At 32.4% G+C, this 144,179-nt stretch overlaps 2 protein-coding genes across 2 annotated transcripts in view; one reads left to right on the top strand and one right to left on the bottom strand.

The window, feature by feature from the left end:
• The first annotated feature begins 20,203 nt into the window (after window positions 1–20,203).
• Window positions 20,204–93,737, top strand: LOC129226758 (protein capicua homolog). Its single transcript, XM_054861388.1, has 16 exons — window positions 20,204–22,819; window positions 37,413–37,457; window positions 48,064–48,089; window positions 48,131–48,186; window positions 49,274–49,416; window positions 51,798–51,989; window positions 57,179–57,301; window positions 59,896–60,103; window positions 61,196–62,452; window positions 71,420–71,563; window positions 76,961–77,064; window positions 77,730–78,145; window positions 81,793–81,938; window positions 82,108–82,257; window positions 84,690–84,845; window positions 92,923–93,737. The coding sequence occupies exons 1-16, from the start codon at window positions 20,204–20,206 to the stop codon at window positions 93,324–93,326; spliced, it is 6,186 nt and encodes a 2,061-aa protein (XP_054717363.1). The 3' UTR covers window positions 93,327–93,737.
• Window positions 93,738–114,330: 20,593 nt separating this feature from the next.
• Window positions 114,331–144,179, bottom strand: part of LOC129226759 (ubiquitin carboxyl-terminal hydrolase 25-like) — a 106,312-nt gene continuing 76,463 nt past the window's right edge. The window contains exons 16-22 of the mRNA XM_054861389.1: window positions 142,618–142,809; window positions 141,275–141,411; window positions 132,922–133,100; window positions 130,300–130,467; window positions 127,768–127,894; window positions 123,382–123,586; window positions 114,331–115,130 (exon numbers count right to left, since the gene is read on the bottom strand). Of these exons, the coding sequence (XP_054717364.1) occupies window positions 114,952–115,130; window positions 123,382–123,586; window positions 127,768–127,894; window positions 130,300–130,467; window positions 132,922–133,100; window positions 141,275–141,411; window positions 142,618–142,809 (1,187 nt within the window). The 3' untranslated portion in view covers window positions 114,331–114,951. The remainder of the gene's footprint in view (window positions 115,131–123,381; window positions 123,587–127,767; window positions 127,895–130,299; window positions 130,468–132,921; window positions 133,101–141,274; window positions 141,412–142,617; window positions 142,810–144,179) is intronic.

Here is a 144,179-nt window from a genome sequence, read left to right on the forward strand (position 1 = left end):
CTTAAAGTGATTATAACTTTATTTTTTTAGAAACAAAACGATGGGGAAATATAAAAGGATTACGGAAAGACAATCTTGGTCCAAAGAAGGTATGGATAAAGCTGTTGAAGAGGTACTAAGAGGAGCGTTCATTTTAACAACAGCAAAAAAATATTCTCTGCCTCAAACTTCTCTTCGGCGTTATGTGGATAAAAGGAAGAACAAAGAGCCATTTCCTGAGAACGCTGGAAGATTTAAGAATACTTTTACTGAGGAACAATTACTCTTGCTAAAAACCTATGTTACAGATATAGACAGACGTGCATTTGGTTTGACAAAGAAAGATTTTGCAAGAATCACATTTGATTATGCTGAACATCTAAAAATAGAACATCGATTTAATAAAGAAGAAAGGATGGCTGGAAAAGATTTTGTGAGCAACTTTTTAAGTAAATTTAATTTATTTTTACGTAAGCCAGAGGCAACCTCAGTGGCAAGATTAGCAGCATTTAATGAAGTAAGTGTGCAAAACTTCTTTAATTTATTGACTGAAATTATGAAGAAACACAGATATGAGCCACACCAGATTTACAATGTTGACGAAACAGGTTGCTCAACTGTACCAACAAAATCCCCTCTCATTATAACACCAACAGGCAAACGACGGGTGGTTAAAGTATCTTCGGCTGAGAGAGGCTCAAATGTGAGTGTGGTCTGCTGTGTCAGCGCAACTGGACATTATGTGCCTCCACTTTTTATTTTTAAAAGAGTGCGCATGCAAGATTATTTGCTGCATGATGCACCACCTGGATCCCAAGCTGCCTGCAATCCAGACTCCAGCTTTATAAATGCCAAAATATTTTTGGAATGGCTGAGCCATTTTAAAAAAAATGTAGGACCTTCAGCTGACAATCAGATTCTGCTGTTGATGGACAATCACGCATCACACATAACCCTAGAAGCAGTAAATTTTTGCAGGGACAACTTTATCACTCTCCTTGGTTTTCCCCCGCACACAACCCACCGGATGCAGCCTTTGGACGTCAGTTTCTTCGGTCCTTTGAAAACTGCCTACAGTAATGTGTGCAATGATTTTTTAACTATGAATCCTGGCCAAACTGTTGCTGTGAAGAATGTACCTAGCCTCTTTCACAAAGCGTATGCCAAAGCGGCTACGCTAAATAACGCAGTGAAAGGATTTGAAGCAGCGGGGATTGTTCCCCTCAATTCACAAATTTTCTCAGCTGAAGAATTTGAACCTGCTGTGACAACAGCGGCTTATGCCACATCTAGTTCCGAAATTCATGATGCCGACACCCAACCTATTGCTGGTCCTTCTAATGCCTCCGATATCCAACCTGTTGCTGGTCCATCTAATGCCCCCGATATCCTGGTACTCCCTTTAGCTCCCCCAAAGGTAAAGAAACAAAGGACTAAAGCTCCATCGCTACATGCCACAAGTTCGCCTGTAAAAGAATATTTATTAGAAAGGAAGAAGCAAAAGGAAAGAAGAGAAGCAAAAAAAGGAAAGAAAAAAACTAAGGTCGTAGAGAATAAAACTAAGGTCGTAGAGAAGAAAAAATGCTCAAAAACTTATTTTGACTATTCATCAGATTCCTCCGTATCCATACATTACATGGACGAAGATGATAACTCAGATGAAGAAGTCGATGAAGTATGCATCATATGTGATGACTTCGGAAAAAATGAACTGTGGTTCAATTGTGCAAAATGCCACAAGTGGGCTCATGCGGCTTGTACTGGACTGTCAAATTCCGAAGCAAAAAAGAAGTCTTGGATATGTGATTTTTGTTCATAATTTTTTGGAAATTCATAATTTTGGGCATAAAATAAAATAGTTCTTATACTTGACATAACGAGTTTATTTTATTTTGTCAAATGGAATCAACTACGTAATCGCCATCTTACCCTCCACTGGTATCCATCTTACCCGCACCATCGGGTAAGATGGATACTTTGTGATGGGAGTAAAAAAGCAAGATTAACAAAAATATAAATTGTTTACATGGCAGGGAAATAAACTGTCATTAGGCAATAGTTGTACGAAGATATTAGTACAAAAATATTTTTTCAAATGTAGTTAGTTCTGTCTTAGAAATGTAAAAAGTCTTAGGGTCTCCAACTTACCCGACTCTCCCCTATAGAAAAAACGGTACAAAATGAAAATGCCGTTCGAAGCGAACCAAAAATTTATGAATTCCGAATTCAACATCGTGAAAATGGCTGCTTCAGAACAACTTACTGTGTGTTCTGCATTAATTGTTTACTTTCGTAATACTTTTTGGTTTCTAATCTCTTTCTATATGGGTCAGAATAACCAAAAGACTTTGAAAAATCTTTTCAAATGAATAAAGCGAAAAAATCATACATAACAACAAAAATCACAACACTTTTAGCATTTTCTTCGTTACCACATGCGTTTGTTTTAGTTTTTAATTCCGCCATTAGACAGTGACTGCAGTGCCCCCTATAGTTCGTTGGAGTTGTGAATCAACCATATCGTTGCCAGTACACGTGAGTAAAGATGCGAATTAAATATTGTGCTCTTCTGAATGGCAACAGTGAATGGTATTTCATCATATGTGATGTCATCGGCAGAAGCGTTAAACAATGAAAGCGCACCGATTAAAGTAATTTTTTAAAAATATTAAAGTAAGTCAAATTATTTAAAAAATGGTCAGATCCTATGTTTTAAGCATGCTCTTTCAGAAAAAAATACTTTTAAACTTTTGGAAACGACCCCATTACCTATACTCCGTACATAATCTTTTTATCCTAAAATACCCTCTCCCGATGCGTAACTTCCTGCTACCGGTATAGTCGCATGTACCACCCAAAATGTACGGCGGGGTGCTTCAACTCTTTTCTACGAGCTATACAACGGCTTACAATAAGATTAGTCAAATGAACCCCCCATTTTTCGACTGGGCTAGCGTACTATTAGAACAGCTTGGTAAACTGACCAGAGATATATTTTTATTTTTAAAATTTGTTTAAAAAAAACTGATTTAAATTAAAAAAAACACTTTTGATTTTTCAAAAAAAAAAAAAAAAAAAAACACACACACACACACACACACACACAAACCCTGTAATTGACCCCGACATTTCTGAATTCCCTGTACATGACCGCGAGACGGTTAAATTGACGACGACGGCGTTCGGTACATTTTTATTTAGTCTATAAAACAAACTTAAACAATGAACGGCACCATAAATAACATTGTAACCCTAAAAGACATTTCGCTTTGTTTAAATTTCCATGTACAACATGAGTTAAATGCAAATAGTATATTTTTAATGCGGGTAATATAAAAAAAAATATCATACATTTATTTCTCTGCGAATGAACGGGTTTTTTCCTGCATTTACATCAAAAGTTCGCCAATTTGTAGTGTCCCTTGCATATACAAATTGCTATAATTATGTAAATTGCTTTAAACATTTTAGACATCCTTATATATACAATAGCGAATTCACTGATCGAGTAACGCTCTGACTTTATCAACAATGAAACTCGTGCCATAGCATAATAATTTGATAATATTTTTTGGTAATTTCTGACATGCACGGAACTGCTTTATTTTGACTAGGCTGAACCAGGCCCGGCTCTAGGGGTAGGCGACCTAGGCAGCCGCCTAGGGCGGCAGATTTTAGGGGCGGTAAATTTCGAAATTGAAACTTTTTTTTTAAAGTTTTTAATATATGTTTCAGTGCCATAAGATACGCAGCTTTAATGTTAAAAAAATAATAATAATTTAGTGTTTGTACCAGTGTTTAAATATGCAAAACATAGTCCGGAATTCAATTAGAAATTCAGTTTAATTTTAGCGGCAGCAAATTATGCGATTTAAAAGTCTTTGGAAAATACTAATATATGTTTCAGTGCTGCGAGATGCGCTACTTTAATGTTAAAAAAGAGTTTAAAGTGTGTATCAGTGTTTGTATATGCAAAAACCAGTTTGGAATTTAACTACAAATTTACTTTAATTTTAAGTGCAGCAAATTATTTGATTTATTTATCTACTAGCAACTTTGCACGATCCAACTCGAAAATAAAAGTTACGTCAAGTGACGCGTGTTCAACAACTGAGTTCAAATAATAGAAGACAAAATATACTGTAAAATTTCCCGTCAAAAAATGATTCTTAAATTTTGTTAATGGTTAATCTTTAAGTCCTGAATAAATTAAACGCAACCCTTCATTAATGCAACTAAAATCCTAGATTATCTTACGCTAGCAGTACGAAAAAAAAAAGCCCAAAAATATACAAAAGGGGAAATTTTTAGCTGAAAGAAAAAGCAAGAATTTTGTTTGTTCACAGTTGAAAAAAAAAAATGCCACAGATCCAAAATGATTTTATTCACGTTAATTAAAACTGAGCTCGTTGGCAAACGATAAACTTCCGACTTGATATGATGGATGTTCCATTAGGCTTAAAACTGCTTATAACTCTTTTCCTGGTGATTTATAGCCATGTTTTTTTTTTTTTTAAATTCGAAGGAAGTAAATCAACTTGAGAAGTATTTTCGCGGGCTTTCGAATGAGATCTAAGTCAAGAAAATCGGATCATCATTTCGGGGTAGAAAAGAGCCATTTAATGCCATTTTGCTGCACAAAATGCTTGTGAGATTCTGGGAAACACTTTTTCATATACATTTTTATGATTAAAAGTGTTTATTTTTACTTATTATTGTAGAAAAAAGTATCAACAATGTTATCGTTTCCATCAAGCGCTTTTAATAAAATGTATCTGAAAAATGTAACATCAAACATTTTATTTAAACACATTTCAGGCGTACTGGTTCTCCGCCCTCCTCTTTCATTTATTCCCCTTTCTCTAGTTCTCAGAAAATAAGAAAGTCTTCTAACGACCCCCGAAACTCATCTCTCTGATATCACCAAAAGGACGATGAAAATTGAATTTTTAGTACTGCAATTTTGAAAAATTTAAGGGGAAGGAATGTCTGAACCTGTTCCGGTACCATCATTGAAGAATGCTCTCTAGGATTTCAATTTCGAAAAGTTTCAAGTGAAGAGCCGTAGAATCTCCTTTTCCCCTGATATCACTGAAAATTGTCTACAATTGCGTTTTGGGAACTTCAATTTCGAAATGATGTATCAAATCGAAAAATCGATCAAATACAATCTCTGGGCCATATCATTTTCCATAACGGCCACAAATATGGTAAGTAATCGCGTTTTAAAGCCTTCAATTCCAAAACATTTCCAGGGAGGGTATTCAAACCCTTTCTCCCTTTAACATTACCATAGATCTTCAAAAACTTCGTTTATAGGAGTAGAATTTCGAAAATGTTTCCCGGGGAGAACCCCCGGATCTTTCAGTTTCTACGTGCTCCATCTTCGAGTACTGACCGACCCCTTTCCAAAACCATAAGTTAATCACCTCATTCTCTCCATATACAATGATTATGATTGAAATCATACACATTAGATATGATTGAAAAAAAATGCTGGGAAAGAGAGAGAGATGGAATAATTTTTCACGCTCATTTCAAATAAGAAAATCTTTGCCCCTCCTCCCTAAAATTATTTTCTGGTTGCGCCGTTGCTTTTGCCTCTTAGATCTCAGACACTTCCCACAATGAGCCCCTGTTCCCCATTGTTTTACAAAGTTCCTATGCCACTGATTGCGACTTGTTTAGAGATTCTAAACCCGTCCCACCATTGTTTTAAAAATTATAGGTTTTTATTTATTTTGTTTTAAATGACAAATGGGAGAAAAGCAACAGTTTGAAGTTACAGGATTACTTTTAATGTACCAGTCTATCTGGAGTATTTGATCCTGGAAAACAGTTTTAAGGCTGGGATATAAGTCAGGATTTTATTTCTTTGTTCATTACCGATTTGTATTTGAATATCTTCCTTTAGAAAGAGCAATGGGGGGGGGGGAAGCACTTGTTAACCTCGCCTAGGGCGGCAAAACTACTAGAGCCGGCCCTGCCCTTATCCTAACTATGTTTTATTGGTAAGACTAATTCTCATATATATAATAACCAATGATCGAGTAACGCGCGTGTTTCAACAATGAAACTCGCCCCACGGCATGGTAATTTGATAGCATGTTTTGGTAATGTTTAACATGCAGGGAAAGGCTTTATTGTGACAAGGCTGAACTGGATCGGGTACCTTAACTGTTTTACTGGTAAGACTGTCATTTCAGGGGAATGAGGAAACGAAAAAATGGTCAATCATTAATGCCGTCTACTGGAGTTTAGGGTTAATCCACTGAAGTTAGGGTTTGAAAACCTCAAGTATCAAAACATCACCAAACAGGCAATTGCTTCGTTCAAATGTAGAAGCAATTTTTACCCGTCACACCTTGATTTTCTAGTACTTTAATAAAAGCAAAGTTCAATAATGACCGTGATCAACAATGATTTTCAATTGAAGGTTCACATGCATTATTTTCAACATGAATTTTTTTTTAAAAAATTATATTTCACGTTCTAATTACCATGGAATTTTTGAAAAAAAAAATTATTTGATACAGAAAAAAATCAGGGGTTTCTTTATTTAATTTTTATTTGTGCGAGCATTTTTTTTTTTTTTTTTGAGCAATCACGATTGCTTATTGTTCTCACTTGGCTATTTTTGACGTTCCTTTGATTTTTCCCACCGCCACCCTCCGCACCATCACCGTCGACGGGCTCCTCACGATGCTGCACCTCGAGCGAAAGCCGTCTCCAGGTTGCATCCATGTCCTACACACACGCGCTTACATACACAACTACACACACACAAACACATACACACACACCTACACACATACAAACACATATACACACGCATACATACAGAACAGACACCTGTACATACATACACACAAAAACATACACACACACATATTCACAACTACCCACACATTCATGCCTGCATACAAACACAAACACATATGCCTACACACACATACACATACCCCCCCCCCCACAGACACAAACACACACGCCTACACACACATACACATAACCCGTACACACAAACACATACCCCAACACACAAACACACATGCCTACATACACACACTCGTGATTGCGAGAAACATAATTTGAATTCAAGTTGTCAAAATTCAAATTAATTTTTTCGCTTTTATTTATTTATTTATTTATTTATTTGTTCTCATATTATTGGATTTCTGCAAAAATGTTATAACTATAACATTTTTGTTTGAAACCCTTTGTTTTTTGTCTTCTTTACAGCTTTTGCTTTCAATCATTCGTTTATTCAATGTTTATCAGTTCATGCTTTTTCACCCCCCTACAAATATATACCAATTATTTATTTATTTTAATATACAAACAAGACATTTTTATCGCACTAAGAGAGTCAATAATCTGAGTGGTGTTCGAACCTACAACGCGAAACTCCCAGACAGGTCGCAAAGCGAGAGCTTTTGCCGCTCGGCCACAAAGGTCGGTGTTCGTTTCGCTATTAAAAGTTTACCTGCTCTATGCTGATATTGACGCATGCGCTTTGAATTCTACTGAAACCATAGTGCAAGGTTCCTCCAACAGTTTGAGAAAGGGGGGTCCCCTTTCTCCGGGGACCGAAAAGGAACCTCCCCCTTACAAAATGAATAGTGCTGCTGACACCGTGACTCCCGCACCCCCCCCTCCCCACCCCGGGCAGTCCAGAATTTTACTTCTTCTTTGAAAATATATCATGTAATAGAAAATAGTTTAGAATACATCTCTCCAATGGAAAATTTTCATTCATATTCCACAAGACTGCAAGCTCCACCCCCCCCCCTTCTTTTATGACGTAAAATAGTGTTTCCATCTTTGATATTATCAAATAAGATATTTGGCAAACACGAAAGTTTTAAGTTGTGGTAAAGAAGTCAACTTATGATTGTAAATGTTAGGAAAAATTATTTTTCCTTGTTTCGTTTCATTATTTGTTCAAAAGTAAGTTGAAAATTTCCTCATTGAAACAACCTAACAAATATTTGCTATCAAAAATCAATAATATTTTTTTTCCCTTGCAAAAAGTTCCACCAAATTTTTAAACAGAAGTAGTTTTTTACTCAAACATTTAAAAAACGCAAGACGCAAGTGACGATATTTTTTTGCAAGACCTTTTAATCCTATATTATTTAAAACTTCTCGCATGTTTGTTATTAAAATTTTCATACAGAGAAATTGTTCCAAGAAAGCAAAATAAGTTGGAAAAATTCAAAATACTGTAAAAAATGCAAAACAACGTTAAATAAATTCAATTTTTCGATTCTCAGTTATAATAAATGCATTGCACGAAAACGTTTTGCACACACTCTGACTCTGAACGTTTCATAACTTTTAACAATCAATTTCGCTTTTGAAAATGAGCAAAATATGTTTTTGCAAGAAGCAGATCGAATAAAACGAACGACTGAAATCGTAGCTATTTAACCTGAAAGTTCATTCAATAATAAACGACCCATAATTTGAGCTTCTAACTATTGCAGAGGTGAATGTAAACGGAGCGTTTTTTTCTCTAACTTTTTTTTTGTTTTGTACTTTCATTCTACTCTACCGAAACTCCGCATGGATTGTCTTGTTCCTAGCTACGTCAAACGCTCCCAGTGCTGATTGGCTCCCCGTTCAATGAAGTCACTGCGTGGCCGCGACAAGGTTGCTTTGCTCGCCAGGCAATTACGTCAGCTTCGAACGGAAAATGCAGCACTTGTACATGTTCTATTGTGCACTTATTTTGTAGCTCGGAGCACTTTCCGAATGCGAGCACCAGAATCTGCAAAGAGTGAGGAATGCACTGCATTACTATTTCTTGCAATTGCTTTTAAAGCCTGTCGAAAATAAAAGTAATAATGTTGCAACTGAATAGATCTAGCAGAGCATTACATAGAGCTACTACAGCCAATAGGAGCATACAACTCCAGACATTTGAGCACGTGATTAAAAAATTGTCCAATAGCGCAGCTCTGCTTTACTAGCTCTGTTACTCATTCACCATTTTTAGGTCAAGAATTAGCAACGAGATGGAGCTTGTGTTGATAATGTGAAGAGAAGGAATTTTAGCTACTTCGTAAGTTTCTTTTATACGTCACTTTGTATATGTTATTGCAATCTTTTCAGTTTTTCGCGTTTTTGATTTTGATGTTTTCATTTCCATGATTGTGGAATTTTCGCTGCAGAGAAAACTAGCAACTGTGTACATGGTCGATCAAAACTAAACGATGGTAGGCTTAAAATGTACGTGCACTACATGGTTGCTGTCAGGTGTTAGCTACTAAATAAACATGTCCCTTCTTGCGATTGTTTGTGATGGTCTCGTTCATTAGAATGCCCTGCATCTCCATTACTGTAAGGATTCAGCGCAAATTATTTAAATTTTAATTTTTGTCTTTGATCTTTATTTTGAGCAATGCAATTAAATATTTGCACCCTCTGATTGCAGATAAAAAATGTTTAAATATACCCTTGTACTTGCAACAATAAGATCTACTTCAAATTTTTAGGTTTTATGTTGGGGTTAAAACAATTAGATAAATCACATTGGAGGGAAATTCTAGATTCTACATCATTGCAGTTTGTTTACGTTCTGCAAATTTGTTTCCTTGCTGATGTCAAAATGAGTACACTCCTATGTTCATTAGAATTGTTAGTCGCTATTTAAAAATAAACCAGTTAGCTATTAAAAATGAAATCCAAGGGAAAAAAAAACTCTGCTTGGAATGATTACCATTGATCTCTGTATCTGAGAGGTATAAAACGCTTTGTTAAATCCAAATTAGAAATTGTACTTTCCTGCAAACATGGTCATAATTGCTAGTTTCCTTTTTTTTTCTCAGCATGATATTAAGTATTCAAAATATTATTGTTGCATTTGGTGTATTTTATTGTTTGTGTAAATGTGTGCATATATTACGTAATTTGTTGCATGGAAACTTGCTGTATATTTTTTTTAATATGTTATTTTTTCCATTATATGAACGTCCTATTAAATACTTAATTGTTTGAAGTTTTGAATGAAAATTGGAAATGAACCACATCTGAGGGAAATTGTGTATTATACATCAATGCAGTTTGTTTACATTCTGCAAATTTGTTTCATGTTGTTGAAGTATGAAGTATATGTGTCATTCTGATACTAATCAGAATTGTAAAAACTTTTTAAAAATACACCAGTTAGCTCTTACAAATGAAACCCAAGAGAAAAAGTTTTACTGCATTGAATGGTTATGTTTCTGATCACTCACTGGCTGCAAGTTATAAATTGCTATTAAAACTCAAATTGGAAAACATTTTCCTGCAAAGATGATCTGAGTGTTACTATTAGCTTTCCCTTTTCTGCTCAGTATGACACTTGAATCTTCAAAGCATTATTTTGATGTTGCATTTACAGTCTGTGCAAATATATTTTTCCAATTTGTTTCTTGGAAACTTACTGCATATTGTTTTCATTATATACATATATATTTTAATATATCATTAAATAGCTGTTTGAATTTTGGAATATTATTTGGAAATGAAACCGCATTAGAGGAAAATTTTTACTTTACATCAATGCAACTTGTTTGCATTCTGCAAATTTGTTTTGTTGCTGATGTCAAAATGTGTGAATTCTGATATTGATTAGAATATTAGAACTGGAATTGTTAGTCAATTTTTAAAAAATAAATCTGAGATAATTTTTTTTTTCTCAATTTTAAATGGTTATTACTGAATACTTGCTGAGAGTTCTATATTGCTTTGTTAAATTAAACTTAGAAATTATATTTTGCTGCAAAAATTTATTTTAATGATGCATTTGCTGTTTACATCATTCAAATATGTAAATTTATTCTTAAATTTGTTATTAAGAAACTTTCTCCACTATTTGTTATCAATATGTAAATGTTACATATTCAAACTATTAAATAGTTCTTTAAATTTTGAAATGATAATTGGAAATACTGTAAACTCTGTTACAACAAACTTTCAAAGGACTCTAAATTTTTTTGAACTTTGTTGTATTGGAATTCCAGCAATGGAATGGCAATGTAAATGGAAATAGACGACATTTATTTTGTTGAAGCAGATATTTCATTACATTGGCATTTACTGAAAAGAGATTTTACTGTGAGACCACATTAGAGGGAAACTGTCAATTGTTTCATTGTCTATTTGTTTTCTTCTTAAGATTCATTCTCATGTTGATTTTAAAGTTGTTAGTCGCTTTTTAAAAATAAGTGAGTTAGCAGTTAAAAATGAAATTCAAGAAAAAAAAGATTGCTCTACTTTAAATTATTATTTATTGACCACTGACTGACAGTTTTAAATCCCTTTTTGAGCAATCAGAAATTGCTTCTTATCCTCACTTGACCAATGTTGATGTTGCTCTGACTTTTCAGAAAACCATGATGGCAAGAATAATTTTAGCTTGTTTTAATATTTATTAAGAATGAAAATTTTTTGTTACCATGGTTACAAATCATTTGCATTCATTCAAGGCTTAACTTAAGTGTAAAACTTAACTTTGAACTATCCCCTGTCCACCCGCCTCTTTGCCGAGTGGGACCACTTCTGGGCAGTGGTGTCTATGCCCTACACACACATGTCTACATACCAGGGTTTAAGCTGAGTTCAAAAGTTTTCTTAGGAAAAAAAGCTGTAGCAAAATGCTTAAGTGTCTAAAGTTAATGAATACCTTCCCATGTAATAATTATGGTAAGGTACAGAGCCGCGCCAAGCCTAAACGGCGCCGTCGTGCGAATGTCTTTTGAGCGCCTATATGCTCTGGCGTTCTAGGAAAATATAGTTAACACCTGGTGGGAGGTTTTGTAGACATATAAAACGGGGGGGGGGGGGGGGGGAATTGGCATTTAGTGTATACAAAAAAAAAAAAAAAAAAAAAACTGTGAATATTTAATTTCGTAATATGGTGCACGTTTTTACTTCATATCTCGAAATTATTTTGAGTTCAGCAGCTCCTCTGATATGCGTTTTGGAAGACGAAAACATATTAATATCTAAGTTAAAGCCACTTTGAACATGACTACAGGAGCAGTGAAGCAACTAAAAAATAGATTTAGGGGGCACAAATCGAAAAAAAAAAACCTCTTTTAATAAGAGGGATCCGGGGGAAAATTTTTTAAATATGTAGTTTGAAAAACGCAATTTTAGACGGTCTTTGGTGGTGTTATGGGGGAAAAGGGTACAAGGCGATCTGCGGAAATTTATAGAAGTTGAAGCCTTAAAACATGATTGTATATTTCATATCTATAGACGTTAGGATAAGGAATGGAACTCAGATTCTACACGATCGTTTTTTTCTTTGAAAAATAGATAGAAATCAATTCCCCATTTCTCCCCACCAATTTTTCGAAATTGAACAAAAACGTAATTAAAGATACTTTAAAGATTTTTACAAGAAGGCATTTCTGGAGCTCCCCCCCCCCCCCCTGATTTTTTTTTTCAAAATTAAAGTCCTAAAAACCTAAGTAGTATTCTATGATATTAGGAGAAGTTGTTTAGAGGCTATTCTAACTTAGATTTTTCAAAAGACCTATGAAAATTTTAAGTTTTGACGATATCTAAGGAAGGAGGTTCAAAGGCCTTTGCGCGAAAATTTTCTGAAAATGAAGTCTCAAAAGTGCGATTGTAAAACCATATTTGGTGACATTAGGGCCGACATCGAAATTGAAGCTGTAAAAGCGCAATTTAAGTGATTTTCGAACGGAGTTTCAAGTAATGTTATTTCGGATTCGGGAGCTTTCTCGAAATTTTGTGAAATTAAAGATCTGGAAACAAAATTTGAGATGCTCCATAATGCTTTAGCGGGGGGGGGGGGGGAGTGATTCGGCAGAGTAGCATTTTGAAAACTTTCTGATTTTCAGGCAAGCTAGAAAAAAGAAAAGAAATAGGACGGAGGGGGAGTAGCTGACCAATTTGTGGATATTAAAGTTTTAACCCAACAATCATTATTTTTTCCTTATTAAAATCACTTTGTTGGACGCGTCCCCCCCCCTTCAGAAGTAAATATTTTTGAAAAACATTCAACTAAGCATTCTGGAGGGGAGGGGGCATGGGGCGGTGCAACCAAAGGGGTGTCCTCTGGACACCCACCCCCTTCTGGTTGCACCACGAAGCAGGAGGTGACTGATGATGTTTCTGAATTAAAGGATAATATTGCAGAGGATATTCCGCCTTAAAATCTAAAACTGAAACTTGCGGTTAAAACGAATACTTCCAACTTACGAAATCGTTAAAAAGGCATTGAATTTAATGTCTAAAACAAACACATTGTCCAAAGCTCTTTCTTAAATTTAAGACACAAATAGATGAAGAAAAGGGGGATGGAGGAATTGAGTAATTATGATCAAGTCGTTACGTTTCGGAACTAAAAGTTAACCTAACTTATTGTCTACAAAAAATGCATATTACGCACAAATAAATAATATGCTAATGTGCTTATGGTATTTTTTAATGTATGATAACATGATAAAGTGAAATTACCAAAGGCAGTAGTAAAAAATCACAAAAAGACATATTGCACAAATTATAACATATTCACCGTAAGAACAAAAATGAGGAATAGCAAATTTCTGGCGCTGCTTTGTATGCTCAACCTTGTGAAATTATAGACATACCGAAATAACATTCATGGCTCTACATATGAAGAAAAATGCTGATGTATGCATTAATTACAATCACGTGTTTTCAGTGTAAAAGATTGCGCTTCTGAATATTCAGACACAACAAGGCATTTTTCCCCCTTATAGATAGGCAGCAAGGAGGATTGCTTGTTTTAATGAGCAGTATAATTTCACAAGTACTTTAATAGAAAAATAAAAAGTTCAATTTTATTTTTTCGGTTGGAGATTTTTTCTCTCATTTGGAGCATTGATTCGTAGAGCTCGGCGCCTTTTTGGCTCTGGCGCCGTCGTGCGCCGCACGACCTTGCACATAGGGACGGCGCGGCCCTGGTAAGGTATTCCTTTCTAAATTCCCCAATGCATTGCATTTAATGTTGAAAACTAAACTCCAAATTTTAAATTTAATTTGAAATGGAAAAGTAGAACTTTGCTTACCACTTAGAGAATACAAGTTTGATATTTAAAACAAGTCCCCTCCCTCCAATGATATAAGTTTTGGAGGGGCATAATGCTCATTGAGACTAAGTACTGTTGTATATAATAGTAATTTAAGCATCTTAACTAAGATTGTTGAAAATAATTAAGCTGAATATATCACAAGTGCTCGTACACCAATTTTTTTCTTTCCCTTTTTTTATTTAACCAAAAAAACGAAAATGAATTGCTTCATTTTTGTAATTTAGATTGTAATTTCACATTTTGCGAGAAATGTGACTAGCGGAAACCCAGCTACACGTACACACACGCCTTCATACAAACACATGCCTGCAATATACACATACTTATGATTGCAGAAAACATAATTTCAATTCAAGATGTCGAAAATTCAAGTTTTCTTTTTCTATTTATCAAATTCAAATCAGGGTTGGCCGGTTTGGACCCAACTGGGTTGGACCCAATGGGTTTTTTTTGTAAAAATCCATTTAAAAAAACCCATTATTTAGCTCACTTTCGGGTTTTTTAAAATTTTTGAGAAGTTTTTTAAAAAAATTAATTAATTTAAATACTTTTACAATTTAAACTTCTATTTTATTTGTTCTTCACCACGGACAATGGACATAAAAAATGAATTTTGAACTTTAATAGTATTTCTTAACTCTTAACGACATTAAAAAATACTTCAAAGATTTAAAAAATATATATTTAACTTTTATCTTTAACTGGTCAATAAATAACTCAAATTATCTTGACTAAGTCCTGTCACGTCTGGTTTTCTCAATATTTGTAGATTGTACAGAGGAAACTACTCTAGCTAAAAGGCTTTCATGTGAATTATTTTCTGCAACCCGACACGTAAGAAATTTCGAATTAACAAGTTATATTTTTTTTTAGAAATTAACAGGTTTTACAAATGGTCGGACAGAAAACAGCATAGGATGTACAGTATTTTCATTATCTTACAAAAAAGTTTAAAATTTCTTAATCTGTACACAGAAATAGAAAAACAGGCAACATAAAATTCAAAGAAATGTCTTGATTAAGCTGGAATTCAGTAAATAGGGATTTAAACTACTTGAGGTTCTACAGTAGTTTTGCATAACAAAATGAATTACAGTAAAGTAAAATGCAAAAAAAAAAAAAAAAAAAATGTAGTAATTAAAAATGAACAATAGATTTTATCACTCAAGAAGTAATTTTGCCTTAACTGTTGGTAATCATGGAAACTAAAAAATCTGAAACTTCACTATTCTTGAGTTTCGTCGTCTTTCATACTTTTCTTCAGAAAACGCTGAATTTTAACTAGTTTTCCAGCTTTTTTTTACCCCAAGACAATTTTTGTGCTTTGTCCATATACTTACGCTACAATATGCTACAAGTACCCTACATTTTCCCTAAAAAAAGACAAAAAAACCCACATTTCTTTTAAAAAACCCAGCTTTAGTTGGTTTTTTTTTGGGTTTTATTTAAAAAAACGCAAAAAACCCTGGGTCCATGGGCTTTTTTAAAAAAACCCGGGTTTTTGCCAACCCTGATTCAAATTGGATATTGTATTTTCCTGCAAAGGTGATCTGAGTTGATATTAGCTTTCTTTTTCCCTCAGCAAGATACTAAATCTTATTTTACAAAAGTTAGTTTCTGTAATGCATATTAATGTGCTTTCATGTTTTTCCAAATATGTAAATAGGTACATTTTTTTAAGTAGCTCTGGAAACTTATTGTATAATTTTTTTAATCTATAATTATCAATGTATTTTGCGAGTAGAAAAGCTTAAAATTTCCTATCTATGATATACAGTAACCAGGGTCGGATTAAGCCAGCGCGGGGCCTGTAGCAAATGTTACCAAGGGGCTCTCAATTTTGTATGGATAATAAACAATAAATTGTGAACTTCTTCATGGAGGCGGTCGAAGGGGAGGGGGGTGCACTTCTAATACATACATACATGCATACATACATTTATATGGATATAATTTCACAGCTTTATGAGGGTTATCACCCCCTTATACATTTACTAGTCTCCCCCTCACTATGCGTTTTTGGAGCTTTTAATTCCAAAATGACAATCTAAAAGAAGTGGGGGGGGGGGGTCCGCCCCGGAAAATTTTCGATAGATCAGTTCTAAAAACGCAATTCTAACGACCTCTGATGATATTTGGGGAAGAAAAGATTCGGGTGCTCTTATTCAGAATTTTTTCGATAATAAAATCAAAAAGTGCGATTGTATCTCATTTTAGATAAGGTTAGAGAAAGAGACTCTCTTCAGATAATTTTTCAAAGCCTAAACGAAATTGTAGATGATTTTTAATAATGTTGGTGGAGTAGAGGGGGTTCTAGGTGGTCTCTCAAGAAAATTTTCGAATGTTTAGTTTTAAAAACACAATTTCAAAACGAAAATCTCTAAAAAAGTAATTTTATACAATCTTTGTTGATTTTGGGGCAAGGGAAGGGAAGTCAAAAGCCCTCCCCTTGGAAATTTTGGAAATTGATGTATTGAAAACGTGATTGTATGCCATCGATGGTTATATTACGGTATGGAATGTTTTCAGATTTCAGGGACTCTTCATTAGAATTCCAGAAAATTTTCAAAGTTGAAGTCCTAAAAATAAACTTAAGCTATCAATAACAATGTTGAAAAATGAGGGAGAGTAGGAGGGTTACACTCCTGCAGAAAGTTTTCAAAATGATATTCCAAAATAGGCAATTGTAGGCCATCTTTGATTGGAGGGATGGGGTTTTGGGATTTTATCCATGGAAATTTTTTGAAATTGAAGTTCCAGAAATTTTTTTTTTACTCTGTTTTTAATTATGTTGGATGATTTTCTCTCTGATTTTTTTTTACATTTCAAATTCAAATTATGCAGTTCTAAGCTGCCTTCAGTGATGCAAAATAAATGGATTAGTACGGTGACTTCCTCCCGGCACCCTTCATCTTTGACTTACTTTCAATACAAACTCTGCCCTACTATATTTTAATTTCTTTAAAATACAAAAATGTCTGTGACATTAGTAGATTTTTTCAAACATTTTAGACGAAAGTGGGGTTTTGCAGGAACACTTATCCCACTTTATTTAATTTTAAATACTTTGACTAGCTTGATAAATGTCTGCTTCAATTTTGTTTTTTACCTTCAAATATTGAGAACTACAGGGGGCAACTTTTCATTACAATGTTTTAAGTATACAGTGTGCCCGAAAAGTCTTCGGCAAATTTTAGAAACTCATAGAAAATCAACAAATTGTCGTATCAATATGCCGTTTGTAATACAGTCAAACTCCCTTTAACACGAACTCGCTTAATGCGAAATTTCGCTTAGTGCGAAACAAATGCCATTCCCTGTCATATAAAGCTACAAATTAGTGTTAAATCAATCGCTTAACATCAAGAGGAATTAGACGAAATCCTGCATAAGACGAAGAAAACTTTAAGGTGTTGAATAAAAAAGAGAAAACAAAGAGAGAAGATCTTTTTACGTGAAATTACTTTCGATAGTTGAAAGATCTGCACTTGGCCTCAAGCGACATGGATGGCAGCGGGAAAATTTCTCTCCCTGTTGTAGGAAAATTGGGAAAATCTCGTTGCTAAAAGAAAATACGAACTTTAGCAGTAAAAAAGCTTGGATGAACAGTGAAATCTTAACCAAGTGCCTGATAAACCTAGATTTAAAATTTTATTGTGAAAAAAGAAAAATTTGTCTGATTCTGGACACCTGTTCTGCCCATGCAGAGGTTTAAGCTCTAAAAGCAATAAATTGGGTTTTTTTATCCGCCAACTATGCAGCGAAAATTTAGTCTTGCGATCAAAGAAAAATCAGATGTTTTAAAATGCACAATGCCCCGAATAGCCACTGTCTGTTTTCACTTACTTTTGTTTCTTCAAAAAAACTTGTCTGCTTACACAAAATCCGGAAAACATAGAAATTGGTTAACGCTAAATTCGGTTAACACGAAATATTTTGGCATCCCTGTTGAGTTCATGTTAACGAGGTTTGACTGTACTTCACTGTCACAGGTTCAAGAACTTTTTTATGATATCGTAAAAAAAGGAAACGAAAAAAAAAAACTAATTCTAGGTTGTCGCTCTATCATCACAGTTAGAGAAATAAACATCCTGTGGGGTGTTTAATATTTTTATTAAATCGAAAGCATGTTACCTGGTATAGAATACTTTTCATCAGCAGAGTTGAACGTGTGCACCATATGTTCCTTGAACCTCATCTAAACATTATTCAAATTGGTCCCATGTCCACAAATGATACGCACATTAAACTATAGTAATGAAAGGGGTTGCTTTCTGTTTAGTAAAATGATTAAACACCTCACATGACATTTGTTTTTCTTTCTGTGACGATACAGCAATTGCCTATAGTTACTTTTTTTGTTTATTTTGTTTTTTCCCACTCTTTTTTTTTGCGATGTCATAAAAAATTCTTGAACCAGTGAAGTATTATAGCGCAAACCAAATTTTGATACGACGGTTGGTTGATTTTCTATGAACTTTTGAAGTGTCAATGATTTTTCGAACGCCCTGTATTTCTCTCCCTACTTAAATTTGTATACAATCTGAAATAGATTTCGCAGTCTTATACATTTTCCACATTTTAGCTACAGTATTTTAATTAAAAAAAAAGAAATATTAATTGGTTGGTGGTTTGCAAGAGGCTGACCAAGCTAAGGCTCAAGACCCCTGAATTTAGTGGAGCCCCATACTCGATAAAAACCCGAATGAATGTTTGACTTGCAATCACAAAACAATTTTTATCACTAAACTAGCTGCGTCACCTGGCTTTGCACGGTTTTACCTCAAAAATAAAAGTTATGTCAAGTGACGCATGTTCAACAATCAGGAACAAAAAGTTTAAAAAATCAGTAAAATTTTGAGGCCAAGTTTTTTGCCTATGATGCCTAGCTAAGTAATAGGACACAATAATGGAGTTAGTTAAGGCAGTGACTGTTCACAATCTGTTAAGTTAAACACATTACAGTTTTTCTCAATAAGACAGAAGAATCCCCCTCCCGCCTTTAAGCACCGATGATAATGGTTAGGAGGGTATTAAGAAAAAAATTAGAATTTGTATTTCCTTGATGAACCTTTATTTTTGCTGTGACAAGCTAAATCTAAATAAAGAGAGAGAGAGAGAGAGAGAGAGAAAATAAATTTAAACGGATAAAAAAAAGTACGAGAAAGTAGTTTAATTTTTTTCTCTCATGGCGGGGGGGGGGGGGGGGTTGAAGCATTTGCTACTTCTACTCTATGGCTAATCCGGCCTCGACAGTAGCCTCCTGATTGCCTATGGGCGGCCATGCTCAGCCTTTCACACTTTCACAAAAAAAAAAAAATCTTTATTTGCGATGATTAATTAAATCTCCAGTGCAAAATCTATTTTTAGAGATTTCTATTTCTTTCCTTCCTGTGTGTCCCTTGCAAAAATATCAAACTTTCCAAGGTCACCAAAACCTGCCTAAATTAAAACTTGATTTTTAGATCTATGCTACATACTTTAGATTTGCGCTACTTACGTGTGTTGAAGAGTGAGCGGAAAAAATACCCTGCCCTCTCCCATATGCAGTTTTGGAATAACTTAACCTGATATGGTTACAGTTAATCTGTTTGCACAATTTGCTCGCTCATATATGCTATACATTTGCAATAATGAATGGTCATTATTTAGCTTTTACATGCATTTTTTACACTAAATGTGTACCAGTATTATTGATTTGTTAAAGCTATTGCATACATTAGCATTGTTTTTACTGAATTTGTGACTTATCTCCAATTTCACTTGATGGCATCTCCATGAAAATGCAGTGTAGTTAAATGTAGAGCAATACTTTCTAAAAAGGCAAATTTAATTTATAAAAATAAAATCAACAGATTTTAATTAATGATTTTGTTAATTTATTTCAATCGATAATTAAAAAAAATCATGATTTTAATCGTGATTTAAATCAAGCTGATTTAAATCAAGGAACCCTGTTTTTAGTACAGTTAAATTGGTATTTTTGCTTAAAAAAATCCTTTAAATTGATCATATGATTAGTAATATATGCTCTTTCAAAAATGTTCATTTGCTTCCTAAATTTTTCTGTTGACCTCTTATCTATTTTCTTTTTCAGTCCTGTTGTCTAGAATGGGATTTGGCTCATCGACCTGCAATATGTTGAAATGAATCGTCGAGGGGACAATAGACTGAAAAGGGCAGGAGGTGTAGCTGCTAAATCTGTTGCACCTTCTGCCAGAACTACCCGGAGCAGGAAAAAAAACGCTAATTCTGAGCCTATTGATGAGAAGGAGGATAATGCATCAACAGTTTCTAAAGATTCCCAGGAAATGGATTCAACTGTGAAGGATTTAAGTATGGTTCCAAACCAAGCTCCAGAATCAGATTCAACTGTTGTGCCCAAAACTCTTTCAAATGTTCATGAAAGATTTTCCCCAGCCTTATACAAAGAAAACAACAGATTATTATCTTCCACCAGTACGTTAGATGCACATTCCATTCATGATTTACGTACATCACCATCTCCACCAAAACTTGAATGCATCCAGACAAATGTTGTTGTCTCACATCCAGCAGAACCTAGATTTCCTAATATAACAGACAGTAATTGTGGTAAGGAAGAAAATCTTGCTTTATTAGCAAAAAAAGTGCCAAAAAAGAGGAAATTTACTCCATCAGATGTTGAAGACATGATTTCTACAGAAATCAACAAACCATTTGAGCCTTCAAGTGTGATCACAAGAACAATAACTCAACCGATAACGCAGCAGACTTCCCCACCGCAACTTCTTTTTTTATCGCCTAGTGATGTAGATATAGACTTAAAGGATTGGAAAGGACAAAGAGTTCTGGCTAAGTGCAATGGTGTATATCTGCCAGGAATTATAAAAGAATTGAGAACTGGATGTGATATTGTTATAATGTTTGACAAAGACCAATCGACAAAGTGCATCTTTGATGTTTTTGGCAATGGAAAGTATGATATAATTAGTGATCATAGCCCTTCACCGGGGCAGGTAAAAGTGGGTACCTGTGTATGTGTGCGAATTAACCAAGATGATAATGTATTTCTTATTGGGGAGGTTGTGGACCTTAAATCAAAACCAGTATTGTTTAAAGTGAAGTTGGAAGTTTCTTCAACTTCTAATTTCACTTCAACTTATGTTTGGGTGTCAAGAGCAAACCTTAGGCTTCTTTTGCCACCTTGGTGGGAAGAACTTGATATGGATCCTCAACCATCAATGCCTTTTACTCCAGCACCGCCTCAGTTGTCTGTACACAGCAACTTACAACATCTAGAACCTAGTGAAAATATGTCTTGGAGGCCCCAAAATGCCTCAGTTGAGCATGCAGCTTCATCAAGTGCATTCACACAAGTAATTACAAATCATCAGAATTACCAAGACATGCCTTTAAGGCTGACAGCTCCTGTGTCTGAGATGTTTGCAACATCTCTATCTCCAAGCCAATTGCAGTCAACTCCATTACCAAATACTTACAGCATTATAACATCGGAGCAAATGGTACACGAGGCTGTACTGAGCAAAAAGGAAATTAGAAGTCCTCAATTTGATGAAGAATCCTCAGATGATGATTTGAAAAAGGAAAATATTAAGTTTGATCAGGATTATTTTCCATATCCTTATAGACCCTCTGCACTATCTCAAGGGAGTTTAACGCCTCGATCTCAATCTCGTAAAAGTGAAACTGTTTTAAGTCGAGCAAGTACAGATTCTTCAGAGTGCTTGGGCACTTCTCGTTCTCCAGCTATGCTTAATGCTAAGTATAAAAAGGGTGATATAGTGTCAACGCCAAATGGAATTCGTAAAAAATTCAACGGTAAACAATGGAGAAGATTATGTTCAAAAGAGGGCTGTACAAAAGAGTCACAACGACGTGGCTATTGTTCAAGACATTTATCACTTCGTGGCAAAAATATACGTCCACCATCTTTGTCTTTTCCAGGTCGCCGCAAGGGAACATTTAAAGACTCTGCTACAGGAAGGGAATTGGAATGGGAAGAATCTTCCCATGACAGTGAATCAAATCCTGTGTTTTCTGAAAGAGACAGGGTACAAGGTCGATTTGATAGAGATGAAACTGAAGCTGCCAATATGCTTGTTTCTTTAGGAAATTCTAGATCTGCTACTCCAGCATTTTCTCCCAATAATACCCCAAATCCAATTTCTCCTCGTACATTTCAAGCATCCAATCACATAAATTTATTTACACCTATTCATCCTTTGCATTCGCCTACTGTGAATCAGCAGACTGCGCAGTGGACAGTGTCTCAGGATTCTCAAACTCTAAGTGCTACGTCGGAAATTATTTCAAATAATTACCATTCACCAACTACAAATACCATTTACCATCCAGGTGCCATAAGAACTGAAGTAATTCAGCATCCCACAACAGTTCATGAGCTCAGTGTTCAACCGGAGGCTAGAGCTTCTGTACTTCATTTGAGTACGAATCAGCCAGATACTTTATCTGTCATTCAAGCTGCAAATTCACAACCAATTCTCATGAGAGATCTGCCACCAACAGTGTCTGGAAATCATAAACAAGAACATGTAATCATGAAAGCTTCAAAAGATGGTATTATAACACTACCTCAAAATATTCCAGAAAGAATTAGTATTGAGGAAGCTCCTAGTCGTATGCCACAATTACAAACCATAGTACTTATGAAAGAATTAAGAAATGAATCGTCATTTATAAATGATGAACCAAGTGTTATAACTTCCCCGCCATCAAATAATTTTTCTTCTAATTATGGTGTACAGAATTCAATTTTAGAAGAAAAATGTTTTGAAAAGGAATACCCAAAATATATTTCTGAGGATGTGCGGATTAAAAATTTAGTGGAAAAAGAATCTAAGTTATGTTCACAACCATTTACACCGGCACATTTGTTACCTGTAATGCCTGTTAGTACAGCACTTTCCCCAGACAAAAAAGTTCCCATTCATGATACTGCAAAAAATTCCTCAGGTGAGCAAATTTCATTTTTTAAAGTTTTTTTTTTTTTTTTTTATCCTTCTTGCCATTGATCTTTTAGGTAATGTTTATATTTTTTTTAGATAAAGTGCATGAAAATTTTTTCATCTAAACTTTGCTTAGTATGAAAGATTTTTGTGATACTCTTTCTTTATAGGTAGTACTTGGCCCATTTTTAAATGTGTAATTATTTTTCAATTTAATTATTGTCGCCATGTTTTGTGTAGTAAGCTACATTGATACAGGTGCAGATACGGACTCAAGAATATAGCTTTAAAAAGCACCCAAGATGAATGGTCATGATTTAGTCTGTGTTATTGAAATTTTAGGGTGGGGGTTCAGTCTTCAAAAAACCTTTTTTTGTGGGGAGGAGGGGGGCTGTCGTCCTTGAAATAGATAAAAGTCAGGATTCACGGTCGCTACTCGCCACATGCCGACCTAATTTGAAAAAGTGGTGACTCAAAAAACTTCTTCAATTGCCACTTTCCCCCCTTTCTCAAGAACCTCCTACTTTGTGGGGAGGAGGGGGGCTGTCGTCCTTGAAATAGATAAAAGTCAGGATTCACGGTCGCTACTCGCCACATGCCGACCTAATTTGAAAAAGTGGTGACTCAAAAAACTTCTTCAATTGCCACTTTCCCCCCTTTCTCAAGAAAAAAATTCCTGCTATGAACAGGTAAGAAGACAATTTATTGTTTTGGAAGCACAGACCCCGAAGAGTTCCTATTTTTCCTACTTTTTCCTATTTTTTAGAGCTCTCTCCTTATTTTCCTACTTTTTCCTTTTTTTCCCTACTTTTTCTTTCTTAGCACTTCTAATTGTGCATTGATTCTTATTTTTACAATGCCGCGCCGATAATTTTCTGCATGTTTTGATTTTGAAAAGTAAAATGAACAATCGGATCCTTAGCTTTTCATTGAATGACTAGACTATAGTAATTTCTGGAAGGAACGCCGCGGCGTTTGTGTGTTTAAAAGTTAAATTTTCGTAAGTGACTTTTTTTTGCCGTTGCGGCGTTTATGATCGACTTTTCTTTTTATCGCCCTGACTTCAGTCCTACTGTATTAACGAAACTAAAAAAAAATAGGTACTGGCACATTCTGATGCAATTATATATTATTTACTCATCAATTAGAAGCTTTAATTAAAGTAAACGACTGACTGTTCAAAAAATGCGGGAAAAACCGAATTTCCTATTCGCCAATTTTTTGTATGATTACAAGTGAAATGGAGCTCTATTTAAACAGAAAGGCAATGCAAAACCTTAAAAGGACATAAGGAAACAAAAACTGAAAAACTTGTATACTGTACATAGTCCGGTCAATTTAGACAATTGAAATAACAAAAATTCCGGGAAAGCTAAATTTTTGTACAGACCTTGGGTTTAACATTACAAATAAAGTGCCAAAAGTCCCCGTCGATCCCATGTGCGCTAAAAAAGTTATTCGGGGTCAAAGGTCAAAATTTTAGGTTTTTTGGATTTTTCTCAAAAACGGTAAGTTTTATCGAAAAGTACCTCTGACCAAAGTTGTAGATATCAAAATTTCTCTGTAAAAATGGTCCTTATGATTTTTATCTCCAAGACCAAACCATTTCCCAGATATTGCGTACTCTCAAAAGACAGCCAGTCACTTACAGAATCCCCTCTACTCGCATGGCCTTGAATAACATCTGGCTATTCTAATCCGTGTGGCATCGTTCACATACCCAGGGGTGCCCAACCCACTAAGGGCAAAGGTGCACCCCCTCATCATCGCAGAGATCCCCCCAAAAGCAAGCCTCCCCCCAAATGAAAAAATACCCCTCAAAACAATCTCCCTAAAAATTTCGATGGTGCAGTCTGGGCCATGACCCCTCCTAGATGGGCACCCCTGACGTACCTGCTTCTTTTTGAGTTAAACGTGCAGTTCGAGTGAATAAACGTACAAGCGTCTACTGTTGTTTGTGCTGATCAATATTTAAGAAAAATGTCACAATTTTGCTTTATTTGCAATAAACTTTGGATTGAAAGTGAAACTGTTGTGCTGGGCAGTCGTGGAATGCCAACTTTAATCAATGCAAGTGTCGGGAGAAGTTATAAGAATGCTGATTATTTAAGAAGTCAAAAGTCCGTTACAAGTCGCGCGAATTGCAGAAAATCATACACCCGGAAAAGTTCAATCTCTGCAGCAAAGTGAGGATGAACAGGCCAGTACTTCAAAAGTACGTCCTTCTCGTACTGTAGCGCGATTAAGTGAATTTGAATATAGCTTTTGTTTTTAAAAACACTGCTTATTTTGTAGCTGTGAAGTGGATGAGGAGACTGAGAAGAAGAAAGCGCAGAATTATCGCAGAAAAATTCATAAAGCATCGACTAAATCATACTCAAAATTAAAACGTGCAAGGGCAGCTTTTGACACACCTCAGAACGATCTTTAGCTAACTTTAAAAGGGTTTCTTTGAATGCAAGTGTAGAAAATTTATGAATTTTTCTGCGATAATTCTGCGTTTTGTTCTTCTCAGTCTCTTCATCCGCTTCCTCGCCACAAAATAAGCAGTGTTTTTTACAACAAAAGCTGGATTCAGATTCACTTAATCCTGCTCTAGTACGAGGTGGATTTACTTTTGAAGTACTGGCCAATGGCCATGTTCATTAGGGTGGATTGAAGAAAATCAAAATCTGATAAACGCTAAGTAATAGCCCGGAAAAGTTGCCTTTTGTAGAGATATTTGGTTATGCAAAAGGATTTTCAACGCAAAAAATATCTTGAAGTGTCGCTCGTGCCTTGAAATTGACCATAAATGCATAAAAACTGAAAAAAGTTATAATAATTTCATCAAATATCAAAATTTGATAAATTTGATGTTATCGCTCTTAAGAGCAGACTTTTTGTGTAGATTACACATTGCATAAGATCATTTTAATAATAAACTGTATTTTAAAGTTCCACACATGTGTTGAATCTTGAATTTGACCAATATAGTGTCAGAATTGAATAACATCGTGTTGCTCCATACTAAGAGAAAAAATATTAGAAGTTGTGATTTGTAAAAGTTTGTTTTCATATTAATTAATTCTTACTTATAGATACGGAAAAAATAAGTAATAAAAGCATTTCTTATCTAGTAAAAAAAATGTTAATTCTCCACTTAGCCCATAACTTTGGCTCAAAATGTCAAATTTACCTATGATAGAGAACAAAGGTTAAGTATAAAAATTAAAAAAAAAAAAAAATGTGGCTTGCAACAGCCCACATAAAGTCACCCTTTGAAACAAAAGATGTTAAGAAATTTTAATGGATTTTGAGCCCTCAAACTGTAACCACATTGATTACAATAAAACATAAGTTTGGCGTGCGAGTTGAACTATTTTACTTCTCATATTTTCATTCTTGATTGAAATTGTGGCTTAATATTTCTAGATTCTAATCTGACTCTAATATATCTATCCCTTTTGGTTAGACAACAAACTGTACCTGACATTTCTTTTTCTTATTTAACCTATCGTCTCACAGCTTTAGTATGACATGTGAGGTTTTGAAAACCATACTACTCAGTAGGTACACCATCAGCCAATTTCTTTCAAAGTTTTATCGGAAATCCCCTTTTTGAAAGAGGGAGCTGGCGAGTTTTACCAGTTCTGCTGATCGATGAGCTCATAGTAGTCTCTCAGCTTCAAAATTGAAATCTGGAATTATAAATGTTCATTGACTATCTTCGAACTGGTCGTCGTAATCCATCTCAAAACAAGTGCTCTGATGATGGTCATCCGCAATGCCTAGAGTTATATTTTTTAGATTCTCAAAGTAACCAATATGCAGAACGAGAGCTGATGATCGAAACATAGTATGATGGCAAGTTTGAAGAATTCGATTGTATAGCGAAAATTTACAATTCCATATTTCAACTTGAGTTCTTTGATAAGCAGAAGTGGGAAAACTCGGATCATCTTAAAAAAGGAATATCAGATAAAACTTTAAAAGAAATGGTGCTTGAGGGCATAATTACTGAATTATATGATTTCCAATACCTCACGTTGTACTAAAGCAGTGAGATGATGCACAAAATTAGATGAAGAAGCGTCAACCACAGTTTGTTGTCTAACCAAGAGAGATTGATTACTTAGAGTCAGATTAGAATCCAGAAATCTTACCAACAATGTATCACTAAGGCGTCAATGTATCACAATGTATCGTCTAGGCATTGTCAGGAGTCAAGATAATAATGCGACTCGCCAGCCAAACTGTTTTATTGTATGAAATGTGGTTACAGTTTGAGAGCTCAAAAAACATTTAAAGGGAGGCTGTTTTGAGGGGTATTTTTCTCAGTTTTTGGAGGGGAGCTGTTGCTTTTGAAGGGGGGCTCCGTGATATTGAGGGGTGCGCCCATGCCCTTAGTGGGTTGGGCCCCCCTGGGTATGTGAACGACGCCCCACGGACCATATGTCCGTGCCAGATGTTATTCAAGGCCATGCGAGTAGAAGGGATTCTGTAAATGACTGGCTGTCTTTTGAGAGTACGCAATATCTGGGAAATGGTTTGGTCTTGGAGAAAAATCATGCGGACCATTTTTATAGAAAATTTTGAGATCTACAACTTTAGTCCGAGGTACTTTTCGATAAAACTTACCGTTTTTGAGAAAAATCCAAAAAACCTAAAATTTTGACCTTTGACCCCGAATAACTTTTTTAGCGCACATGGGATCGACGGGGACTTTTGGCACCTTATTTGTAATGCTAAACCTAAGGTCTCTACAAAAATTTAGCTTTCCCGGAATTTTTGTTATTTGATCACTATTTTTATGTCTAAATTGACCAGGCTAACATATTTTATTGATGTTAGTACAACATAAAAGCGACATCTAACAGAAATTCGCAAAAACGGACCACTTCAAAAATAATCGCGGAAGCTTTTTTCGTACATAAATATGATTATTGTTCATTCTAAATCGTAAACATGATTATAAAATTTATAAAATTTCATTTTCTTTCCTTGCAAAGAGTATTTGCAAAAAAAAAAAAAATAAATAAAGCGGCAAAACCTGGATGGGCAAAACGTTCCCAATTTTTGGAGAAAAAAATCGGAAATCAATTTAAATGCAATATTTTGTTTTTATTTCTTCTCATTTTTAAAAGTTGGGGGATAGAGTTACAAATTAATACATATTTTTTTTTCTTTTTAATGGGTATTTTCTACTCTGATATATCATCAATATCGAGGAGTTTCTCATCATTTTTATGTGCTGTGTTTCTGGCAGTGCGACATTTTTGAGCATTTAAAATTTTTTTGACAGACTCTTAACTCTTTTTGGGGTGCGGCAATTATACCGATGCGGCGTATCTACTGTAAGTTATTGTACTTATTGCGCCTGATCAAAGGGAGGGGGAGAAAGAGATATATGCAGGCATTTGATGCCAAGTGCTCCCCCCCCCTCACTCTCAACTTCGTGAACAATTTCCGAATGAATATTTTTGTTGTATGGTGAGGATTGAGATAAACTATTTGCCTTTCCTTTTATGTACATAGAAACATTAGTAACTGATCTTTGTCTTTGATAAAAATGTTATGTTTACCATGCATGGATGTTTCCTTTTATTTTCGTGCCAAAAAATTTTGGAACAAGAAGGAGGTAAAAATCATCAAAGCATTAAAACAATATTCGTTTTTATTGCTTGATTAAAATTAGAACTGACTCATCACTTTGATTCCCTCCCCCGAACCCCCTCCCCCCTCTCCGGAGGTGGCTAGCGAAGGATGTATACTGAATGCAAATTTTATCTGCAAACAAAAAAAACCGCACAAACATGTATAGCTAAGCGTTAATTTTCCAAAGCCAGGGGAGGGGAGAAATTGACCCCCATAAATGACGTGCCTGAAACAAAAATGTATGTTGAATGCTAAAAATACATAACATAGTACAAACTCTTTAGTTGACTTATTTCGTTATTTATTTAGTTTAATTATTTTGTTATAAATTTTATGCCCCATATTTAAGAACACATTTAGTTTAGTTCTGTATTTTCAGTCGTTTTCCTTTTTTTTTTTTCAAATTCAAACATTTGCCTCTGATTATGCAAGAATGCATGTCAACTGCTGATTATTTTTGACTAAAACTAATTTAATATTTGCTTTGCTTTTGTATCATAGTTTATGATAACAGGAGCTGAAAGTGATAATATTTTTAAATGATAAATGATGCTCTTGAAGGAATGTTTTCGTTTTTGACAAAACAAATCTGAAACAAAAATGGTTTTATTGAACCAAAATAGAAGTTTTATTATTATTATTTATTTACTTATTTATTTTTTTGCGATCGCTATATTGCATTTTATTCTTTCACACTTAAAAATTTTATTACTGTATTGGTGAAAGGTGTTTCTTTGTTTAGATTTTATTTTCATATTTTTGTAATTACTATCTTTGTTTCCACTAGTTTATTTTCCATACTAATGATTGTTAGTCGTCTTGACGTGCGTGTAGTCCTAATTCTTCCTATTTTTTCCTACTTTTTTAAGCGATTTTTTTCCTACTTTTCCTACTTTTTTAATTTTTGATTCCTTACTTCCTACTTTTTCCCCTCAAAAAGCCACTTCGGGGTCTGGAAGCATATAGTGGCTCCCAAAAGTGTTCGCACACCTACAACTTTTCAATGAAATAGGCCCTTATCCATTGTTTGGAATTAATATTTCGGAATAATTATTTAATTATAAGATCTATGATATATTTTTAACAAAACTACATGAAACGTTTAAAACTAATTTTTTTAAAAATCACAAACCAAAAAGTGCCGGAAATTTTATGTCACAAAAGTCTTCGTACAGTTTAAAAAATTTCTATATATTATTGAAAAATCACTTTTTATTAAGTTATTTAGTAGAATATCATGAAGTATGAACAACAGCTTTTGAACCTCTAAGAATATATTTCAATGTTCTTTCTTTTTTGTTGTGAAATTTTTGACTAAGTGTTCAACCACACTTCGAGTCTTACTGTTTCTTGTTCACTTTTCGTTTCAAAGCCGTATTTTTGCAATCTAGCCTCCAGCCCTCTTTAAGTATGTTACATTAAGTTCAAATCTAGTGATTGAGGGGATATTTTCTAAACTTGAGGACAAATTTTGAGGCACCTGACACAATCGTTGAAAATTATGTGCTTCTTATCTTTATCTTGATAAAAGACAAAGTTGGTTCCAATAACCAAGTTTTTGGTGAAAAGTTTAAAATTTTTTAAAAAAATATTTCAGTGAACAGCATAAATCATTATTTCATCCAAAAATTCCAAACTTCCAAGCCCCAAAGCAGAATACTTTACGATGTTCTGCAATGTAAAATCATTTGAGCAAAATTGTTCTTCAAGTACTTCAAGCATTGTACTCGAAAAAAAGTGACATTTTCCGCAAGTTGGGTGCCAAAAATTAAAATCGTTTCATATAGGAGTTTTTTTGGAACTGATGTGATATACCCCACCCTTGGCGACTTTTTCCTGTTGGCGCCAAGAAAGCGTCGCCAAGAAAACGATGTATGACGACATATGTCATACATCGTTCTTAGCGATGCTTTTTTAGCGCCAACAGGAAAAAATCAGATAAAAAAACATGATCAAAGCACTTCAGAACACAATATATATAAAAACAACATAAAAGCACAACAAAAAACATCACAAATATATGCTTCAAAAATGTACAGGGCCGGGGTTTTTTGTAAACATATTAAAATACAATGAAATAAATAATTGTATTAATTACAAGTCGAAATTAATGCATTAATTTTTTTTTTCATCATTTCTCCGGGATACGAGCCCTCGGTCTCATAGTACTTTCGTAATGAGACCTTGGCTCGCCGGCCCTGCCTCGGTCTCATTACGAAAGTACTATGAGACCTCTGGCTCGCCAGGACCTCGCTCCGCTCGGTCCGTTATCCCTCCGACTGTTAATATACATAACAGTCGGAGTATGGTCACAGTTATGTATATTTTCATGGAGACACCCAAGGGTGGCTCCTTCCGTTCAGTGTACAATAATGACACAGTTTTAAGTGTGAAATATGCACCATTATTGTGCAGATTTATTAATAAAATTCAGCATTTTTAAGAGTACAACCGAAAGAACCTTCAATTGTTAACATAAAATTCAGTACCTAAAGGAGGCACGTTAATAGAATGTCTAAATAATTCGTGGCATCGATAAGAATTAACTTTTAGAACAAAATAACCGTACTATTTCTGTAAAATTAATTTACATACAGTAAAAATAAAGTTAAAAACTACAAGAACCCCTCAAGGATTTGTAAAAACAAAGAATTTTGGAAGTGAGAGGTTTTTTTTGAATTCTAAAATAAAGAACTTACCTTTTTATATGGTATAAATATTCACACTCAGTATAAAACAATACATCATATGACAATGGCACGTTACAGATACACACCACGTTGGAGTTAACTTTTAATTAACCTTCAAGTTTGAAGAAACAGGCATTTTCTAATGTTTTTACTTCAAAACACAACTACTGAATCTAAACTAACACAAAATAAGCATTCCTGTAAGGTATATTGTACAAAACAACACGTATCTCTCCTGCGTAAAACCAAGTAAAGAATCCAAGTAAACAAGTTCGAACAAGTTTGCCTTCGCGTTGCCAACCACAGGTTAGTTTCAACAGGGATGCCATGCTTAAAAATTTATCGCCTCATTGGCGAGAAAAATATTTCAATTTTGTGCAAAAAATCGGATGTCGCCAAATGGGGGGGGGGGGGGGGTTATATCACATCTGTACCGTTTTTTTTTAAAAACTGGACTGTTGCTATTTATTTCTGTGGAAATGAGATATTTCCGGAAACACCACAACTTTCAACTGAATGACTAATTAAAGAGCACTGAATTTGGAAAATTAGTTGATCATGAAAACTATAAAATCAAAAAAACTTGAATAAGGTGGCAAACCTAAACCGATTGAGAGTCTCCAAAAATAGTTTATATGCTTTCTAAAACTCATAAAGAGAGCAAAGATATGCAATTTTATAAAAATCCAAACCTAGGTACGAACATTTTTTGGTTAATTTTACATGGCATGAAGGAGCAATTAAAATAATGTTACTAAATAAATAAATTACTGAAATAATAAATAAAATGAGTCGAGTTTAGTTTGCCTATAATAAAACACTTCAAAACTTTCGAAAAAATTGAAATATTTTCCGCATGCAAAGGGTCTGAAATCTCAAGCAAGACACGCAATTTCCGGCGATTGACGTTTTTCAGTGTTGGCATGTTTCCAAAACATATGTGTATGGTGGAAATTGCAGTGAATGAAGATTGATTGGAAAAGTCCTACAAAAGACTTATCCAGGGCCGCATTTGGAAGTGTGGAGGCCCCTGGGCAACGAAGGAGTGGAGGCCCCTAATCAGGGTTCGAAAAGATCATCATACTTTCGAAAACATCCGATACTTTGATATATATCCGAATATTTTGATATATATGTAGATATCTGATATTTTCGACCCGTGAAAGTTAGGATATTTTGTAAAAATTTTACTTTGGGGGCCCCTTTGTTGTGGAGGCCCCGGGACAGTAGCCCCGCCTGTCCTCCCCTAAATCCGGTCCTGGACTTATCGAATTCAACATCAGGAGCTTTCCGCCAAACTATTCAGGGTTGCCACGCACCTGGAAAACATGGAGAACCTGGAATTGTGTGTCAGGGAAAATGAAAATCACCTAAAATGGTCAGGGAAATGTCAAGGAAAATCACAAATTATTGAAATTTCTGGAAATGTTGGGGAATTCCTTCCCAATTTTTCGAGCTGATAGGCAAAATTTGAGCGTTCCAGGTATGCGAATTTTCCTGATAGGTGAGAGAAAGAACAGGGTTCGTACGCTCCGGGAATTCCGGGAAAACCGGGAATTGTCAGGGAAGATGACACTGTCAAAAATGTCAGGGAAAAGTCAGGGAGTTTTCAAATTTTGTCCTCCAAAAATTTTTTTTCCATTTTTTTTCCCAAGGAATTAACTACCATGAGATCTAGTCTTCGTTTTTATTGTGATTTCACGAAAAAAATTGTAAATTTTTATCTAAACCGACGCTTATGACGCCGTATGAACCCTGAAGAAAATTCAAGCGCATTTTTAAAGATTGAATGTAATAAAGTTACAAAAATAAAATTAAAAAAAAAAACAAAGAAAAAAATATCCATGTGAAAATTGTAAATTTCTGATTGAAATCATTCTATTTTATTTTGCTTCTTTTGAAAAAAAAAAAAAAAAAGCCATCTTAGGTAGAAATAACTAGTATTTTCTGCAATGTATCTGTGGCCTTTTTAGCATTTTAACGGCCTTCATTCTGCCTTTTTTCCGCCATGAAATGAATGACGTTCATAAAAATTTTAAATCTCAAAATGTTTGCTTTTATAGGTTAAAATCTTTTTTGAAAACATGCCAACGTTGAAACTGTGACTTTGCTGAAAATTGCTAAGTGTGTTTGGGATTTCAGTACTTTTGTAATCAATATGGTTTGTCTTAACTTAAGCCAAATATAGATTACAATTATTGATAATTTTAGCATTATTTGGTTCATAAAGTAGGTTTACTTACATTAAAAATAGGGTAACTACCCCAGTAATTGGCACTTTAAGAGTTTATTGAGCAATCACGATTGCTTATTGTTCTCAATTGACTGTTCTGAATTCCTATCTTTTATTTTCCTGCCAGCACCACCATCGCGTCGACCGGCCTCGTGATGCTGCTCCTCTTGCGAAAACCGTCTCCAGGTTGCCTCCATATCCTACGCATACACACACACGCCTACACACACATACACACACTCATGCCTGAGCACAGACACAAACACACACTCCTACACACACACACAGATACACACACTCATACCTGCACACAGACACAAACACATATACCTGCCTACCTACACACACACGCGCGTACACACACAGCACAACATACACAACACGCACACACATGCATACATACACACGCACCCACACACATGCGCCTACAGAAACGCTCGTGATTGCGAAAAACATAATTTGAATTCAAGATGCCAAAAATTCAAATTAATATAATTTTTTTGTTAACCTCTGTTTTCATTTCTTAGAAAAGAAATATTTACTTGTAAATATTTTTGTATCAAAGAATACACATCTGTGCATCTATTCAGTTCACTAAAAGCAAAAATATTTGAATAGATATTTTTATAAAAATATGTGTATAAAAAGTTACCAAAATCACCAGTAATTGGCACCAGATACCCCAGTGTATGACACCTTGTGATCCAGTGATTGGCACATGTTATCAAAAAACACTTTCAGGTAACATACAAATTTCATCATCATAAGAAACATAATTAATGGTAATTTAAAGTAGATAATTTTACATAAATTAATATTTAATCACACATCGTGACGTTAAACACGTATTTTAGAGAAATAAGAATTTGGAATGTTACATGAAAAAAAATATCGAAATTATTGCTGTTTCATCAGTCGGCATGCAGTTTAGATTTTAAGAATTATAGCTGTTTTCACATAAAAAGGAACATTAAACCTATGATTCAAAGGGACCATAAAAAATAGAACAATTCTCTACAGTCGCAATATCCGACAGTGATGGCCAACATATTTGTTTTTTATTGTTTTTTTTTTAAATTTTAACAGTAGATTCTGGAGGATTCAAATCAATAGTAGAACCCATATAATATTTTTGCTGCCAAAGTATCAGAAATCAAACTATTGACACATTGCACAACACATTAGAGACTTTAAGTACATGTGCCAATTACTGGGGATTATCAAAACTGAAGCACTACTAAATGGCATCCATCATTTCTTCAAAAACCGAAAAAGAGACAAAAATTTACTTCTACGTAACATCTTTCATCTAAATAAAACTTTTGACGATCACAATTTAAAATAAATTTTAAGTCAGATTTTAATGGATTGATGTGCATGCTTTCCTTAAGCCAGAGAAGAAGCATTTGCAACAAAAATGGCTGATTTGACACAAGCCACAATTGTTTCTCTTTCCTATGCACTGCTACCATTTAGTAACATGAATTGAAGTTATAATCTTTAAAGTAAATGTACATTCTGTTAATATATAGCCTTCTACTTTCAAAAGATTGGTTATGAATCTTACTTTAGGACATTTTTGTTAGAAGTGCCAATCACTGGAGACCTGCCAATTACTGGGGGTGTTACCCTATGTTGTATTGGTGTTTAATGATGTAACTCAGCATTTATTAACCTGGAAATTTTTCTAAAAGCGACTGGAAAACCTGGAAATGTCAGGAAACTAAATTCTTGAACTTTTGTGGCAACCCTGATTATTGTAATTTGCGAGAATTTTAGGTTTTCTCCTAATTTAAAGAAATTTGCAGAATTTCTGCAAAATTCCATCTGGAGTTGGAAGATATTTGTAAAAAATCTGCAGTTTCTACAGTTTTCCCCACCGCAGTTTCTGCAGATTATCGGCACCGCAGTTTTTGCATGCGATAATTTTAATCACGAATTTATTCTAAAATATTTCAGTGTGTGTTGAATTTTGTGGTATATTATTTCGCTGTCTCTTCGTTTTTTGACAAATTTCAAATATAAAATCAGGCAATATTTTGAAAAAAAAACTATTATTAAGAATGGCATAGGAATGATGGGGAAAAAAATTGACTTCATATTCGAATTCAGTTTTGCATTCACAAAATTTCAAGGTGTACAAACACTTTTGGGAGCCACTGTATGTATGAGGATAAACACTGAGGGGAAGGGTTGATTGTAGGATTGCCACTGGCGAATAAAAAGGCGACTTTTGCGACTTTTCTGATTTTAAGCGACTATGGTGACTTTTTTTTTAATCAAAAATTACTTTTAAATAAAAAAAACGCCTTCAAAAAATACCCAGGAACTAAAAAGCAAAAAATAACTGATTGCACTTACATTCTATTTCCCAGCCAAACATAGAAATGAAATTTATTTTACAATTCCAGTACAAAAATCAACTAAACTAAACACCGAATTATAAAATAAACACTGATTTAAATTACTATACGATGAATTATTTTAAATACCTAACTAATTATATACGATCTCTTAATTTTTAATAACCTTTTGAAGTCAGGGCCTCCTATAAACAACTACCATAACGTAACTGACAACCCACCGAATCCTGAATTAAACAATTTAACTATACGCGAAATTAGTCTTTAAAACTAAGCCTACTCAGTTAGGTCCCCCAACAATAGCTTAAAACTGCATTGTTAAGACTTCGATTTCGAAAAATTTCCGGAGGAGAACTAGTAAACACGCTCCATCCCGCCTGTACCTTCAAAGAGGGCCTAAATTTGTGTCATTACAAGATTCGAACTTCGGAACCCCTCTCGATACGCCCATGGGCCTATTAATATTTCACGGGTATAAAATGTACCTTCATCAAGTTTATAATGTGTAGTGTAAATCATGATTCAGGGATTTTTTTTTCCAATTTTATGTTAATTCTTTTTTTGTAACTTTATTAAAATTGAATTATGAACTAATGTGTCGTTAAAATAATCTTATTTTGTGTAATATAGTATGTACTATTTTAGAAGCCCAGTTCCAGTAGTTCAGTGGGAGCGCTTCACGCTTTCACGTTGCAAGCTCAGGTTCTATCCCTGGGTCGGGTATGGTCGAATCAGCTGCTCATTCCTTCAGTGGGTCGATAAAATGAATACCAAGCATAATTGGGAACTAAACCCTGGGGGTTCCACATTAGGCTGACCGCCTAACCCGAACATCTGCCTGGCACTCCAGAGCCCTTGTTCAAGAAGACTGAGATGGGCACAGTAGGCCTTGGCCCCCCATGGGCTGTCATGCCGCTGGGTTTGGTTTAGTATGTATTTTATGATATTGTAGTAATGGGAGCCAAAAAAAAAAATACTCACGACCAACGGCATGACCTTGAGGGTCACGGATTTGGACAAAATTCTAGCTATAGGTCCATTCCCTCTAGATATGAGCACAGGTAAAAAGCGGTTTGACTGCATAGGTCCTAGTGTCTCTGCCCTCAAGGGTCCAAATTTGCTAGTTAGGCCCCAGAAATGCAATGGCGTTTCCACTGGAATTTCAGAATTCCACACTATGTTCGATCTCCCAAAACCTTTGGCATCTTTTCTTAGGAAATTAAGTATAAGGGAGAACACGTATTTATTTATGGGCATTATCTAAGTTATTTGAAAAGTCGAAACGAACTTGTATTTTTGTACTTTTGTGTGCCATGTGCAACAAATCATAGCTTTATCTCTTCTCCCATTTTTTGTTTATCAATGTGGGATACCTTTGATTGCAGACGATAAATATCCAGTTAAAGTAAATGTTTTTATAAGCAAACGAAAAATACTTTTTACTAGCAGACGATCAACCTAAAACGAAAATAATAGTTTCATTTGCAAACGATAAATATCCCGTAACTATGTTATTTTGGCATTCAAGTTAGTGAAATTAAAAGTAGTAGCCAATTTGAATTTGAGAACCGTTTATTAAAAATTAGTATTTAATGTAATGGGGTCGTTTCCAAAATTTTAAAAGTATTTTTTTCTGAAAGAACATGCTTAAAAACATAGGATCTAACCATTTTTTAAATATTTTTTTAAGTTTAATATTTTAAAAAAATTACTTAAATTGTTGCGCTTTCATTGTTTATATTTTTTGCCGATGACATCACAAACGATGAAATGCCTTTCTGTGTTGCCATTCACAGAGCAAAATATTTAATTCGCATCTTTACTCACGTGTATTGGAAACGATATGGTTGATAGCAAGCATAGAGCGCAAGTTTAATTCGCTTCTTGATTATCATAACATGGAAACGCAACTCCGTACAAAATGCGCCAAATTGCATTAGTTGATGTCATCAAGACCATACCTTGTTTGCAAAATCGGACATTTAAAAAAATAATTAAAAAATAACTGTTGGGAAAATTAAAGAATTTTCTGGATCCACGTTATTTTTTTTTTGCTTGTTCTATCAATTTCTGTGACTAAAAGTAGTACTTTTGACTGAAGGAAACAACCCCATTAATTTAAAGGCAAGCATGCAAACGGCTTATACTGCAGTACAATAGTAGAAAAAGGCGATAAAAATGGTAATTTTAAAGGTAACTCCATTGCATTTCTGGGTCCAAATTATCAACTTTGGACGCCCATTGCAGTCAAACTAGGGCCTATGTAGTCAAACCGCAATACCTGAGCTCATATCTAATTGGAAATAACCTATAGTATATAGAATTTTGTCCAAATCCGTGACCCTCAAGGTCGTGCCATTTGGTAGTCAGTTTTCTTTTGGGACTTTTTGATTTATACTTTAAGGAACATTTGTAAAATAAAATTTTTTTTTGGTTACCGCAATGCCTTTTATTTTAAATATTTTTTTCAAAATTTCATGTTTTTTCTTCAAAAAATTTAAGAAATCCAAGTTTGAGATAATATTAACTGCACCAGTCAATAGATATTTTGTCAAATACATTTTTTCCTCATTCTGCAAGTTATTGTGAACATTCTAATGAAAAAATCTTTATACAGTAAAACTCCTCTTAACGGACACCCCTCAAAGGCATACACCCCTCTTATGTGGTCAATTTTCAATTCCCCAGTTCCAATGCAAATAACATTATTAAACCCCTATCTTGTGGAGACCTCTCTATTGGGGACAAAAGAATTTGTCCCGTTAGTGTCCCCGATAGAGAGATTTTACTGTAATACCATAAAAATTGTCAAAGTTAAGAATTTTTTGCTTCAACTATGTTACTAGCAAAAAACTTCTTGAAAAAGCAAAAACGTCTTTTTTGACCCCTTTTTCTGAAAATTTGTCTCAAAAAGTAGTGTGACATGCAACAAAGACAAAGGGGGGGGGGGGGGAGGTACAAATAAAAGGAGGTTTAGTAATTAAACTTACAAAAACTTGGGTTAAAATATTTAATCTACTCCCGACAATGTACCAATAAAACTAAGAAAAATAAGAAAAGAGAGAAAATATTTATAAGAGGAATTTCATGAATGTTCCTTAAAACAAAGTTAATTTCAACACTATTGATGCAGGATTTCTGAGTTGTGACCTTGCCGCTTTAAGTGACTATTATTTTTAGTGTATTTTTTATAATATTTTAGTATAGAGAGAGAGGGGGGGGGGGGACTGTTTCCATTTTACTATCCCTACATAATGCAAAATGGTTACTTACATCAAAGTGCTCTTCACTAGAGATGCAAAAAATTCTCAGATTTTGAGTGAAGTTAATAAACCTGGAACTTAGAGAAACATTGAGAAATTGGAAAGTAAAAAAACTATTTGATTTTTACTTTCTTCTATATCTAATATATAGAAAAAAGTATTGGATTCGTGCAAATTTTCGAATTTCGAATTTTGACGGATTCGAACGTTTTAAGGTGTGCTGAGTCCATTTCAACAATTTTTGGAAAATGTCTGTCTGTGTGTATGTGTGTGTGTCACGTCTGTGTGTGACCAGTTTTTTGTGGCCGCTATACAGCAAAAACTACCACATGAAATTGAACGAAATTTGGTACACATATGTGCCCCTATGTGAACTTGTGCCCATTGGTTTTTGGCGCGAATTCCTCCAAGGGGTCGTTTTTTGAGTTACTTGTGCTTGCTATTCCCCAGGAAGTAACTGACGGAATCAAACAAAATTTGATCCATATGTTGCCATTAACAGGAACAGGTGCTGATTCAATTTTGGTGTCAATAACTCAAACGGGGGTTGAGCTATAGAACGTTTTTTGTCGTCGATTGTGACTGCTGTATCTCAAGAAATAATGAACGGAATCAAAGAAAAATTTATTGACAAGTAGCCCCTAGAGGGTATAATAGCTGATTTTATTTTGGTGTCAAAAGCTGAAAAGGGGGGTGGCGCAATCAAATGTTCTTTTTTTTCATTGTGAGTGCCATATCTCAAGAAGTTATGCTACGTTCTGGATGAAATTTGGAATAAATGTGAATCTATTTGTAAATAGGCGTTGTTTCAATTTTAGCTCCAATTGCTCCATGGGGGGCTGATTTTTTTTTGTGTAAATAAAAATAGCTTTATAAATGCAACAATAAGAAAGATAAATTGTAATACTGTCGTCTGCTTATTTCACGTGATTTTAATTTTTGGGAAATAATCGGAAATGTTATCGCAATGATTTTAAATTAATAACTGTTGCCATTTTATGTTTGTTAATGAATAAAACATCTAATTAATTCAAGCAAGGCTTTTAAAATAACTTTCAAGTCGATCTTTGCTTTGCTTTTGCCGGAATTCAGGAATTTGGACGGTCGTCAAGTTTTTTTTTTGGTGCTGGGAATATTGCATTCTCTTCAAGCATAGGGATTGATCAGAATTCACAAGAAAGATATAGAAGAAAGATGGCCACAACATACTAGTTAACATTCACATTATACTTGAAAAATGATTATTTAAGATTTTTCAGGTATAAGTGCTGAAAATTCTTGTATGTTCTGAACAACAAGCTTACTTAAGAAGCCTTAAGTAAAATTGAGTAAAAGTTGCAAATGTGCTTATCGCTCCCCTCCTTTTTTGTGTTGTCTGAAATGAAGTCTGTAACCAATATTTGCTCATATCTGATGTATTATTATGTATGGCTTGTCTTGAATTAGTATACTGTGAGAAAAATAAAGTATTCAAATCAATTATTTAAATATTTAGTTGCAAACCAGTAAAAATTTTCTATTCATGCAATTGAATTATAATGGCAGAGGTAGCTATCATGTTTTTTCGCATATAAAATTTTTAGAAAAAATAAGTTAAGTAATTTGCATTGGTCAGCAAAAAGCATTAAAAATCAAAATCATGATGGAAAAAGTGAAAATCAAAAAACAAATTTACATTTCCTTCAATGTGTGAAAATACCCCGAAATTTTCAAAATTTCCTTCCAAAAAAAAATCCAAAGAACCCAGGAAGCCAAAGATCAAAAGGATCCAGTTTATTCTCAGAAATAAACAAGCATATTTTTGGTCCCAAGTTAATAATATTAGACTTGCGTAATGTGATTTGTTTTGGTTCCTTAAGATTTGGTCCGAATAAGTGGCATATTCCACACTTTATTCATATTGGGGGGGGGGGGGACTATGAACTTATTACCTAAAGTAAAGTTATCAGTCCATAGCAAATAACTCTGAAAGCAAAAGCTATGGTTAATTAGGTTTGTATTTAACTGAAATTCTCCATAAATGGATGAATACTTTATTGATGCATGATTTGATAACTAATGATCATGACAAGAACCTTGTATTTACCTTTCATACTAATACAAACCCAAGTTGCTTAAAATACCAATACAGATTTAAAAAAATTTCAAGTGATTTTCTGCTATGTTAAAATTTTTGGTAATTGATAACTTGTATCATCATTAAAATTGAGGAATTAAATTCCATTTTGCCAGATTATTTTTTTTTCTTTAAGTGCAAAGGATTATTAAACTTTGAATGCAATGATTAACTTTAATTAAGTTTGTTTTCAAACAATCATGTTTCATATACTTAAGAAATTCAAGCACTGCAGAATTTAGTATCCAAGTGTTTTTTTTATTTTTATTTTTACCACATACCTATTTTATATTAAAAAATTAAGGTGAAAGTGAAGTAGAAAAAAAAGAAAAAAAAAACTTTAAATATTTATTACTTTACTTATCATTATGATTTTTGTGACTGATTACTGTGATATTTAAATGAGTTTGTAATAGTGGGCTAATGTAATGTGCCGAGAAAAATGGAAAGTAACAAAATTCAAAGCAACATCTGAGTGTTTTCTCTTGCATTAAGATTACTTTGAATGTGATAAAATTAAAAAGTAACATTTTCAGTTAATTTGTACTGTGGTACTTAGTTGTAACTTTCATTCAATGTACAAAAATATATATTTTTTAACCAATTATCAACATTTTAATTTACTTACTATTCGGTTGCTGACTATTGAAATATTCGGCTGAACCGAATATTTGGTGCGTCTGAAGTGTATAAATGTGACATAATTAACATCTGAACAATTCATTTCTGTTTCAAAAAATCTGATTAAATTTTTAAAAACTTCGATTAAAAAAAAAGAAAAATTACGAATCCTGCTCGATAGTATTATGTTTGTTTTATTTTTTTTAGAAAACTGGCCCAAGTTGATTTTTAGAAATAATAGGAAGTTCAAATGATTCGCAAAAACGGAATCAAAAATAGTTTTATTAAGAAGTTGTATGCACACTCTGTAGTTATCTAAGAGTAGCATTTTTCTAAATATCCGATGAGTAATCATTTGACGTATATGTTGCTGGGAATAGTCGATTCCAGATCGACGGATGAAAACAAAATTGCCTCAAGGTTAATCTGCGGTTTCTTTTTGTTTTGGTGAAGAGAACCTGTTAAGAAATGAGTACTAAGCGCTATTTCATTTTTCTTTGTTTCTGTTAGAGGCTTAAAAGTACAAATATATTTGTGAACTAGGAATTAAAAAAACGCGGTACGAAATTTTTTATGCTGTTACTTTATCAACGATTGTCAGGTTTTCAATTGGCCGATTTTTCAAATGGCTGATCATTTATCTTTCCGTGGTAAAAAATGGCTCATGGATTGGTCAAAAAGAGGCTGTGCCATATTTGATATCTATCTTTCTTTGTTCCACGTATCAAAAAATAAAAATATTTTCAACTGCTATATTCATCTATTGAATACTAGAAAAAATACCCGGCGTTGCCCGGGTCTGTAATAGTTATGAGAAACAATCGTTACTTGCCCTTGTTTTCTGTTTTAAGTGAAAGAATTTAAAACAAACCTTTTTGACGTGATTAAAAATCGAGCTTCTTCCTTACTCATAAAACTAAAATAGCAATAAGTATAAAGAACAAAATAGTATTCATTTAGAAACGAAAGCACGACGTTTAAGCGTATACAAATTTGAAGAATTTCCGAAATATGAAATTAAACTTTACATGTTTAAAAAGATTTATTTGTTAGTACTTTTTTTACATCTAAAACCTTCTCTGTATGGCTATTGATGTACGAACTGTTTTAAAAAATGTAGCCGCCCGTGTTCCCCTTACACTTGCTTTAGTTTTTTTGGGAAATTTCAATTATTGTGGGCACTTGGTGCGGTTTAAAATGTTACCAAATTTGCGAGAATCATTTTGGGACACCTTCGATAATACTCCCCCTCTTACTAATTTTTATTATACAAATATTGTCGCCAGATGCAGAGATACTTTTGGTCAAAATAAAATAGCGCTATACGGTTTCAACCGAAATGTTTCCAAAATAAGTAGTAAAATTTGGCGATTGTTTGAAATTGTGCAAAAATAAAAATTTATGGAAGTTATTTTGCTCTTTATGGATTTGCCTTATTTAGTTGCTGGATTATTTTACACAGTAAAAAAAGTTTTTAAAAAAGATTCTTCGATTGGCGATATTTTGTTTCATGGTGTAAGCTGAGAGACATTATTACGTAGCCTTTGGCTTCAAAAACAGCGACAGTTGGAAAAACTACCAAATGCATCAGCTACTGAAGCTTTCTGCAAAAATTTTCGCGATATTTCTGCTGATTGATCGGATAGTGAGTAAGTGTCCAATCGGCATAAATAATAATAAAAAAACCATTAATTACATTTAAGTTCCATTTAAATGGAAAATGATCAGCCAAATCTATTTATTTTTAGCCAATCTTGTGGAAAAACGTTACTTTAAGATTTGACTTGAGAAAAGCCTCAAAAAGTCAGACGAAACACAAAAATATTCAACAATACAACAATTCTAGCTATCGACTGGGAGTTGAGATGATACACTAAATAATGAATTGGATTGATGAAAGCCTTCGAACAGGGAACAAAAAAGCTCATTACTCGTTTTTTATACCACTTAGAAACTTCGAACAGATGCTATCTTCAGCAGAAAAATTAGCGCTTTCGATAGACACATAATGTTAATATGTGCCCGTTTTTTTCTACCCCCATATTGGGGCATTTGTGCGAAAATTTGGACAAATTAGAATAAAAAAGGAACTATCAATCGGATTTTTTTCGAACTGGTCTATAAACCTTCCCAATACCAAACTGAACAAACGGTGAAAGTTTCAGCCAAATCTGCCGGGTAGTTTCTGAGATCTTAGGGAACAAATTTACCAAAGTCCATTTTTATATATATAGAAGATTAATTAATTAATTAACAAATTCAAATGATTGAAATGCATAACATGAACTAATTGATTTTGTGTTTTAGGCTTGCCAGGCGTCCCGGATTTCAGACAAAACTCCGGTGTCACGGCCGTTTTACTTCATGTCGCGGAAAATGATAAATTTGATAAAATATGACCAAAAAAGTCTAAAAATAATAAACTGAAGAATTATTCTGATAGTTAATTTGTCATTTGTAACATTAACGTAAAAATAATATTGGATTAGCTCGTGAAGATTTTTACAAGATTAAAAAGTTCTGGCCTATTGAAATTGCTTGAAAATATATTTCAAATTTTTATTCCTCATTCAAATAGTCTCTAATTACTTAAGTAATAAATAAAATGTTAAATTTATTTGCTTGTTTCACGGGTTTTGGTTCACCTCTGGTGTTGGGTCATAGTTAGTAACCATTTATTCATAGCACTGAGAAGAAACTACCCACTAAAATAATAATCTAAAAACCGACCAAGAAAGCGCACCCTTCTGAATACCTAGCACTTCTGATGTCCCGGTTGAACATTTAAGAAATCTGGCAAGCCTATGTTTCATGATATCTTCAGCACAACTTAACATTTTGTCTCAACTATTGTAGTGAGTCTGAGTGGCATTTAACGAGTTTCTGAAAACGGGTAGTTTCATGCATAAAATTAATAAATTTTTGAAACCCACTATGCATATTTATTGAATGTTTTTTTTCTTTCGTATCCAGACCTTTTGAGATTATCTTTTCTTACAAAGAAGGCTAATTGAGGCGTTGCGGAAAACACCTCAATTAGCCTTCGTTGCGTTTATCAACCATCATTTGTGATTTTTGAATCACAAATTGTGGATTTTTTTTAAATCCATGATTTGTGATTAAAAAAAAGTTTTACAAGAGCCAGAACTTTGTTTTCTCTCGTAATTGACCGCATTTCTCGCAGGTAAAGATTCAGGAGGAAGTTCGAAGAACAGTCGGAGCCGTTCTACCTCGTTTGGGGGAAATTAACGGTGTTTTAAAAATGTTTAAAAAACGATAGGGAAAATAGAATTTTCATGCTCATTTGGGAAAAGGTTTCGTTTTTATGATAGCGATTTTTGAAAAGGATTCATTTTTGATTTGCAGACAATTAGGGATTAGGCGTAAAATTTACGCATCTAAGTTTTTTATGCGTCAGATCCAATTTTTTACGCCGATCGTAATCCAATTGCATTCGTTTTTGTAAAACTCGCATTGTAAGTTTACTATGTGATTCTCACTCTTGATCATCAGTAACTTTGTGATTAGTTTATACTCGCGTATTAGTTGATCTCGCGAAAAAGTCGACCCCCCCCCCCTACTTTTTGGAGGAAAATCGGAAAAAATCGAAAACCCGCGTATAAGTCGTGCCCCACTTTCAGAAAAAAAATTCGGGAACATTTTGCCGCTAATTTTGAATATAGATGTTTAAAAAAAAGGGGGAAAATGAAATGCAATGAACATTTTTATGTTAAAAAACGTCCAATTATTATTCTTTTGTACAAAAAAGGTTTACTTCTGCGATAGCGATTTTTGTAAAGGGCTCGATTTCGTTGTTACGATTTTTTTTGCTTGTTGCTTTTATGTTGAATAAATATCAATGAAATTCTGCGCTGTAGCTACAAAACATTATTTAAAAAAGAAATGAGCATTAATTCGCGATTATCGGGAAAATTCGCGAATATGGCGATTCCAGCACTTTTCACGAAGTCGGCCGTTTACTGTAATTATTTAGTCTTTATTTGACAGTCAGAACATGTAAAATTATAGCAGACCGTGTAAGTATTTACTTCTGTAGCATCCGCCTAAAAGGGTTGGACTAAAATCACGAAAATGTTCACGTTTTTAAGATTTTTTTTTTCAAGAATTGTTTAGGAAAAAATTTCGGAAATTCTTCAGGGTGGCGACAGATTAAGGAGATCAGGGAAATATCAGGGAATTTTGAAAAAAATATAAAATCAGGGAAAATTGATTTTATGAAGAATTTTTTTTTTTTTGCTTTACAAAATTAAGTATCCTAATTACCTACGATTTTCCGCCAATTATATGTTCAAAAAAAAAAAAAAAAGTAAAATTAATGATGTGCGATTATACACTGCCGCATATTTGTGCATCTTTTTCCCCCAACATCTAGGCATTGAATCTTACTTCTTAACCACAGGATGAACTTCCTAAGATTGCTTCTGTGTCTATTAGGTTGTTTATTTTACCTAGCTTGCAATTTCCTTTCACGCTTTCAATGCGACGTAAAATAAACAACCATACAGGCAAAGAGGAAGTCTTCATTAATGCCTTAGCTCCTTTGCCTATATTCCTTTGTGTCAAAGTGATTAGCGTACTGTAATCACGATTTCAAGAAGAAATCTTTGATTTTTTGAATTAATACTGATAAAAGCTTAAAAGTTATTTCTTCGCGTTTTTAATTTATTTGCTAAAATTGAACTTTCAATAAAACTTTATTTTTTGCCGTTATACTATTTGCTGTCGCCGCAGATTATAGAGGTTTTCTTTTCTTCAGACATAAATGATTCTTTTATTTTACAACCAAGCTGTATTCTTTCATATACTTTGAAATTAACTAACTGCTTTTTTTTTTCTTGCATTTCAAAGTTGTTTGTTACAGAAGCAATCTAAGATTTTTTTCGTTCAATACTGAAATCATTTGAAATAGAGTTAACTTGTGTACTTAAGTAAATATCTTAATTTTTTTATTGTTAAAATGCTGTATTCATTCATTAAAACCCATGTTCTTGATTAGAGAAAAGCTCTATGAATGGATGTCAAAAGGTTTCATGTGTTTTGCATAAACATGTCAATTAGTTATATCAGAATAACTACATTGCTTCTATTCTTTCACTATTACTTGTTATTCTGGCAACAATTATTATATTGTTTGAAAATTTAGTTCAAAATAAGTTCAATAATTTTTTAGTTCTACCATTATGTTTTTAAGAGATTTTAATAGTTTCTTAAAATTCTTATGCTAAGTGGTTTCTGGAAGTAAAGTCTTATTTTTTTTAAAAATTTTCTATAATCTTTCTATGTAGAAAAAGTTAATATACTGTTTTGTAGTTTTTTTTTTCCAAAAAAATTGACTTGGTATGTTTTTTTTTTTACCATTTTGTTAAAAATGTAGCATCTTTTTAAAATATATCTTTAGTTCAACAACTTTACACAACTTAAAATGTTTAAAATACTGTAATTTATACAAACATACAATGGATTTCAAGAAGAGCGAAGAAAGGAAACCATTATCATTGGTAACGTAAATCAGGGAACTTTGGTGAACTTAATCAGGGAAAAGTCAGGGAACTTTTTTCACAGTTTCTGTTGCCACTCTGTTCTTCCCTGTGTATAATTTGAACCCCAAACTTTTAGCCTCATTTTTTGTACTAAATTTTTTGATTTATACGCGAGTATATACTACGTATATATTTTTAATTCTTATATTTCTTAATCTGCTGTAGAGGACTTGCACACTCGTTATGTTGCCCCGCTCACTCGAAAATTTCAATCCAGTTGCATCCAAGTTGATTCAAGCTAATACTGCTCCTAAATAGGAAATTTTCAATATTTTTCATAGTAATCATCTCAGGGAAAAAGATTTCATAAAAAATTGTCTGTCTAAAAATTACTTTTAAGTATGTTTAGAGGACAGCGATAAAAGGTTGAAATCAAGGAATTTTCATGTCAAAATTTTGTCAATGTCAATCCTTATATTTATACTTTATTGTTAGTACATTTTAGTTTTTTATATTTTGACATTTTTTGTTTTCAAATTTTTACCCTACTTATTTAAATTGTGCTTTTATACTTAGATCTAGATCTTAATTTTTGATATTTCTTTTTTGGAAGCTTGGAGTGATGCAAGGCCTATTCCAGTATTTCCGTGGCATTCTCTTGTCCCTTTTTTAAACTCTAGTGCAAATGCATCTGCTGAAGCTCCAACTCCTCCTGAACCACCAGTTAAGGATCCAGGTAATTATATTGTTACAAATTCTGTAAATAGTAATTATTGTAGTAACGTAACCTGGAAATAGTTTCCCGTAATGAATATACAACCCCTTTTCATTCCGCTAAAGTATACGACCCCCTATTTCCTTTTTTTTTCATTGATAAAATTTGATAACGGTCTACGCATTTCCGGAAGCAGAAAGAATGTTGTGGAAACTTCTTCGATGTTTATAAAGGCGTCCTGCGTGATAAAAAGGAGAGTTTCGATTGAGAATTCGAACTGAGAGCGTATTTGCTCTGTTTATTGCGAGGCATTTCGCTGTGTTGTTTTCGTATTTGGAAGTAAATACGTGTGCAACCGTTGAGTTTACGGTGTGGTGTGATATTTGCTTAATTGCTGATGATTAATTTAGCAGTTGTTAACGATTTCTTCCGTACATAGTGTAAATAAAGCTCCTGTGTTTTTATCAAGAACTGTGTCGTCCTTTCAAGAAAGTTTGAAGTCGCGCCGGATCCGTTACAATATTTTCTTAGTCAAAGGAATTGAAGTATTTTTGTGTGAATAACAGTTTCCCTTTCATTCAGAAACTTGTGTACTAAGTTGATATGCATAAATAGTAGCTGTTGCCTAACAATGTTAGCTTAACAAACCTAAGATTATTGACTCTTACAATGGACAAAAAACTGAAGTTTAGTTCAGCACCATTTTTTTTTTTTTTGGTTTATTGATGATCAGTGATGTTCCCATCAAATTTTCTGAGGGAATACTCCCAGTAATCAGCACAATATGTGTATGCAATCATATACATAATATATCATAGTATGGAAAATTTTCAAGCTTGAGGGTATACGCTAGATTTCTAAAAAATGTTTGAGAGTATGCAGCATACATGGAGTATAACCTATAGGAACACCACTGTTGATGATTGCGTTAGGGACGCATTTCTGCTCCCAGGATACATATTATTAGCACATCTGGATTGAGCATTGTCAGACTTGTTGTTTACTTAGCTGCAAATTCAAATATAACAGAAATGGTTGTCCAAGCAGTCCATGTAATCTGAGTTTGACGTGATTTGCTTCTTGAAATAATATACCATTTATTCATTAGCCCCACCAGAGCCTGAAGATGGAGATGACGATGTGTTTGTGACAACTGACAACGTCCCTCTTGATAATATAGAATCCATTGATAAACGTCGCACTCAATCCTTAAGTGCTCTGTCTAAAGAGGAACTTAAAAGCCCTAAAAAGGTAAGTAATGATTATTCATTTTTATATGTAATGTAAAAAATATTCTCCATGACTCACATCCAAAGTTTCAGGGATGATTGTGCTAGGTATTTTTTAAGTTAATAGCGTAAATGCGGAATTTTTCATTACACAATAGACGCCGCTTTATGTGATCACAGTTAATGTTATCATTCCCTTAATGTTATCAGAATTAAAGTTTCAGAACACTTGTATATTGACACGTGTAAAAAAAGTTGGATATTGTATTCAGTTCAGTTCTTTTATTGTTATCACTTTTTCATAAACTTCCAAATTTTCCCCCTTTGTTTGTTCCTCATTCAACGGAAATACAAAGGCAGTTAATTACTGTACCATTGAATCTGATTGTCTAGGTTACAAACCCTACAATGTAATCGGTTTATGGGTCATTTTCCCTAAACAGCGCAATTTGGACAGGGCAAGGAATGGCATTCACTGTGACAGGGGAATGACACTTAGAGGAAATAATGCGTTTTACTGACGATATTATAATTTATGTGGGAAAAGGAAACACTACTTTTATGAAATTGAAAAAGATCCAATGTCGTGGTGTCCAAAAAGTAGTTATTGTGGTTATTTGTTTCCCTTACATTTTACAGGGGAAGGACGACAGGGGAATGACAAAAATTAAAGTTAACTTATATATTGTCATAACTGCAAACAACAAATATCAATGTCACTTAAAGTAAGGGGGGGAACTCTATACAAACAAGAGTCAATCATTCATTGAGCGATTATTACAAAATTAATTGAATTATCAAAGACAGGGTAATGACAGTCATTAAAAATACTTATCAAGATTTAACTTGATATCACCCGAATATACTCGACACCGTATATTTATTCAAAAAGAACTAATTAAGATTATTTCTATGATGAGACCAGAATTCAAAGATTAAATTATGAGTTAATACAACTATTACCAGGTGTGAGAAACATTCATTCCATTCCTCGACAGGAGAATGACAAAAAATCAAAGGACATTTTTTACTATTTTTTTTTAAATAATGCAAACCTTGAAGAATTTTTTTTTTTCTATTTTACAACATTGCATAACACTTCTTAAGAGGTTAAACAACATTTTCTGTACAAATATGCATGGCTTCCTGAATCTTTAGAGCTGATTTTGCTTTAAGGTGGAGGTAGGGACACACAGGGGAATGACATTTATCATGTCAAAAAATTATTTAAATGTATAATAATAATAGAGTGTTTGTTTTAACTTATTTTACGAACATAAAAACATGTTGTTAAAGCATTCTAGCGTCAGTTTTATTTTTATACTAGTTAGTTTGTTATTTTTGGAGCAAGGACAAGAATTTAGCAGTTTAGAGAAAATGACCCTTATGCATATTATGATTCACATTAAAGAGTTTTTCTTTAAGATTAGTTGCTTGTCCTTAATTTTTTCAAAATTTCAAAAACATCTATCATGCAGAGAAAAGCCTATTCAATCATGGAGGCATTTTTTTGTCTGAAAAATTGATAACCTTTTTCAAAAAAAAAAAAAAAAAAAGAACAATTTTAAAAATTCAAATGATAAGTAAAATGATGAAATAAAGTGCAGCATTATTTAGTGTAAGAGAATATATATGAATCAGCAAGAAATAGTTTATATCCTGACAAACCTTAAGTACTCATGTGTTTGCATTACAGTTTAAAATTACCTAGATATCATTTTTCATAATTCTGTTACATGAACATCAGCTGTGAGGTTTAATTTCAATATTTCATTCAGTTTTTTTATGAAAAATGTTTGCATTGTTTGTTTTTATTTTAGGCAGTACTCTTCATGCTACATGTTATGTTCAAAAGTTGAAGTAAATTACATTCAATTATTTTTCATAAATCTATTCATCTTAGTTTCTTGTTCAAAGGATACTTAAAGATTTCAAAAGTATTTTAAAATATTTTCCCTACCAATTAAGCAGCAAAATTTGGCCGATTATAAATTGGCAAAGTAGCCGGTTATGGCCAATTACGATTGCTGCTGATTAATTGGCATGCCCCTAATTCTTTTACTGCTGTTTTTAGCTTTCATTTTGAACAATGCACCTTTTTTGCCTCCAAGATGCGAACTGAATTTTTTTCATTTCCGATGCTAACTAAGCTTTGTTAGGAAACAAATAAGTGAAATTTATTTTTATTTTTATTAAATTACATAAATTTAAAATTTTCAAGCAAAATTCTGTTTTTATGAGAGTCAAAATGTCAAAAAGTTAAAATTCGAGCCGCTAGTGTAAGATGATGTGGGTTGTTAAATTGATAGAACTGTTTTGAAAGTATTTATTAGTCAGTTTGCCTGGTTTGTTGATGCATTTAATATTTATCTTGAAATAATTTGCACTCTTTTCTTTCTTTAGCCGGTAAGTCGAGAGAAGGATCATATAAGACGTCCAATGAATGCATTTATGATATTTAGTAAACGACATCGTGCTCTTGTTCATCAGCGACACCCAAACCAAGATAATCGAACTGTAAGCAAAATTTTGGGCGAATGGTGGTATGCATTGGAGCCAGAAAGAAAGCAGAAATATCATGATTTGGCCTATGAGGTAAAGTTTTGGCCGAAAATAAGTTTTAGTGTTTTAACATTTTTTTTATTTTTGAACTTGTAGGCAAGCAATTTTAAAATATCAAAATATTCTATTGTTTTTATAGTTCAGAAATCTCATCTTATTTTATGTATATGTTTTAAAAATATTGCATTAATAATTTATGTACCCATTATGTACTTTTGAAATGCTTTAACAACTTTTGACAATGTTTTAAGGAAAGTATCTAATGCATATTTTTTCCGATTTTTAAAAATACAAAGTAATTATAACTCAGGAATTCGTTTAAAAACTAAAAAAGAAAAGTTCACAGTTAAAGCCCAGAAAATTGATTTCTGGTGACCTTCTATCTATTGTCTGCATTTAGTCTTATCCTAATTTTAAACTGTAAAACATTTATCAGAATCTAACAATGTTTATTTCTATTTAAAAATATAAATAAAATTGTACTTGAATGTTAGATTCTAAATTTCTCAGTTCTTATCCTCTAAAATGTTTGAGGGAAATTCGCAGCATGAGAAGAAAAGATGAAAATAAATACACACAGTTCAAGTTAATCAAAATTCCACAATATCTGATGTTAGGAGGAATTTATCAATTGAGGATTCAGCTCAATTTTTGTAACTTCAACATTTTTGCAAATATTAAAGCTGGGTGTTATTAGAATGTTAAAACTGCGAAATATCATTCTTCCAGATATTGATATACAGTCGATTTTGGTTAATAGGACCACACTGGGGCTGAACCATTTTGGTTCTAACAACCGGCTGGTCCAGTTAAACGGATAGGACTTGTGTAGTTTGACTGAACATGTTGCACACAAAACATTTAAATGCCATTATGATAACAGTACCAACTGCAATAAAGAAAATAATATTTTTACACTCATTCAACAACGTGTTGAGCCCGATACGATTTTAGTTATTCCTTCTAGTCCAGGCCCAGATCTATGAATTTAGGGCCACCCTGCAAAAATTCTATAGGGCCCCTGTCCAGAAAGCCAGCAATGTATATTTATAATGTTAATAAGTCTTAGTGTTAGTATTTTTTTCAATTTCTTGGGTCGTTGGGCTATAGAGCCTTGAAAGCGCAGTGTGCCGATCGACGGACGAAAAGTGAAGTCAGATCTGCGAAAAATGCAAATGGCACTGTACCCAGGGACCATGCTATGTTTCTCAATCACATTATTTTTTACAAAATGCGAAAAAACAACATTAACACAAAACCGAATTATAACTAAATCCCTCATCAACTAATGTAAACTCCGTCAAAAGTAGCGTGCTCCCTAACCGCACGGCCCTCTAGCGGATTGCCGAAAGTTTGTCTTCAAGATTCGCGGGAAAAACGTCGGCGGTTGGCACACTACTCTTTCTAGGCACTATAGTTGGGCCCCTTAAAACGACGTGAGCCTTCCTGCACTGCGGGGTCTGCGGTAGGACTGGGCAATATCAGAATTTTAATACTGCGATATATCGCTCACCAAATATCGATATTTTTGATATATCAATATATTCTTGGGGGGGAGGGGGTGCAAAGGATCGAAAAACAACAAAAAATATTTCCAAATATAATATTATTTCTCTAATTCAAAACTTTCCTGGAGGGGGTGGGGGGAGGAGGACGTGCTCAATGGTATAGCTCAATGCATGACAAAAGTGCTTCGCAACGAAAAAGTTTTAAATATTCAATTCAATATTTTGTTTAAATCTTTCAATTTGAGTAGTTTCAATAATTTGAATGTACTATGAACTATATTCCGTATTGATGTCTTAAATAGTTTGTTTTTAGTCATTTAATAGCTTTTGCTTTAAGATTTTTTACTTTTTAATTGAGCAAGATTAAGTAAAATACTAATAATAAATCTTTAAAGAATGCAGTTATAAATGCACTGCAATTTGATATGTAACTTAAATATTTTTAAGGGAAAAAATTAAAATTTAAAAATTTATTTATTTATTTATTTTGTTTATTTATTTATTTAGTTTTTGAAAAAAAATCTGAATATTATCAAAATTAATGCAGTAAACTTCTTTTTTTTTGGCTTTTTAAAATAAATTATAAGACTTTTCTTATTTCAATAAAATTTTTCATAATTTTTAAAATCCACGAATTATGTATATTATTCATTTATGTTACATTAGTAAATTAAAAAAAATGCTTTAAAATTGTACTTACTTTTTATCTTTATCCGACGGTCTTAGGTAAACCATCTTGGTAAACCATCCAATAAATGTCCATTGGTAATCCATCCAATAAATCAACATGCTCAGCTTTTTCAATCATACTTGGTACTTGTTACTCTTCCGAAATTGCGTAGAACTTTCACAAAGAACATAAGCCCGTTCATGGTAGAACTGAATTCCATCTTCGTTAATGCGTACAACTTTCACAAACACTATGTCATCGCATTAATGTTAATGCGTACAACTTTCACAAAAAACACTATGTTTGCGCATTAATGTTAATGCATACAACTTTCACAAAAACACTATGTCCGCGCATTAACAGTAATGTCTGGCAAGAAGAGTTCAGTTTCAGGGTTGCCGTAGATCACGCTTTAGAATTGGATTACTGTGTTATGATCGGCATAAAAAATATCAAAGATAAAGCTACTATTTTCATTCAGTTATGATATGAGTTGCGGTGTTTTTGATCCGACAGCTCGGATGGAAATGTTTGAGCTGGCGGCGTATTTTATTTAATCTCATTAGGTTTTTTTCGTTTTTCATTTCTTTTTTAATACAAACATTTCTGTTCAGTATATTTTGCAAACTTTTTATTCAGCGTAATATCAATGGTTTACGTTTAATTAGAATTATGAACCGTGTTGATACCTCCCATGGTTAATTTTTAATTGTTGCATTAAGATGCTTTTTTAACCAACACGCATTCATTGTTCAAGCCCCACAAGAGGCCATATCAGCCTTGTCAGAAACTAGGGGCGCGGTCCTTAGAAGGGCCCTGCTCTTGAAAACTTTTTAGGGGGAAGGGATCCGGAGACCAATCTGACAATGGGTCCACCTTGACCTTCCTCGGCCCTGTTGTTAATTTTCCCTAGTACTATAATTAAAAATAAAATAACTGATTGAAGAATGCAGTTTATTTCTTGAAATTTCAAGCCCTCATCCATCATACAGAACTATAAAAAGTTATGTATTTCTGAGTCGTCATTTCAATTTCTCCGTAAGTATGTCCCGTATTTCTGTTTCAACCGATATATCGGACAGATAGAAATCTAAATATCGTTACCGTGATAATAGTTATATATCGATATATGATGATATATCAGTATATCTCCCAGCCCTAGTCTGCAGGTATCCAGATCCAGGCTTGTTTTAGTCAGTTTTGATTCAGTTCAAGAACCATAAGTAACTAAAAGTGTGAGATTGAAAAAATAATTGCTAAAAAGTACTAATCAGCCATTCTGAAGAAATTTGAAATTTCTCTGAAATTTCGATCTCTGTTGGAACAGTGCCGCCACCTCAATGGGAGCTTCGTTAACCCTTTTTTTTTCTGTAAATGCTGCTGGGTTTAATTGAAAGCTACAAAAATCCATTACTAATATTTATTGCACTAATTATGAAGTTCGTTGACCCACTTAAAACTCACTTCAAGCGGGCAGTTTTAAATTTATTTTCCTAATGGTATCATGATCCTTGGACCGATTTTAGATTTTTTGGTCCCAATAAAGCGAATAATATCAGGCTTGTGTAATGAGATTTGTTTTAGTTTTTCAAGATTTGGTCAGAATAAGAGGCTGGTTCCATTGACTGGTGGTACAATTAAGTGGATTCCACTTTATCGACATATTTAGGCCGTGGATTCAATATTTTACCGGGGCATATAAATCCAATGCATATTCAGTAAGTACAGCATCTACAATAGAGAACAGCCATCAACCATCTAAGTTAATTAATATTTTAGTCATTTGTTTAAATAATAATAGCTACAGCAGATGTGCCCACATGATGGACGAGGGGGGGGGGGGAGATTACGAGGCAGGCTATACCATAGAATTTTTAGAGAAGCTATTTCAAAAGAATTTTAGCCTTCTTATTAGGAGGTTTAGATTTTTTGAGAGGAGGGGGGGGGGGGCGCTATCACTTTTAAGGTGGAATAGCACTCCTAGCTATATCATCTGTGTTTTTTGATCTGAAATAGAGCAAAGCCATTGGACATCTTGAAGTAAATATTCCAGCAATGTACTCTAATAATAATAGCTAAAACAGAGATACCTTTGGTTGGGCGGAGGTTCATGAGGGCAATCTATTGCACTGAAATTTTCAAAAAAGTTATTTCGAAAGAATTTTAGTCTTTTATACTGGTCGCATTTCTTTGGTAGGGGATCGTAAAATTAACTGGGGAAGGGGGAGGAGTCACCATTGCACTTGAGGAGGATGGACGCCCTAGCTATATCTCTGCAATAAGGAAAAAAGGCGTCAGACTGCTCAATAAGTAAATACTCCAGCAATTTATTAAAATAATAGCAACAGTGCCCATGTAGGAGGAGGGGGTAGGGGGAAGGGTCATGAGGTACACTATACCATTGAAATTTTTAGAGAAGTTAGTTTTTTTGGATTGTAGTCTCTCTAATAGTGTATCTTCTTTTTTTTTTTTTTTTTTTTTTTTTTTTGAAGTGGGGTGCTTGGTACAATTGAGGAGTGCCATCACACTTGGGAAGCAGGGAATAGGTACCCCAACTATGTTATCTGCATATTAAGATCTGCTATACAGAAAAGCCATTGAACATTTTGATAAGTATATGTTCCAACAGTTTATTCTAATAGTAACAGCTAATGCAAGCAGGGGGTGTCATGAATCAGACTTTGTAATTAAAATTATTAGAGAAGCTGTTTTAAAAGGATTTTAGTCTCTTCAATAGGGGGTTAATTTTTTTTTTTTTTTTTGGAGGGGGAGTGGAATATTTTTAGACTAATTTTGCCCAAAGAAATTCATAATTTTAGAACATTTTGTAACATTCAAGACTCATCAATCAGTTCATGACTGAAGTTTGGCTTTACTCCCCCCCCCCTCCAAAAAAAAAGCGCAGGCAACTGATAGAAGATTAACATAAGATAATAGTTAAAAGTTCAGTTTTTTTGAAATGCATTGAAATAGATATTACTTTAAATGATGAATTTAGTGATGTTTTAGATTCTTCATAAACAATTCTTTTTTTCCTTTATTAGGTCAAAGAAGCACATTTTAAGGCATATCCTAACTGGAAATGGTGTAGCAGAGACAGGAAAAAATCTAGTACAAGTTCAGCACCTAAAGACAATCAAAAATTGACTGGACTTGATGAATCCTCGGTGCAGTCCCTTCCATCGGGTAAGTATTCAAATCATAGAATTAAAATTGTGGTAGTTTAACTTATACAAAAAAAAAAAAAAAAAGATTCCTTACATATACACTATGAAATTATTCCAAAAGGTCCAAATTTTTTAAAATTTTCATTCTAGCTGAAAAGATATCTGTCTCTGATGACTTGTTAATATCTTTCAATGTTTCAACTGCTAAAAAATTGGATGAAATCCCTATAAAAGAGTTAAAGCGTTCATGTTTTGAAGTAAGTAAAAGTATTTTTTTGAGCTTCTTAAAATTGCTGCTGTAATTGTTGAAAATTATTAAATTTATTAGTTAAGTACTTTTATCAACTTTCATGTCACTTAAAGTAAGTTTGTGCAATTAATTTTCATATCAGAATTTTCTTTGTGCAACCATGCTAACTATCTGAGCAGAATACCCCATGGGGGAGGGGGAAGAGATTTTCCTCTAAGTTTACATAAACTTGTCAAGAGATAGAATTTGTCATTTGTGGTGTGACAGTCCAGGGTGGGCTAGGACCTTCTGCACCATTCAGCTCCAGCTTTTCCTTTTCACAGATAAGCTCTTCTACTTCTTCAAGAGATAGAATTAACTAGAGCATTTTTTTTCTCTTAAAGTCATCTTTTTTTTCTGCTTGGTCACTAAAAGTACCCAAGTTTTCAAGACGGTACTAAAAGTCACTAACTTTAATAAAATTGCTGAAGTTTTAATGATTTGTCTTTGAAAGTCCTGAAATTGTTCTAACAGTGGATTTTTAGGGGGAAAAGTTTGATTTCCGATTTTAAAAAGGAGTCATTCCCACATAGTTACAACACACAAGAATACTGAGTTTCCTCCTGGCAGTGCACATGTCGTTAGTATGGCACTAATGCAGGGAAAAGCTTTCAATATAAGCATTTTGAAAGGGGAAGGGGATGTGCTCGTATCACTAAAACAAGCTTTGAACTCGAGCATTTATTTTTAAAACGACTATGCTTACATCTTTTCAATGTATTACTGAAGAAATAAAGCCCACATTAATTGCTTTATTTAATGAATATTTAATGAAAGTGGGAGATCTTATAGAGGAGATATAATTCGAATTTTAAACTATATTGGATATAATTATTTAGCAAATATATTCAGCAAATATTTCTTCATGCTGTAAGAAATTTTCTTTGTGTTATCAAAGTTTTCCTATGTATTAACATAATAGTTTCCAATCTATGGGGTGTGTCTTCTTAGAGAGGTATAAAATGATTATGAAGAGTTGGAGTCATGCAGCTGTTTCAAAAATGTTTTCTTCTTAATTGCATGGGGAAAAAAAAACATATTCAAGCAGATATTTGAAGTAGAAAATAAGGGTATTGCCAAAGAAAGTTTTTTTCACAAACAAAGCTTAGCCATCTTATTAACTCTTGTAACATTTTACTCATACTAAACCAGGTTTTCTGCTTGAGCTGTTTTGAAGGCATTCAGCCTGGTTCTTGTACTTGGATTCAACTTCACTAAAGTTTTCAACTGTTATGTAACAAAATAGACATCTAATTGGTGACTTGGATAGAATTTTGTCACAGATCTAAGATAATAAAATCAGTGTTCCTCAGTGCATACCTGCCAACTCTACTTGTTTTTCTGGGAGGTTCCTTCATTTTGAGCAGTTTACTACTCAATTGTGTATGCAATGTGAATTTAGTTGCATATACTGTAGAAGACCGTTATAACGCCGACCTGTATAACGCATTTCTCTATAAACCGCACTACTTTTCAGAAGTAAACAATAGGTTTTGAAGTTTAAAAAATCCCTGTTTTGCTTTGCAAAAATAAAAATTGTTAGGCGAATTAAATTTTGAAAGTTTTTCACCTTTCCATCTTATTTCAAAGCTGTTGAATTGAAAATTAGTACTCATAGTAAACAGAAAATACCAGATGGCTCTTGAAAATGCAGCTGTTATGCAAACCATGAAGCTAGCAGAAGTGCAGGATTTTGTGTTGTGAAACATATTTATTTGTGAATAACTAATTTTAATATTGGTGCTTTAATACTCATTGCAGATAAAACTCATTCTGAAGTGCTAATATATAGATATATTCTGAATATTAGTTTCAAAATTTGTGAAATGATCTATATAACGCAAAAACCTGTATAACGCAAAAGCTCTGGTCCCAAGGTGTGCGTTATAACGGTCTTCTACTGTAATCGTACTTTGATGGATAGTAAAAAGGTTACATTTTCTACTAAATAATGATAAAAAATATGATATTGCTGTGTGTCTCAATTATCTACTGGATTTTTTCCAGCAGATGTTGGCAGATATGCCAGCTCTAATTATACATTAAAATCTACCATATTATGTGTCCTGACTTAAAAAGAGGGTCACAGGTTTTCCTTTGCACGATCTCTAAAAGTCACCATTCTTTTTTGTATGGTCACTAATTCACTTTTTTGAGGTCAATATCCTAGCAAGAAGCCTGGCACCAGGTATCATTAAATCATTAAAAGCTCTTTTGATGTACCTTTACCGTTGCTATATCATGCATAGTTCTATACATAAATTTAAAATAATTCAATGTTTTTTTTTTTTTTTTTTGCTTTCAGAAAAGACCTAGATCAAGATCGCTTTCACAATTACCTGACCCTTGGCACACAAGTTTGTTAACTGGGTCCGTTGATAAAGGTGATATATTAAAAGATTCTGTAGAAAAGAAAGACTCTGGTTTCTCAGAAAGCCATGATGCTAAAAAAGGACAGGACTCAGATAGTGATGATGAAAGAATGGTCATTTGTGAAGAAGACACTAATGGAAGTAAGCAGTTACTTATTTACTTTAAAACTTAGCGTTTTATTTCACGCTAGACTACTGGATTTGTTTATGTGTCCAATTTTTACTGTATTTATTTTATACAGGTAGGCACTTTTTAATTTAGATTAGAATTTGTTTTACATTATATTACACAAGTTCTTTGGTGCCATAATACTTGCAATATGCTTTCCTTTATTTTAAAAACATTGATTGAATTACATACTTATTAATGTGAGTTAATTAATGAAATTCCTTAAGTCTCTTAAAAATTTAATAAATGAATAAATAAATAAAGACTAGGTTAAAATTTAATCTTTTTTTTTTGTTGTTATTGTTTAAGAAAAAATCATGATTTTTCTTTTACAGTTTGCTTTCTAGGTAATCATCATTATGGTTCCTGTAAATTCTCTCAAATAAGATGCATAAAAAAAAGGAAGATTGATTCTTTCTCTAGAGGGAAGGGGGGGGGGGATACAGCTTTCTTACTTTAATCTACTGCCAATCTTCAAATTTTCAAGTTTATAACTACTGCCATCATACATTCACAACAATGGCTACTATAGCTGCTAACTAAAATTTAAATGGTTTCAAAATTTTTCTGCAGTTTACATTACCTTCATAACATAAAAAAAGGTCAAATGTGTAATTCTTTGAAACTTTTGCATGCACACTAATTTAAGAATCAATAAATTCTTTTCAGAATTTAAGTACATATTATTATTATTATTATTACTATTATTTGTGAAAATTCATAAGAATTAAAGACATTTTTTAAAATTCTAATGCATTTTTATTTTGTCATTTATTTGAAAAATGTTTTTTGAAAAATGCTCACAGTAATGCTCCATCGCCCCAATTTAACTTGATTTTAAAAGTGAGATTCAACTTCATGTTTTTTTACCTTAGGATGGCAGTTGTGCTATTTTATGCATATGTTTGGCATCTTGGACAATTTATAAATATTAATGATCAATATTTTCAGGAACTGTTAGTACTAAGTGTTCAGATTAAATTACTTTTTTTTTGTTACCATTGTTTCAAAAATGGAGGATTTTAAACTATTCTTGATATTCATTAGTCTTAATTTTTTTTAAGCCAATGAAAAAATTGCTGCTTGTGCAGAAGACTCCTTAATTGATTTGAAATGTAAAGAAAAGGTTACCGAAAGTGATACTGAAAGTCAATCGGATGATGAATCTCTTATTGAAAACAAAGCATTTCCTCAACAACGGTTTTCTCCTGTGATGAAAATATCTCCTTCAACAGAGGTAACCCACCGACCTAAACCAATAAAAGCTCATCCTTGTTCTACTTCTCAAGTTCCTTTCTCAATTGGACCAAGTAACACCAGCAATAACTCTACATCCAATTCTCATGGAAATGGACCTTTTTTAAGACCTTTACCCACCGGTTCCGGCTTCCAACCCACAGGGGCAGTTTTTAAGGATGTTCATTCCCCCAAAGTGCACAGCTCTGATGCCTTTTCATCCTTTCCTGTCGACACTCAAAAACCTTCCATCATTGTGACTTCTGAACAAGGTGTTTGTGACAGAATTTCATCGTCACCTGATATGCCTGTCCTGACTCCTAAAACGCCATCCCATGTGGAAAACTGTAATGATTTTCAGTCTCAAACTACAATGGCAGAGAAGAACAATTTATTTAATCAGCTTTTGTCTTCAAGCAAACCTGTTGAATCTCAGAAACCTAAAGTCCAAAAAACTGTACAGAAGCTGTCTAGAGGAAGTGCTCTTCCCCCTCCTCTTTCTATTCCTTCCTTCAATGTAACTCATTCTTCTGTCTCGATACCATCAACCATTCATTCCAATTCCAACAACTACGCGAAAAGTATTTCACCTCTGACTCCAGCAATGAGCAAGCAGTTGCAATCCTTACAAGTTCCAGTCACAAGTGACAAATCTAAGCTGCAAATATCTCCAATATCTGCCTCTTTACTTCAGACATCACAAACACTTCTTGTATCTAATGGTGCTTTAGGAGCAACTCATTACAGCATGGCAATAATAAGTCCACCCGTTTCCAAGAATTCCGCCCCATCTCCACGTGTTTCTCCAGCTCTTACATCGCCTGAATATATCACTGCAACATTGAAGAATTTAGTTATACCAGCTTCTAAGCAAAATGGAATACCATCTGTCAGTCAAACACCTCCAACAACTGTTTTAGCTAATCTTGTGCTTAAAACAAGTGCTCAATTACCTTCACAAGGTCTGTTATCTAGTCCAACATCCCCTGGACAGTTTCATTTATCCCCACAAATAATCTCAACCTCAAGGGGACAGGTGCAATACATATTGCCTTCATTCACATTGCAATCTCCAAATGTCAAAGGTAAGTCAGCTTTAAACATTTAATGTAAAATTAACTGAATTTAAAATACAATCTCCAAACACTAGACTTTTTATTGGAAAAGTTAGTTTAAATTTTCAAGGTTTCAATCACCATTATGGGATATTTCTTGGTTGTGTTTAATTATCTTAAAAACAAGTAATTAATTAATTTACATCATTTTGATTAAAATGTTCTGTAGTTAGGGAAAACCTAACCTAGCTGTTGTGATTAGGACCTGAGCAGTCTTCAAAAGGCTGCCAGATTAGGTTTGTGCCTACTACAGCTGTTTTTTATTTCATGATTGAATAATATAACAAAGATATATTTGTATGTTTTCAGTTGAATTTCTCAGGTAGTTACTTAAAATTGATGTCTGAAATACATTCTCATCAATTCTTTTTAAATGCATTTTTGGAATCCTGTTTGAAATTATGCCTACAAAATTAAAACCAAAATCATTTAGAAAAGAAAAAAAAATGTTTAATGAAATAAAATAATAGATAAATGAATTAGTGCGTGATTAAGAAAAGCAAAAGTATTTAAGGTAATGTTTTTTTTTCAATCCGTTTACTAGCTTGTTTTTAAATCTGTAAAAGCACTTATTTTTGATTTTTTTTTGTGAACTTGTTGTAATTGAGAAAATTTAAGCCTCGAAAAATGTTTCAACTTTCTGTTCTTACAAAATTTGTGAACTAGCCAATATTTTTGTTTTTACAAAAATAAGTGCTTTTACAGTATTTAAATTTTGGAAATGAATGTTGCCCTATCCCTTCCAAGACACTATTTATGTGATTTTGTTGTGGGCATTTGTCTCTTTCTCTTTTATGTTTATATATATAATTTTCCAGAAGTGAAGCTCATTTCATAAGTGCTAAAAAAGAAAAAAGAAAATGACAATATATACCTTAATATAATGTTTAGTTTTTGTTTTCATGCAATTATAGTTCAAAAAGTAGAAATTTTGCATAATGCTTAAACTTCTAAAATAAGAAGTGCTTTTACTCATAATGGGATTTCTTAACAAGTAATTGATAATTTTTAAAATTTATTTTTAAAGTTTATCAATATTCACTTCAAAGCATGTAAGCCATAATACTTTTCAGGGGTAGTTCAAATGGCTGTTCCTGCCCAAGGTAGTATTCAGTTAGGAACACCAACAAGTCATGCTAGTGGTTTACCGCCAGGCTTAACCAGTAGTAATGCGAAGTATATTGCTAATGGTCATGCAAAGTAAGTTGCAAAGTTGTTACAGTATTTTGTTAATATTTAATGTTTGTGTAATGTGAATACGTTTAGTAGTCCAGTTAAAATGTAAAGATGAGCTAATATCGCAAAGCCCAGTGTAGTTTTGATTTTTTAATATTTATGATTATTTTAATGATTTTTATGATTTTTGTTTTGATCAGTTAGGGTAGTGTGAATTTAGGTTTGCAGTTTTGAAAAACCTATGCTCGCTCTGCAACGAAAAACTGTATTTTAGACTTTTTTTAGGTATCAACTTATGACTCTAAAACTATGCAGTTTTTGATGCTGTTATTTACGATTTTTTAGTACATTATGTTTGCTCCAATTTAAGTTCAACTGACATGCTTTATGACTAATAGTTATGTGAGATTAAAAATTGACTATTTTTGTAGAAAATTTTTTATGCTTTAGTTACTTTTCTGGCCAAATCTCAACAAAAACTCCTATTTCACCAGAAAACGAATTATAATGTTGTTCAAGTAAATTTAATTGGCTTCCATTTAAGCCCAAAATGAAGTCTGCATGCTCAACAGTCCTTTTGAAATAGTTAACAATTAATCAAAATTTTTAATTTTTACAGAAATGAAACAAAACACTTCTCATGGTTACGTGGTGCGAACACTAGATGAAAGAAAAAAAAATGATATAAAAGGCTTGAATGTGCTTATTTGATTATCTGTGGTAGTAAAACACTCCAGTTATATAAATATATTTTATGCGGATTGTTAGCAGCCTTATGTAAGTTGTAGTATGATCTTGTGACAATGTTCTGAGGAGCTAAGGTAGCCTGATCAGTTTGACAACCAACTGGTAAATCAATTCTTTAATAGGCACAGGGGAACCTTGGGTATCAAGTCAAGTGTTGTCTTGATTTTTGTTAAATTTTCCTTTTGTGTGAAATATGGTATGGGTCATAATTAGGTTAGGGCTTTGGTTCATTATTCTTGTATATAAAGAACCAGTCCTAGGTTTGGGTCAACCCAAAGTTGTGATAACCATCAACCAACCCAAAGTTGTGTGATGAAATTGTTTGTTGTGTATATAACTGCATATTGAATTTTTTGTTGAAAATTCTACTTCTGTAAGTTAAAAGATTTCATTATAAAATAAAATTATATCCCCTAATGAATGTTGTAGTGTATTATTGAAAATGCTTTATTAGATCTTTTTTTTTTGTTAAATATAACTTTAAATATAATTTTTTTTTATTTCTTATATTTTATGCATTTTTAATTATTTACCTCTTTAATAATTTCTACAGCTCTTTAAATGCATCAAAAAGTCAGAACTCCTGTGTTCAAGGTGTGATAGTAAACAAGCCGTCTCCTTCAGTTCAAGTTGGTACATCTCAAGTTTTAACCATTACACCAGCTGTTAGTCCTGTAGCGGAAAATTCTCGCCTGCATTTAAATAATGCTGCACAGTCATACACAATTGCCACACCCCCAACGCCTGCATCTAATCAAAGACTCATTTTACCATCAACAAGGTGTGAAATATATTTCATTCATCTCATTATTTAAAAAAAACTTTTTGTGCATATTTTGTGTAGATGCATGTGCTCCTATTTTCTTACGATCAAATTTCCATGCATCTATGGTTGGGGCAAAGCTAAACTGGCAGCTTCATAACGCTGAGATAAGGATCATCATGGCTTTCAGGATGTTGCCAAATTAAGTTGCACCAGCTATAGTGTTTATGTTTCATAAATGTTTATTTGGATACACAAATGCTGTGTTTGCAGCTTTCCTGTTATTTCTATTTCTTTTTCTTTTTTAGTTTCCTTGTACAAAATACAGGGAGTATTATCAGGGTGGTGACAAATCAGGGAAAAGTCAGGAAAATTTAATAATCGGGGAAATATCAGAAAAATTTCAAAAAATAACAAAAATTCAGGGAAAATTGATTAGATGAAGAGTTTTTTTTTTTTTTTTTGCTTTGCAAAATTAAGTACCTTAATTCCCTCCTCATTTTCCGCCAATTAACTGTTAAAAAAAGTAAAATTAAGGAGGTGCGATTATAGATTGCCGCGTATTTGTGCATCTTTATCTGTACTGAAAAATCAATCTGTTTTCTGGAAATTTAGTTCAATTTGAGGAGTATCTGTCAAAAGTAGTACCCTGTACTAAGAAAGAAGCAATTGTGTGTTTTTTATTGTTAAAACCAAATGTTTTATTGATATATATTCTACAAAATGTTTATTATAGTAATGGAAATGTTATTTTAGGAGACAAGTTCCTTCACCTGGTTCACCTGCATCAATAAATTCACATCCTCTTCAAATCATGACTTCTTCAGATTTATCGTCAAATGTGCAAGGTACACTCATACAATTGCAGCCTTGTGTACTTTCACCTCAAAAAGGTAAGAGGAGGAGAGTAAGTAGTTATTATTAATACAGTAATATATTTAAGTGTGTTATTTAATTCAATAATTCTCTGAAGCCCATCATCAGAAAAGTTAAAATGTACAGTAGAACCTTGATTATCCAAAGTAATTGGGACCAAACCTACTTCGGATAATCGAAATTTTTGAGAATTCATCAATAATCATCTAGTTTAATATCGAGTATCATTATTGAACTGTTGTTATGACTAGGTTAACTGTTAAATAAATTAAAATTATCTATGAAAACAAATTGATATCTGAAACAAAATTGAACACAAAGTGACTCCTCCTTTTCAAATTCTGCTACAATGAAATTTTTCTCTTTGCACTTGCTTACAATCAGAGGGGGCAATAACATTTGATTGTGCTGGGACTCCACAGTATGACCTTCCAAATTTCAAAATAGGGTGTTTTTTTGTTCGGAACTGAGACATTTGGAAGTGAGAAAAGAGTACACTCATATCAAGAATTGAGCTTGGGATAAGGAATTCTAAAAAAGAGAATTCCAAAATATTTATCTGCACTTGGAAAGGACGGCTTGCATACAAAAGGAATGTGGGGAAAAAAATAAAAATGCATGCTTGTTAAGAGAAAATTTTGGATGGTGGTAGAAAGTGAAAAATAAAAAAGTGAAGAAGAAACAGATTTTGGTTAAAGGAGAGTTTCAGTTAATGAAGATTCGGATGATCGAGGTTCTACCATATTACAAATTTCTTAACTTATAAATTATCTTCAAAGATTAATAAGATAAAGTAAAAAGCCATAATAGTAATTAATACATTAACCACTAATGTTCCTAACCATAGCACATTCAACCTGAAAAAATTTCAAGTACTTCTGTTAATATAATGCTTTTACAAGATTCAATAGTTTCCTCTTCTTTAAAAATAAAATTAAAAATAATAATCTTATGCTGTGGCAATGTATCATGAATGTACTGGTAAAAAGGTAATGCTTAGACATGAAAATATTGAGCAAGATTAAGAATAAAATTTCAATAAAAATCCTTTTTGTACGCTCCTTCAAAGCTCCTCCATTGCTCCTTCATTTTTTTTTTTGAAGGGCCCTTCAAACTCCTTCTTTTTGGTTTTAACTATTCCAAAACTCATTTTTTTTAGTTCAAGACTACATAATCTTCCTCTATGACAGTAACTTATAATACTTAATCAACAACTAACTTTGTCACAATGGCGATTTTAATGTAGTAATTTTATGCATTTATTTTTTTCATAAAGATGTGATTTACAAACTGATCATTGTTAAGTCATAAAAGTTGAAGGTGAAAATTTTATTGGAGGACTAAAACATTTCATAAGGGAAGTAAAACATGCTTAAATAGTGCTTTTCTATTTTCCAGTTTTATGATTATTTTTTTTTCCTCCACCACACTCTCAGCAGCAAAAGTCAGGTTGTCTAATTATTATTTAAGTATTTAAAGTACTACCTTAAGTGACTGTGTTAAAAAAACAACTGTTTAGTAAATCGTAGTTATGATATAGTAAAAAGGGTCATCCACAAATGATGTCATCATGCCTTGAGGGGGAGACGAGCTCATGAAATTGTAATAAGGGGAAGAGAGAGGTTGACAAAAGTGACATCACACAGTTATTGTAACAATATGTTTATAAAAACTATGATAGGTGACAAGAGAAGGGGTTAGGTGAAGTGTGACATTTTGTGATAAAGGGGGAAGGGGTCAAATATGTTGAAAAAAAGTGCAACATTTAATGACAGCCCATTAGTACTCCTTCAAAACCCGACTTCACTCATTCAAAAAACTACCAAAAATCCTTCATTTTATTTCTGAAATTGAATACGAACCCTGAGCACTAAAAGAGGGGGGGGGGGTAGCTCAAGCCCCCCCCCTAGAAAGAAGAACTTCCTTGCTTTTAGTACTTGTTTCCTTGCAAAAATGTAAAAACATTTCCTCTCCAGCCATTAATGAATAAGTTATTAAAAATGTCAAATTTTAATGACTAATCTGTCCTGAAACCTGCTCCCATGGGGAAAATATCCTGCTAAACCATGGTTAAAATATCTGAGCCCCCCCCCCCCCCCCTTACAAATTTGCATATGGGCGCCCATGTTATATATGAACCAGAAAACAAATGCATTACTTAACCTATCCAAACTACAGAAGAGAATAACATGATAGCTTTAGTACCCCCCCCCCCTTTTTTTTTCCTTTTCAGAATAACTCAATATAAATAATTCTTAATTCTTGTTCTATTTATTGTAAATTTTTCTGAAGTTCATTCAGTTTTTTCTTGTTTTTAAAATGATGTTGCATTGCATAGATGGGACTCTCTTTCATTCTATGTTAGCAAAATAATACAAAAAAAGAAAAAGAAAAAAGAAAGAAAAAAAAGACCTAAATGACTGCAGTGTACACCAGGGGAAGGGGGAGGTCATGGCCCTAAATTTTAAGAGGATTACGGAGCCCTAGTCTTTTTTTCGGCGGGTGTGCATCATAATTTTGAGGGGACATTTTTACTCTTTTGGGAGATAGGCTCCCGCTGTGAATGATACAAATCAAAAACTAAAAGATAGGCACCCGCTGTGAATGATACAAATCAAAAACTAAAAGATAGGCACCCACTGTGAATGATACAAATCAAAAACTAAAAGGAACTTTCTATTGATACCTTACAAGTATCAGCTTCTAAGGAATTATTCAAGCTCAATCTTGTTTGACTCCTACAAGAAGTTTTGAACCAAATCGCATTCTGACAAATTAACTGACTTCTAGTTTGATAGATCTAATTGCTTTGCTTCACTGACTGAATAACACTTCAATATGGATCAACATTTTCAAGTTTAACATAATTCGACGCTTTCACCAAATTCAAAGTATATACAACTTTTGTTCTTATTATATTATCTATTTACATAACATAGAATTTCCTCCCCCCCCCACACCCGGCTCTGTGGAAGAGGGATATATAATGTCCTTCTATATTATGAGAATATTTTTAACTCCTTTCTTTGTGCTCTTGTCAATCTATTAGTGTGAAGTTTTCCCTTCTATTTCATTACTTGTGCCTGAGAAATTTCTGGACTAAAGTGTTCAGAAAGTTCAAAGAAGTCCATTTCTTATGCCTGAGTACATTTTTATTTTTGTATTTGCTTATCAGATGGCAGCTTTGGAGCATGATTTATTTAGAGACAGTTAGTTTATTTTACAATTTATCCACAGCTATTATTATTATTATGTTTTAAAACTATTTTCTAGAATAAAAGGTAGTCATTTCCCTTGACTGATCTTTAAAATTGGAGTTGAGGATAAAAAAAACAATTGGGTAATATTTAAAAAAAAAAAGACAACTTTTATTATTAACTAGCTGCATGCCCGGCGTTGCACACGCTCCCCAAAAAATTAAAGAGATGTCCAGTTGATGTTTTTGTAGCACTCTGACATCAGTTTCTAATGCGGTAAGGAATAAATTAATGCTCTTAATGCAGAGTTTGCAAAACACCAGTAAATCATACTTTTAGCAAAAATCTCATTAACGCTAATAATAGTTATGAAATATACAAGCTATGAGTATTTTCAATTAGCGCAAAAGATGAAAATATATGCACTATCAACTATAATCTGTGCTCACGTTACACTGAATTATATCTGATAGACTTTATCTGAAACATTCATGTACAATAACAATCAGCTTTTTACATAAAATGACACATATTGCTTGGTTTATTACGTGAAGCTGAAACATCAAGACTTAATAAATACCAATAAGCATTAATTTAATACCGAGTCATCAGATTCCAATTAAGCTTTAGTTAAAATAATTAAAATCAAACTTTTTTGTTCAACTCTGTTTCATTTAAAGAACTCCAAACAATTTTAATTTAAGGTGTTCTTTTCACTGTACAAAATGTATTTCAAAAGTAAAAATAGGAAGGAAAAAGAGAGTTATTATAATTCGAAAACTCACCCATGGGAAGGGAAAAAGTCCAAGAAAATAAACATAGTTAGTCGCACATACACTTAGTAGCAGACTACAATAAATAAACATAACTGAAGAAAAAACTTTCATATGCTGTAAAGAGTTAAAAACATAGGCTGTAGGAAATAAAAAAGGGTAGACGATAAATAAGGTTATATCCGAATAAAGCAACCAATTACACGATTGGTTGTTTTGATGATGTCAGTCCCATTGAAACAATTGTTAAAATGTTATTAATTAACACAAATGTAAAATGGCAACAGAAAGGAATAGAAATCATTGTTTAGAAAAAAAGAGAAACAAAGCTAATTTTTACAATAAATTTCTAAACGAAAGAATTGCTTTAAAGAGTAGTTTTAGGATTTATATATCAGAATGAAAGATAAATTAAACTAATTTAAAATAAAATTCTAAATAGAAACCTTTTTTAAGATTTAGACAGCAGCTAAAAAATTCCCTTTTTAAACAATTATTAGAATTTTATTTGCTCACATGTAAAATGGCAACAGGAAAGAAATAAAAATTCCTGTATAATGTAATGTTAATTAACATTTTAATATCTCTGCTAATTAAAGTCGTACAGTTACAAGATTGGTCTTATCTTGTTTTCTTTGGGAAATTTCGAATTGATTGGTACCTGCTTTGACCTGCAACTCGCAGTGATTCTCGAGAAGTTCAATCTTTAGATGGACAGATAGACAGACGGACGTGAACATATTTTAATAGTATGGATGAAAGAAAGAAAAAAACTGATGAAGAGGCTTTATTGTGGCCTTAAAATAGCTATATACAGTGTTTTCTGTATAATTTGTGCTTCATTTACATTGGCTGTTGGTTGTTTTCATGTTATCTATGATTTATAGTTCAACTTTTTATCTGCCATCATTAGACCTTAGCATATTAATTGATTTACTGCAGTTCCACCTAGAGGCCATGCCAGCCTAGTCGGAAACTAGCCCTGGCCTTGGGAGGGCCCCGTGACTTTAACATAAAAGAAGGAAGGAAAAAAGAAAGGATGAACGAAAGAGAAAAGTAGAAAAAAGGGGGGGGGCTCCGAATAAGGGAAAACGTAAAGATTAAGTAAAGTTTACTCTTTTGGTATTTAAGGCACTTAAATACCAAAATGGGCACTTAAAATATAGTTAACTGTTTTCTAGTAAGCAGTTTTGATTCCCCTCCTTTTTTTCTTCTTTTCCCCCATTTTCTTTTCTTTTTTTCCCTTTTTTCTCCTCTCCCATTTCTTTTTTTTTGGGGGGGGGGGCAGACCCTGATTTACTGAAATATCTTATGTTTTTCAACATGCTTTTATTGTTCTTTATTGTTTTGTGTATTGTATTGTGTTACATTGTTCCTTTAACAGTTCAATGTTTTTCATCTCTAGAATCAGCTTATGTAACTGTCAGTCAAGTTAAATCCCCATCCATGACTCTAGTGGCATCAGCTTCTCCTACTGCTAGTCCTCGAGCTTCAACTATCAATACTAGAAGTCCTCATCCCCGTAGTCAGTCTCCCCAGTTTTATGCTGGTAAGATCCTTATTTTAATAAAACTAATGAGCTATTTTTTAATTATTCATTCAATATATGGAACTGAACATTATATTGGTACAGGGTTCCAGGGTTTAAGCTGAGTTTAAATCTTCTCTTGGATCGTGCATTGTTTATTTATTTTGTTTTTTACTCGAGCAAAAAAGAAAAAATGACTTGGTTTATCCTTGTATTTTAAACAATATTTTTCCATTTTTCAAGAAATGCACCTGTAGCAGAAACCCTGCACGGTTCCCATTAGAGGGAAAAATTTGGGTGAGAGAATCTCACCCTTTGTTGAAATTAGAGTGAGACTTTTAAAAATTGAGAGATTAAAAAAATATCTTATTATTCAATTTAACACGCATAACAAAATTGCGAGAGAGGCCTCCATCAAAATATTTTTTGAGTGATTTCTTAAGAAAGTTTTTTAGTGTTAGTTTCAAAAGGAAACCAATAGTGAGTTATTCTATAAAAAAATCAGGTCCTGCATCTAGCAGTTCTGTATTTTATTTCAAAAAAAATATTTTTAAAAGGTAATAAGAAATCACATGTGTGATTTCTTACGCAAAAATTGCAGTTATTACACATTTTGATATGAAATATAGATATGTGTTGTGCAGGACAAAATCTCTGCTTTTCCGTGAAATGACAGTACATTGCTTTCCATTAGGTTTATATTTTAAAGCATTGTTATTTGATTCAATGAAAATTTGGAGTTTATTCCTGCTTGGGAAAGCCACACTTTATCATGGTCACTCCACATTTCCACATTCTCTTCTTCTTTTGAGGCTTTTTAAAAATTTCCTTTTTTATTGTAACTGGCCATCCAAATGGTCAAATGGCTTTTTAAAAATTTCCTTTTTTATTGTAACTGGCCATCCAAATGGTCAAACTGAAGCACTAACTCTTAAAACTTCTATTTACATTCAAGTAAAGACTTCATAAACTTTATAATGAGTCAGAAAACCAGCCCAACATTGTTTTAATACATTCACCCTTCTCTGAAGAATTATGCCGGTAAGAAAATTTAATTAACGCAGCACTTTGAATGATTGTAAAAAATTAATTATTTTCTCCACGTGGGATACAAAAATTATCAAGGCCATAAAAAGCATTAATATAGCAGAAGCAAAACTTTTCAGTTTCAGTTTGATGTTCGTTACTGATATTAAAATTGGAGTAAAACTAATCGGACACTGAGACTTTTTAAAATCCATTAATTCTCTTTACAAACAAAAAAGGGAGGTATTATTAAACTCAATCAGCATTGCCTCACTCGCTGCTCTTGAGTAATTAATTTACTACATCTGCAGCATCATTGGCAAAGATGTAGTTTGAATTGGACTTTTTTTTCACGTAAGAAAAACACAGCTGATCCTCAAACACCTCATAACTGTTTACCCAAGTAATATTAAAGGCAAGAAAAAGTGTTTTGAAATTATTTTCTAAAGGGAAAAAAAGCTTCCTGAGTAAGTGTCTCTCCTGAGGATTTTCTTAACACAGTGTTAATCCAGAATTTACCATCTGTGTGTGTGTGTCTGGAGGGGGAGGGGGCAAGAAAGTCCTTGCATTAAAATAAATTCTGTATTAAGATTTACTGTTTTGTTGAAACAAGAGTCTCTGAGGGGCGCACCCCCCCCCCCCGGATCTCTTTGCTATCTTAACTATTATGATAATTTATGTAGTAATAACAAATGTGTTTATAGTCTTATTTATGAATTCCTTTTGTGAATGTAATCGAATGTGCTGTCAATGAACAAATGGTACAAATCATCAAATGTATGGTATCGGATTGCATAATGCATGTAATGAGATGCATTATCAGGGGTGATTGTGTTCCGGTATTTTACCGGATTTTCGGTATTTACATCTTGATTTCCGGTATCTTCATCTTCGAAAATACCGGAACCATCCTATATTTTCAGAAAAACCCGCTTTTGTAAAATTTAGGTCGATGTTTAATGAAACGCCGAAAGTCCAAATTTAAGACGTTTCGTTTGGTATAAAGCGTAAGCTACCGTCATGTTTTGCAATCTCTATGGTAATTATTGAAGAACAGCTGGGGTGAGAGATGGAATAAAGGCTAGATAAGAAGAGAAAGGAGCGTTACTTGATATTTTCCCCCTTAATATTTTCTTTTCAACATGTCTAATATCGTTTCTCTGTTGCATATCTTAATATACAGATGATGTAACTAGGGTTGCCCATTCCCCCCGACTGCGATGGCACCCCTCAATTTTACCAAGCCCCCTTTTCCCTCAAGAATTGCCACCCACTAATAAAAAGACTTAAATTCTTCTAAATTAATTCCTCCAAAAGTTTCTGTGGTATAATCTGCTTCATGACGATCCCTCCCCTCCCCTCCCCACACAAACACATGAAAATCCTTGCTGTAACTATATTATTAGATTAAATTGCTGAAATATTTATTCACCAAGATGGCCTATGGCTTTTCTCTGTTGTAGATGCTTATGTAATAGGCTTTACAGTCCCCCCCCCCCCATTAAATGTTGAAATTAACGACATATATATCGAAAATATCGATATTTGGAGAGCGATATATCGTGGCATTAAAATTCGGATATCGCCTAGCCCTATTGCGCAGTGATCATACATTCTGCCACTTTTGCCCCAAACTTATTTAATTCTGAAATATTTATGCACTTTTAGAAAATGAATGTAATAAATGGTTAAGGATTCAGATACAATGGAGGAAAATAAAACATTCTTTGAAAAATTTTTATAAATGAGAAAAATTAAAAGAATTTAATTCTCTCCATGCACATGGACATATTAAGTCCGATTAAAACTTCGAGTTTTAGCCCCAACAAATAATTATGTATATAAATAATGTGTGCATACATGTAATGTGTATATGTATGCCCATCAAAACACTTTTTCTTCTTGGAAAAAAGTTCAGGTATTTTTTCATGGAGTCACAATCACCCCTGATTATATAGTTAAATATAATTGCTATGATTTAACAACAGATTTTCTAATGATGTTTAAAACTGAGACTGATTTTAACTAATAGGTGTTATGGATATAAAATCTGGTGCCTTATCAACAACACCAGTGAGCTTGACTCCCAATAGTAAAGGGGACCTAACTTTCTCTGCACCTACATTTCATCCAAAGCCTGTCAAAGTAAAAGCCACTGTTGCAAATGTTCCTGTTGCTTCTTCAGTATCAGTAACTGAACCGGATGGGAAAAGTGGTAAAATTTTTTTTGGATTCTCGTATGAAATAGCAATATATGTGTTCTAAAATTAAGTGCTTTATAAGTAGAAGTAAATTTTACTTGCATCGCAAAAATTTGCATTATAAGAGTAATACTTAACTGCAACCAAAGATATGTCTAGGACAAACTTTTGTTGGCATTTCTGTCCCAAAAGATTTTTCAGCCACAAACGTCACGTGCATAATACGTCTTCACAAGTCTTAATGTGAAAAGCTCCCGCCGTAAAGTCTGAACCCGTCTACTGCCATAGAAACAGACTTAGTTCATTTTCTGCAAGGGTTAGCAAAAGAGGATTTTTGGCGCCATTTCACCACTCGTCTTCTCGCCTTTGTGCTGTTGTACGGGTTTTTCCAACATTAAGCTTCTCTTGGGAAAATGAGACACGCCTTGTTATTATAGCAACAGACAGGCACTGACATCTCAGCGGGAGCTTTTCTTGTTATGGTTGGATAGTAATGATTCAAGTTGTTTTGAATTCTATTCATTATTTCTCAGCAATTGAGATTTTTTTTTAATATAAAGAAAAGGTTTTTGAAGTTTTTACAAAAGAAATATTTGTACAGTAAACTCCGGATTATCAGTGGTCGGAATTAAAAAGTATCTGCGGGTTTTTTCGACCCTTTTTTTAAAACTTATGATTGTAACAATAACATTGTTTACTTTTTGATTTTATATATATATATTGAATTCAATGTTAGCAGATGCAATGTAGCAATGTTTTTAATTATAATTTAAATGTATGTTTGAGTGTTATTAGTATTTTTGAGCTATTGTATGCTCTAAGTATTGTTTTTACCTATTATTTGGATTATCCGCGGTTACCGCGCCACCCTATTTCACGGATAATCAGGAGTTTACTGTATTCTATTTTATACAACTTGGATCTCTAATTTCATTGCAATTGTATTCAATAATCCTTCTTAAGATCCCTCATCAAGTAAACATGTTTGAATTTTTGCATTGTGCCGTATTATCTGCCATCAGAGAGGGCTTTTAGGCTCTTATGTTTTTCTTTTACAACCATTTTTAATCTTTGGTGGAATAAACTGATGTTTTGCATATATTCTTTGAAGTGATATAAAATATTTTTGAAAATGCCTAAAAAGTTTCAAGTTAACATATAAATATTGACTCAAATTTCATGTTAAGTCATTAATTTTCATCATTTTCAAAAAGTTCTTTTTGAATATTTTTAGTCAAATTGTAATGGTATTACTTATCTCTTTTATCTTGAGCCACCACACACAAAAATGTGATATTTTTTGAAATTTTCAGTTCTAGAATTTCTTGATTTTAATAATTTAAGCTAGTTTTTAATGTTTTTTAAAACCTAAATGATCAATTCAAACGGATATTATTTTAGCACAATGCTGTTATGGTGCATCAATTCTTTAGCATCTGATTATAGCTTATCAATTTTTCTTATTTCCTGAGCAGTGAATATTGAATAAGATTATATAATAGTTTTTAATTAAAAAAGGGAGTAAAACATGTTGTAAATTTGATTATTTTGTTTGAAACTAAAATTAAAAAAGTAAAATATGAACAATATTTTTTATTATGTTTGCAGATTAGGATACTCTTAACCCCCTTACCTTCCCCAAATCTTTTTCCCCCTGTCTTTTTTGTGTAAAAATGGTAAAAGATGTCTTTATGTGTAAAAAAGCGTTCTTATTTATTAAAACCAAGAAATATAGTTTTATTTATTTAGTTGAGCTGTAATGGAAAGAGGAACACTTATAACTCTGTTGCCTGATTCCCCCCCCCCCCCCACATAAAAATATCAAGTTTTTCATTTGTCTCTTGATTTTATATTTTCTATAATTGACAGCTAGTTTTTTGAATACATATCAGCGTAAAAACAATGAAAATGGAAAGGTTAAAGTGTTTTTTTGTTATTGTTATTATTGACATGACGTGTGTTGGGGAGGGGCGAAGGCAATTTGTCATATTCTTCAATACTTTTCAATTGATATTCCCACATAGACAATTATGCCATCTGATGAGAGCTTACTCCGTTCCCAACTAAGATTAAGATAAATTAAGCTTAAAAAAGCCTTACATCATTCAGTGAATAACAAGTATGAAACTTTGATACAAAAAATTATTACTTTTGTAGATCTGTCAATCACAAAAATTATTTTATCTTTTAGATATTGAATCAACGTATTCTGATAATATGAAACCTCAGAGATCTTGTAAAGGCAAGCGCTATAAAGAAATGGTTGCCGAGGGTGGAATTCGAGCAAAGAAAAAGGTTAGCTATGAATCAATAACTGAAATTAGATACAATTATTTTCAAAGTTTGAATGGAAATGTTTTATTTATTACACTGTACTGTGTTTGAACATGCTTAACTGAAAATTACCTTTTGACCTCCTTAAATAGCGATAGATTAATGCTAAATAGAATTGGTTTTTAAAAATTTGATTAACCATGTGTACAATACTCTTTTTTTATGCTGTACATGCAACACCAGCATGCAGAATTTTATTATTAAACAAGATCAGCTTGAGCTAACACATACCACATTTCTGTGGTGAAGTGGTTTAGTTTTTCAAGACATTTTAAAAGATATCCTATTTATGGACAAACTAAAAATCATAAAACCCTCTTTTTTGAAAACTGGGCCAAAAATCAGCCAAGTGGAGTGCTGGTAATTAGATAACTGGCTTCTAGTGAATAAGTCCAAATTAATCAAGTCTAATGTTATGAAATGATATGTCTAAAAATATAGATATATGTCTAAAATATGTCTAGAAATGAAATTTAAATAGAAAAAATAGAACAATTTAACTCGGACAAACAACGCTGTGTAAGATTGAACGTTAGAAAATTCGTGAATTGTAAACTAACATGACTATTGAAGAGTTTGAATGTTTTTAATTAAAATTGATTTTTTCTCTCATCCCTATCTTTCAGCCGTCTAAACTTGGATTTCTCAATGACTCATCTCAACAAGCAGAAAATGGCACCTCCAATGAAAATAATTCAGTTTCATCCAAATTGAGTATGCCACAGCTATCTGCAATCACATCACTTCAGAGCTCTGATGAATCCAGTCCGTCAACAACAGAAGAAAGCACCAATGACCCTGCATCGTCCCCTCAAGTTTGTTTCGTCTTGGCCCCCACACCAGCCCAGCTGGGAAGGGCGCCCGGTCAGTTACATCAGCGCAGGTCTTCCGGCTCTCAGGATTCTTGTTCCAAACCTGTCGATGAGGACGCCGATGAGTTTTCTGAAAGTAAAACGGATTCTGTTCCCAACAGCAGTCAACAGGATTTGTTGAGTCCAAAAAAGCCAATTCTAAAAAGGATGATCGACGATGGCATGGATAAGTAAGTTTATTTAGATGTTTTATTATTCTGCAAATTCGTTCGAGAAATTTTTCGAAATGACCATGAACATATTCCTGTTACTTTTTCTCACTTTTGTGTTTCTGAGTTTTGTTTTTTAGTGTTATGTATCATTTTAAATTTGACATAAGCAGCACATAAATTGGAAAAATTAGTTTCAAATAAAATTACTGTATAAACACACCCTTCTAGGTGTGGTATCTATTCTTTAGGCTTTTTCTCAGGCACATACAACTCTCATTTTTTAAAAATTGGGACATCTTGAATAACAAAATTAATTTTCCGAAACATGCCCCCTCCCCATCCATTTACAGTCCAGTCACATTAATATTACCACCTGTTAAAATTTAGAATAACCACCATTCGCAGAGTGGATCACTGTGAGACGTGCAGGAAGAGAGTCAAGATTCCTGAGGGTATTCACTGGGATGCTGAGCCAGGTTGACTCCAGTGCCATGATCAGCTAATCCACGGTGCAAACAACTCCACTTAGGTGATCCCACAGTTTCTTAATTGGGTTCAAGTCTAGAGAATTTGCTGGGGTATATTCATCCTGGTGCTCTTTGAACCATGCACGCACACTGCAAGCTTTATATCAAGTCCACTTGTCTTGCTGGTAGATGTCGTCATCCGGAGAAAAATCAACTTGTATTAAGGGGTGAAGATGGTCTGCAAGGACAGATGCATACTTGTGTTGATTCAGGTGGCGACAGATTAGGGAGATAGGGAAAAGTCAGGGAACTTTATTAATCAGGGAAATATCAGGGAATTTTGAAAAAATAACAAAAATTCAGGGTAAATTGATTAAATGAAGAAAAAAAATATATTTTTTTTGGTTTCGCAAAATTAAGTACCCTAATTTTGTACGAGTCTTCTGCCTATTATCTGTTGAGAAAAAAGTAAAATTAATGAGGTGCGATTATACACTGCCGCATATTTCTGCATCTTTTTTTCTCAACGTCAAAGTATTGAATCTTAACTTATTAAACATTGGATGAACTTCCCATGATTGTTTCTGTGTCTGTAGAGTTGTTTGTTTTATGTAGCTTGAATTTACTTTTCACGAGTTCTATGCTACATAACATAAACAACTCTACAGGAAAAGAGGAAGCCGTCATTAATTCCTTAGCTCCCTTGCCTTTACTCATTGTCTTGAAGTAATTAGCATACTGTAATCATGATTTCAAGAAAAAATCTTTGTTTTTTAAATTAATAGAGATAAAAGCTTAAAAATTATTACTTCATCACATTTTTAATTTAATTGCTAAAATTGAATGTTGAATGAGAATCAACTTTGTTTTTTTGCCATCGTATTATTTGCTGTCGCCTCAAATTATATGAAGTTTTATTTATTTATTTATTTTTTTTTTTGACTATAAAATTCTTTTATTTTAAAACAAAGTTATATATACATATGAAATTGATTGATTATTTTTTTGCATTTCAATGTTGTTTGTTTCAAAAGTAATCTAAGATTCCCCCCCCCCCCCCCCCCCAGCAAATAAGAAAATCATTTGAAATTGAGTTACTTTGTGTACATAAGTATTTTTTAAAATTATTCTTGCAGCAATAACTATACCACTTGAAAATTTTGTTCAAAATTATTTCTATATAAACTTTTTAGTTTTACCATGAGTAGATATTTCTTTAAATGTTTGTAATATTTTTGTAGAATTCTTATGTTAACTAGTTACTGAAAATAAAGTATAATTGTTTTAGACTTCCTCTAACATTTCCCTGTAGATGATTTAATATACTATTTTTAGTAAAAAAAAAAGGAGCATCTTTTCAAAATATATTTTTAATTAATAGCATAAAAGGTTTTAAACACTGCATTTTATATAATATGCAATGGTTTTCAAGTAGGGAAAAGCAAGGAAACTATTATCATTGGCAACGTAAATCAGGGAAATTTGGTGAACTTAGTCAGATAAAAGTCAGGGAACTTTTTTTCACAGTTTCTGTCGCCACCCTGTGATTCATCATGCCTTTGACAATGATGAGTGCAGCATGAAAATATTCCCCAGACCATAATACTTTCTGGCCCAGCTCAGACCCTTCTAGCAACTGTTGCAAGCTGTTTGCTTTTAGACGTTTCACATTATACACGACAGCCTCTATCTGTTCAATGGACAGACGAATCATAAAACGTGATTCGTCTGAAAAAACAGCCTCTCTCCATTCAATGGAAGTTCAGTTGTGACACTGATATGCAAATTGTAACTTTTGTCACTGATGAATAGCAGTCAGCATATATGAATCAATCTGGAATCTGTTGTAGTGGCATGCAGCAGCGTTAGCTGGACTCTTGATGTAGACACCGTTGGTATCCCCTAGGTTCAATTGGGCAGTCCTTTCCTCAGTGGTTATGTGTCTATTCACCCGAATGCATGACTGCCATCATTCACCTCTGCCATCTATGGCCTGTGGTACACCACATTTGCCATGTCGCTGATTTTGGAAATCATTTTACGATGCATTGTATACGTTTACCACTGCAGCCCGCTAATAGTTTGCAAGTTTAGCGGTTTCAGTAATGTACCTTTTCCCGAGCGTCAATGGTCATGCTCTTTTTGCCAGCAGATAAATTGCTTTGTTTCTGCACGGCAACAAGAACTGAAATTTTCTGAATGATTACAACACTTCATGTATCCACCAAATTTGCTGATGACACATTTGTTGTGGGATTGGTTATTTAACGTCGACTTCAAAAATAGGCAGTGGTCACATTAATATGACGGGACTATGTAGTATACCATCAGATGGGGTGAGTTTGTGACAACAGGGCTGAGATGGTGTCAAATAGATTATGGTATAACTATGAAACTATAAGAGATAGGATGCTGTTTTCATAACAAAAGGTTTGAAATGTGCTGCACACTTTTTATCATTCAGTTACTTTATCTAACCTACTTGTATTGTTATTGGTACATATGATGTGACACAATCCTTATATCACAAACTCATCCCATTTGATGGCATACATAAAATGCTCAAGGTTATGTCATATTGACCCTTATATAAATATTTGATGATGAAAATGAGAAATATTTCAATACATTATAAATATAATTACTGTTTTTAAGACACTAGTTTGTTATTGAGTATGATAGGGGTGCACATCTGGGGGGGGGGGGGGGGGTTATGGCGCAGATTGTGGCATTGAAATTTTTTTTTGGAGGGGAGGATGTTTTGAGGGGTATTTTTCTCTTGGGAGGGAGGGGCAGGCTCTTGCTTTTGGGGAGGTCTTTGCAATATTTCAGGAGGTGCACCCTTGCTCTTACGGAGGGTGGGCACCCCTGAATATGATTACATTGAATACAAGACATAAAGCAGTAATTTGTCAAAGCTACACGAAATGTTGTTTCGATATTTCATTTGTGATCTGCATTTTTCCCTTCTTTATACTTGTGTTTTAAAATTATAGAATGTATCTGAAATTTATTTGACCAATGTATTTTTATGCCAACAATTCCAAAAAACTAAACTTTGTCAGATTTTGTACATTGCCGTTCATCTGTAAAAAATTTGTTTTATGAAGCGTAAACCTCAAGCAAAAAAGTGTTTGTGCTGCTAGAGTTTTTTTTAACTAAATTGTTTTAAAACATTTTTTTGTTTTTTGCTTTTAGGGTTCTTGAGCAAGTAGACTTTGAGGCTCGTTTTGCAAATCTTCCTCAATTTAACCCGGAAGAATCCCCCTCTGCTGCAGCAGCATCATTGCCAAATAGTCCGAGGGCTTTTGTAAATAGTTACAGGAAGAAAAGAAGACTCTCTAGTATGTATTTATTTAACTTGTTTAATTGACTCTTATGAAGCAGGATGAAATATTTTATGATCCCTATTAGATCCATACTTGATCCCACCTCGATTCAATGCTGTAGATAAAAAAATTGTTTGCATTATTTCTTTTAATACCTCATTTTATTTAAAAACAATTCTTTTAGCTGCTCAAGATCAAGACGAAGTTGAACCAGTAAAAAGTCCTACAAAACCAAAGAACCAATCCAGTAGTTCAGAAGCTGGTACACCAAAAACACCCAAAAGTACAAAATTTGAAGGAAACAAGTTTTTTGGGCCAAATTTTAGCATAGAAGGTAATTGAGTTGCATTTTGTTGATTATGATGCGGTTTTGAGCATGAAATTTCAATTATTTTCGGGTTTGTAAGCTTAGTTTAATTATTGAAGTATTTCTCAGTTGATTAAAAATGAAACCATTAGCAACTTTTGCCCTAACACCTTACGGGTGTTGTAAAGTAACAGTGTTTTCTGTCAATGGCTGTCAGCTTTCCAGTAAAGTGTTCATCATAAAATCACTTCAAACTAATTTGGAGGTTGAGTTAAATAAAAACATCTAAATCAAAAACTAACATAGATTAAAAGATACAATACTTGAAACATTTTCAAATGCAGATTTGGGTTTATGTAATTGATTTAAACACAAAATTACTTTTCAAAATTAAATTAGTTTAGTACAAAATTAAATATTTTAAAATAATTAATATGAAAATCGTGACATAATAGATAATCTTTACTAATAATAAAGCTGAAAGTCTCTCTGTCCGGATCTCTGTCTGTCAGGATCTCTGTGACATGCATAGCGTCTAGACGGTTCAGCCAATTTTCATGAAATTTGGCACAGAATTAGTTTGTAGCATGGGAGTGTGCACCTTAAAGCAATTTTTCAAAAATTTGATTCTGTTCTTTTTCTACTCCAACTTTAAGAACATTTCCCCGTGTGCAAAATTATCATAAGATGGACGAGTAAATTACAAAATTATCACAACGAGGAATTGTAACATGGGCAAGCCAATTGGCGAGAAATTCATAATACATTATTTGTAAGCAAACAAGCGAACCAAAAGACCTTTAAATTTTCTACTACGGGCAAAGCCGTGCGGGTGCCACTAGTAACTTATACAAAAAAAAAAAAAAAAAAAAATACTGTGTATGTATTAGTATTTATTGATTTGTAGAGTGCTACTTTTCTAAAGTGACTAGAACAAAATTGCTTAAAATGTGAGATCATACAGTTGCCTTGAGTGATCTTTTAAAATCATTGTCATGGTATGAGTGAACTTTTGAACCTTTGAAGCATGATCAAAAAAGTACAATCAAGAGCTCAAACACAACAAATTCTTTTAAAACATAATTCATTGTAATTTTCTTGTATTTATTTATATTTATCACTTTAAAAAAAAATCTTAAAACCTAGAACGTTAGCAGTTAATGTGAAAACTTGAAAAGAGGCAATTTGAAATTTTAGAGAACTTGCGTTCATATTCTGCTCAAAAATTTATTTCCTAAGCTATATTTTATCTTATATGAAAAAGTGCTTTTCATTACAGTTCATTCATATGTTAAAGTTTTAGTCTACAACTTCAAAGGATTCTCCCCTCGCCCTTTTGTTGAACTCATAATTTTGGGTAAAATGGAGAATTTAGATCTACTGCTTGACTGGAGAGTTTTAATGTATGGACAATCATAATTTTTTGTTTTATTGATCAGTGATTTTATAACTGAAAACTTATTCCCCTTTGCCAGTTTTCATTATGAGAACTTTTGGATTGACATTCTTATTTATGATATTTCATTCATAAAGTTTTCTCTTTAACATGTGAAGAAATGAAGACAATTTGAATTTCAATAAACATCCTTACAAATGAATTTCTCAAAATTCACATATTCTGCTAAAATGAATCATGTACTAAGTACAGAACTAAATGTTTATTAACTTTTCTATTGAATTTTAGGTTTTATTAAGCACAACAAATTATGATTGGACAATTAATGGCAACAATTCGTGAAATTTAAGAGAGTGCTTTAGTAAACATTTTTAATACTTGCAACAAACAGTTATAATAGCTAAGTCATATTCAGGGTTCGAAAATATCATGATATTTTTGAAAATATCTGATATTTTGATATGTATCTGATATTTTGATAAATATCCAATATTTTCAATTAGCACAAACTAAAGTCTTCAAAATAGTAAATGCATCCTCAAATCACTCTTTATTTTCTTATATTATAATTACAATATATAGATTTAAAAACTAATATGTCTTTCATTATTTATATTTAATATTTCATTTTACATTTCTATCAATTTTAATGGAGTTAATTTAGCATTAGCTGCTTTACTCATTTTCTTCTGTTAGCTACTAAGACATTTTCTTTTTTTTTCCTAAGCAATATTTAATTAGGCACTTTTAATATGAATTAAAATTGTGACATTAAGAATAATTTTATGAATAGAAAATTCGAGTAAAAATGGAATATTATATTACTTTGTTGTATTAATGATGTATTATACATCATAAAAATATAGTATATAAATTTTTGGTTATTTTTAACAATAAATGAACACTATTACTATGATTAATATGAAAATACCATAGATGAAAAAATAAATATCGAAAATATCAAAATATCATGATATTTTCAAAATAAATATCGGATATATATCATGATATATATCGACTGATATATATCGGCAACCCTGGTCATATTGCTCTTTTGTTACAGATTTCATTGAAGCTGAATGTTCCAATGCACATTCACCACGAACTCCGAAAACCCCCAGTGATGCTGAGAAAGGCGTCTCTTCTCAAAGAAGGATATTAGATCACCGTAGGCACTTAGTGATGCAGTTGTTGAAAGAAGTTGGATTGTTTCCCACAGGTAAACTATCAGTTTTATAAAATACTTAATTTTCTCAGAAATCACAAATTGCTTACTGTTTTCACTTGACCGTTGAATGATGTACGTCCTTTGATTTCCTTTTTTCATGCTTATAATGCAGGCTTCCATGTGCTTCAGAAGCGAATTATTTATTAACTAGCTGCATTGCCCAGCTTTGCATGGTTTACTTTGAAAACTAAAGTTATGTCAAGTGACGCATGTTCAACAATCAGGCTTCAACTGGAGGAAAAAAATTACTATAAAATTTCCGGTCAAAATATTCATTCTCAAAGAAAAAAAAACGGAAAATCAAAAGTTCCCGAAAAAATTAAATGCAACCCTCTGTAAACAAATAAAATCCTTTAGTAATAATAAAAAAAAAGATAAAATGCCAAATAATAATCAAAAGGGGAAATTTTTACCCCAAAACAAAAACCAAAGTTTATTTAGTCACAGCCAAGAAAAAAAAGTGGCATTCTTCTGAATTCTAATTTAAAATGAGATTGCACAAACGATAACTTTCTGATTTAAAATTTCTGTTCCATTAGCCTTAGCAGTGCTTTTTAGTTTTTTCACGGTAATTTTACAGCCTTTTTTTTTGGAATTTGAAGGCAATGAGTGAACTCTATGGGTACTTTTTGCGGGCTTTCAAATGGCGCCAAAATCAAACTGATTGGATAATTATTTCGGGCAGAAAGAGCCATTTAATACCATTTTTGGGTCCTAAAATTAAAATTCGAACGTTTTGGTTTTTTTTTGGCATTTAAGAACCCCTCTATGTTCCTTTTCGGGTGCCGAAGTACCTTCCTGCCTAGTTTGGTCCAGATCCAACGAAAACTGTGGGACATTTGTATATGGAACATACATATATTCTCTGTTTTATTTATATAGATGAACTTCTGGATTTTACTCAATCCTTTTTATGCAAAAACAATATCCAGCACACAAAACTAAAAACCAGCTCATAACATCCAGCCCCTGGCATTCATTTGAATTTCAACCTCTTGAATTCAAACTAAGGTTGCGATAAAAACCATTAGTAGAAATCAGAAACCTAACTAGTAAGGTCCTATTGCAATTCGTGATAGCAAAAAACGTAATTTGCATTCAAGATCTCATATTCAAACTATTTTTTTAACTTTATTTTTGACAAAATTATTTTTTGTTATTTAAATTTTATTTAGCATTTGGAATATTATTAGTGTACATTTTACGATTGTTCTGTTCCTGCCCCTATTAAGCATCAAGGACACATCTCATTTTTTTCCTCTTTAAACATCAATCTTTTCTGTAACAATCATTTGCTAGACTTGTAACATAGTATGAACATTTTAGAATTAGCTAAATAGTAACAAATTAGGGATGCACTGATAAGCAAATTGGCCTATTATTGTTTAATCAATAAAAGGCTGATTAATTACAATGATAATGGTTTTCTGATGTACTGCATTTTCCCTATTTATTTAAAATTATTATTATTTTTGAAATAATTTCAACTTTTTGAACTTATTTATTAGTTTGTTTACTATGACAGATATATTTTTCTTTGTTTTCGTATTTATTTTTTCAAAAACAATTTTGCAAAATTTTGTGCATCAATTTTCTTGTTATTGTTAATAACATTAAGTCTGTAAACTAGAGCCAAAAATGTAAGTATTTAGTTTTCAACCCTTAGTCAGTAGGCACTTACTTTAGTAATGACTTTTTTTTTTATCATATAGTAACTTCATTTAACCCCATTCTTTAATCTTTATGAAAGTTGCAAGGCAATCTTAAATCACTGTGCTAAAAGTAGGATTGTGGAGAAAAGGGTTAACATGACATGCTTAACATAGTATAAATGCGGAATTTAAAACGGAAAAATTGAACTAAAGAGAAATAACATTATTTTAACTACATGCAATATATCAGACAGCCCGATTATCACATCCAAAGATTGTAGTTTTGTTTTTATTAGAACTCTTTAGTCTGGAATAGTGAATAACCAAGCTGGAGGCTGATGTCATCTCATTAAAGCTGACCAGTTTGTTGACACTCTAAGATTTAATTAGATGACATCTGTCTCCAGCTCGGTTATTCACAGGGTTCGTACGCTCCTTCAAAACTCCTCCAATACTCCTTCATTTAGGAAATTTTTTTGAAGGGCCCTTCAAACTAATTCATTTTGGTTTGATCTCCTTCAAAACTCCTTTCTTAGTTCAAGACTACATGATCTTCCCTATGACAGTAACTTAAATACTTCGATCAGCAACTTACATTCATCACAAAGGCAAAGGTATAATGGGCAATTATAATGTAGTAATTTCGTATATTTATTTTTTCATAAAAATGTGATTTATATATTGATCATAGAAGTTATAAAAGTTGAAGGTAAAACTATTATTAGATGACTAAGACATTTCATAAATGAAGTAAACCATGTTTAAATGGTGCTTGGCCATTTTTTCAAGTTTTACAGGGTTCGTACGGGTCATGGAAATCCTGGAAAGTCATGGAAAAAAAATTAACAAATTTCAGACCTGGAAAAGTCATGGAAAATTAATATTTTCATTAAAAGTCATGGAAATGTATTTAAAGTCTTGGGCAGTAGTAAAGAACAGTACAGAATTAAAATTTAGAATGATTTAACCGTATTGCATGTAGAAGCTAATAATACTTGAAAATTGAACGATCTCAAAAACAAACCTGAGTTTAGGAATCCTATTGCATCCGCTTCTGTAACACTTGCCCGTCTTTTTTTGTAATGTGATTTTACTGCTGAGACATCCCTAATTTTGAATTCACCATTATTTTTAGAATTTCTTTTATGTTATATTCTGTAGTAGTGGGCTTAGCATGTTCCTGATTTTACCACACCCACTAAAAAAGTGCAATTTAATTGCATCCGAGTTTATTTCAACCACTTGTAATTGTGTGCTCTTAATTTGTGAAAGCTTTAGAAAATGAAGACTTTAGTCAGGCGATAGAATATACAAATAGGGGAATTCTAATAGTCAAACAGTAGTGTCCAACGTGCAGCTCGCAAAATTGATCCATGCTTCCAGCTGTGATATCGCTGGTTCAGAAAAATGAATTTACTGACTAACATGACTTTACTTCAATGAATGAAAATACTGTCAAGTTACATGGATGATTAGAAGCACTGTCGACACCAAATGGCAATATTTTTTTAAAAAGTAAATTTGCGATCGGAAACTTAGTAATAACTCATTCAATTTTTGTCCCATTCATTACTATTTTGCCCTATTTACTAAATAATTACTAGGCATTTAAACATCAGTATATTGCATTCACTATATTTTTACGTAACTTAAGTTTATATGCTAAAGACAAATTATAGCTTATTAGTTTCTGCAGTGTGCACAGATATTTTTTAGTCAAGTAAGTGCTTTGATGAGGTAGTGGCATTCATGTAAAAGTTTTGCTAATGCCCACTTACAAAAATTGGCAGGTTTGACATTAAGTAGTACCATTCTCTTCATTTAATGAGGTCATGAAAATTTTTATGAAGTCATGAAAAAGTCTTGGAAAAGTCATGGAATTTTTTCATCCGAATTGAGTATGAACCCTGGTTTTATGATCATTGCTCTCAGCTGAAAAAATCAGTTTGTCTAAGCATTATTTAAATATTTAAAAATACATAAGCAGCTGTACAATATTAAGTGATTGCGTAAAAAACAATTGTTTAGCAAATCACAGTTATGATATTGTAAAATGAGTCATCCACAAGTGATGTCATGCCTTGGGGAGACTGGTTCATAAAATTGTGACAAGGGGAAGAGAGAGGGCGACAAAAAGTAACATCACGCAGTTATTATAACAATATGTTTATAAAAAATATGACATGTGACAAGAGGAGGAATAAGATAAAGTGTGACACTTTTTGATAAAGGGGAAGGGAGTCAAACATGTTGGGAAAAAAAAGTGCGACATAAGACAGCCCGTTAGTACTCCTTCAAAATCTCATTTTACTCCTTCAAGACTCCTTCATTTTAATTTTGAAATTGAGTACGAACCCTGATTCACTATTCCAGACAGAGGATTTCTAATTAGGACCAAACTGCAGTCTCTGAATGTGATAATTGGGCTGTCTGGTAAATTGCATGTAATTCTGCCTTAGCCCTGGATCAAGGACAGTAACTTACATCTAAATTGTTTTAACTATCAATATTTGTAAAAAAAAAGAATCTTTAAAACTTTTTAAAAGAAAAATATTTAATATTATTTTATTGAATGAAAAGTAGTAATATTAAAGGAAATTGTAAAATGTATGTTATAATTTTATGTTTTAACAGCTAATACAATTGCAGTGGTGTTTTGTTTGAATTCAAGTATTACTAAAAATGTTTGGGGGATGTGGGACTGCAAAAATGTAATTATTGTGGATCTTTATTTCATTGTATGCATTAGTTCAATGAATATTTTAAAATGAATGAATTAACTTTTTGAAAAAAAATCATATTTTATTACTTATTATCATCTGTTGCAGAAAATTACATTTATTTATTCATAATAAACTCTTCCAGCATTGTGTTCTAGGCATTAAAAGTGATTTTAATTTTGAAAAAATTCACCTGATTAATTAATATAAATTGGACAGTAACAAATAATCGGCAAACTTTACCAATGGGAAAAGTAATAAAACATGGTATATATTTTTCATTTTTATGATAGCATTTTTTGTATTGAGTTTATAGCTATTCCCTGTCCGCCTTTTCTCATAAAATTTTTCAAAAATGTGAGGCCTAGTTTGGTAAATTAGATGGAAATCTAACTAATAACTTGAAAATCATTACCTCAAGTATTTGTAAAAATAAAACTCAAACCAGGGCCGGATTTGCAAGTGTGGAGGCCCCTAATCAGGGTTCGAAAAAATCATCATATTTTTCGAAAATATCCGATATTTTGATATACAGTCGAGTCTCCGTATAGCGAACACTCTATTTAGCGAAGTTCTCTATATAACGAAGCATGTTTGGTGACACTGAAAGTTTCAATAAAAAAAGCATGCAAATCTGTCTCTCTTTAACGAATATCAAATGGCCAAATTTCTCTATTGCGAAGTTTTTATGTGGGAGAAAGACGATGTTTCCGAAAATAGAAGTCTTTCTTCTGGTGCTTTTGTCGAGGATTACTCATACTACAACTTTCTTATCTTGTCTTTCATCATTCCTTTCTTTTTGTCACTTGTGTCGATGGAAGGAGAGAGACTTGAAAGGAGGAGGGAAGAATTCCCAGAGGGGGTGAGGTTTCTTGGAAATGTGTTGACCGGATGTGGTGTGATGGATTCTCACTTTTGAACTGACGTGCACATTTCGCTCATTTTCATCTTGCTCTGCAACGTGCTGCGTTACTCAAAATGTCGAAGAGAAAGTGTTTAACCATAAAAGAAAAAATTTCACTTCTCAATGATGTTGAAAGCGGCATCAAGAAGAAAGATGTAGCCACAAAATATGGCATTCCTGCTAACAGTGTATCCACTATACTAAAAAATAAGGATTCCATTTTAAGTAAAGCTGGTGAAGTAGGGAATTCCAATGCAAAACGAGTACGATTGTGCGTGTATGACGACGTCGATCAAGCTGTTTTAAAATGGATTCATTCCGTGCGGGATCAGAACTTACCTTTGTCAGGTTCGCTAATTAAAGAAAAGGCATTGCAGTTTGCCAACGCATTAGGCTACTCGGAATTCCAAGCAAGTGTTGGATGGTTGGACAAATTTAAAAAACGTCACATGTTGGTGCACAAAGTAGTTTCAGGAGAAAGTGTTGATGTGTCGGATGAAAGTTGTGAGCAGTGGAAAAATGAAGTGTTAAAACCGGTATTAAAAGAGTACCAGCCAAAAGACGTGTTTAATTGCGATGAAATGGGACTCTTTTTCAAATGTCTCCCTGATAAAACTCTTACTTTTAAAGGAGACAAGTGTTTTGGTGGAAAACGTAGCAAAGACAGAATTACAGTATAGGTTACTTCAAATATGACAGGGGAAGAAAAGCTGAAGTTGCTAGTTATTGGGAAGAGTAAAAACCCTAGATGTTTCAAAGGCATCAAATCCTTAGAAGTGAACTATCAGAACAGTAGAAAAGCTTGGATGACAGGCGAAATTTTTGAGAAGTGGTTATTGGACTTGGACAAAAAGTTTGGGAAAGAAAAAAGAAAGATTGCATTATTTGTAGACAATTGCCCATCACATCCACCTGAAGTGAAATCCAAAGTGAAGAACATAAAACTTATCTTTCTTCCTCCAAACACTACCTCGAAATTGCAACCGATGGATCAGGGGATAATTAAAAATTTAAAAGTCTACTACCGAAAGCGAATTTTGCGAAAAATGATTGCCTGTGTTGAAGAAAACCAACAGTTTTCTAAAACATATGTAGACTTGAGGACTTGCATTTCAGAATTGTCTAAAGCTTGGCAATCTGATGTGAAAGTCACAACAATTTCCAATTCATTTAGAAAAGCTGGATTTGCGAAAGAATTTTCATCAGGAGAACAAGAACAGGAGTCTCACGTGGACAGTGAGCCAGATGTTACAGAAATTTGGGACGGTTACCGTGAGAAGAATAGTTTTACAGATGATGTCAGTTTAGAAGATTTTTTAACAATAGGGAAGTTGCAACCTATTAAATGTTCATATTTTGGCTATTGCATATTGTTAATTGACCCTCAAAACTAAAAAATTCACCATCGCCGAATTTTAAAACACCGTGGTTGATTTTTAATGAATTTTTAAAAATCCACGCGCAAAAGTGCGCTCTTCTGAAACGTCACGAGTCTACGTCACAGGGCGCGAATGGGCAGCCTTCCGCCGAAGATCCCTTGTTTTCGCTAGGGACATTTTGAGCGCGCTGATATTTTTATTTTTTAGAAATTCAATAATCCTTTTGAACACACTATGGAGGCCAGATTCGTTAAAGCACAATCTAAATAATCTTCCTCAAATAATATCAATGGTGATATTCGAATATTTCCGAGAGGATGAGAGGTTTAATGTTCCAGAAACGCGAGGAGATAAGCCTTTTACGTTTCATCTTCAAAGTCGAATGCACGTTCTTCGATTTCTCCCATGACATGGGAACCGGTTCGCTAGCGTTTCTCTCCTATCGGACGTCACTTCCTATGCCATCTGACGTCACAGGCGCTTGAACTTTAAAAATTAATTTAAAAAAAACTACTTATCGTATCGCAAAAATTTTTTCACCTATGATGTTCATACATGTTACTCTATCATATAAAAATAAAATTGAAAAATCGAAAACTTCCCTATTGATGATGGTTTGTCAACTACTGGTCATTTGACGGAAGAAGAAATTCTGGACTCAATTGTAATGAGTAATGATGACAATGATGAGGATGAAGATCAAGATACGGAAATAAACTACCCATCGAAACCATCCACATATGAGATCAGAAAAGCTTTTGACACCATTCGTTGCGGATTGCAATACCAAGAAGATGTTCCAGAAGAAGTGTTTAAATCACTTCACTCTTGTGAAGAATTTTACGAAAAATGTGTTTCAAAAGTGCAGCAAAAAATCACGGACTGTTTTCAATGCAAAACTACTGTCGTTGACGAAATTTAGGTATGATTTCTTTAACCTATTTATGTAAAAATTTACTAAAATTCACCAATTGTGCAACAGATGCAAGTGGCATTCCTAATTAAATTTTAGTTAATTAATTCATTTAGTTTTATTTTTTAATTTGTTACTTATGTTAAATTAACTTCAAAATACTCAATATTCTTCGTGTTTTCATGTATATAACCTTAAAAAAAAAAAAAAAAATTAACTTAATGTACATGAAAAATTAACCATAAAAATTTACTACTTTCTATATAGCGAAGTTTCTATATAACGAACCTTTTCAAAGGTCCCTTGCGACTTCGTTATGTGGAGACTCGACTGTACTATCCAAATATTTTGATATATGTGTATATATCCGATATTTTCGACCGTGAAAGTTAGGATATTTTGTAAAAAGTTTTCATAATTATTTTTTTACCACTATTATTTTCATCTAATTGTTAACAGAAAAAAAATCAATATTAATGTTTTTTTTTCTTTTTGTAAAGCCCAAGCAACAGCACAATTTCAGCATGTGCATCAAGAAGCTTTTCCGACCAAGAACACTCTACAACTGAAAATACGTGAGGTTCGCCAGAAACTCATGGCCCAAAGTTCTGGCACTCCACAACCTCCTACGACACCTACTGGTGTTGTGGGAGGATTAAATCCTGGCAGTGGTAATCTTACTCCTAGACTGGACACCATTCCAGATGCTGCTGTTCGTTCAGGAACGACAACATCTCAGCAGTTTTTAACTCCTAGCCCAATGTCATCAAGTAGCAAGTCCCGCCCAACAGCAACCCCTCCTTCTCTATCCACTCCAAACGATGGGAACAAGAGTGTTTGTCCGCAATCAAGCTCTTCTCAAGAAAAACTACTGGACATGCCAGTAAGCTATGACCAGAGCTGATAGAACTATTTTAATGCACACTTTTCTTAAACTGAAGCTGAATGCTTCGCTAAAGGCAAATATTGATGCTAGTCATGTTTTTGAGGACGTACCGCGAGGTCAGGCTTAAAGCAACCTCCGTGTAAGGTTTTAAAATGTTTTTGCTTTAGTCTTAGAAAAATCAGCGATCTTGTTAGAGTATTTCATATTTTCCTCGGAGTTAGAAGTTCACTTTTATACACTCAAAACTATGCATGTATGAAATACATGCTGTTACAATTCTAGAGCTACAACAGGTGTGCTTCAAAAATCAAATCTAAATCACCATATTTTTTGAAGCATTAAAAAGACATGGTTTTGCAATTTATAAAAGTATTAAATTTAATTCCTGAATCTTATTTAAATGATTAATTGCAGTTAAAATATTTAATCTTATTTCAATTTTACATTATGTTCACAATTTCTATATTGCCTTGCATTACAAAAATATAACATTCAATATTGTAACTGCTAATTCTAATGATTTAAATGTGTTAAATTTATTTTTGCATATCGTCACCTCAGAGCAACAGTAAGATATCTAATCCCAGAAATAAAACTAAGATATCTTACTGTTGCTCTGAGGCGACGATATATATTTATGATATATTTAAAAGTTGTGTTTTTATTAATTGGCTAAATTTTTTTATCAAAAAATTAAAATTTTAACTTTTTTGACTAAATGTGTTATCTATTTCAGACTTTTAGTTCTCTATGAAATTTTATCTTGCGTTGAGTTATGCATTATATACCTCACTTTGTATTTGAAATTATAACATTATTTCTGCAAATGTGAGTGGGTTAGTGTGTGTTTATAAAATAAGAAATTCTATATAGGTATACATATTGAAATGCTATTTTGTTGTAACTGTAGTAAAATTATATTTAAGTTCACAACTATTGAAAACACTTATTAAAAAAAAAATACAATGTTCATATTTAATATGAATTTTTTCATATTCAAAGGAAATGTTTGCAATACAGCTGAAATATCTTAATTAACATTGTGAGAAAAATAGGTATTTCTTGCGTGTATATTTTGTATATAAAGATTTTGATAATCATTTGTAAATTGCTTTGTAATATGTTATGTACAGATACATAAGATGAATTTGTCACCAAATCTAAAATTGTTTGAAATTTTCGGGTAGGGGCAAGAGAATTGGCTATCACTAGAACACTCTTCTGCTCCGTAAATTGTTGAATGTTCATCTTTTACTTGAGATTTAATTATGTTTTCATCTCGTCCCTCCAACATTAGGGCAACTGGCGTTTCTAATTCCCGTCTTCACATTAGTTTATACAAATCTTATCTCAAGTGGTTTACGCATGCAAAGTACAAATTTTTATTTATCCTTGAGTTTAAATTAATGTCTTATTAATATTAATCTAATGGGGCAGATGCAAATTTTGCGCTTATGAACAATTTGAGATTATGCAAGCTTCAAAGATGTTCATGATGTTTCCAATGATTCTTGTACTTTCATTTTTTATTTTTTCTGCTTTTTGCATCTTCTTTTTATTTAACAAAAATCTGTCAAACAAATAACGATATTTTTATTCATTTTTTTTTTCAAACTCCATTTTGTAAAAATTGTTTCTGCCCCATTTTAATATATTATAATGCTACAAGAGGAAGTTAAGACAAAATTTTTAAGGAACTTTTTTTCAAAAAAAAAAAAAAAAAAAAAAGGAAAAATATTGATTTAAGACTTAATAGCCTCTGGTTATATAGATCACACTTATACACATTTCTATTTTTTTAAAAAAATCTTCTACTAAGATATTTGTTAATTTTTCTATTTTCAAGATAATTCATCCCTACCCCTCAAAATAACTTTTGTGGAAATTGAGACTGAAATGTCAGTTTTCTTGAATACAGTATGAAAGAACTATTGCTTGATTTACTGTTTGCTTTTATCCCCATTATTTCTATTTTATTCATGTTGGAATTAATTGCCTTCTTTTCTTTAAGTATAAACATGAATTACTGCCAGTACGAAATCTTGCACAATCATCAACCTTGTTTTAATATCTTACATGTTATTTTAAATTCTACTTTAGCCGAGTCTTTTTTTTTGCATTATTGTTTACATGATAGTGTATGAAAATTACTGTTTAAGTAAGTTGGTAGCATATTCAACTCTTTTTGTTTAACATCACAAAATAAACAAATGTTTGCATACTGCATTGTTTGCAGCGATAAAAACAAAATTATTATTTAATTTAAATAGCAGTACCTTAGTAGCTGAAAAATAAAATAATTTATCGCTTTAATAAAGTAATTCCATGTTCTCTATTTATGCTTATTATCAAAGATATTTTGACAAAAACCAAACTCTTATTTACAATTTATCAATGTGAATTCTAACCATTTCAACCTAAATTATATGCATTTAGACTCAATTTAACGAGTTAAAACGACACTCTTGAAACACAAACTTCAATTTATCTCGCTATAGCTATGTCAACATTTTTATGGGTAGATATTAAATTAGTGATGGCTGATTTTCAGAAGCAAAAATGTATTTTTATTTCATGTAAATATTTGTACAATGTTCGACTTAATTTCAGAAAGTTTGCAGTATTTGAGCTTAATAAAATACAGGTACTCTGCAAGTTAAACGTTTTTATATTTCTGAAACACACACTGAAATTTCTTTTATGCTTGTATATTGGCAGCTGAATTGTGTTTGTTGTTGAGTTTTAAATATAGTCATTAATTGGCAGAGTCATAGGTCAAAGAGGGGAATTTTAAAAATTTGTAAATACGATGTTAATCAATTGTTATGTATAAAATTGTAGAATACAATTGTAGATTTTAGTATTTATATACTTATGGTATATGTATGATTGAAAGAGTGTTTTTAGTTTCTCGTTCTGCTCAATTTCCTATTCAGAAATGAGCAAAATATGGCAATCTCATTGTGTGGAGTTACATTTTGCACCATTTTCATTTGTGATAAACTTCTGTTCCACTCTGCTCTTAAAGGTGATTCGTTCAGAAAAATTCAAAAATCCATTGTAAAAAAAAAAATAACAGTAGAATTTTGATTATCTACCTAAAGTAGCTAAACAAATAGTGATAAACAAAGATATCAGGGGAAGAAAATCGAAACACAATGTGTTCTTTTCCCAAATGTTTCTACTATGGAAAGCATCTATTATAATCAACAGATATCTATTCGCAGTGTACAATTTGCATCTTAATGATAACTAAAAACTTGGTGGAAGTTCATATTGTTTGTCTGCGGATTTATAATTATAATACAAAGCTCAATAAATTAATCAAATCAGTACAAAACTAATTAATGTTAGAATGTGCAATAATTTTGAAATATTGACTATTTGTTACAAATAATGTTATAAAATATTTTATGACAGTTACCTAATTTGTTCTGTTTTCAGAATGCAGGCAGTCTTGGCCAGGACAGAATGTCTGTACAATAAAGCTTAATTTTGCGAATCTGAATTAATTTGTGACAATATTTTCTTAACAATCCTCCCCCCCCCCCCCCCCCAACTAGCTGCTTATCCTTAGAATCTTGACTTAATTACATCACTTTACCCATGATTCTTTCAGTATTAATTTAAAAAAAAAATACTGTCTAGACTACAAATATGTATTTTAACTTGCTAAAGGTTTTTCAATCTTGCTTCATGAAACTTTTTGGTACTTATGAAGTGTTAACAATAATATTTTTCCCAAGCACATTTTTCTGCTGCACTTTGGAAAATGCAGCAAAAGATGCATTTAGTAACTTTTGCAAAACTTAATGAAAGGCAATCATAAAAAAAATGCATAAATGATTTTAATACAAATAGTAAATGTATATTTTTATCAAAACTAAAAATATTAGAATTGCCTGTGATGTACTTGCTATATTTTGTTCGATTTTGTACTAACACACATTTGTTTAAAACCAATTTACGAACGAATATTTTCCCCTGGGTTTTTCTTTTTGGTTACTTTTACTGTTAAGTTTTTTTTTCTTTTAATCCTTTTAACCTAACATTTATCCATTTTATGCTATGCTAAGTAATTTTTAATTACTATTAGAACTCTATAGCTCTTTCATTCACTTTTTGCAAAGAGAATTAATTATTTGTAAAAAAAATATTTTATTAAAGGTATGATAGTTGAAACTCTGCTGTACTCTATCAATAGTTTCTTATATAATACTCTACATATTGTTCAAAAGGCATAATATTTTTTGTTTTCATACTACTCATTGTCATTTTATGGCGTTTTCATGTATATTTGTTAAATATTTTCATATCATAAATGATGATACAGTAATTTTTAAAATTAAGAAAAAAATAATCAAAAATTCAATTTTCATCCCGGATTTTATTGTGGAAGAAGATACATTTCTGCATTTTAAGGTTACCGGTTTGAGGCTCTGTATTTCACATCATAAATAATGGACATAATTATTTTTTAAAAATAAATAAAAAATAATAAATTTAATTTCTATCCCCGGTAGTATTGTAGAAGAGAAATTTCTGCATTTTACGGTTACCGATTTAAGCCACTGTGGCTTCAATTGAGGCTACCTATGTTTTAATTATTTCCAGCCAATTGTTGATGCCACTGGGTGAGAAAAAAAAGGGGGGGGGGAGGCTAATGGTGCAAACAAAGCTAATATACTTCAAATGATATCTTGTGTAACAGATAACTCTTTTTAGTTTTCTCTTTTTAGTCTTTTTACTATAAATTTTTGCAACATGAGTTACTTTAAAAATAAATCTACTTAATCATATTTCCCATGTGTGAATCCATCAATTTGGCATTGCAATGGCGGAGATTTTGTAAAAGTAAATCCTATTGTATGCTTTATAATTGGTTAAACTGCAATTGGTTAATTTGGTAGTTTTAATTGGTTGAACTGCAAATGTATTGCCCAAATCTGTCTATTTATTGTAAAATATGATAGGTTGATATGATATGAGGTAATAAATGAGGTAATGTGAGGTTGTCCCTAGACATTAGAAAACAAAAGCTGCGGAAGTTTTTTTTTAAATTTTAATAACTTTTCTTTTTGCATAATAAATTGAAAATGCTCTCTCTCTCTCTTTCAGTATATGTCTGCATCCTTAGAATGGATATATTATGTTGAAAATAGTTGAACATCTTAGAACACATCCCTTAAATCCCTTTCTCTTTTAAGTCAATTTCGGCAAGTTTAGACAAGTATATAAATAAGGCAATTAAAATAAATAATGATAGAATACTTTTAATAAATCAAAGTTTCATCATATATGAAAATAAAATGCATTTTTTGTGCCTTTTGATCAATACAGATATTTAATTTGAAATATTTTAAACTTAAGACTTTTAACAACTGGGTAACAAGCCTTGAAAAATAATTGAGAAAATATTTTTCAAAGCTTTTAGAGTGAGCCAATATAGACATTTAACTTTATAAAGAAGATGTAATGGTTGATATTTTTATACAAAGCTTTATCTATATTAGCTCTCGTTATAAATATTGCTTGATCGTCTGTGTAAATGTCGATGCATTTTGTAAATAAATCAAGTGACAAGATCTGTTGTATCATCTCACAGCACTTTGTTCTCAAATTGTACTCCACTGTGTTAAGTTGAGTGTAAAAAGTTGGTTTTGTTGGCGATGTCAATATTAATAAATATTGACAAAAAATCAGAATTTTAAAAATGTATTACTGTTTTTATTTGTTTGGTCTTCTTTATTGATTAAGTTGAATTAAAAATAATCAATTTGACTGAACAAAAGTGTAAGCAAGTTACTTCTTTTGTTTGAAGCTTTTCAATAATAACCGATGTTGATTTGAACAAAATTTCATAACTGCTAGAAAATATAACTGCATCGAAGCCCTTGGATGTCCACCTGTTTGATACATAATTTTACCTTGTCTACAAACGTTCTGTGGAAAACACTATGAAACTAGATAGTTACTGCAAAGTAGAGCAATGAACTATCATAACTTTTTTTTTTATAAGAAAGCAAAATGAAGCAATATAATTTCCTGTATTGTGCCACTCTATGCTAGGTATGATGACAAAGCTTTTGTAGGACGTCTCATAAGATCATTTCTTTTGCATTGAAAAAGGCATTTAACCCCAAAACACGTGTCTGCAATTTGTGCTATTTGACATTATTTCTTATTTTACTTTTTATGCACAAAAGGTATTTTACTTAATTTACAAGTGACATCAATATTAAGTAGGGTCTGGTGGGGGAAAGTGGTCAATGGGGTAAAGTGGTCATACGTCAAATAAATGGCTATAGCTTGGAAATAAACGTTCGAATGAATGTGAAACTTTTATTTTAGAGTAAAGCAGTTAGAAACTACATTTTGAATACAAAATTTTACAACTGGAAAAATTTTTTTTGGTAAAAAAAAATATTTTTCGTGAACATGAAAAATTTTAAAATCTAAACACCTATTTTAACATCCTTGGGAAATTTTGTTTGTTTGAATTAGGAACAGATTGACTGTACAAGAAGCTTCCTACATTTCTCAAGAACTCTTACTCATTAGCAGTTAGCTGAATCTATTTTAGATAATTTTTTAGAACAATTTAAGTAAGATGGGGTAAAGTGGTCATAATATTAGGCTTAACGAATATTGTTCTTCTAATGTCACTTAATCTTTAGGTATAAGGCAGATACAAATTAAATATTAATTTTACTCAATATGTATTGTTTTTACAGTAAACGGGGTTAAATATACGAGTATATGCGTATATATATACGCATATATACTCGTGTAGACATGTACATAGACGTATTCACATAAATGCGCCAATAAATACATATATGGGTATCTGCAAATATTTTTTATCCACACAGCTATACATTCTACTATACACGTATATGCTCGCTTATACTCGTATATATAAGAACACTTATATACTCAGGTATATACGCGTACGTACTCGAGTAGACACTTACACACAAGCATATGATATAAAAGTGTACAGGTTGAGTTTGCATTCTTGAGCAAATTAATAAAAGGTGTTAGAGGAGAGGAGAAGAAGGAAGAGTTAATAAGGAACATATGGTCACAAACACAATGCTGACGCGCTACATGCACGCAAAGTGAGAAATTGATGGATGCAAAAAAAGTCACAAATTTCTATATATATATATATTACACAAATGCAATTTTACACAACATTTTAGGACTTAAGAAAGTTTTAAACCGATTGATGAAATTTACGGCCTTTAGCTGAAAAACATCATGCGTCGCATTTACAGATCCCTCTCTGTTGCAAAAACGAGACTTTTGAAAATTTTTCATCAGCCGCTGCGCCTTTGTTGCGATGCGTGTATTAGAGCTACTACGGACCGTAACTTTCAACAACTGCTCTAAATATTTCTTAAAAACTAAAATGTTAGGTAAAATCATCTGTGTGCAACAAATTTGTGCCCTGCTTTGCCTCCTGGCTTTGTGTGCATGTAGCCCGTCAGTGATTATAACTTCCTTATGATTCTTTGCTTCTTATCTTTCTTCCTCTTATCTTTCTATCCTCCCCTCTCACACCCCTTTGATTTTTGCCCAAGAGCTTAGATTCACTCTGTAGGCCGACATGTATATAAGCGTATATTCTCGTGTACACATACATATACTGGTGTATACACGATAATGTACGTATATACGTCTATACAGGTATATAATCTTGTGTACATGTGCATATACTCATGCTTCCATATTATATATACGTGAGTAGACACACAGACGCACTGGATGTATCCACGAATTAACTCGTGTACACCCGTATATGTATGTACGTACACTTATATATGCGTATATACTTCTAGTATACACATATATACTCAAGTATGCACGTATTTTCTCGAGATACAAGTGCATACGCGCATATGATGTTCGTTTATACGCGTATATACTCGTATATACACGTGACACGTATATACATGTGATACGTATGTACTCATGTAGACACGTATAGACTCCTGTAGGTAATCAAGTATACATGCTTATATACTCGTATTTATACGTATATACTTGAGTAGGCACGTGCATGCATGTATCTGATGTATACATGTATCTACTCCTATAGGAACGTGTTTACTCGTGTATAACACAACACGTATATATTCGTGTACACATGTACTCGTGAATATACTTGTAATTATAAAAACAACTGAAATATACAAGTATTAGGGTTTTTTATAATGGTTTTGCTACTATTTTTAACTATGACCACTTTACCCCATGCTATGACCACTTTCCCCCACCCCATGGGGTAAAGTGGTCATAAAAACATAGGGAAAAGAAAGTTCTATAAAACTACTAAAATCAATATTTTTCTTCCTAAAATTTAATGTACCGTGTTCTTTAATAATGCAATGTAAAATAACAACAAAAAAAGTTGAAGTGTTTAAAGAATTTGTTGCATTTATTATCCACCTAAGTTGAAAACATACGATTTTATGACCACTTTACCCCACCAGACCCTACATTTTTTCACTTTATTTATGCAATGCATTCACGCCTCTCCCCCTCCCTGAAATTTTATGCACAGTTTGGGGGTGGCGCTCTCCAGGTTGAGTTCCCGCCCTGACCTAACCTAAGGTCATTTTTAGGATTCCTCTGTACATTAACTGCAACAGAAAAAAAATCTTCTCCTACTGTGAGTCCTTCATTAACTTTTTTAAGCTCGAAATGACGAAAACGGCACTTTTTGAACCACATTTTGACTTCGGAAAATTTCTAATTTGGTCGTTTGGCAGAAGGCATCAAAATTTGGGAGCCTCCCAAACGAATCGAGAAAATTTGGCAGTTACGACAGAAACCTGTCTTTTTTTCCCTTTGATTGACCTTGGAAAGGGCACTTATCAGGAGAGTGGATGCAGTAACCCCCTTTAAGTGGAGTATAGAATATCCCTAATCCCAGGGTGTTGGAAAAATAGATATGAAATTCTTCATTTTGAGGTCTTATAAGGGGTAACTGGGACTACAAAAATATCAGGGAAAAAAAAATAGGCAAACAAAAACCTTTTGAAAATTAGTCATTCTTCTGCAGATTAAGATCAATCAAAATAAAAATTGCTTGTGATTCGACAAATCTTTGAAATTAATTGACCAAGAAGAAAATAGTTTTTGATGTTTGATCATCTCCTCAATCCATACACACAACACTGAATTAAATGTTTGCAAAATGAGCAACAGCAAAAAAATGCATACAATGTTTTAAAAGAAGTGGTCTAGAAATGGTAAAATGATGGTCTAAAAAACAAGTAACGAGAGTAAGTAACATCTTGCCCATTCGGACAATGGTTCATACACTTGACAAGAAATAAAATTGAAGCAATTCTTATGGTGTTTCAAAGACAGATTTAGTTATTTACAAAGACAGCAATTTAAACCATAAAAGTACTTCATTTGGAATTTCCAGTCTCTGACATTTTAAGACTTAAATGTATAGTTTCATGGCATTGTTCTAACTTCATAAGAAACACATATTTCAAGTTCAAAAATGTAGAAATAACTAAAGTTTTTTCAATAACAATTCAATCATGTGTAGGGCAGAAAGCGAAAATGCTGTGTAATAACGTTCATAGTACTGCGGTGCAGGAAGCGCAAGGGCACATTCTGGGAAAAAAACCACTATGTTAATATTTAGAAAATTCTTATTGGGGGGGGGGGGGCACACTAATAAATCTTGTGGCAGGAATAGGAAGACGTACCGAAGTCTATATATGCTACTGTTGCTTGATGAAAAGTGTCTGCACTTTTAATCAAAATCGAGTTACTGTCACCAGGTGGCTCTTCGTAACATATTTTATCCAAGTACGATTTACATTAATTTATGAATCTTACTACTATTAAATATGCAAAAGTTTGCATGGATGTACGGGATGGATATTTTTTTTCTCTTTCACACAAAAACTACTGAAATTTTACAACATAGCTTTTACATCAGAATAACATATAGGGTAGTTTTTGTTCTGTTACGGGGGCAAAAAACCCTGCAGGGGGGGGGGGGGGTTTAAACCACAATTTTCACAAGTTCACTTATATGGGGGCAAAAAAATACTTGCATATATTATGTCCATTGAAAGAGCTGATGAAGATGGGATCAGTTCAAAATTTCTCAGTCGCATAAAAAAAAGTTAAGCTTTTTAGTTTTATGTTCGTATGCTTTCATCAATCTAATTCAGTATTTAGTGTATCATCTCAACTCCCTGTCCATAACTAGAATTACATACATCATTTCTGCTTCTCCTTCGACTTTTCAAGGCTTTTCTAAAATTAAATCTTAAAGTAACGTTTTTTCAGGTTGGCAAATATTAAATGGAATTGGCTGATTATTTTCCAGTTTAATGGAACTTTGATGCAATTTAAAGGGTTTTTTTTATTAATCTCTGCGCTGATTGGACACTTACTTATTCTCTAATCGACCAGAAATCTCGCCATCCTTTTTGAGATCCGATTTCAATAGCTGAGGCCCTATGCAATTTTTTCAACCGTCACTGTCTTACAAGCCAAAGACTATGTAATAAATGGTTCTTGGCTTTCACGATGTAAGCTAAATATAGCTATAAAAAGAATATTTAAATCTTTTGTTAATATATACAATAGTCAACCAATTAAATTAAGAAAATCCTTAAACAGCACAAAAACTTCCATAAGTCTTTTTTATTCCATTTCCAACATTCGACCAATTTAAGGATATATTTATTTTGGAAACATTTCGAATGAAAATTTTTAGCAATATTTTATGGTCTCCAAAAATGTGTCAGCATTTGGCAACCATATCTCCTTGACAAAAATTAGAAACAAACATTTTTCAAAGTAGGGAGGGGGAACTTGATCCAAGGCATCTGAAAACTATTACTGCAAATTTGATAAGATTATAAATCACACCAAGAACCCACAATAATTGAAGTTTCCCAAGAAAAACCTTACTCAAGTATAGGGAGATTACGGGCGGCTATTTTGACAGTTTGCACTTCAATAGCCATATAGAGAAGATTTTCGATACTATGTTTAAAAAAAATGATTAACATATAAATCTTTTCAAACAGGTGAAGTTTAATTTCATATTTTGAAAATTCCTCAAATTTGGTATATACTTAAATGTTATGCTTTCGTTTCTAAAAGAATACTATTTTGTTCTTCATACTTATTGCAATTTTACTTTTATGGCTAAGGAATAAGCTTGATTTTCAATCACATCCAAGTGATGTGTTTTGAGTTCTTTCAATTAAAATGGAAACAAATGAAAGTAGCTATTGTTTTTCATAATTATTGTTGACCCAGGCAGTGCAATATTTTTTTTTCTTGTACTAAAAAGATTAACAGTATGCAGTAGAAATAAGATAAAAGTGAGAAATAACAAACGAACTTCCAAAAGACTGAATTCGGGTTCAAATAAATGGTAAGAGATGAAACATGTCTCACATAAATTTATCATAAGTAATATGCTACAAAAAATGCAAGAACCATGAGTTTTTCAAAAATTATAGCTGCAGGAGCTGAATTTAACACATTTTTGTATCTTTCTCCCCTTTTCATTTGTTAGAAATTTTAAAGTTCAAGGTTTCAACCCCCCCTCCCAATTTTGGAGGTTTTCAAGCATTTGTAAATAAAATTAATTTTTATTTATTTTTTTAAGGAACTAGTTATGCGTTTTTTTTTTTTTTTTGAAATTTAGGAGGTTCCAACAAAGTGGGGCCTAGTTTGTTTAGACTACATGTAAATCCAGCACTGACTGCAGAAAATGAACGAGATTTGAGAACACCAAGACGTATATACAGTTGAACCCCGATTTAATGTATTTCCCGATTTAGCGAATTTTTCTTTTTCCCCCAACTAAAATGAAGGCAAGAACCCCTATTTACAAAATTATAAACCCTGAAATAATGAATTATTTTAACAGCTGAATTTTTTTTTGTTTATTTGAGTTAGAAAATACTGCATTGTTTGCCAACTGTTACATTCATATTGTCCGAAGCAGAAAAAGACTTATCTTGGAATCAGCATTTTTTGACCGGCGAGGGCGAGGCGGCTACAAACGAATAGTGATTCTGATACAGAAAGAAATAGCGAAATTTCCATTAAAACTGTTACTTTTTCAAATGCTTCCCATGGCTTGTAAACTGCAAAAACATGCTTCTTGCAGCAGGCTGCAAAAGATACAGTATTTCCCTCCTTCCATAAAGTCGAAAGAGAACTATTTTTGAGTCAAGTATCAAGGAAATTGGCAAACCTCTATTACTCAGTAGTTTAAAATTAAGTAGCATGTAATAAGTAGTGGAATGCTGGTAAAGTACACTTTCACCAAGTAATAAGTACACTTTCTAATTATGGATAATATTTTTGTGCAGTTGTTTACAGGGTTCGTACTTGATTCCAGAAATAAAATGAAGGAGTTTTAGAGGAGCTTTGAAGGAGTAAAATGAGATTTTGAAGGAGTACCTTTGGGCTGTTCTTAAATGATGTTACATTTTTTTTCAACATATTCGATAGACTTCGTCCTTTGTCACAAAGTGTCACATTTCACCTTACTCCTCCCCTTGTCGCATGCCAAATTTTTCATAAATATATTGTCATAATAACTGCATGATGTCACTTTTTATCACCTTCTCACAATTTTATAAACTCGTCTTCCCCTCAAGGCATGATATTACTTGTGGATGACCCTTTTTACATTGTCAAAACTGCAATTTGCAAACAATTGTTCTTTTAACACAACCACATCTACTTTTATGTATTTTTAAATACTAAAATAATAATTAGATAAACTGACTTTTGCTGCTGAGAGTGGTGGAAAGAAAAGTAATAATCATAAAACTACATTTACTTCACTTATGAAATGTCTTAGCCACATAATATTTTCACCTTCAACTTTTATGACTTTCATAATCAATTTGTAAATCACATCCGCATGAAAAAAATAAATATACAAAATTACTATTACATTAAAATCTCCCATATAACATCGCCCTTGTGACAAAATTAAGTTATCGATAGAAGTATTTTAAATTACTTTCACAGAGGAAGATTATGTAGTCTTGAACTAAAAAAGGAGAAAAATGAAGGAGTTTGAAGGGCCCTTCAAAAAAATTTCCTAATTGAAGGAGTTTTGAAGGAGCGTACGAACCCTGTGTTTATTACGGGTTTTAGGTAAGAAGTGTATTAAAAAATAAATAATTCCCACCCCAATATTACGAATAACCCCAATTTAACATATAAAAGTTTGTCCTGGTGAATTCGTTAAATCAGGGTCCGACTGTATATCAATGACTACCATCAGACATTGTGCCGGGAGTTTTCTCCTGAACAACAGACAGTATTAAAAGTTCATTTTTTCATCCTTATTTTGAAAACAACTAGTTCTGATGATAAAAAATGTTCTTTCTAATGTTAAAAGAAAAGTAATTTAAGTAAATATAATAAAGCAAGGATACAGTTTGCACAGTTGCAAAATTCAGACCCTTGCTTTAATAAATATTAAAAGTCAGAAGGAAGTTACCCATTCCTAAGTGCATTGTAAAGTTTATCAAAGCTGTAATGTATGACTACTACAATGCAAAGTATTTTATAATTTATTAAAAACTACGGCATATTTTTTTTTTACATTGGAATAGTACAAAACAAATGAGACCAACAATTAGCATTTTTATTTATTTAGGGCTTTCAAAACAATGAAGACTGTTCATGAGTTGATTTTACAAGACAATGTTATAAGAATAAAAGTGAATCATCTATGAAAATGTAAGTTAAAATCACTTTACAAAAATTAAAATATTTAAATAGAAATATCACTTTAAAATAATATTGAATTTTCCTACATAACTATTAGGAATATAATGGGAGTTGTATGTTGGACAAAACTAAAAATAGATTACACTGCACAATATTATTTCCAGTTTTTTAAATGAAAATTTTTTTATGTACTTAGAGCTCAAATATTGAATATCCCCCACATCTCCAATGTGTATATCTAGTTATAACTCTTTTCGACACTAGAGAAAATTAAATTGCAAAGAAAATTTAAAACAGCGAAATAGAGACAGGGATAATTGTGACCAGAGTTCAAAAATCTGGAAAATTGTGAATGTAAAATGGTATTGTTACACACATATAACTCCCCTTCTTAGAGAACAAAAAAAAAAGCATTTTACTATTAGCTATTTTTTCTCAACTAAAAATTGATAAACAAGCAAAGTTCACTGCTGTGTATAGATTTTAAGTATAAACTGAGAGTTGATTAATAAAAGAATACGAGTATCCAGAAACTTTCAAACTGAAAATCTCAAGAAATTAAAAAAAAACAGATTTTCTCTCAACAAGCACAATTGCCCCTAAATAGAGATGAGGGATAGTTAAAACAAATGACATGTTGAAATTTTCATGTTAAAGAAATATAGCACAGTGTGCGGATACACAGCACTAGATCTCACTTCATCCATATGCCTGTATCAACATATCTTTGCATCAGCATTTTGTGTTAGAAACAGAGGGATTGGGATTTTTTGCAAAACCAGATTGGGCTCATGAAATTCCCATGATCTAAGAAAGAAAACTCAAGCTCATGTAATTAATAGTTCTTGAAATTTATTCTCCTGCTACTATTAGAGCTGGTCTAGTATTAATCTAAAAAAAACGATAGAGTAAGAAAATGCTAAAATTGATCTCTCAAAATACAATATAATCTCAATTTAATAATACATTTCACTGGTCCAGATTTAACTGAGTTAAATGTATATGCTTCATGATTTAACAACATTTTTTTTGACAATCGTTAAGCTATACTGTATTTCTTAAGAAAATGGCGTTAAAAAAGATCTGTGGCTGCAAAAAAAAAAAAAAAGTTTGGACACAATTATACAGATAGTACAAGGAAATGAAATCCAGTGCTAGAGCGAGGTGGATTTTTCTTCTTTGTTTCCTCCTCATGCAAACTTTTTATATAGTCACAGCTTGTGCAGGAAAGATATTTCTATTCTAGATAGCTTACCTAAATATTATATTTTAGTGTAATTATGTTTTTTCTTTAAAACATTTATGCTAAACCCAAGAATTTCAAACAATGGCGAATCCAGGAATTTGCTTCAAGAGGGGGATGAGGTCCCAAAATTTTTGTGCAGTCTTTCCAACTTGCTTTTATTTTAACGGCAAGGCTTTAATAGTCTTAAAGCCATTGCAAGGTCAAAAAACATGCGTGGGGGAGGGGGGCAGTTTATCATTTTGGCACTCAAATGTTTTTAAACCTATATACAGCCAGAGAGAGAAAGATTTAGCTTTTTGGTTTTGTGTGTGTGCGGGGCGGGGGGGGGGGGAGAGAGAGACTTACTTGCATTCAAGCTTACAAATGTGGAAAATTAGGTTTGCAAACTGAAAAAGAGAATTAACGGTGTGACCCCATATAGTCACAAAAGAATCACTCACAAAAAAAAAAAAAAAGCTTCCCTGTACTTACAGACCTCGAAGTGGATTTTGGGGGGAAAAAATAGGAAATAAGGAATTAAAATTTTAAAAAGTAAGAAAAGTAGAAAAAAAAATCACTTAAAAAAGTAGGAAAAAATATAGGAAGAGATAGGACTGAACACACGTCAAGAGGAAACAAATTTAGCATAAACTTTACTTCTAATGTAAAATAAACTAACAGTATTTTTGATTTAAAACTGCCCCAAAAACAAACTAACAGTTCTTTTGAAGTATTAAAGGATTTAATGAAAGACCGAATCGTAAAAGCAAAACGAAAGAAACAAGCTGTCAACTTTCAATATAAAAAATAAACTGGTGGAAACAAAGATACTAAACACAAAAATATGTAAATAAAATCCAAAGAAAGAAACACCATTCAACAATATAGTAATAAAAATTTTAAGTGTGAAAGAATACAATGCAATATAGTGATCGCAAAAAAATAATAAAATAATAATAATAATAAAACTCATATTTTGGTGCAATAAAACCATTTCTGTTAAAGATTTGTTTTGTCAAAAACGAAAACATTCCTTAGAGAGCATCCATTTATCATTTGAAAATGCTAACACTTTCAGCTCCTGTTGTCATAAACTGCGATACAAAAAGTAAATATTGATTTAGTTTTAGTTAAAAACAATCAGCAGCTGACATGCATTCTTGCATAAACATGTGTAGATGTTTGAATTTGGAAAAAAAAAAAAAAAAGGAAAGACTGAAAAGGCAGAACTAAAATAAATTTATTCTTAAATATGGGACATAAAATTTATAATAAAATAATTAAACTAATTAAATAATGAAATAAGTAAACTAAAGGGTTTGTATTATGTTATATATATATTTTTAGCATTCAACAAAATTTTTGTTTCAGGAACATCTTTTAGGGGGGTCTGGGGTCAATTTCTCCCCTCCCCCCTGACTTTAGAAAATTAATGCTTAACTATACAAGTTTGTGCGGTTTTTGTTGTTTTCAGACTAAATTTGCATTTAGTATACATCCTTCGCTAGAAATCCCTGGGGGAAAAATCAAAATGACGGACCAGTTTTAATTTTAATCAAGCAATAAAAACGAATATTGTTTTATTGGTTTGATGATTTATTACCTCCTTCTTCCAAAATTTTTGTCACAGAACAAAAGGAAAAATCCATGCATGGTAAACATAACATTTTTACTCAATCCTCAACCATACAACAAAATATTCATCGGAAATTGTTCACGAAATTGAGAGTGAGGGAGGAGGGAGCAACTCCTCGATATTGATGATATATCAGATTAGAAAATACCAATTAAAAAGAAAAATAAATACATTACATATTTGCTTATGGGCTCTATCCCCCCCCCCCATCTTTTAAAAATGAAGAAATAAAAATGGAATATCGCATTTAAATTGATTTCGGATTTTTCTCCAAAAATCGGGAACGTTTTGCCCATCTAGGTTTTGCCGCGTTTTTTTTGCAAATACACTCTTTGCAAGGAATGAAACTGAAATTTTATAAATTTTATAATAATTTTTCCTATTAAGAATGAAAAATAATCATATTTATGTATGAAAAAAGTTAGTTTCTGCGAATATTTTTGAAGTGTTCCGTTTTTGCGAATTTCTGTTATATGTCGCTTTTATTTTGTACTAATATCAAGAAAATATGTACAGAGTACAGGTTCTTCATTTTTTGCTTCCTTACATTCCTTTTAAGGTTTTACATTGCCTTTCTGTTTAAATAGAGCTCCATTTCCCTTGTAATCATTTATACGAAAAATTTTTGAATAGGAAATTCGGCTTTTCCCGTACTTTTTGAACAGTCGGCCGTTTACTTTAATTAAAGCTTCTAACTGATGGGTAAATATGTAATTGCATCAGAATGTGCCGGTATCCATTTCTTTATTGTTTCGTTAAAACAGTAGGACTGAAGTCGGGGCGATAAAAAGAAAAGTCGATCATAAACGCAGCAACGGTAATAAAGTCACTTACGAAATTTTAACTTTTAAACATGCAGACGCCACCGCGGCCATTCCTTCCAGAAATTACTGTAGTGATTCAATGAAAAGTTCAGGTTCCGCTTGTTTCTTTTGCTTTTCAAAATTGAAACATGCAAAAAATTATCGGTGCGGCATTGTAAAAATAAGAATCAATGCACAATTAGAAGTGCTATACAAAAAAAGAAAAAGTAGGAAAATAAAGGAAAAAGTAGGAAAATAAGGAGAGAGCTCTAAAAAATAGGAAAAAGTAGGAAAAATACGAACTCTTCGGGGTCTGCTGTACTTATTTTAAAAATAATAATTTGAAATAATTATGCTTTTTGCATTATAGTTGGCTAGCAAATTGGTTTATAAAAAATCTTTATCAAAAGCTGTAAAGTAAGATAAAAAGCTGTGGCATATTTAAAAAGGAAATTCAATAGCTGTGCTGAAAGAAAGGAAGGAAATTCTTTTAGCTAGCAAGTAAAATTTATAGTCAGCATTGAGTTGGTAAATTTTACACGTAGTATGAACAATTCTGTTCCAAAAATTACAGAAATTCAATCCTTCATTCTTGAAATTCAAACAAAATTACACTAAAAATATAAACAAGTCTTCAAAAATGTGTTATAGTGTGTAGTTTTCTTTATGCACATTTTAAAAGTATTTTGTAATGAATTTTTTTCTTCTCCTTAGCCTTTCAGCCCAATGTTTGAAATTGGGAACTGTCAATAAATGATGTGCCACATTTTTTCAACATTGTTCTTCTCGCATGTCACTTTTGCAGTTCAGAAACAAAGCATTATGTTAAAGATCATATTTCATTTTTTTAAAACTTTAACAATTACAGTAAAAGTTTTAAAATAATGTGTGTTTTAATGACATTTGTGAGCAGGGGTGCCCCCCCCCCCCTAAAAATTGTAATGCCGCAGGCTGCGCCATGACCAGGGTTGAAAGATTTAAGAACAGTAAATACGGGACAGGCTTCTATGAGTGAAACGGGGGGGGGGGGGGGATATTTTTGTGGTTGAGGGCAATTACTGGTTATGGTGTATTTTTATAGGGTGGTAAACAATCATGTTTCAATCGCTTTCAAAAGATTCCCCTCAGTATGTTCATGGGTGAGTACATTTTTAGAGGAACTCTTAACTCAATGAATAAATTAAGTAATAGAACAAAGTTTAGTATACAGATCGACGTTGATAGGAATAGGTGCTAATAAGTTTACTCATATTTTTCGTTTCCCCGGGATGCGGGACAATTTTTCAAAATCTGGGACTGTCCCTTGAAATCCGGGACATCTGGCAACCCTGGCAATGACCCCCCTGTTTATGAGCATAAGAATTAGTCTACACAGCTCTGTGCATGCTTGTGTCATGTTGATTTCATCAGAAGAGGGGGGGAACAGTGGTGTTCCCATAGGGTAAACTCCATATACTCTCAAACTTTTTTTAGACATATAGCGTACACCCTCAAGATTAAAAAATTTTCATATTATGACATATTATGTCTATGATCTCATACACATATTGTGCATAACTGGTTACTGGGAGCAGCTACCCTCAGAAAAATTTATGGGAACATCACTGGGGGGGGGGGGGGAATCAAAGATGAGCTGATGTTAACTTTTGTTTCAGCAGCATATTAAATTAATGAATACTGTCAGGCCTGCTTAATCGAATATCGTCGGTTCCAAAAAATATTATTCAATTAAAAGGGGATTTGATTAAGCGGGAAAATGCTCTTTCCCTTCCTAAATTGACTAAACATTTCTCTTAAAATATAATAATAAATCAATAGCTATATAAGGGAAATAATTAATGTTAGTGGTAAATAGTTTTTGAAATAAGCTAAGTAAACAACAAAATAGTTCAACAACTAGTATATATATTATACGTACGTATGAAAACAATAAAAAAGTAACTTGAGTTATGAAATCTTAATTTTGGCATCTTTTTTCAATCAAGATATTATTTTTTGAAAAATGCCATAACAGCGGATTGCTTGCCCAAGGTCTTTTAGGAACACTTTTGTAACTCTTTTCCCTCCTTGTCTGCTAGGTTTTCATTCAATATTTATCAATTTATTACTGTCCGAAATGTGTATATTTCTTGTATTAGTTAATTTAAATATCGACTGCACTATTGTTTTTTTTCTTTGTGATGGCAACGACAAAAGAAATTAGAATAGTGGAAATGCTTTGATGGGGATATCAATGTTGTTTTTCTTGACCGTTATTGATAAAAAATATTATTTTATATTTTTACGTCAGTAATTGTCCTTAATTTATTTTTAGTTTGTTCAGAATTTTTTCTCAGAAAAAATATTTGTAAAAGCTGATTAATAGTATTTGATTATCCAGGGAAATTATTTGTTTAAGTGGGGATCTTTAACATTGCGTGTATGGGGGAATATTTGGTTCTGGGAGTTCTTAATCGTATAAGCGGGGTATTCGTTTATCCGTTACCCGATTAAGTGGGGCTGGCAGTACTCAAATTCCTTCCAACTTAAACTTTAAACTAGGATTGAATTAAAACGTTAATCAGCATCAATGCTTTTTGATACAAAATAAAGTTGATGAGAATAAAAACCAAAATTAGAAGAAAACGGCAGTTTTATCTTTTATATTTGTATATTTACATTTATTTTTAAAACTATTAAAGCACATGATTTCAGACGCTTATATTTTAACCGAAATGTGGGTCACATTTCTTGCTACTCCACTTTCTTTCAAAACATGACATTTATGGATGGCCCCCTAAGTAAAAAATAATATATAAGCAGCACATACTGTACAGTAAAATATTTCCAAACTTTTGGTAAGAGATTTGAATGCAAAACGTTATTTAATTTCATTTTGATGAAAAAAAAAATGTTGTGCAGTGGTATCACTAAAGTGGATAGATGCAAGCGGTTTTAAATTCCAAATGAAAAAGTAGCAAATATTTATGTTTATACTAAGCATGACGCATTTTACTCTATCGTTGTATTTCATACCTTCAGTTTTAAATAATAAAAGTTTTTTTACATTTACAAACAAATTCATAATATACAATTTATAAGGAACATTTCCAAAACATTTCGCTATACTCTTCCCATATAATACAACAAGTTTTTACCCTTATCCAAAGGTCAGATCCAGAAAAGATGAATGTACATAAGACCAAACTTTTCAAAATTTCAAAGCGGAGTAAAAATAGAGATGAGGGAGGGATATAGGATGATGTATTTTTATATTTTATAAAATTAATTTTCTTCATGTTTAACGCGAAACTTTGCAATTTTGGCAAATTTTATGTCCACTTACTGCAAATATTGTAATAAGGTATGAATTTTACAATATAATTAAAAGAAAAAATCTCTAAGGAACAACAAACAACACATCTATTATACCATTTTCATAATGGTTGGGTGTGAGATGCTATGATGGTTGTGTAAATGAGATTTATTCATGTTTTTGAAGAAATCAACTTTTAAAAATATAAATATGATTCCACAGAACAATTCCTCAAACTTGGTGAAAATATGGAGGAAATTATTATATGTTTCTACAAAACAGCAACAGCAATGAAAGCTGCTTTTTAAGCTACAGTATGATTTTGATTTCATAAAAATATTATTTTGAAAGATGATTGCAAGTAAAATATGAGTAAAACAATTTTTATGTCAAAGCCTATTTACAAAGCATAACAGAAATGCTTTATTCATACAATTTCTATGAAAAATAATGTATTATGCACACAAAGTTCATTATTCAAGCAGTCTTTATGCAGATGATTTCATGCATATCACAATATCTGAACATAATCACAGTTAAATATATCTTTTTTAAAATCAAAAGCCTTGAAGTTGAAAGGGCACATTTTATTAGCAAACGATACACTATGATTGACTTAGTAACCAAAATAGTATTATATGACCTTTTATAACTCCTTCCCTGCAGAATCAACACGCATCTTTCACTCCATAACAACTTCGGGCCTCACCAGTAACAAGTTCCTAGCAAATTATCTGAAGTATGTATCACAATAAGATTTTCAGCAATGTTCATGCATTGAAATCAATTTGGCTAAGTCCAAGCTTGTAGAACCGACCTGATCTACTTCCCATTTAGGCTTGGAAGCAAGGCAATTGAGGATACCATCCTCTAAGCAAAGGTATGCCTTATGATTTCGTTCTTTCACATCAGCACAAAGCATCGCTTCATTTTGCTCGTTGTGATGCTTCAAATTCACCAGATTTTATTGCAAGATTGAGAGCAGCTTGATATTTTTCTTCTAAGTTCGCAACCCTCATGAGGGTTGAGGGATTTGGTTTTGGAAGGTCATTCCCAGGATCTAAAAGTTTACTTAGGAAGTCCTGTAGTCTTTCTTGTTTTGGGCCTAAAATAAAGAAAATACATTCAAATAATTTCAGGGTAATGCTTGTGAAATAGTACAATATTATTATTCCCCTATTAATCACTTACATAATACATCTCTCCCAGGTGTATGCCAACTTTCTTTTCGATAGTCCCAAACAAAAATATTTATAACTTAATGCAATTTAGCTTTTTTACTTATGTATTTCAAGACTTCTGAGGTATCTCTCAGTGATGTGTGTTGGTAAAACTTTAGTTTTTCTTTTTTTTTTGCTCTATTTTCCAAAAACAGTCTTGTATAAAATGCTAACACTCTAGCTTTATTTCATGCATAAATATTTTAATGCGGAAATATAAAAACAATCTCCAGTTTTGAAAAACTTCAAAGAGTTGTACCATACGAAAGTCACATACAATTAATTTTAGTTCAGTTAATATTGTTTTTGAACGGCTAACTCATTAAAATGAAACTGCTATTCTTTATATTTTTCTGTTTACAATTTACTTTGATATTTAATCCATAATAAAGGTAAATTTTATGCATAACTCTCTTTCAATTATGTGTCATTTCTGGTAGGCTCTTTGCTACAACATTAAATGAGAGTTCAGTTTCAAAATTGCAACATTTTTCTGAGGATGATATTTCATCATTATCATCCAACATTTTAAACCACCAATGAATTTTAAGTGTGGAAGTGTCATAGATTCATCGGGACACACAGACAGAGAGACATTGCCTTTCATTTAAGTAGAGATATTTTTTACTGCGTTTTGATTGCTAAGAATTAAAATTCATTTATAACGAAATGCTGTCAATAGCAAGGACTCTAATTAAAGTTGGGAGCTCTCACAAGCTTGGGCTTTCACTACATCAAAAAATAGACTGAGAGACTTGGGACTCTTCAGCCATGGATAAGCTGTCAAATAAAAGTCTTACAGGGTTTATACTCTATTTGGATGAAAAAATTCCATGACTTTTCCAAAACTTTTCCATGACTTTATAAAAATTTTCACCACCTTGTTACATGAAAAGAATAGTACAATTTAATATCAATCCTGCCAATTTTTTTTTTGGAAATGAGCATCAGCAAAACTTTTACATGAATGCCACTACCTCATTGAAGCACTTACTTGTGATTGAAAAAATATCAGTGTTCACTAGAAAACCTAAGCTGTTCTTATTTGTCTTCACATAAATTTAAGTAAAAATACAGTGAATGGAATATAATGATGTTTAATGTCTAACTTTTTTTTTTGTAAACAGGCAGAATGATAATGAATGGGATAAAGGTTGAATGACTCATTAATAAGTTTCAATAAATTTGCTTTAAAATTTCCTTAGTATCAACAATGCATTTAATCATCCACATAACTTAACAGTATTTGGTTCTTTAAAGCCACATTCTGTAGTAAATTAATGTTTCTAAGCCAGATATTTAAAAAAAAAAAAAAAATCAGTGAATAGATCTTCTGATTTAAATGTCTTTTATTTGCACATATTCAAATGCATACTAATTAATAGGTTTAAAAATTCTAGAATATAGTGTTTTGATTCCTGACATTGAGTTTTGCAGGCCGTATGTTGGGCACTACTGTTTTAGAACATTAGAACTCCTCTATTTCTGTATGATATTGCCTTACTAAAGATCTTTAATTTCTAAAACCTTCAACAAATTAAGATAAACTCTGATAAATTTAATAATAAAGTTTTTATGAGTGATGGAAACGAATTGGGATGCAATCAAATTGCATTTTTGAGTGGGCGTGGCAAAATCAAGAATGTGCAAGTTCGCTACTACAGAATAAAAAATGTACGAAGTGTTGAAAATAATGGTAAATTCAAAATGAGTGATGTGCAAGCAATGAAATTACATCGTCAAAAAAGACGAATGGCTGTAACAGAAGTGGATGCAATGAGATTTCAAAATTCAGATTTGTTTTTGGGATCGTTCAATTTTCCAGTTTTAATAGCTTTTATATGCAATACTGTTAAATCACTCAAGATTTTTAATGCTCTTTTAGATACAGTTACTTTCTCTTTGCCCGATGCCCAGGCCATTAAAAAGTATGACATGCTAAGTTAAAAATAATTTGCAAGTTTTGATGCACTAATTTTTGAACAGAAGCATTCCATATACACAGTTAAAATGACGGAAACACTTTTTCTTTTATGGATGACTAAAAAAAACAGCACATGAGGTAAAATAAACAAAATATGGGGTACTTTTTGTTTTTGTCACCTATAACTCGCATAATTAAGAAAACAATAAAATTAAGCAAATAATAAAATTCAAGATTCTGGGATAATGATCATTTTAGATTAACAGTTTGAAACAAAATCTTAACCTGTGAATTTTAATTTTGAAAAAAAATCAGGAAGATGCCTCCTATTATGGAGTGTTACAAAAATAACTTTAGAAAACAAGTGTGCCCATTTCATTAATCGACTATATGAACTTGAAATAAACATTATTTCTTTTTTTTTTTTGGGATTACAAGCGAGCCTACATGAGCCTATTTGAAGCATTTTTTAAACCAAACCTACTATTCAACCCCTGATCATTTGAAGATGATCTTATGCAATAAACACACACAGCACCATTTTCATTTTTGCTTTCACTTCTCCATTCTTCTTCCTCTATAGAAAAAGAAATTTGTTTCCTACCATATTGAGTATTTTGCTTGATATTGGCTCTTACCCACATAGCACATTTCCCCAAACTGATTTTCATTCTTAATGAAATGCATTAGTTATACTCGAAATTGAATAAATACTGAAAACTCACACTGTTAAAGCACAGAAGAAATAATTACTTATAAAGTTCTAGTTTTCAATGTATGGGTCATTCTCACAGAAACTGTCATTTTCATGTCCGTGTAATAGTTTATGAATGTTTTATGACTCATACATATTTTTAAAGGTTCAAATGCTTTTCAGGATAGAGTTTAACACGATCATTAAAAGTGAAACGTCTATATTTTATTTTAAAATGCCTTTAATGCAAGTCAAAAGTACCCAAATGCCATTTTCTCACTTGTTCTCACAGTTAGTACAAAATAAGCAAAAATTGTTTCTAAGAAAAAAAAATGAAATTACATTTTTGTGGTTTTTATTTCAAAATAATAAAGCATTTAAGTCAAAAAAAACCTTTAAAGTTAAATTTTTAATAAAAAATAGCTCACATAATTATTTCTCAGTTTATCCCCAGGGGTTGATATCATTCCTGCACAACAGCATACCTGCCAACCAAAAAACATGTGGGTTTTTTTTTCAAAAATGGTTTTTTTGAAAAATTTCATTGTTTTCCCCCAGATATTTTCATAAATTTTACATATTATTACAAAAAGTAAAATCGAATTAATGCGAAGTAACTAGCAAAGCTTTATAGATAAATTAAATTTTATAAATTTGGAAACGTATTTTTTAAGGTTATGCAAGTTTACTAAATAGTTGATTTTATTTTTTCAAATCTATGCAGCTTTTCTATTAGTTACATAAACATACAAGGCAGACCAACTAAGTTTTTTTTAAATTACATAGAAAAAAAAATCCAAGTAGCTGTTTTTTTATTTATTCAATTATTATTTTTCAGTCTTTTGCATTTCAAAATAGTTCAAAAAGCATATTTCAACCAAAACTTCATATACTACCTAATTTACTCGATGACTTAAAATTTATTGAGATAGATTATGTACCATTGAAGCGATGCATAGTGTAAAAATATCCTAACACTAGAATATTTAAATGACAAGAGAAAAAAAAATAACTAAAGAAGTCCAAGAACATTTACAGTGGGCATAAAATTGCGCTTATACCTGCACACTTTTTGCTACCCCGATAGACAATGCAGTCAGAGCAAGAAAAGAAGATGTATAAAATTATGAAAACAGAAAACATCCATGTAAAAAAAAAAAAAAAAAAATCATGGCAAATTTTCACCTTTCAAAGAACTTTTTTGATCCCAATATAATAAAAGAAGTCTCATATATGAATGGTGGAGAGGAATCAATGACCATTAATTTTTATGACAGTATTCATTAATAAAATATGTTAAAAAAGTATTGTCATTTAAATTTGTACTGAGGCTTTTAATTAAAATGATTTTTTTTTCTTTGATAAAAAATTTTTTTTCCCAAATGCAATAAACCAATAGAAATAATGTCTGCAATGGAAAACACAATGATTTTCTTAAAAGCTACTTGTTCTATTTCTGTAATTGTTGTCATTGACACATTAGGTAAATAAGTTACATGATTTGTACCTTTTTTTAAAGTCTTTAAACAAAATATGTGTTGATCTTTTGATTTTTAAAGTTGTTTAATGTACACCAGACTTAGGATTCTTTGTAGATACTGCAAAATACTTTCCATGTTTAAGAATGCATGATTTTAATTTTACTTTTTTTAAATTATTTATTTATAGTAGATAGCTATGATTATGAGGAAATTAATTTGAGAGAATTTATTCTTGGGGATTTGTAATTAATAATATCTGAATTATCACAGTAAATTGTTTCTTTGATATTTATATCAAGACCCATTTACGTATTATTTTTTATAATAGTTAAAGATTTTCAAACAATATTCTCCTATAGAAATCTCTAAGTATGAGGAAATGAAATTACAAGATGGCAGTTCATATAAATGATACCACGCTTTTTTTCAACGCATTTGACCCCCTTCCCCTTCGTCAAAGTGTCACACTACACCTTACTCCTCCCCTTATCCTACGTCATATTTTTCGTAAACATATTGTGTTAATAACTGTGATGCCACTTTTAGTCACACTCGATTTTCCCCTTGTCATAATTTCATAAACCCGTCTCCCCCTCAATGACATCACTTGTGGATGATCTTTTTTGCTATGTCAAAACTAGATTATTAAACATTTTTTTTTAACACAATCACTAAAAAAAAAAATTACAATACAGTGCAGAACCTTTTATCCAAGAATCAAAAAACCAGGAAACTGGCAACTTTTTTCCGATTTTTCTCGCCATTTTTAAAAAATACACCATTCTGACAATTTTTGAAAAATGAAGCATTTTTTTGAAATAACAAAAAGAATATGAACGATTTCTTACTAAACTCCATATTACTCACATAAAACTCGGGAAAATGTTTGCAAACACTAACTTCAAATGGTTGTCCATTATGGAGGGCAAAATTTCCGAAATATTTTCTTGAATTAAAAAGTACATTCGTAACTCTGAAATTTTCGTGTTTTATTCTAACTGAAAGCTAAGGAAATGAATATTATCGCATTTTAATGCAGTATTTTATTGAATGGCCTCTAATTAAAGGCATTTGGCGTAAGTGACGTCGAAAAAGTGTGGGAAATGCCGAAAACCAGAGTCGCGAATTTTCCGAATAGTTAGTTGATCGTGAAATCAAGAAATCCATTAAACGCAAGACTAATAAGGCTGCAAGAACTCATAAATCAAATTTCTGTTGACATTAACGAAATGCAAAAGCAATAGTTATCAATAACTACCGTAATCGCAAACACAAAACCTTTACAAAAAATTAAAAAAAAAAAACGCAATCATGAAAGCAAATTCTTTTATACACTCTAGTAGAAAAATTGCACATTTAGGTTCAAAAACTTATTTTTTGCCCTTCCCTTTATTTTCTTTCGTTTTAAAACATCGAAAAGTGGTGGATTTTTTTTCTATTTTCCAAACAGAATGTGAAGGTCTCGGGTATTATGAGTTACGTATTATGAGAGATTAGCAGTGTTTTGGTGTTGAAATTATTCTCTCAGTATTAGTTTTTAATATTTCGATATTTATAAGCATTTCTGAACTGTTTTCTCATTTTAATATGCATAACTATTTATTATAGTAATTTAAGTCTTACAAACAATCAGCCAATAGCGCTTTTTAGCAATCCAAAAAACCGGGGAATATTTATAAGCATTTCTGAACTGTTTTCTCATTTTAATATGCATAACTATTTATTATAGTAATTTAAGTCTTACAAACAATCGGCCAATAGCGCTTTTTAGCAATCCTAAAACCGGGGAATTCAGATATCTGGGATAGGGACGGTCCCGAACTTGCCGGATAAATGGTTCTCTACTGTACTACTAAGTTTCCAATAGTAAATTTATTTCATAAAAACTGTCTTTTGGTGTCATTAGTGCATCTAATCACCCATGTAACTTGTTCATTAAAGTAAAGCCAAGCTTTTCAGTAAATTCATTTTTCTAAAACAGACTTTTCAGCTGGTCACAAGGGTCAGTTGCGCGAGCCGTATGTTGGGCACCACTGTTTTAGAGTACAGTAAAACCAGTGAAGTTGACCACCCTTTTAAGTTGACCGCTTTTTCCAGGCATGGAATTAGCCTTCATATAAAACAACCTTTGTAAGTTGACCACCTGTTTAAGTTGACCACTAAAGTAGTGCACCGCAAGTGGTCAACTCACGCAGGTTTCACTATATAAGAATTCTCTTATTTCTATGTTCTATTGCCTGACAAAAGTCTTCATTTTCTAAAGCCTACAACATATTCAGATAAACTCTGGTAAATTTAATAATGAATTTTTTACAAGTAGTTGAAACGAACCCGGATGCAATTGAATCACTTTTTGAGGGGGTGTGACAAAATCAAGAATATGCAAGTCCACTACTAACAGAATACAAAATATAAAAAGTGCTGAAAAAAATGGTTAATTCAAAATTAGTGACGCCCCAGTAGTAAAATCACATTACAAAAAGAAGCGGGCGGCTGTTACAGAAGCAGATGAAATTGGATTCCAAAACTCAGATTTGTTTTTGAGATTGTTCAATTTATATGCAATATTACTAAATCACTCAATATTTCTAATGGTCTTTTAGCTATTGTTACTTTCTTACTACCCAAGACAATTTTCAATGACTTAAAATAAATTTCCATGACTTTTAATGAAAATATTAATTTTCCATGACTTTTCCAGGTCTGAAATTTGTTTATTTTTTTCCATGACTTTCCAGGATTTCCATGACCCGTACGAATTTTGTAAAAATGAATAAGTCAACTGAGACAACAATTTAAAAGGAACAAAGGCTAAATCAAATATCAAAGAGAAAAAAAAAAAAAAAAAAAACTTAAATTTTGAATAAAACTTGTACATTTAAAATTTAAGAATGAGATACAAATTGATTTGTGACAGAAATTCTATCAACAAAATATTGATCAACTTTTGTTGTTAAAATAAGATGAGCAAAATTTAGTCTCCAATCCGTCAAAAAAGAGAAGTTACACAAATCAGATTATTTTCATAGTGAACACTACACATGGCAAGGACCAATACACATGGCAAGATAGCACAAACTTCTAGCAAATTTTGAGTGGGTGTCAATGGATGGGGAAAGAATGCAATTACAAATGCCAAAAATACTTGAATATGATGCAATAACAAATATGAAAGCAAGGCAAATTAGTTAACATTGCAATACAGTCAAACTCGCTTATGATTTAACCAAAACTTGGATTTAGCAAGGAAATCTGAAGTATTTGGTTGGTACAATGTTAATAACAGTATAACTCTTTTACCGCACAACTCCTGTCTAAAGCAAGCAGTATTTTTGCCGATTTATAAAATTTTTACTGATATGACTTCTAGATCAGCTTATTTTTCTCAGAAAAATTCCTTTGACAATCTGAAATCAACCAAAAGTCAATGATGAGTCATAAGTTCCGAGAAAAAATGATGACGGTCTTTTTACAAAAAAATTTATGGAGTAGAGAAGCATTTAAAATATATATATTTGCTGACCCCAATATGTAACTTTTTTCCGAACGATAACGATTTTAATAACGAGGTATACTTCCAAGGATATTTGTATATCAAATTCAAGCAAATGCAGATTTAAAAAAAAATGATGAAAGCGACGACAATAATAACAAATGTGAAGAAATAGTCAATGGCTTACGAAGTGCAGAAAAATCTGTTTTTGAAGTCAGAGGTGCAAATGTCGATTTTTTTCGGGTGCACAAGAAAGATACAACTAGACAGTAAGACAGTTTAAAGCAATTTAACTAGAAATAATAATAATAACAATAAGCAAGTGTGTATGAATTTGTGAATTTTTCAAACCCTCTTTCATAAACAAGAAGTCGGTTATAACAAGCAAATATCTCACTCACTATTACAAGTGAGTTCGACTGTAGTAAGCTTCAAGAAAACTGTTTGTTATGAAAAAAAAAAACACAAAAAGCAGAAAAAACAGTGATTAATAGTTAGTTGAGGATTTAAGTGCAGCAAGAGGGAAGCAAAAACAATCGCATACTTTGCTTACTTGCTATGTCATAACCCAACATAGAACACCAACGATTTCGTATGATTTCAGCCACTTCAATGTCTGTCTCTGCAGCATTAGGAGAAGTAAGGAACTCCATGCTTGGAAGTATGCTCTCATATGCTGTAGATAAAGCTTCTAATGCTCCTTTGGGATCCAAAGCTTCAAATTGACTAGCTACTATTTCATTTAATTTCTAAATGAGAGAAAAATGAATTATAATGCATTAATAAGAAGTTTTAAGCAATTTTTCAGGAGGTTTGCAACACATAACTGGAAAAATTATTTGTTTTTGTTATAGCCAATGTAAAGTTTAAAATTAGGGGAATGTGGGGTGAAGTGAAAGAGTTAAGATAGCTTACTTTTCTCAAAATGAACATATTGGTAATTCGTTCTGAAAATAATTGAACATAAAGAAAGAACAATATATTTTACAATAAAACGTGCATTGAAACATTATTTTTTATTTTTGGCAGTAAGTTTGCTCCTCGAAAAAAAAGTGGAAATTTTCCACTTTTTTTCCATGAGCAAATCGAAACATAAAATATTTTTTTTAATGAAACATTTTCTATTCAATCACTAGAGATATTTTTGATCAAATAGATGAGTAGATAAAAGAATGAATGAATAAATGAAAAGAACACCAAAGAATAAACCAAAAAAAAAGTTAATGAATAAAAAAGAATAAATGAAAAAATAAGGGAATTATTAAACAAAAGAATGTAAATGAAATGATATTTTAATGAATACATAAGTGATTTGATAAAAAACGGAATAAGTAAATAAAATGAACTATTTCACTTTGCCCAAATGGATTTGCCTAATTGTACAAAGCATTTACATTACAAATAAGCTTAACATTAAACAAATAAATACTATACTGAACATTAGGGTACCCCTGAACCCTGGGTGTTCTTCTGATTTCCTTGTATTGTAATAAATCTGAATTGTGGCATCTGTCTTATATGTCGGAGCAAAAGTCGTATTTCCATCTCAATGGGGCTCAGTCAAACGGAAGCTGCTTATATTAGCCTCAAAAATGGATTAACGCCTTCGTTATCCACCACCTTGGGTGCTCCAAGGGGCATCAGAAACAACATAATCATAGGTTTAACACTCATCGAAACAATTTGAGCTAACATAACTATTTAAGCATTACCTCTTGATTCATTACAATAGGAATGTTTATTTATTGCTGATTAAATACTAATTGCAGTCTGATCATTTGCTTTATCACTTTCATCAATACATCATGATCTGATTAAAAAAAAAACCCTATAAATTACTATTTGGTAATAACAAGTTGAATATTAGAACTTATATAGTAAACGCAGCAACGGACTGAATTTAAAACCCGTTTTCAACCCTGATTTTTGAGAATTCTTCACCAAAACAAACATTAGAAGCAGTAAAATGATTCAACGACTCTATTTATCAGAAAAAGTTAAGGCACAAAATTTAAACATTTTCTTTTGAAGAAATAACGTTAGAAAGGGAATTTTTACTCAAAACAGCTAAACTGCTAATGCGTCAATATTTTATTTTATTTACTATTTTATGAACTTTAGAAAATCCATATTAAGTACATAGTCGACTATTAGGTACATCAACCAAACAGTCATGGGTGCAAGTTTGGTGATGTGTTCAAGACGAAAAACATTTTCAGCCCCCCCCCCCTCCATGCATGTTTAATGAAAAAATTTATGTGTATAAATTTTGTAGATTTCAACAATGCCAGTTTTGGAATCTGTGTTTAATTAAAATTTTAAGTCTTTAAATTGTAATTTTTAAGCATTTTGATATCATAATTCCAAAAATCTGAAAATCGCCAAAAACCGGCGGTCGGGGCTGTCCCCCAGACTGCCCCCCCCCCTTCATTGTGTTTACTAAAGGTAATGTAAGTTTGTGTTTAGGATTTATTTTTCTATTCAAAGAGCGACTCCCCTCCCTACACTGCCAAAGACAACCGAAAGTTTTAAGACTTCAATTTCGAAAATGTTTCGAGAAAGACCTTTGATTTCTTTAACTTTTAACTCACTCAAAAATAGTCAAAATTGCATTTCAATACCTCAGCATGAAAAAATTTTCGGTAGAGAGAGCCCCACCCCCCAACTCCTTCCCCTAAGTTCCCTAAATTAGACTTAAATTTGCGGTTCCCCCTTTTCATCACCGAAGTTTTAAAAATTTAAGTTCTAAAATTTACAGAGAGAAAGCCTTCAAATTCCCTGTTCTTAAGTCCTCCAAAGATTACCTAAAAGCGGAGTTCTGAATACTTCAGCTTTGAATATTTTTCAGGGAAGGGGGACCCTGAACCCCAAGACGGTTTAAAGTTGCGCTTTTAACACTCCAGTTTCGGAATTTTGCCCCCTGAAGAGAGTCCCCCCCCCCTCTTGTCATTGCGAAAGACAGCCTAAAAATATTACGACTTCAATTACAAACACTTTTCGGGAAAGGGGGTCCCGAATTCCCTTTCTTTTAAGTCATTAAAGTACAGCCTCAAACAGTTTTTAATACATCATCTACAAAACATTTTCATGTTAGGACACCAAAACCATCTCTCATAAAGTGACCAAAGATTGCCTAAATTAGTGTTTTTAGGACTCCAGTTTTCGATTTTTTTTAAACCTCTCCCTCCCCACTTTTACATCATTAAAGACAGCCTAAACATTTTTAACTTTTAAATTTTTAAGAGTTTGCTGAGGAGAAAGCCGAAACCATTCCTAGCTTCAAAAATTGCTTTCAATTCAGTTTTTCGATATTTGATACTGGAGCCCTTGAGTAGCCCCCCCCCCCTCTTAGATTGTCCAAGATATAAACGTTTTAAGACCTCAGTATTATGGGTTAATTTGCGGACTTATTGCAAGAGCAATGTTTTTTCTCAAACTCATGCTGCCGTTATTTTCTCGTTTCCTCTCTCCCACCCCCATATTTCCATTCTAACGAGTGTTAGATTGAATGACATTGGAATTTAGTTATTCCTCAAGTTTTTGTCAAAAATGCAGGAACGGTTACCCATCGCTGTTTTAAACCAGCTTGAAATCCTCCCCCCTCCCCCCGATTCTTTCGAAAATTCCCATTTTCATTAAAATCTTCAAAATCCCTGATACTTCCCGTGTTACCAGGTATGTGGACGATCTTTGCAGTGGCGTAAACATTTCATCATGTCAGCAATCACACTCAATCGGTGATTCAGATTCAACTCTAAGACATTTTAAGTGCACACATAATTTTCATTTATGCGTGTCAAGTCAAACACTCAATTTTTCTTTTTCAAGTAAAAACTGAAAGAAAGTATTCGAATTTCTTTGCGTCCTGACCTCTGTCTCGGAAATTTTGTCCAAGACGGAAATCCGTCCTGAGACCGAAGGTCTTGCACCCATGGTATAGAACCAGTGGTCAATCTGCCATGGCCGACTATTGGGAAATGCATAAGAATTCAATACCCAGTCGTCGGCCACCCCTCTAAAAATTATTGAGTCTAAGAAGGAGTTTATTTTTTAAACTAAAATGTTATGTTATACCATCCATTAAAACATAAGTAAAAGCAAATTTACAGTAGAACGAAAAAAAAGAAGGGTACTTAACATTTAAAGATGATGTGCCTTAACAAAAAAAATAAGCAGACTTGCAAACTAGTATGATGGACACACCATTCAAAATAAAATGACTCATTACTACTTAATGAAAAGTAATTACAATTTCACTGTTATTGGATGATAATTGGGGACAAGTAAAGGAATGCATCATATCCAATTTTGAGCTATGCATATTCTATTTATAAGCAGTTTTATGTTCCTGTGGCTGACTACTAGAGCACTTACCCTTCATAGAGATAAACTTCTCATAACCATAATGTTCTAAAGACATGATAAAATATTAAATGGTAAAACTGTAATGAGAATTTAAAGTAAACTTTTGAATATCACAGGATTTTTATCATGGCATTGATGTACAATATTACCCTTGATTGAATATTCTTAAAGTAATGATGGAGGATACCTGTTTTAAGCATACAAACCTTGCAACATTACTGCTTACATATTTCTATATTCATTGTTTCCAGGTTTGATATTAAAGCCGTTTTTAACATTAATACTAAATGAAAGTTCAAAAAAAGTTTGATTCATTAAAATTCTCCCCAACACCCTAAAATTAAGTGTTATTGTTCAATTATTTCAATTCATATGATTATAGTAAAAATAATATTGATCAAAAATACTTTCCATCACCATCAAAAACTTTCCCCTCAAACATGTATTTGGGATTGGAAATAAGAAGGAACAAACTTGAAAAAGGAGGAAATAATCAGACAAATTTCACAAATTGTACTCCTGCTCAAAGGAAATGTAAATTTCAGATAATCGATATTATGCTTACCAGAGCACTGTGTCTTCTATAATGTTGCAGCAACTTAGCATCGAGGCCTCTTCTATCACCTGGTAAGTTCAGTAGAGCAGAATTCAATTGGCAACAACAAGTGAAATATGTTAGAGCATTGTGATAGCTATAAAAAATAAGAAATACATTATGAATTAACTCTGTAAAAGAAAAACAAAACTTTGTACAAATATCATCTATTTGCACACTACGAAATTAAAAAATGCATCCAAGGCCAGATTAAGATATTGAGGGGCCCAAGGCCAAATACTGTTTTGGAGCCCCCTGTATTCAGACTTTATAACTTTAGCCCTTGGCTGAAACAATTTTAGCCATAGACTAAAGTAATTTCATTCATTTGGGGACCCTTGGCCATGGCCTAGGTTGCCTATTCAGTAATCAGGCCCTGAATGCACCACATTGAAATAACAGATACAATCAACCCTCATTTATCAGGGCTAGTCCATTCTAGACTCGACTGCAATACATGTATCTAAGAGAAGTTGAATTTTTTATTAATAAATCAAATATTTTCCACGTTAGAGGATTCAAAACTTCTTACAACTTTGGAAATACATATTTTAACATAATTAGAGCTCAAAATGAAATAACACCCTTTAGCCCTCATTGCACTTGTTTTTCCCAATCTATAATACAAAATATGAGCATTATATGTAGTAAATATCACTGTTATAATTTCTATAAAAGTATACAAACTAGCCTCTTACATACTACTATTACCCTATGAATACAATGCAGCTTTTTCAGGACAAAACAAGTGTCAATGAGTGACAGTATCTTTCCCACCCCACTTTGCTTTCTTAGCCAATTGAAGGTAATTCTTTCTGCTTGAAAAGCAAGTACAGTCGACAATCAATAACTCGAAACCTTATAACTCAAATATTCCTCTATCTCGAAGTTTTCATTCAATTCCAAAATAATTTAGTGTTTTCAACACCAAGATTTATCTGAAATGTTATGAGACCATATCTTGACTATATCTCAAGTGCTTGAGACTATATCTCAAATGCCTTCCTTTTAAGTCAAAATGTTTACAAAATTTTGACTTTCCTTTTATGCATACAAATCAAGTTAAAAAAGAAAAGTTTTATTTTCCCTTTTACACATTGCTTTGCTTATCAGCTTAACTGAAAGGGATAATTTATATGCAATGGTGCTCCTTAAGAAGCACAATATTGCAAAATTGCTTGAAAAATAGCCGATTAGGCTACTTCTTGCCGTGACTAATGACCTAACATTTGATTGCTGGATATTCTTTAATAGACTTAAATTTGGGCAAAAATAAAAAAAGTAGCCTTTATTTTGTGAATGACTTGAATAGTTTTTCCTTTAGGACTAAAAGACATTTAAAAGCAGTGCGAATTGACCTTAAGAGAAAAGAAATTGGGTCTACGACAGCTGTTGCTAAAACTGCATTAAGAGCTTTGGTTCAGTAAACAGCAATGATAGTGAGGCTAAAGGGACCGACAAATAAGATAATCTTGAAATCTTTGTTGAAGAGTTGAGCAAATATTTTACTCCAGTACCAGAAAAATTTGAAAAATGCAGATAAGTCGAATTGTATTAACAAACTTAACATTTCAAAATGCAATAAAAAAGTGTAAGCAGCGAAAAACGACTTCTTTTTGTATTATAACAAAATTTATTCTCTGAAGATATTTTCATAAGCATTAACTAATTTTATTCACACTGGAAGTGATATAGTCTGTTATGCACTATTCCTGAAAAAGAAGCTAAAAATTCTTGAGGAGGTTGGAAACAGAATTTCTGATAACTCGAAGGCTTTAGCTGGACCCTTGGGTTATTCAGAGTTGACTGTAGTTGAATAACATTTACAAATGCATTTTTCTCCTTGCAACGATATAGTGATATATGCTTCAAGTGTTTAACAGTTAAAAGCAGATAATGATTCTTGATATTCTTCAGATTTTTCATAAATCCCTTTTGCTTCTTATTTGGCTCTCCTATAACCCCTCAGACAATTAAAAACAATATTTTATTACTTTTGTGAAGGAAAGTCAACATAAGCCTGTTATAAAAGGCTAATTAATGTGTTTTAAAAACGAAGATGAAGTGAAGCCGTAATAGTCGAACCAGGATGTGACAAGGGTTGTACATGAGTATTGTTTAAGGGGGCATTCATTAATTACGTAAGGGTCCTGAGGGGAGGGAGGATAGAAAATTCTCTACATAACCTTATTTTTTTTGGGGGGGGGGGGGGCAAACCCATTCTCCATTGTTTTCACCGTAACATTTTCCAAGTTGATATTTCATATTAGAAATTGCGCAGTCAAGTGGTATGACAGGGATCATATTTCATTTATGCCTGGAAGTTAAAAAACCATTTAGGATGAGCTGTTTTTTACTTGCTTTACAGAATAAATAGTGTAAAATATAACAAAAGAATTGAACTATGTATGGTATATTTTGTTTTTAAAATTTCCAAAACCATGTATGTAATTAATGAATGGCCCGTAAGCTACCAACAAGCATGAAAGAGAGTACACTTACTTTTTTTGATTATGGTAGCTGTCAACTCCAACAACAAAAAGACTAACCATTCTGCGAAATTTCTGGTACTCTAAGTGCCACTGATTGTAATTTTCAAAATGATCATCTTTAAAAGAATGTTGCAAGGTTTCCAGTTTAAGGATAGCTGCTTCCTTAACAAGGCGACCTCTGTAGGTAAAGACAAATATGGAAAGTGAGTATATATTAAGAATATTACAAACTTGTATTGGTATTGTAAACATTTTAATGTTTGTTTTTCTAAAAAATCAGGAAAGAACTATGAGGCAGTCGACGTGAATTACCTGAACTTGATAGCTCATATCAACTGCTTTGAAGAGAAAAGGTTGTTTGAATCAAATACTATAATAATATATTGAAAAGAGAAAATTTAGCTTTGCAATTGAATGTATAAATTTTATTGAAAGAGAAAACCAATTCTATTAGTAGTATTTACTTGCCTAGCTTGTAGTTGAAACTTTGACAAACGTCTTAATTGTGACATCTAAAATGTGAAGTTTTTAATCTCATATCCAGTAAGGCACTGAACCTAATATATTAGAAACCTTTCTAGCATGGACAGATGGTAAAACAAACACTGACACTATTTTGGGAGATAATTACATTGATGGATCCTTACCGAGCGCATTATTTTGGGAGCCAGAAACTAACATAAATTAAATAACAAGCAAAAGAAAGTATACGTTTGAGCAGTTAGGGAATATTTTAGTTCAGGGTTCTCCAACCTATGGCCCGTGAGTCGGATCCGACCTGCAAGCAGCTTTTGTCCGGCTCGCGGGAAGCTTCCAAATTTATTTTTTCCCCCCAGAACTTCACCGTTAATTTAAATCATTTTTTAATCCTATTTTACTGTTAACTACGAATGCAGAACCCATCCCTTTTTTTGCTCTTTCCGAGAAAAAATATCTTTTCTCCGGGCCACATCCGGGCCTCTGGCATTTCATGGCCCCAGGGAAAACCTGCGCTAACTCCTGTCTTCACATGTTTCATTAGCCGTCAGCTCAGCCTGAGAGGGAGGCTGACACCAGATTTAAATGTTTATTGCCATACTTTAATGCTAGATTCTGAATTTTGCGAAATAACTTGATAACAGAAAACGAAAGTCTCCCACAAATAGCGTTTTAACCAGAACATCATTTATTGTAGATTAATCTCTTTGTTTTTTATTTTCATAATTTTGTTCCTTTATGCACATGTGACTTTTTATTTAGCTAAGAAATATGGGAAAGTGAGTTCCCAACCCCTTAAGAATTCTACTTAGAAAGGACGATTTTCGCTCAAGTTGGCTTTTTTTTGCTAATACCACGAAGCAGTTTGGCTCATTTTTCTAAATTTTACCTACTTCCATTTTACAGTTCTCTGCCAGAAAAAGACTTCAAGAACTTAAAAAATCATGCTAGAGCGATGTTTTCTCTTTCTGCATCCACTTACAAGTGTGAGCAGATGTTTTCAAAACTGAAGTATATTAAATCTAAGTATAGATCTTCTTTATCAGACAAACATTTAAAATCCCTCTTATTGATTGGAAGAACGAAGTTTGTCCCTGAATGGAGTGAAATTTTAAGTGGTAAACAAATGCAATCTTCTCATTAATCTTTCATCTTTTAAAATTTTTTTAAAAGCTTTACACATTTTGTGTTCTCATCTATTTCCAAGTTTTTAATCTTTTAATCATCATTAATTCAATGAAATAAATCTGTAGTACATTGCAATAGTTTTGTCTAGTACCAATCACTCATTAGCCTTTAAAAAAATCTTCCATTTTATTTTGCGACAAAGAACGCTTTTTATTTCAGTTTTCTGAACAATTCTAAATTTCACAAAATTCCCTATCGTTATATTATAAGAGCTTTATGAGAATTGGAAATATAATTTAATTTAGCTAACAGCAAATATGTATAAGGAAATATAACTTAGAAGCAAGCCCAGAAATTTTCAAAAACCACCAGAGAGCTATGTGTATGAAAATATATATGAATATATTCGCGATGCATGGTGGGGGGGGGGGGGGCTGCTGCTGAATAGACCATCTGAGCTAAAATATTCTTAGACTAGCCCGCCTCACATCCAAAAATTTGCAATGTGGCCCGCGAGCGAAAAAGGTTGGACATTCCTGTTTTAGTTTAAACATTAATAAACACATTGAGTGACACCTAGTCCTGAGTCTAGACTTCTATTCAGGTGGTTTATGGCCTTAAATGTGATAGTGCTACAAACCTTTTTCACTTTATGTACATCCATCTTTAAGGCTTTACTTAACATGTTTTGCACTTTAAAAATTATATATTATAGGTCTCATTCAGTACATTCATTATTATTATTATTATTATTAACTCGAAGAAAAAATGAACAATATTTTTGTTTTCTCTCCCTGATAGAGAAACCAATTTTCGAATGTGAAACTGTAAGAGTTTTAGCAATAAATGATCGACAGCAGCAAAAAAACATGATCTTTTGCAAATTTAATTTATAAAACACAAAACAGAGCAAAACATTTTAAGAGCAAATGATTAATTTCTCGTTAAAAAGGTACTAATTCAATGACTGATGAAACAAATATAAATTAAGAGATTAAGACACATAACGGCTACAACAAAAACATACTTTTGAAAATCATCTAATTCCGGAACCAAAAACTGCTCTAAGATAGACCATGTAAGATGAGGTTCTGGAGACTGAGAATTTGTGAGAATATATGCCCCTATATGTTGAAGACGAGAATCATCTGTAGTTGCAGGAAGTCTTGCCAGCCTCCTCAGGCGCGATGTTTCCGTACGAAGAAGCTAAAGAAAATATATAAAAATAAGAACTAAGATTATTTACATAAAAAGAATGAAATTTTTTTCAAATATGAAATTATGCTCTAATTGCTTACAAAAATAAGAGTTAACATTTCAACGACATGTTTTATTTCTAAAATGCACATGAAAAGAAAAAAAATCAACAAAAATCATAATCACAAATCTAAACCCTTAACACAAATCACAATCGCAAAGATGAAACCTTTTTATACTAGAGTTGGAAAGAAAATTAATATGGCTGTAAGAAATTAGGGAAGCAAATTATACATACAGTCAACTCTCGATATTTCAACCAAAGTTTTTGGATGGTCCTAAATTGCTGTAAATGTTGAATAATAGAATTAATTTTCTTTGATAAAATTTTTTAAACTCCACTCTGCTTATCTCAAGAGGTGCTCTTTTAACATTCAGTGACCAGATTTTGGCTAGTTTGATTTTTAGAGTGAAAATTTTTCACATTTCACACGAAACTAACCAACTACTTGCATTCAAAATGTTTGAGGAAATTTCTGTGACTGTTTTTTACCATTTGGTCCATCAGCAGGGGTCATTGAGCACTTTGATAGTCAAAAAATAGGAAAATTAGGATATTTTCACAAAAAAGTATAGATACTATCATGAAAAGTCTTTTTTTTTTGTAATTTCTGTCCCCATACACAAAAATTGCATTTTAAATTAACAAATATTTTTATGTGAAAATACTAATGTTTATTTGAAAACCTGGTACTACTTAACACTAGAATTACGGGGGAAAAAAAAAACATTCATTTACTTAAATATTTGGGTTCAAAACTGTTTTCTACAAAATTTAAAAAATTATTCATTAAATTTATTATAGATTTCTAAAATGTTTTTAACCGTTTAACCGCAGAACCATTGACGTAAGATCAAATTTGAGTAATTTTTGGAAATTATGTCTATTTATGTCTAGTAAATACAGAAATAAAATAAAATTTCCAGAAATTTTTTTTTACTATGTTTTTCAGTGTGTTCCATTTTTGGAACATTGGCGCTTTGCATGAAGTTTTTTTTTTTTTTTTTTTTCAGAGAATTTTTTTAAACTAAGAGGTTTTGAATGCGATTTTTATCTTAGCATACTTTATTACGGAAAAAATAATATTTTAAATTGCATTTATGTATATACCAGAATTCAGAAAATCCAATACAGAAATATCTAATGCCCATGATATGAAAGGAAACATTGCTGGTGAAGTCGTTTGTCGCAATGAAAACATTTCTTAGTCTTATTTTTTTTGCACACCTCACAATGTCCTTGAGATGCAGATACAATATAATGTCCATCAGACATTTTTGATTGTTTATGTAAATGACAACGAAGCCCTGGATGACTTTCCACTCGTACTTTTCTTCTTAGGAGGTGAGTTGTTATTTCTCTTCGGAACTCTAAATGCTTCATCTTGACTTCGTGTAACTCACAATGAAGTAACCAACTAGCTACAACTGAAATATTCAGAGCATTACTAAAAAGATTCCAAGATTCCACCACCATTTTTTACTCCTCAAATGAGGTCTGTAGCTCCCTAAAAGTTTATCCAAGACGTACACCCCCCCCATTCCTTCATTGTATCTCTTGATAAGATGAGGTTGTGGCACATCTATCTTGCATTTCTGCGCATTTGAGTGACGTTTTACAGATGCAAGTGGCTCATGTGTATAACAATTAGATGCTACTGTAACTACTGCATTATCATTTCAGCTGCACATGTACACTGATCCATCAGATCGATAGTCAAAATTTCCTTGATCTTCTTTAGAAAGGGCTTTTTTGGATTTCAATGGACAATGGCCAGTTCGGTTTTCACGAATTGTTCCTGTTGCTCGTACACCTTTTTTTGATAGCTGAGAAATTAAGTCATATGATGTAAAAAAGTTATCAAAGTATACTCAGGGCTCCCAACACATTTTAGCTTCAGAAAAGGGTAAAAGAGGACCATTTTCAATCAAAAAGGGGACTAAAGAGGACCAGTTAGGATCAAAAACAGGACCTTGGGAGGACCACTCATAGTTAAAATTATTTTTATGTTTTTCTGCCTTGTAATGCTTAATAGCGTTGTCCCTTCTCAACCAATATTACTCTATCATATACCAAACAAAAAACGTTATTCTTTTGTTGTTTTCCCCAGTCTCTAATTTTGTTCCCATCTTCATCAGTTTCATCTAACCATTTGCTGAGAAATTTGCACTTCCCCCATGACTCAGACTGAAACCTAAAAAATATTGTTGTGATTTTCAACAAAGCTACAACCCCAGTAGCAGAAACTTTCTAGCCAGTCTGCGACACTATTTTGGGCAGTTGAAAATAATCTGCAGCATTATTATCAGATTTAGTCATTTTAAGTTTTCATAAAATACACAAGTAAAGGTCAAGACTCAGAAATTTTCCAACTGGCCAGTGGTCGTTAGACCTGAAAAACTTAGTGGCCACTACTGTCGCAGTGTTTTAAAGTATAAAAAGGGGGGGGGGGGAACAGTTTTCACTACTTTCATAAAAATAAATAGAACTCTGCGCACTATGAAAAGCAATTATTCAATACATATTTATTCAAATGTGGAAAATTTAAAATAAAATAGGTTTTTGATTTTTTTTTTGAGAAAATGAATCAATAAATAAATTAGTAAATGAGAAGTTGGCAGGAAACTGCATTTTAGATGACTGTTTCAGTTTGTAGCAAAGCTTCCAAAGCAAATACAATTGTGCAGGTAATAATTCATTTTTTATGAAAATCATTTAAAAAGAAACATGATTTACTGTACATTATATGTAATCTTCAATAGTTTGTATTGAGGTTAACATCCATTCTGTTTTTGAAAACTTAGGGAAGTAATCTAGTCTATTTCCATCTTGCAAATGACCAAACATGGCGTCAACGCGCAAAATGCATGATTCTAAATAGATTTTTGAATTTGTAACATAAAAGTAGAAAAAAATTCAAAATACTTAAAATACTACAACTCAGATGAAATAGTAGTCAGTTTATAGCACATTAGCCTCTAAAGCAATGAAGATAAGATAACATTCTGAGGATAAAATTTTGCATTTTTTAAGACAATAATTAAGAATTAGCCGAAAAAATGGCCCATTTTGCATAATTTTCAGCAGTTTGCATTGCAATAAACATCCAATTATGTTTATGAAAACGTAGGGACTTACTTACCAAGTCTTGCGTACCAACATCTTGGGAATGACCAAACATGGCGACTACACCGAACATTAAGATATAAATTTTTGAATTTGTTGCAAAAAAATTATTTAAAAATAAAAATCTTCATAAGATTACACTTTAGTTGAAAAGTTTTTAGCGCTTTTGCGTCCAAAGAAATGAGGATAAGGTGAAATTTTAAATCTAAAACTTTTCATTTCTCAAGAAAATTACTTTAAAATAAAAATTAAAAAAAAAAAAAAAAAAAAAAAAAAACGATTTGCTGCACATTTTAGGTTATTTCATTAGTTTACTGTTAAATAAAACATCCAATTCTGCTTCGTTTTTGAAAACTTAGGCACTAAAGCATCTTATCTACTTTGATCTTGTGAATGACCAAATATGGCGACTATGTTTCTAGCTGATATGCTGAAAGCATCCATTTACTTTCCGGTCAAAAAATGATCTCTAAACGATCTTTGCCAATTTGAATTTCTTTTCTTTTCTTTTTTTTATTTTCTTTATTTATTTTTTCTTTCTTTTTGTTCTTTTGTAAAATTGTCTGCAGGCCGCTGAAAAATCTGCGACGCACGTCTCACGTCTCGCAGTTTCTGCTACCGGGGCTACAACTGAGTTTATAGTAAAATTATTTTATATTTGAATGAATTTTAAATTTAATCTCTTATTACAGGGTTCATACCCTTTAAGGAGAAAAAAATTTAAGCACTTTTCAAGAGTAAAAAAATATTTTTCAAGGTACTAACCTAAATTCGCACTATAAATATTGCATGCAGATTTCATTTAATGCTAACATATAAATAACAGGAAGTAATATAAAAAGTATAGGAAAACAAACTGTTTTTTCTACAAGAGACACTTTGATAAAAGATCTACTGTATTGAAAGTTTTCCTAAAAATGTCTGAAATGCCTAATCACAAAGAGAAGCAGATCACATGAGGCTTAGTTTCATATCCATATGTTCAGATTCAAAGTATATTTTCAAGAATCATAAAGCTTAGATTTAAATAAATAAAAAACCTCCATGATTGCAAGGCCATGAGTGCTTTGAACTTTTTTTTGGGGGGGGGGGGGGACTAATTCCCCTCTTAGCATGACAATGAAATGATGTACATAAATTCAACTTTATAAAATTTTATAATTCAACTTTGTTTCAAATACAAACTTTAAGTTAAAATGTTATGCACTCAATTGTTTACATTTAATACCCCCTATAAAAAAACAGTAATAACCGAAAATAAGCTAATAGTAATTAAAACTAAATTTGCAAAACTAGAAATTTGAATAAAAAACAAAAAATATTAGTTTTTTAATTATTTAAATAAAAATTAAAACGAGTTAATCTAATGTAGCATGTCAAAACAACTTCAAACTGCCAAAAATATAAAAATATTTATTAGATGCAAAACAATTGAAAGCTCAGATAAGCAAATTTTCACGAACCAAGTTCAATTTTGGCATGTTTCCCATAAAATAAATTTATTTATTTTCTACTACATTCAACATAAAACATGCTAATCTAAGGTAACATTTGGGAAAAAAAACATTCGATTGGGCAAAATATTTTAATATTTTCATGATGCAAAAAGATTGAAATTTCAAACACTAAAAGCCATTTTCCGCGAAGTCCGAGTAAGTTCAATGTTGCCATGGTTTCCAAAATAATTCCTTCCTTAATTATTAAAATTGAACGAAAAATAAGCTAATCTAAGGTAGCATATGTCAAAATAACTTCCTACTGTCAAAAACATGAAAATATTTACAAGATGCAAAAGGATTGAAATTTCAAACGTGAGAAGCAGTTGTCCAAGTAAGTTCAATGTTGTCATGGTTTCCAAACTAATTCCTTCCTTAATTATTGAAATTAAACGAAAAATAAGCTAATCTAAGGTAGCACATGTCAAAATAACTTCCGATTGTAAAAAACGTCAAAATATTTACAAGAGGCAAAAGGATTAAAACCTCAAACACGACGGCAATTTTTCGCGATACTGCATATTGAACATATGTTCAGAAAATTGCACTGATGAAATATTTTTAAAAGAATTACAAGCAATCTAAAGTATGTTTTAGATTGCTTGTAATGATTTTTGAAAGAATTCAAGCAATAAAGAAACTTTTCATACTTTTTCATGGTTTTCAAGCACTTAGAAAGTGAACTCTTTTTTTTTTCAAGAACTTTTCAAGATTTTTCAAGGGCGTAAAATTTACGAGCATATGCGTCTGAAAAAAAAAAGAAAATGGCGCGTGCGCCATGAGATTACTTCGAATTCATTTGCAAAAGGAGTGGTTCATAGCAGTGTTACTATTACAGTCAACTCGCAACAACTCTAAGTCCCAAGGGACCGGCTAAAACGTTCCGAGTTATGGGAAGTTTCCACAACAGTCTCAAGAGCTTAGGATCCAATAAAAACTTTGAGTTAAAGGAATATTTGAGTTATCGAGATCCGAGATCGGAAAGTTCATTCGTTATTGCAAATGAGAGGCTGAAATTCCGAGAAATATCGGTAGCACCCTGCTCCGATTCGACGTCATAACTCCTCCCCTAAACCTCTCTTTTTTATGGATTTTCATGCTGCAGCGGTTGAAGGAGGAGTAATGACGTCAATCGGAAGCGAAATAATACGGGAAAGTCAGTTTAAGGCGCCACGGCCGCATGTTTGGGTGTACAGTATCTTCTAACGCAATGGAAATTTTTTAAAATCTGATTCTTAAGTAAAAACAATATAAAAGCGGACTAATCGGACCAAAATGTTAAAAAGCGGTCTAAAGCGGACTTAACCCTAAAAAACGGACTTTGGTGGGAAAAGCGGACCATTTGGGAGCCCTGTATACTTCATGCTTAGACGTGTCAGTCAAAACTGATAATAGATCATTTACAACTCTGGATCCTAATTGCACATCAGGGGAGCCTTCTTTTTTGCCTGAATAAATCTCCAGTATCTACGGTAAGAAATCTTGTAGACATTCTTTAACATTTATGAACAGTTGGTATACGTCAAACAGAATTTCGTTTCGCTCGAAAACAATGCTAGCAAATTATTGAACTGCATTTAAAATATGAAGAATAAAATGCTCACTAATATTATTTTTTATTATCACGTGACAATGCAGCTGTCCGAGCAGGTGTGGATTCGGAGCCATATAGTCCGTCAAACAGTAGACTGCTATTATTTTCTTTGCTAACGAAAGTCATATCCTTTCAAAATATAAAAGTTGGTTTTGCCAACATCTACTTCAGAGTACATTCCAAATGAGAAGAAAAAAGAAACATATATTACGAAAAATGAAATTTCCCCTTTGAAGTCGAACGATTTACTTCTTGGAAATTTGACTCCCTAAAAGCGCCGATGTTCCAAAATTGGAACATGCTATTTTAAAGGGGTACATCTTTCAGAAATATCATTGTACATTTCTACAAGCATTTTAAAATCATACATTGAAGTATTTTTCACAACTATAATAAAAATCATCACATTTTCTGAAAAAACCAATTTTTGGTAAATTTTATAAGAAAAAGTTGCAAAAAGCTAAAAAAACACTCATCTTTGAAAAATCGCAATAAATAATTGAAAATATATAAACAATCAAGCAGGAAATCAAAAAATACTTTGAAATAAGACTAAATTGTGTTAAAAAAAAACTTGTTTATTTTGACGTTATTTCTTGGAAAATTTTCAGTTAAATATGATGTTCCATTTTTGGAACATTGGCGGGTAAACGGTTAATGAAACCGAAACAATGCTAGATATTTCAATCTCACTTTAAAATATATTTTTAAAATATTTCATTATATAGATTTAAAACTTCTCTATCCTCTCAAAAATAGTAATTATTATAAATTATTTTATTTTAACTTCATTTAAAAAAATATACGACACATTATGTAGGAAACTACGCCGATTTCCTTAGCGGAGGTCAAAATGACCCCCGCCGTATTTCTAGGTATACAAAAAACTGCCGTAATTCTAGTGTTAAGGCAATGTAAAATAGTAAGTGATGCATAAATGTTTTATCTTAATTTTTTGTAGCACAAAAAATTAAGAATTTTTATCAAAAATAGAAATATTTCTTTAAAACTATGAATAACTCTTTTTCAAACTACTATTAAAAATTTTATTAAATAATATTTTAACAGATGTATTTTGCTTTCTTTTTCATTATTAATTAATTAAAAGTTTACAAACATCTTCATGAGTTTTCAAAGTATTTAAGTTAGGGGACAGAATTGACATTTAAAAAGTAATTTAAATTATTTATTTTTTTTTAGTAGCTTATCATTGATTTATATACTTAAATGTCTTTGTAACGGTCAACTAATAATGAGTTGAATTTTTCATACTTGTCATTCGCAAAAGTTAATTTGTTGAGAAAATCCCCCATATGCCTTTCTGGAGCAACATGATGTAAGAAACGCATTTTGGAGTAGTGTGGGGCAATTGCCATAAGTTTCACCCCTGCAAAATTATTTCATGGTATACATAAAAGAGACCAAGAGAAACTAAATTCTTAGGAGCCAGGAGGAAATTTGAGGAGCCACAAAAATTATTCATCAGAGATTAAAGGCAAATGCAGCATAGCATGACTTCTAAAAGATTCTTTTAAGTACAAAGTTAGTAGCCAAAGTGTTTTCTTTACTTGCCCGGGCTTTGTCAGACACTGAATAACTAAATAATGAATTATTTGGTTTTAGAGCGATTTTGTGACGATTTTACGAGATGCTAGTGTTTTATAAAATTTTGTGATTAAAAGGTTTTAAAGAATTTCTTCAGCTTAAATCTCAAAATGCCAAGCATTAAACTTTTTTTGATGTATTGTTTAGAGTAAAGTAACAGGATAAATTTTGCATTTTAGTAAACGCTCAACTACGATCACAGATAATTATTTGTACAGGCTGTAAAACAAACATTAATTGAAAAATGACATCTTATATAAAAATTAGGTAAAGAGCTGCAATAAAAGATTATAATCTGTACCTCTGCAAATATTTCTGCTGGACTATGACCTGCCATTTTGGTTTGTTCTATCCTCTTTACAGTAGCTTTGTGCATCAAGGCAGCATGTTCCATGCTAAGTTCACTAAAAAATCGAGATGTGCTGTTTTCATCCAATACTACAAAAAAAGGAGGTATGTCATAGAATTTACATTAAAGTTACTGCCGATATTTTGTAAAATAAATCTTTGGACTATTTCTGTTACCATTATGAAACAAAAATTCTTCAGTTGAGATAATATTTCAATTTGGAAAAAAAAAAAAAAAAAACGAATATTGTACATCGAATAAACTTGAAATAATACTATCTAGTTTTTTTGAAGAATAGAATATAAGCCTGTTTCATACAAAAAGATGAATAACTAAATCTTAAACTCACTCATTTGTTTCAAAATTACTGATTAGGAACAGAATTTTCCAAAATAAGCCTCCTGAGAAAAAAGTAGCAGAACATTTTGGCAGTAATAAAAGCACCAATGTTCACATTTTTGGCTAAAAAAAATTACTAAAACTTCTTTGGTTATCCCACAACTAATATTTTCAATAGTGTGCTCTTAATTTTATCCCAAAAAGAAACTTACTAAAATATCTAATTTTTCAAAGTCCATAAATAGTTTTGTAATATCATTCACTTTTTAGACTAAACTGTTTCCTGATTTTATTAGATTTTTAAACTGAAACCTAATACTGCTGAACTCTAAAATCAGCAGGACCCTGGAATTCAGATTTTTGAGATTAAAAAAAAATAATTTTTTATGATATAATGATACAAAAAATGCAAATTTTTACCCGTGGAAAGACCATCAAATTGGTGAATAAAACAATAAAAAGGAATAATACATTAGAAGCACTAATGCTGAAATTGTATATTATACATAATAAATTAAAATACAACATACAAAACAGACAGGTAATTTATTCGTTACAAAACACTCAAAAATAAAGAGGCTGACATTTTTTATGCTGAATGCTTGTTGAATATTTCAGTGAGTGATTGACTGTTTCATAAACTTCTGCTTTTGGCAGATAAATTTCTTTTATTTTGCACAGACACATAATATACTGTTCATTTATAAAATCTGTTTGTTAGCATTGACTAGATTTTGGTTTTGACTAAATGAAATAGTTTCACTGTATTTTATGAGAAATGTGGAAATTGTTTGCAGAAAAATCTTTAAAATTAAATTGAACTACAATCTGAAAAATGTCCGCAATTTTGAAATTCAACCGTATTCTATAAATGAAGTAAACAAGTGAATTTTAGTTGCATTTCCTAAAATTGCAAACTAAATTTTTGATACAAAACAAACCATTAGCAAACTTACTCATTCTTTTTTCAGCAATAATTGTACAATCACCATCATTAGCAGTCATAGTTGATGAATCTTTCTTTTGACTTTGTTCATAATCCCAATGCTCAATTTCCAACTGAAAGGCTTCAGTATCATCTTCTATATACAGTCGTAAATCTTCAGGTAATGCAAACATCTGTTCAGGTCCAAGTTCAAAATCACCTTCTAAAAATCAAATATGTAAAATCGTTACAACCATAAACTACTTCACAATAGAATATATTTGAGCAAATGTAAATTCAGTTTTAAGCAGCTGAAATTATAAAGTAGTGATTGAAGGTCAATTGGGATAAATGGAAAAAAATTTCAATGTTTTAACTTGATATCTTGCCCTACCTCCTAGAAGTATTGATAAGGAATATCGCAATAATAAGCAAAAACTAGTATAAATAACTCTCGATTATCTGCAGTCTTCCACACTTTCATTTCTATAGGAAGGGGGGGGGGGGTTAAATGGATTCAAGTGCAACAGGATTGACATTTTGAACTAACTTGAGAAACTGACGAGTTTACAAGTCCTCTACAGACCAAAGAAAACTAATGACTAATGGTAAGAACTAATGGTCAGGCTAATGGTAAGAACAAAATAATTGATGTCCAAATGTTGAAATTACAGAGAATTAAAATGAGCGAGTTTTACATAAGAGAATGCAAATGGCTTCTAAAATTCTTATATGATCGGGATAGGCGTAAAAGAAAGTTAAAATGCTAAAAAAATCAGGCATTGTATGTTTTGTTCAGGTAGAGTTGAAAAACGTCTGTTTCAAACATTAAATGATTTGTTTTTTCAGAGGAAGAATTTTGTAAACCGTCTGTTACGAAAGGTAAAATATTGTGAAGGTCTGATTTTCAATGAAGTATTTTGTGAACTGTCTATTTATTAGATTAAATATTTAGGGAAAAGTTTGTAGTTTGTTTTGTGAGAAAATATTTTGTGAAGGGTCTCCTCCTTCAAAAAAACTACTTAAATTCTCAAAGAGAGACCACCGTGAAATTTTCAAATTTTTTTTAGGAACACCATCAAATTTTAGTACAATTTCAGGAATTTTAGGAGCTGAATTTTTTTTTAAAGGAAATTTAGGAAGAATGAGAACCCTGTAACTTCCATTTTTCAAAATACAGTGAAACTTCAATAAGTCAAAGTTGCAGGGAATGCGAAAAAAATTCGAGTTATATAAAATTTGTCTTATCGAATTAGAAAACAAAACAGCAGAATAATATAAAATACCACCACTGACAACCATTTAATTTATAAAACAGTGATCTCTCACTTATACGCGACCAAACGGGACAACGAAATTTTCGCGCACAAGTGAGATTTGTGCATAAGTGAAAAATCCAAAAATTAGCCTTAATGCAATAAGTTATTATCAGTTATAGTAATACAGTCAAACCCCGCAATAACGAACCCTCAACGGACCGACTTGAGAGATCGCTATAACCGGGGGTTCGCTACATCCGATTTTCCAAAAAATAGTCAAAATTCAGTAATATTTTACAATAATAATCATCATAATTGCACAATGACTTAATTA

Source organism: Uloborus diversus, chromosome 7 (assembly GCF_026930045.1).
Source record: "Uloborus diversus isolate 005 chromosome 7, Udiv.v.3.1, whole genome shotgun sequence".
Taxonomy (NCBI): domain Eukaryota; kingdom Metazoa; phylum Arthropoda; class Arachnida; order Araneae; family Uloboridae; genus Uloborus; species Uloborus diversus.

What these genes read in the sequence shown, in the direction of transcription:
- LOC129226758 (XM_054861388.1), top strand. Translation starts at nt 20,204, where the DNA reads ATGAATCGTCGAGGGGACAATAGACTGAAAAGGGCAGGAGGTGTAGCT. An exon ending in ACCACCAGTTAAGGATCCAG is followed by an intron (nt 48,187 to 49,273) that starts GTAATTATATTG and finishes TTTATTCATTAG; the next exon opens with CCCCACCAGAGCCTGAAGAT. An exon ending in GCCAAATTTTAGCATAGAAG is followed by an intron (nt 82,258 to 84,689) that starts GTAATTGAGTTG and finishes CTTTTGTTACAG; the next exon opens with ATTTCATTGAAGCTGAATGT.